The sequence below is a fragment of the Melozone crissalis genome, unplaced genomic scaffold (genome assembly GCF_028551555.1).
Source record: "Melozone crissalis strain CALT ecotype California unplaced genomic scaffold, PUWL_Pcris_2 ptg000039l_1, whole genome shotgun sequence".
Classification (NCBI taxonomy): Eukaryota; Metazoa; Chordata; class Aves; order Passeriformes; family Passerellidae; genus Melozone; species Melozone crissalis.
The window spans coordinates 7,818,628-7,962,806 of record NW_026535817.1 but is presented as its reverse complement, the minus strand read 5'-3'; the positions used below and the strand labels follow the sequence as shown (position 1 = coordinate 7,962,806).

Sequence of the window (144,179 nt, the reverse complement as noted above, 5' to 3'; positions counted from 1 at the left end):
TTCAAGATATTTATAATAAAAAATTTATCATTGCAGCAGGGTGCTATGATTGTGTTTATTTCCACATTGCTAGGCTCAGCTGATAGAAAACACTTTCAGTATTCATGCATCTCGCTATTTACTTTCAACAATGATTTTGCATGCAAGAATGAATTTCAAATAAAATGCATGTGTAGGAAAGGGTAAAAAAGAAAGAGCAAACAACCTTACACCATGTTTAAAAGTCAAAACATGGGATGACTGAAAAGAGAAATTTTAGGGGCGACTTCCTGGTTTTTCTAGTTCTTAGAACTGACAGAAGGACCCAAACCTTTGGCAAACACAGTGCATTTTTTATTTCCTAATCTTTAGTTCATCTTTGTTTAAACAGCCTAGGAACATAGAATAAGTCCTGGTGCATTAGCACCAGGGGTCTCAAATGCTTTCTGCACAGGTTTCTTTCTTCCCTGGAGAAGTCCTTACCTGGTGCAGTTAGAACACATCTCCTTCAGAGTCAGGATTCAGATCACAAGCCCTCACTTCAGGACAGACACCCCTGAACAGCTCAGCAGCTTTTTCCTCTGCTCAAGGGGGGTTGGTTTGGTTCTGAATTCCTGACAAGCATCAATCTACTACTAAGATTAAATAAATCTTCACATTCTGGCCAAGACACAAATGGTGTCTTCCCCATTTACCTCTCAGTATTGCTGCTCCCACATTTCCTTTCCTTCCCTTTCCAATTCCCTTCACCACTCTGTTCTTCCAAATCAGCTAAAATACATACTTATTCCCTTGTACCTGCACTAATATTAGTACAAGCTATTTACAAATACCTGGTAGTAATATTTACTCACCTGAACAATAAAACAACAATAGCTTATTATCCTGTAGTACTCCATGGATAATGTTCTGCAGAACAGACTCTGGCATAACTCCTTTTCCTGGCTTGAAAATCCATGGAAGTCAGTAATAAACTTTGTTTTTATTAATATTTTCAACCCTTTTTTTTCCCCTCCTTGTCCTAAGACCTCCTTTGATTTTTTAGCTGTCCAGTTCTACTCAGATATTAAACAAGGTGAACTGGGGGGAAGAGGGGAAGCTGGGACATGCAAGATTATAGCAACAGACCTCAAATAAGAAATTACTATTAATGTAAATGTCATCAGTACTGCTTGTTGTTACTTCAAAGTAAAAAAAATATTTACATGGAGATAAATGAATATGCAATGGCAAGCCAATATGAATGAGCCTCACTGTCCAGTTTTGGGATAAGAGCAGCATCATCATAAAAAGAACCAAAATCTAATCAAGTCTAAAAATGTTGGGTCTGCACATTTTAATCCTACAGCATAGCTGTGGGGATGACCAGCAGTCTTCTTAGCCCCTTCACACACAAAAATATGAAATGTGACCCTTGAGATGTAGATGATCAACACATCTCAAGTATATGGAAATACTTCGATTACATTTGGCGTGCACTGAGTTCTTTGTACCTCTAAGAATGGTATTTGGCCTCCATGGTACAGTAGAGCATTTCCTGAGACATTTTAAAACAAACTTGATTATGTCTAAAGCCTGTCTAATTACAGTGTCTACATATATTAAAAAGAAATAGGCACTCCTTAAAATTTATTTTCCTAACTCCTTCCTTTCCTATCAGCTAAAAAATGCTTAGAAGAAAACATCACTTGGTGTAAATCACTGTAGACTCTAAAAGCCTAATAACATTATTTTTCCTCTATTTTTCTTCTACAGAGGCTAGGGAGTGTTTGTTGTTCTTACTCAAACTGTATGAAAAATCAGGAAAGAAAAAAAGGATTTGGCACCATTTCAGAGCTTGTTTACTCCTCAGTCATGCAGAACTTAGATGGGTCATGAAATTTCTCCTAGTGCAAACACAGTTAAGAGGGGACAGTAACAACAGAAAAGAATTTATAGCACTTCTTAAAGTGATTTAACAGCTGGAAAAAAAGGAGAAACAACTAACAATATGAGACTAGCCTGTTCCCAATGAACTACCAAGAGTATTGCACAAACTACTCATTACTTGCATAGCCTGGGGTACAAAAGCTACAACTTTATCCAGCACCTCAGACATAATATGCTTAAAACCAACACAGAACAGTAGAAATTTAAACAGTTTTTAATTTTACTTATTTAGAAAGCAATTCTGTGTGCCCACTTGCATATGGAGACTACTAAGTCAAATGCCACCTTTGCTACTTCGCAGTAGAAGCAAAATTTTCTTGGTTTGGCCTCAAGGCTGCATTGACCTCTATGAGCTGTAACAGCTCCCAGTTAAATAAAGTTATATAAAAATTGTCATCAGTTAATAAAGTACAGCCTCTAGAAAAGCTCACAGTGACTGGACTTTACAGGCACAGTAAGAATCAAAGCACTGGATATTGAAGTTTCAGTCACAGTGAAGCCTTCACAGAGCTGTTTACTCAGTAAACATTAATTTATATCTATAAATAACCATGGGTTAAATGAAGAGGTTAGTACAGCTATTATTTCAACATAAAAGAAATTAAACACAGAAAAAATAGAAGGTAATGGAGTTCTAATTAGAATTTGCAAGTTAATGACTTGAATCTTTGCCTCTTATTTTGATAGGCATAAAATACCTTGGTTGACAGAGCCTAATCACTACACAAACAGCAATTAATTACTTTTCAGCACAGGAGTCCCAGACAATCCTCAAGCAAGCATAAAAACTCCCCATGTGGGGGACTTACCCTGGTGTGGGTGCGAATGTGCATCTTCAAGCCATCGTTCTTGCTGAAAGCTTTGTCACAGTAGGGACACTGGTAAGGACGCTCACCTGGGGACAAGAGAAGCATCAGGACCCAGAAATGTGCCCTCAGAGGATGAAGGCCTTGCAGCACAGCTCTTGGTCAAACTGAACTGCTTTTCTCTACAAAGAGCAGATTTAAACTTTAGAAAAATTACAAATAATCCTGCCTGAGTGGGATAGAGTGCTGGATCAAAATATTCCTCTTTGCTGACTGATCTTGCACTACAATATATGAATACACACAGACAGCCTTGGGGGAAGTAAAACAAAAAAGAAAACACCTAATGCCCTTGCTCAAACCACATTCTACAGTGATTTACACATGGTCACTTTTATGGTTAGGCATTAACTGCTCCCAAATATTTTTTCTATTTCACATCTGGTCGTCATTAGAGGCCTCTGGGTGTCAGAATCCCAATGGAATATAAAATCCACTCTTTTATAATGCTGGATCTGTGTTAGAAGCTGGTTAATCAAAAGTTTCTGCAGTATCTGAGTCCCAATTTATGACTGAGGTAGAAGCAGAACAGTGTTAGCATCTCCCTTGCAGCATCCCATATCTGAAAGGTATTTTGTTTAATGCTCCATTACGCCGGTGTCATTTGGCATCCATTTTCCCAAACTCACATTAGTGTAATGTGGATACTGAGCCGTTCAGAGACAAACAGCAAAGAGTTTCTGAGCACCATCATTTGGAAGACATGTACTTGAATTTTTAACTCTTCAGGCAATGCACCAGTATCTGAGTGTACCGCCTCATGCTCCTGCATACAACACTTTAAAAGCAAAGATCAGGCTGTTTCCATTACAAAACACAGTAGAAAAATTGATAGAAAATTTTCTGTTAACAAAATGGATTTTGTTCTACACAACCTTAATGAAGGTGTCTTTTCAAATAAAGGTTTGTCACAAGTTAAGCAAAGCCTGTTTTATAAAAGTCAATGCACTGCTTTCTGCTCACAAAGATATTTCTGCATGCATAGATTTAACACAGACCAAATGTCAAGCACTTATTAACAATCACACTCAGTCTTCTAAAATAGGCAAGCAAGATTAACTCCGTTTCACAGTTTAAAAAATCCAAACCACACTATTTCTCTGATATACCAAAAATATTTACAAAGAAGTACTGCTGGACATGAAATCTCCATTTTCACACATTGTGTAGAGATTCAAGGGCACCTGAGGTGAGATGATTATTTAGGGAAGAGGATGGCCATCCTCCTCTATTTTGTAGAACAATTATTTTGCTCTTTTGTCTTTTACTTCTGTAGAGGGAACTGTGAATGTCAGAAGCACAAGATTGGCCAGTAAGGCACTTGTAAACACAAATATTCTTCTCTCTTGAATTCTGTTATCTCTCAGAAAGCTCAGCTGTGTGAATTGGGGTTTTGGGGCTCTTTTTAGGAAGGCGACAACCTCTGTGTTAGAGCTGTATTTTCACTGAGCAGTTTGATATATGATCTTCTCTCTCCTGCCCTCGATGCCTTTAATTCATGCCCCCGAAATTCAAACACTCTAACAGTTGTCAGTACTCAAATACTGAATTAATTCAGCTGACATTTTTATGTCTGGGGGCTTTTGAATGGAGAATTTAAAGCTTTCAGCACTTTGTAAGCAGATGAGCGATGACAGGTAGGAGTTGTACCCTCCTCCCTCTCCCTCATGTCTCTTTAAAGAGAAAGACTTTCGCCTTCAAAGGATGGGCTTGAGTTTGTCTGAAACAGATTGACAGCGTCCCTCTGAAATCAACCACGGACACCATGGTGCTTGATGAGGAAAGCCTCAGGAGCTTTCAGCAGATGCCAGCAGAGGGCAACAATGACTCCACATCACCTGGAAAAGTCACACCTGAGAAAGTCGGGCTTGGAGCTGCTGTTATAAACTGTCCACTGCCAAAAATCGCCACTGCTCCAAAAATCGAGTTTACTGCCTAACTTAGACTGCCAGCTCTGACTTGACATTCAAACTAGGAACCATCTTGTTTTTCTAAATTATATAAATTTCTCATGCACTTGTGTCAAAAAATTCCCAGTAAAACTACTTAAAAGATGTTCCTAAGTAATTTTACTGTTGCTCTTGCTTTTTGTTATTTTCTTTCACCTTTGGAGCTTGCATGCTTAGAATTTATTCAAGTTCCCCGGTGCTGACACAAGCATCTACCCTGAGCATAAACATCTTTTAAACTTATAACTTATCTGCTACCTCAATTTTGTAGGATTTTACAAAATGAACAATGGACCACTTAAAATACATCTGTGCTAGCAACAACCAAGTTTCTCAGTATAAATTTCTTACTAACTGCTCTCTGGAAAGGGCCTCTGTAGTCTGTCTCAGAAGTGAATAAACTGCCCTCTGACAATGCAGCTTTTTTGCTATTTACTGTCTCAGGAGCCCAGCTAACTAACTTACATTAAATATCTGATCTTGTGGACAGCAGATCTGGCAAGATTATTACAACTCTACATAAAAAATAACTTCCTTCCTTGCTTCTGAGCCAGCCTAGGCAAACGTTATTCATGCTACCAGTCAGCTTCTCATGAGAATGATTCCACATTTAAGGAGATTACTGGGAAGCAGGTGTTCCCCAAGAGAAGTCTTACACACTCTGTCCCACTCTAAGTCCTGTAACATAAACAAGAACAGTTTAACTTCCTCTTATCCTGTTATAAGCAGATGGAAGAAGATGGCAACGAAGGGAAATACAGATTTGAAAAAATGAATGCTAGAAATATTTCTCCCACTTGTGAAGGCTTGCTGAAGTGCAACATTTCATAGAAAACTACTGCCAGTGTCCACAAAGGAGAGGGGGTTGTGCTTGCACAAAGTTTAGAATTGTCACTGAGACAAACTGGAGGGCAAGGGCCATGTGATACAAGCTGCTGGCAAAGTGACATTGTCCAGCAGGGCTTTCACATCCATCTACAGCCAGACAAGGGCTACCAAAACCCCATTATAAACACTGCAGTAATAAACTTCAGGTTGTGCACTAAAATTGTGGAGATTTCCAGATGCAAAATTCCTCTGATCAGAAAATTAATGGATCTCTACCAAAGAGTTACTAAGAAAAGCAAATTAAATACCTGGCAAGGCATGAACCTCTATTTCCCTCGTCTTCACAAGAAGGAGTTACTAAGAATTGAAGTGAAAGAAAGATTTCCCCTGGATAAACTACAACTTCTTCTTGGATTTGCTGCTAGAAGAACATTTATGAGATGGTGTCAATTTGTGATAACACCAGACTAAGAGGGGGTGCACTTTAAGTAAAGTCAATGCCAATTAACAACTAGGCCATTTGCACTCTGCATTTTTATATAAACACATTTTTATATATAGTTATATACACAAAACATAGAAGCATTTTTATGTTTGCGTGTTTTTAAAATTTGTTTTCTAAACAAATCTACAGGTTTCATTAAAATAACAGAACAGTCAAGCAAGTCAAATGTAACAAATGTGTAAGTTCACCCCTGAGTTACAGCTGACTGTCATGTCCCTGCTGTTCCAGAACAAACTGCTCGACACATTAATGGCACTTCTGTACAAATAACCCCAAATAAATAATCCTGGGATAAATTGCAGTGGATTTAGCATAATTCAAAGTCTAGACATTCTACTTCCAGATTTTGTACGAACAAAAAAATAAGAGCTTTTAACATAATAAAAATAAATTTAACCTTAATACAAGGATTACGAAAAACAATTCCATGATTGAAAAACATATGGGATTTTGATCTGAAACTACGTCATGACAGAATGGACATATTTTTTTCTCCTCTCCATCTCTAGCTTGAGATCACAATACCTAGTGGACCTTAATGTGGCTTAAGAAGTTAAATACCAGATTCTCCCATTCTGGTTGGGTTCAGGACAGCTTGCCATGAGACATCTGCCATCAGAGGCGCTCTAAGGCAGCATTTACACTGAGTTTAGCACACAGATCTCCCAAACTCAGACACAAAACAATTAAGAAGCAAATCTATGTATACATTAGTTTTTGAAGATTTCAGTGGCTACAGGTAGACATTTAATAAGGACTTTGAGACAGTTAATCAAGCTGGTCATAAGCATTGCTATTTTCATACCATATTTTGCATTCCCTGGAGTCAGCTGAGCCACAAAAATAAAGCTGGTTCTCAGGTTAGGTGAAAACCTGATTAGAACTACCAATGTTACTGATTACTTCAGAACAATAGCCTCAAATAAGATTAAGCCAATATGTACTTTACAGCTGAGAAATGCATTCCCATCCAATGAAAAAAATGAAAAAGGAAACATCCATCTGAGAAGTAGTCCTAATCTGAAGAGCCCAGCAAACCAAAGAAACAGTCTCACTGCTCTTTCAAACCATACCAGGCACTGATTTTATTTCATCTGTGAAATTTGCAGTCCTGCTTGCTGTCCCTGTTCCCCTGCAGCTTGCTTAGACACAAATACACACAAATACGATTCTCAGGTATTCATGTTAGCCTTCAAGCAGGATTCTCTGGCTTGCTGTCTTTACTGGAACTCAATTGTTCAGTTAAGGAATGAAGAATTTGAATTTAGCGGTGAAATTATCAAGGTGGGGTTTTTCATACACCTTTTAATACATTTCTGCTCAGTTGAGGAATTGAGCATCAATGATTTTGGTCAACACCCACAAACACCAGAAAAAGACCTACAACAAACTGCACAGAACATCAGATCATGTGCAGCATATGCAGCCTCAAGAACTCCTCTGTTTAGTTTTCTTTACAAAAATGAATAAATATAATTATAGCAATGTGGTCCTCAGACTGTTCCACAGACTATTTCCCTTATTCTAGACATAGCTCCCTTTCAGATGGTGAACTATTATTTTTTTGGGATTAGAAGATTTTTTTTTTAAAATAAAAACTTGTTATGTTTTTCTGTATAAATAGATATATATGTGCATTATTTCAAAACATCAGCTTTCAGAACACTTATAGCTAATTATAATCCTTTTTAGAGTTCTAACTCAAGCCTGGGGTAGGGGAGGGGGTTAGAAGGGAGCCTCTACTACTGCCCAACTGCAGTGGAATGAGCAGAGTTCACCTGGGGAGGAATTTGGAGGCCATCTGGATCACACATTTAACACTCCTTACCAGATGATCCACAGGGCAGCCCAGAATGGGAATTTCAAGGGGGCTTTTTTAGTCAGAGATAATCTGGGGTGATGACAGCAGTCAACAGCAAGTAAGGATGGGCAAAAGGTTAACGGATGTAACAAAATTATAATCTGTGACATCTGCTTCAGAACACTGCTCAGAGAGGGCACCTGACAGCTTCACACATTTATTCTCAGCTGCTCTTGCCCTTAAACAGTGTTCCCATTCAATTAAAAACTTTGCGTCCTTAACTGAACATGGTTCAGTTAATGCACTATGCAAATACGCACACACAAACACAAATAAACCTAAAATACACAGCTCTGAATTTCTCCCACTTGGAAGGGGACTTCATTAGGAATCAAAATTAAATTAAACAGGAATTCAGTGAACCCAGTGATTCCATCAGAACTTCAATTAGAAAATGTCAGGAAACCATTCACTGAGGAAAGATTAAAAATTCACAAGTCAAGAAAATATTCAGTACATTTCACCACTTTGGTGTTGCAGCCCTGCGAGAAAACCAACACCTCTTTAAAATAATGAAGTTCCTCTTGTGTAGAGGTGGCAATTTCCTACATCCTGAGTAGCATCTTCAAAAGCATTTAATAGCCTGCATCTCTCAGGCATTTCTGTCATTTTGACCAGGGATTCCAGGGAGGGAAAAGAGCGGAAGAGTAATCAAGAAGCCTGGCCAGCTGCAACAATGAGCTGATTTCCTTACGACATCTGGACTAGTCTGAATCCAGCCTAGACAATAAAAAGTGATCTGGCCTGTGCAAAATCCTGGCCTGCCTCTTTTTTAGCCACTAAACACTCAAAATTTAGCACTTGAGAAGGTACAGGAGTCCCCACACAGGAACAGCTCTCTCATGCCAAGAGCTAAGTAACTTTGTGATCTGAAAGATAAAATCTTGAGGACCTCAGCTGAGACAAGACCCAGAAACACCAAAAGCACAGGTAATTTTACACTCATCATGGGCCAGATAAGGAAAGGGATAGGTCTGACTGCTCTGAGAACAGTCCTGTGCTCTGAGAAACACTCCTCAGGTATGGGGCAATCAGAGAATTTCTTACTTCATTTTAACCAACATTCAAATCTGGCAGACTCTGAAGACAAGAGATTAAATGCCTCTGTTTTTTCAGGTGGTTTGTTTCCTCACTGATGATGAATAACTCTAAGTTTGTGTATTTGTGAATGCTCTCTAACCAAACTCCAAAACTCATTTTCCAGGCACCAGGGAGAACTAGAATTGGTTTCATGTAAATCAACAACGTGCATTTCCCATCCACTAAAACAGTCACATATTTAATAAGAAAAAACCTCAAATTCTATTCTAGCAAAGTAAGAAAAAAACAGAAGGCTTGAAATATTTTTTCCTATTACTTTTCTTTTTCCTAGTATTTAGTAATGCTTTAATTTTTGAGGTATAGAAGTGGTATTTTCACAGCTGAGATGGTTTGTTTTCTGCAAAGTTTAGGGTTTATTCAAAGAATTCAGATTATTTCTAGTTAAGACCAGTAAAATGTTTGCCCTATGTGGACCACGAAAATTATCATGATATAATTGAGATATTGGCTATTTGCCACTAAATGAATCATAAAGACTAGTAAAAAATCCTACAAAATAAGAAGACTATCTGAATCCATGCAGTGAAGCATGAACTACCATTATTACTTACTTACAGCCTCTCATCAGTTCTACAGTGGTATCAAGATTTTAAGTAATCTTAAGTAAGAAATAAAAACCAGACACAACTTTGAAGAAAAAAACAGTTCCATTCTTTGCAGCTATCAGTGGAATTAAACAATCTGATTTCTCTATGAATGGAAAATGTAACATCTATTATTTCAGTGAACCCAATGGTCAACAAAGTCTTTTAAAGAACAATATTAATCCATCAGTAACTCATTTGATCTAAAGAGGTCTCATTCAAATAATCTATCCCTCAAAAGAACATTTCCTCATTCATGGGTACAGACAACAAGAAGCTGACAGCTGCATGAAACTTTACAGGTATTTTTAAAGATTTAGCTGTTGTCTGGAGGTGAACAAGACAATGATGTATAAACTGAAAGGTTTAGAAATGCAGAATCTTACCTCTGAGGCCTTCTGCAAGCTCCTTTTTAAACTGGGTAGATAAAAGAGGGATCATTTATAAGTTATTAACAGAAAGAACCTATCTGTAGACATTTGCAAGCTGTTCACTGACTAGATACAGATACATTCCTTCACATACTTCATTGGCATATGAGAGGAAGTTCCCTCAAGCTTGCCTTTTATCTTTTTTCCTATGTAAGAAAATATAAGTTACTTGTAAGGTAATTTAGCAGAAGATCTGCAGGAATGAGGACCCTGGCTGTACATTATTATGTACATGAACAAACAGTTGCTTGTTTAGCTATTAAACCTTTGGTGATATATTTTACACCATAATAAATAAAATTTATCCTGTACTTGAACTCATTACTTCCTTCAACTACTTTGAAGTCTTCTGTGTTCAGAGATGACTGCACTACTGTTAAAAACCAAAGATCTTTTATTATTACAACTCCACTACTAAAATTTTACTTGCCCAGGAATTTTGTCTTAGAAGTGCAAAATCTGAACTGAGACATGTATGTAGTTGGGAGTAAGTAGGATTGTAAATATGCTCAAAAGCTTAGTTAACTTGTAGAAATGGGACTACAATGGCAAAATTAGGTGCATAACATCAGGCTCTCAGTGCAGGAGGCATTTCAAGAAGGCAATCAGCAACTCAAGTTATCTATCTTTGAAAGCTTATAAAACAATCTCTAACATAAATTGAAAAACGTTGTGTTAGCACAAAGGATAAAAAAGTCTGTGGTCCAAATGCTTTTTGCTGTTTTAATGTAATCTCTCAGTATTATCTTTTACTCATACACATGGAAGTCAATTTTCAAAGAACCTTCTCAAGTCATGCTTAAAAAACCAACCTGCTTTTTGCACCTAGCAGAGCATGTAACATGTAAGAAAGACACAATAAGTCATGGCTTTCAAATGATATAGAATTGAAAAACTCATCTTTTCAGAGAACATTTAGGACAGATGTAAGTTATCTTACTGGCTTATTATCAGGACTTGGACTAACTGTGATGGTAAAAGCAAAGTAAGGTTATATTTTAACCTATATTTACACATCATTTTCTGGAAGACCTTTATGGCCATTAGTTGTTCCTCATCAGTCTTTAAGTATCAGTAGGGAAAGAAAGGACAGAATTACAGTTAAGTCCCTTAATTCCCCTAGCTCTAAAAGAAATTTACCTGCAAATATAAACCACTTCAGAACAACTTTCACTGCTGCACAGCTTGATGTGCTACATCCCAAGGATGGAAGGGATTGGGACACAACTAATTAGGAAGGCAACAGCATAAACAGCAAACAGATAAAATGTGTGTGTTTTTATATCCAGATACCCACACAGGCACACACAAATCCACACACACACCCCACAGCAATTAACACCTTTAAACAGATATGCATAAGGCAACTGAGAAGCTGCACAAACTGCAGCCAGAAACTGCTAACACTGAAAGTTTCTTAAAACTTCAGGGAAGCGATTAACCTCCCAGCCCCTTGGTTTCCAGCCCGTGGAGCAGACCATAGGATTTCTTTTACAATTTATGAACAAGCCAAGGAATTTATATCACAGTCAAAGGATTCTTTTGCTGAATTAACCCCAGCTCCCTGTGACCCTAAGAAGTCATAAACCAACAGGATACAGGAGAGGGAGAATGTGCTCTAGTGTTTCAGCTGACCTGCAGAGCGCTGTCTGTGTCATGCCAAGGCTGAAACCCAGATGATGAATTACAGAGCAACACTCCAGGTTCAGAGGCAAAGATCACCCCCTTCCCTCTCTACATGCACATGCAGACATGTTCACTCACCCCAAACCAGCTCAGTTGCTGCAAAAGGCCAAGTGCTGCTTAGGCTCATTTACAGCGTCTTATTCTAACACAGAGGAGGGAAGGAAATTGCTTATCCAGGAAGCGTGCATGTCTGTGTGGAACAACATTCAAGAGCACATGCTGCATATTAAATAAAAGACAAAACCCCACTGAGCTTCTCTTTCTGTATATGGATTATTAAGCATATCAAAAATACCACTCCAAAGCAGAACCAGAGAGGTACCCTAGAACCTCAGCTTTTGTAAAGAAGAATTTCATAGACATAAGGAGGAGAATAAGTGATGTACAACACTTTTTAAAATAACCTCTACCTGAATTTGTTTTGTAAATACAGAACAAAATCTCTACACAAAGTAGACAATAAAGCAAAGTCTAGCTGACCACAGAAAGATAATGGGATAATATGACAAAGACCTCAAACCTCATCACCTGTAACCACAAAGACAAAAGGTCTTGGCAATGTTTACATTTATGGTGGACTGCTTAGTTGCACCAAAAGCTCAAGGCTTATTCAGAAGGATGAATCATCTCCTGAAAACAGACAGTGGCTGCTTAAAATGAAAAGTGATACTTTCAAGTCTGACCAAAGAGAAAAAGGATGGCACGGTTTTGAAATTATTAATTCAAATCCAAAGAATTTAACAGACACCAATACCAATCACTGCAACATTTAGAAACCAAACATTCATCTCTGAATAAATTAAGTTCTGAAGATTTCTTACTGCTCAGAAATTCCCTGTAAAGCTATCAAGAATTTTCTCATTGTAGGGAACTTCAGAGTGCTCAACTTTTTTTTTTACCCTGCTTGCAGATGACCTGGATTTCCTTCAGCAGCTCCCCTTACGTTCTTTGGGAATGATGCAAGGTATTCCTCAGAAAGCCATGTTCCCTCAGGCTCACTGAACACTGGACAACAATTTCCTCTCATGATCAGTGTGCTTGTGTTATGACAAAGAACAACATGGCTGAAGCCTTCAGGTACAGCACCAAACAAAACCATCTCTCCAGATTTACAACAAGAATCCAATTAGGCCATTTTCTCACTCAACCCTACATTAGGAATTTTGCCATGTAATAAAGATATTATTTTTAAACCTACAGTCATAACTTAGGAGCAACCCCCCCCCCGTTATTCATCAGGATAATAAAAAATTGGCCAGGAATCGTAACAGAGTGACAAAAATAACCATAAACATCTATTTTGGCTAATTCTCAGAGTAAAGGATGCAAACCACCAAAAATGTAAATGACACTGGACTAGCAGCAAGACTGGAAGAGGAACAAATCAGAGTTTGTCTCTCAGGTCATTATAAATGAATTTAGCACAGCATTTTTCCTGTAGTAGTAACTGTACAATGACTGCTTCTAGCTTCTCAGGTAAAAAAAGAGGCCTTGAAAGTTTCCCACCTGCACCATTATTCATTCATAAATGATTTCCTCATTGCATATTGCTGTAATTCCAACCTGTATCATCTCCCGGCCAGGCAGTTTCTCCCCCTGCACTTAATTTACAAAGGCACTAGAAATCTTCGGTGCCTTTCTGCTTGAACTAAGTTCAAAATGTCACAGCCTCCTATAACAGAGGTTACAAATTTTGCAGGGCTCTATACTCAGGGTTAGAGGTCCCTCGTGTGTGGTTTCACAAAACTCACTGTTGTCATTACAGTGCAAGAGTTCTATCGTCATTACATTGCAAGGGTTCCACATTGTTCTGTACGTGCTTGATGTTTCTCACAGGCAGCTCCTCTAAGCACTGACTCTTCCTTCTCCTCACAGCAGCCAGCTGACTCCAGTTCCCCTCAGCCAACCAACCAACCCACTCTTTTATAGCACTCTTCTTGTTATTTGCTACAGCTGTGGCCTGTTAAAGTCAGGCCCATTCCTAATCTTTAGTAATTGACTTAGCTGCAACTTCTTATGTGGTAAAATTACTTTCTATATTACCTTTATTTTCTTATATTGTATCCCCCTACACTCATATCAGTCCAACTCCTATATTTGGGAAAGTCTGCTTGACAGAGCTGAAATCTAACTGGTAGCAGCACACATGTGAAAAGTATTTCTACTTGAACATCTCCAGAGCCATCTGCACGATGAGCTTGAAAAACTGGGGCTTTCTGCTCCAGGCAAACTGATGGGTAACATCAGCAAGCAGCACACAGAAATTACTGCCATCTCCCTGCAAGCCAAATTTGGTTATGCAGAGGCAAGAAAATGGCATGCCAAAGGCAAATCTACACCATTTTATGTTGTAAACAAATTATCACAAAGAAACCTCTTTCAGCCGCCTGATGCCACTCATCTGAATGAAAGTGTAAACTTGCAAAATGAAACCTGACAACAGTTTTTACACATTAAGCAGGTAAAATGTCTGACAAAGATGCTGTGTTAAGCCTACATGTAAATCTGCCCGTTTGTAGATAGATAAATTGTGGACATAGAGCTATCTTGTTACAGATTTAGAAAATCTTCTCTGTTCATCAAAATAAATACCTGTATGGCTTCGAATGTGAACTCTCAGTGTTCCATTGCTTGCAAACTTCTGTCCACAATATGGGCAAATCTTCTCTTTTTCTCCTGTGTGAGTCTACATGGGGAGGGGATAGACAAGAATGACAGTTCAGCATTAAATAAAAAATTGAAATATGGAATATTTAATTGTATTGACACTGACTGCTATTACCTCTATTATGCATTTTACTGTCACACCAGGCAAAGATTCTAATTAGCTCTAGGTGTTAAAGAATTGATCACAAAAACAACATTGTAAATTTCACCAGCATTAAATCACTGAGTTTGTCTTTTGAAATCAAGCTTTTAAGGCTGGATGGCCTTACCGATATAAGAAGAATTATTTCAAAATAGAAAAAAAAAATATATTACAAACTCTTCCATCCAACCTGTGTGGTCAATGGCAAGATCACCCTGAAATCAATTACACACAAGGTCACCATCATTTTTCACACTGTACTTTCAACACACAACTCTAAACTGAAGATCTATCAGTGCATTGAATTAACTTTTCCTTGTAACTGTGCCTGTTCTTTAAGTAGAGAATTTCTGATTACTTCATTTAGAAGTGTTAATTTAAATGAGATAGGAAAGATAACACACTCAATTATATGAGCAGCTGGTTATTTTGGTTTCCAGCTAGCACATGACCCTCTTCAGATAAGGAAATGAATCCTTTTGTTGATGAAAAAACACCGTAATGACACAAAATTCTTCATTACATCATAAAAAGCCTTTCTCACATAGTACATTTTATGTTGCAGTTGAAGCAAGAGTAAATGAGAGCTCATTTCAATACTGGATGGACTTGCACTGTTTTCATTCCCTGACATTAAAGATATGAATGCTAAACTCCCCTTGATTAGGATACAGTTATTTGGAGATCATTTGTATCTCTTCCAGCAACATTGGGATGTACCAGACCCACAGCTACTAATTCATTCCAAACACCTAAATACCAAAAGGATTTCTGGGAGCAATACAGCACAACTGCAAGGCTCACAAACACAGCCAGTCCTGGTCTGACAGGAGCACAAAGCAAAAGCCATTCTGATTTTACACAAATGTATGATGCACATACTACATGGCAAGCATTACATGCATGACCTTTTTAAACAAATTCTCACAATCTGAATTAGGTGGCAACACCTTAACTAACTTTTCTCAGCTGATTTTTCTTGATTCAATTATTTTCTTTGCATTTCTTCTCCACAACATCAATCTTACCTCAGACCAAACTAGTGAGCAAGCCTCCTCCTGAAGTTTGCCCCAGTTCCATGGCAGAGTTTGGTGGAAATGATCAGTGCAGCCAGGCCCATCCTGCCACACACATGATGCTGGAGCACCTACACTGAATTTATACACAAGCACAGCTGTAGATTCAGCTGGGCACCAATAACCTGAAATCAGCATTTTAGGGCAAAGTCAATCTACTGGAAAGCCAGAAAGGCAGAAGCAGCTCTGGGGATTCTGCACTGAATAACAACCTTAAGAACACACAAGAAATGATCAGTTGGCTCTACTCACTTTCTTATGGCTCTTCAGGACTGAGGGTGTCACAAAAGCTTTGTCACACAGGTCACACTTGTATTTCTTATGTCCGTCATGTACAACTTGAATATGAACATTTAATGTGTCCTTTCTTTTGAAAGTGGCATCGCAATGATCACACTTGAAGGTCCTCTCACCTAACAAAGAGAAAAACACATCTTCCTCAACTACCATCCTCTTAAAAAAAAAAGTCACAGCACATGATTTTAGAGAAACCTTCAGGAAAGACTACAATTCTGCACACCGTGAATATTTTGGATATTCTGGAAATGCTTGTTCATTAGAATGCACATTACTGAACAGGTTTTTAATATTTTCCTTCACCATTTTTAACATTTAACACTGGGAAAAACATTTATGACATCCAAGGCTTTAAAAAATTGCAGAAGCTTTGAAAGATAATCATAAAAGAACAAACTGAACATGCCAATCCAATAATTCATCTAACAGAAACACTGTTATCCAGGATTAAAAAAGGAAACATTTGTGGTTTTCTTAGTTATGCCAGTGTGAATATTCCCCCAAACCAAGTACTGTCTTCCAAGCTGCAAGGATTTTAGATCATGAGCACTTTCTAAAATCAAAACTGTTGATTTTCAAAGGTTTGAATGATAGTCTGCAAGTATTAAAGATGGAGAAAATTCCAGCAAAAATAAATCATAACACAGTCAACTAAAAAAAAAGGACAGAATGCCAAGAAAAGTTACTCATGAGCGAAAATGGCCACAGTATTTCCCAGAGCTGCTCCAGTTCTGTGCCAGAGGCAGCAAACATGAGCCTGGGCTGGCACAGGAGAGACAATCTCAGCGTCAAGCTCTAAACTGGATTTCCTACAAAAGCTGAGCAAGTCACCAACTTATCTCTGTTTCCATTTGTCCTTTCTTAAAATGGAGGTAACACTATCACACTTAATGCAGAAACAAATTTCTTGCCATCAGACCTCAAATAATTGCTGGATTTTCTACAGCATATTTGGATTTGCATTTAAGTGCATCTGAAGGCAAGGTTTGAATTTGGCTCTGAATTTTTTAACTCCCTGGATACAGAGTTGAGTCCTAGTACCAATTTAACACAGCAAAATGTATATTGGAGCGAAGTGCCACACGTTTGTTTTTGTCAGTCACATATGAGAATGGAGAAAGCTGTTTTTCCTCTGACTTTGCCCTTACTGTTATGGATTAACAGATGTCTTTGTAGAGAGAAGGGGGTTCGGAACAAGGCTTTGCATTCCTCACACTGGAACGGTCTCTCCTCAGAATGGGTCTGTGGATGAAAGACAACGTGTCAGAGGAAAGGCTCATGGAAATCCACCATTGCAGTAACTGCTTCATTTTCTAGATGGGACTCAGGAGGGGATATCACAATTGGAAGCACCAGGGGATGAAGAAGTAAAATAATCATTCTGCCTTTATTCAGGATCCTAAAAGCCAGCACAGCAGCTACTCAGTAACTGTGCCATCCTGGTCCTCACAAGTGTCACATGAGGTGGGCACATAAACAGACATAAAACCACAGAATAACCAGAGGAAAAAACTACAAGCTCAGCTGCATTGCTTCAGCTGCACTAACACTGGCCGGGAATTCTTATTAATATGAATAAATCCTTTGAAGTTGTCCACACACAAATCTCTTTCTTTTCATTAAAGTTTTAAGGGAGAACCAATCTGATTTTCAAGACAACACCTAAAATTTGGCAAAGAAAATTCCTCAAATCGTGACACTACTCTTATATATAGATATAGCTTCTTTTATTTAAAAAAATACCAAACAACAAAAACCACCAGAAAAAAAACCAAACCCACGGAAGCAACAGTACCGAGATTTTTGTTGGCTGTAGAAAAATTCATTGTAGCTGAAAAACAGTCTCAAAGCTATGAATAAAATAAAAGGCTAAGCTTGGTTGAATCTCCTCAACTGCAGAGTTGATGAAGGAAACTTCTTTTCTGAAGAAAAGAAAATCTTGGGAAACATCCAGCATTATTTTACTTTTATAAATTCCAAAGCACTTTCCCCACTTCCTAGTGTTTTCAACAGCTGTCCCACTGTAGATAATAAGTTGTACTGATTAATTTACTATCTACCCAATTTCCTACCAATTTTTGCAAAGGAAAGCAGGTTTTTAAAGCATTAGCATCCAAATACTTTATTAGCTCACAAGAACCTTATTACAAGCTGAAGTGCCCAGAGGAAAAGGGGACGGACAGTAAGTGTTTTATAATATGCAGGAAATTAGGTAAATGAGTTAATCTGGTAGACTAAGGGCAAATATCAGCATAGTACATATTTATGTAATCCATTTCTGCTATCCAGAATCTATGCAACTGTTATTCTACCCCTTCAACTGGGAGAAAAAAGGGGCCTCTGGGCAGACAGTAAAATTCTTGAGAGGCTGGCTGATGGCCTTGAACCCAGTTTGATTTTAACACCAATGTCCTCTCACACACAGCACCAAACCCTGCATGTCCTGCAGTGGTATAGGGAGGCCTGGGGCTCAACATCAATTCCTTGACCTCAACCTAAGTCATTGAAAGCAAAAAGGCTGCTGGAAGACCATCACAGGTGTGGAATATATCTCATGTTCCTTGAAATCTGCTGCATGCTCCAGCCCAGACTCTCCAGCAGGCTGGCATTAGCTGGCACCCTGCTCAGCCCCCCTGGCAGTGAGGCCAAGGATTGACAGGACATGAAGAGACTGAACTGCCTTCTCACCTCAACAAGGGGTTCCTCCAGAACAGGCTTGGGACACATGGACGAGACACTGTGGGGAAGCTCGCAGTGCTGCTGCCTGTGCTGTACCTGTTCTGTGGATAAATAGAAGGGTTCAGTCTCCAGAGCTGTCAATCTGGCACCTTCCACGAGCGCAAGAGTCATGCTGCTTTTTAAAAAATGCCCTGCTTTGGAACACTCAGCACGTGAGTGACAGGTCTGCACAAGTCACTGTGCTCCTCAGAACTCCTCCTTAGCATCTCCTTTATACTCTTCTCACCTTTTGATCAAAATACACAGATTGATCTGCACGTCTTAACTTCCCTACAAAGAAAATCACCTAACTAGGCATACCCACATGCAAGGGTACACAGATCATCCCAGCAACTGAGGATGGGCTCTCATGCAGCATTTCATGGCCGCCTTTCCTGCCACAGCATCTGTGGAGGCTTAAGCCCAGCCCAAGGCTACTTATTCCCAACAGATAAACTGATGGAATACAGTTGTTTCAAATCATTATGCTCCCCAGGACCAAACAACCCTGGATTAGCCATAAACCCTTTAAAATCCTGTGTCTGATGACCTATTTCTGCTGACTGTCATGTCCTCATATTTTGTTCTCTGAACTCATCCTCTGTACATAACAACAAAGGAACAGATGGAGCAAAACCATCTCCTGTATGGAGGTAATCTGCATTACATGGCTCAGAACATGCACCCTCATCCAGTCTAACCTGCATGAAAGGTGACCACTTTTATCGGTAGCACAATCCCTTTTTCCCTCCACATTTCAGATACTGCTCTCTTGCCTTGTCACAGAAATGGAACCGTATTTAAGTCACATCATTTAAGATCATTCAAGTCACAGCCTGAGCTTTCACAGAGGACATCTGAGCTGGTTCTATACCCCAGAACACTTCCCAGCCTGGACATCTCCAGGAAGTGGCAAAGCCAGCTTGCACATGCACCTATGCAGAGCAGTGCAGCACCTGCTTGCAGGAGCAGCAGAGCACAGAGGTACCGCAGCTCCTGCCTCACATGTGCAGCTCTAAGAGCATAACAAGTGCTAAGTTCAGGTTCACATCCCAGTGCTACATTGAACACAGCAGATAGGCTCTTGGCAACTCCACTGTATCTCCCAGTGAAATCCTCTGAAATGAGAGGAACTAATCTCCTTCTGCACTTTTGAAATGACCCAACAGACATCCACATCTGAAAGATGTTTAAAAACACATGTTGTGGGAGCCATTTTTATTCTGAGACTTCCAACATGAAATCAAGTTAACCCCCCCACCACACACACACAGGAATTACAGAAACAAAAGCAACAAGTTTCCATCTAAAACACAAATAAAGAATTCAAAGGCACAAAACGTATCTGGACTCTCTTATATATAAAAAGGATGCAAGTCTGCTGCAAAATCCCAAGGTTTTTAAAGTATGTTGCTATCAAATTTAAAGGTATGTTTTTTATTAAATGCTGTTGATTTAAGTGGTTTTAACTGCTATACCCATCATTCCTACTACAGGTATCTATGCTCCCTGCTACCAGCCCATAACATAATCCTGAAACTCAGAAAAGGACCCTGAAATTATTTAGAATTCAATTCTCCTCCTCCAAAGGAAAATAAACCTAGGAAGACATCTTACAGGAAACACACATTTAAAAATCATTATAAACATAAGATGAAGAAATACATAGAAGTATAATACACAAGAAAGTTTTACATTTACACTGTTCCTGGATCAGCATTCCTGTGAACAAGCAAGAGAACCACTGTCCTCTTTCCCCAGGCACAGCCTTCCCAAAATCATGGCACTCTCAACTATTTCAGCCTTCCAAACCACCACCTCTTTGAGCTGTATGGTACAACTGACTTTTGTGCACACACACACAGACTCCCCTCTGCTGCCTGCTCCCTCTCCTCCTGTTGTTTCCTCAATGGAGAGAGGCGTGTCTAAAAAAGCAACTCAGGCCATCCATGTCAGTCTCCTGCCTCTCCTGTTCACCTCCTCACTCAGCAAGTAAATTTAGAGACCTACATGTGGATGGGTGAACAGCCACAGCTGTTTGGGTAATCTTTATGCAAACCCAGGAACAAGTTTCTCTCAATATAGAGCAGAGTTGATTTACAGTCAGTATTAGGTGCAAACAGGTTCAGGAAACCAGCATTCCAAAATGCTTTAAGGAATTCCATCAAAATTTGGTACCCACTAAAGCTGTCTAAATTTTAATATTTTTCCCATTAAGTGGAACCTCTAATCCTTGTTTATGCTGGTGGTACTGCTGCTTTAAACACAGAATTGGGTCAAAGTGTTTACTCCGTCATACTTAATCCTGAAGTCCATTTTCAACCCAAACTCCTTACCAGTCATCAATGGCTGGCTAACATCAGGAAACATGTAAAAAGTATTCATTTAAAATATAGACCTATCTTTCTAGGTAATATTTTATACATTTTTTCTTAGAATATACCCAATCTGCAAGGTTCTGTCCAATTTCCTTAAAGTCTAGACCATAAAATATAATGAATGGGATATAATCTTGTCCTTCAGCAGGCTTCTGCATGCTTTCTTGTTTTAGACAGTCATCACCATTTCATCCTGTGAGAGGCATTATTATTGCTCTTACATGATTTATGACTGCAAGTGCAAGAGATGGTGCAAAGATCCTGTGCCAAATTCCCAGATGGAAGATAACGTGAGCCACACTGTGAAAGGCTTGGAGGTATGGCTATATCAGGTTGGGTTTTTTTTTTCTTTTTACAGTCTTGTAATTCTGAAACAGCAGTCCTGGATAGAGCCTTGCCATTAGAAATGGCAAACCCAGGTTAAAACTAATGACAAGCATTACAAAAATTAGGCCGAGCAGATCTGAGCTTCAACACAGGCAGAACATCCCTTTGTGTGAGTCTATTTTTCAGGTAACGTTTCTTCTGATGTTGCTTAAATATGTGAACACTGCACCAAGTTCAAATTTAGTGCAGTTTGAAAGCATCTGCTGCTAAGTCCAACAATGACTGCAAGAGGACTACACATCGTTTTATTGAATTAGACTATTAAAAAAAAAAAAATCTTTGAAGACATCTTTGAATCAGTGACATGAACTTGGTAATCTAGTAATTAAAAAAAAAACAACAAAAAACCACAACCAAAGCAAAGCAAAAACTTAAAAACAAAACAAAAAAAGTCAAAATGGGATTTATTTGATGCTTTTTACCAAGCAACTATGCTTTACTTCTCCTTATTTAACTTTTTTGTTTACTAGAATTGGTTCAGCCTTTTGAAATTTTGGATATAACAAAGAACACTAAAACTACATTCTCCAATACTTTAATCCCATGTTTATAAGCATGGCAGAGCTTAACAATGAACCACTTTAAAAAAAAAAAAATCTGCAAATCTGAGGCTGGCAGACCTGTAAACAACAACAGCAGAGTGCTTTACCTTCTTGTGATTCTTGTAAACATTTCTGTGGGCAAATCCCTTTCCACAAAGCTTGCATTTATAAGGTTTATCTTCACTGTGTATTATTTTGTGTGCAGTCACTTGATCAAGTCGTTTGAAGGACTTATTGCAAACCTCGCAGGTGTAGGGGCGTTTTTCTGCAGAAAATGAGTGGGGGACATTTAATCTCCTGTTTATACAGGGGGAGAAGATGAAAGGCAGAGACAGTCATCTCCTCAGAGAGATTTCTGCAATTAAGTCAACCCAATTAAGATTAAACCAATTAGAAAGACACCTAATGCCCTTTATGTTAGACAGTTAAGTCACTTCACAAAAGATGAGCCATGGTGTATCTCAAGAAATTGGCACATTCTTTGCAATACTCATTGCTAAAACTAAACACTGATTAATTAGCTTAAATCAAAAGAGAATGACTTCAAAGAGGAAAACTCTGTTTCCAGATTACAAATGTGAAAGAGGCCATGACAGTTTAAATGTTTTAAAACTTAATTAACAATATACATATTAGCTTCCAAACCCAAAAGTTCCTACGCAAAAAGCCTTTATGCTTCAACTGGTGACTGCAACTTAACTGCACTAATGCTCATCCAAAAGTGTCAAAAGAAAGCCAGGAGCCTCTGAGATACAGATTATATTACAAGAAATGAGATTTTGCTGTGGACTGATACCAAGAAAACAGTTCAATTCTAAGCCTGTGCAGCTGTAAAAATCTGCATTTGCTTAAATGCTAATGCATTTGACAGAACAATGTTTGCGTTTCTATTGTGTTGCTTGATGTTTCTAATCACTGGTGAGGGACACAGAAAATGCTGGACTTGCAGTGGGCGGATATCCTGGCAGAGCCACCTCGTGCCACACTGCCAAACCCAAAGATGGGACACTCCCTGCTCACAATGGACTTGTGCTGGCACAAGGGAACCTTTGTGGGTGGTCTGTGGATGGTCTGTGGATGGGGTGGCCCATGAGCTGCTCTCCTCTGACCAGAAGCTACAAGCCCACTAACACATACACAGACACACAGGAAAACAGCGTAGCACAGATCACTGACAGCACACCCAGCTCCCAGCCTCTTCTCCTCAGCAGAAAACCTCAGGCACTGTTTTCTCACCTCCTCTCTCTGCCCTGTAGCAACCTTTTGCCCCACTCCAGCTCACTGACCTCATCTAGCTAGCAGGACAAAACAGCTTGAGACAAAGCAGCAGTAGGAAGAGGACTACACCACATCCCTTGGAATTCTGGAAGGCTTGGAAAGGCTGCCTTAGACAGTTTCCTTGGAACCTGAGACTGGCTTGCCCAACTTAGATAGCAGAGATTTCATGAAGCCTTCCATAAGAAACTAATCCAGGTAAAACTCCACATACATGAAATACATATCCACACACACAGAGCTCTGTGCATTTCTGTACATTACCTGAATGAGTTATCATGTGGCGCTTCAGCTGGTTTGCCGAAATGAACTTCTTGTCACATTCTTGACACTCAAAGATCTCATGGACCTGCAAAATGTTTTATGATAATCAAATGTGTGGCTAAAACAAGACTGTACCACTTACACAGATATAAATACTCTAACAGAATGGAGTTACTTATTAGCCAGTAGCTCTACTAATACTCCAGAATATTCTGTGATTTCACCCTTGCTTGTCCCTTGCTGGAAAACATCATCTCCCAAAAAGTAAAAATTCATAACTGCCAAAAAAAGTCATCATTACAATTATACTGTCAGTTTGTATAATCTGTGTTTCTATCTACCAGAGCCATTCAAAATTTATTAGGAAAGCATTAAAAAACCAAATGCAGACTAACGTGTCAGGACATTTTCTTCTAGTCAAGATACATGTAAAAATAACACAGAAACCACTTCATAGCTTCTGTCAGAATTTTAAAAAACAAGTATTATCACACCCTTGCAGGACTGTTTCTCTTAAAAGCTTTTAGAGGCCAGACAGTGGAGGGGCAGCATTGTCTCAAACTCCAAATACAGTTTTTTCAACATCACAGCACATGACAGCATTTAGGACCAATTGCTGGAAAAACAGGAGGCAGCTGACTGGTAAATAAAAAATAACGATTGCCCAGTAGAATAAGACACTGTTCAGTGTTAAACAAAAAGGTCAGAAATTAACCCAAAAGAGATGCTTGGAACTGGCAGGTAAAAAAAAAAGGGGTCAGGGGCTGGAAAGCAAAGAAGATTTTCAAGTGTGACTCTACTCACGCCAATATTGCAGGAAGTCCAGATCTACAAATTTTAAAAAGTTGAGAGACTCAAGTTTCAAATTCTGACCAAAATAGGATCTTGATGGTGGAGGCATGACTAACACTGAAGAAGGCTTCAAGCACCAGCACCTTATTGGTCTTCAGTCCAGCCTTTTATCCCCTCCTGCTGATGCCCTGCACCCGTGTGCCCTCTGCTCCCTTTGGTGGTTGGGCAGTGCCCTGGGCACTCGTTACCTTCAATGCTGCTCACCTGTCCTGCACAGCTACAGTCCATTGGGGATGAGGCTCAGCTGCAGCCCCACTCCAGTCACTACAAACTGTGCACCTACAGGATCTACCCTGCTCTGGTCCCTTGGCAGACAGCACTACAGCTGAATGGAACTGTACAGGTCCATGTAAGAAATCTGCTGAGAAATCCAGAAAGGCACCAGCACCAGTCTTAACCGTAACACACAAAACCTGCAATTCCAAATCCAAAAAAGCCTGATTGCCCTACACTCCAAGATGTCCTTAATCTTATTTCTTAAAAGAAGAATGAGCTGCTTTACCATGAACACATTAAGAGTGTGATCATTTACCATTACATGAGGAATCAGAAGCTCAGTCCACAGCTGTACAGCCAGGAAGAGAGAGACTCCCCCAGCCCACCTAAAACACCGGAAGTGCAGCACTACCAACTCTGACTGGGAAAAGAACGAACCACCCTGAGATTGGTTTGAATGTTTCTCCCCTTTCCATTACAGTGCAGCATCAGTGGAGAGGCCTGGCAGCCTGTGCTACTCACACGCACCTGCTCACTTTGAAATATGACTTCCTGTGAATAATTCTAATCCAAAACAGGAGATCCTTATATTGAAAGGAATCATTTAAGCAGGAATCTGCATCAGTAAGTTTAACAGTCCCCTCACTTTCCTTCTCATTATTATCACTGTTGAGTGACTGAACTTAGCATTTTACTCAGACATCAGAACTCAAGTATCAGAATACAGTTAGACAGTTAAGGCACAAGCAGTGCACAAGACACATAAAGCTAAAAATGAGTTTAAATTTGACATGAAAACTACAGATGTGAATGACCATGTCTTCAGAAAGTAACATGCATCAACCCCCTCCAGCCAGCCCCTTTACCTCCTTTCTCTGTCTTTGTCAGACTTTTTCTGTTGTTTGGGCTTATTTTCTGTTATATTTCACCTTTTTATTCTCCACTTCTATTTCTTTACATTGAAATGGGTAGGAGGGGAAAAAATTTGTCTTTTTCTCCTGGTTTTACCTATCATTTTCATACTGATCTTACTGCCTGTACAAATGTTTTTGCCAATGCTGATGATCCTGCCCCTCTTCCTACATAAGGAGATTAATTCAAGCAAACAAACAGTGTGAGTATGTGCAATCTCCTTCACTCTCTGATATAAGTGTGTAAGTCTGGAATAGCCATTTTCTGGATGTTTTAAAAGAAAAGAAGAGCAAATAAAGTTTTATGCACAAAATCTTCATGGTGATTCTTTAGGTAAGTGCTGAACTGATAACATCAATCATATTTGAGAAACTTGTGTGTCACAATGTCTGCCCAGAACTACAACTACCTAAACAGAACAAACATTTAATAAAATGGACACTCTAACCAGAACATTTTGCATTTTAAAGGCCTGATGTGCAAGACCTGTGCCAATGTGTAAAACTTGTAACAACATGTGGCAAGATACACCACTATAACAAAATATGGCCCTATTAGACAAGAAGTGCAGGGCATACCAACGCAAGCAAGGAGAAAAACAAATTAAAAAGGAGGGGCCCCACCATTTCCTTTGCAACAACATACTTTAATTGATATCATTTATATCCTCAATGGATTCAGGTTATAACCAGGGTATTATTAAAGACTTACAGTTAATCTGATAAACAGTACAATGCAGCTTTTTGCAAAAACAGATTCTCCTGGGTTTTAGTGGTTTATCAAATTAATCTTGCAGGGACTTCCTCTGGGTATAATGGATTCAGAATCTCATATTCATGGTCCATCTGTATTTCTACATGAACACCCTTATTTCCAATAGATGCTTTTCAAGCTGTTAACCCCTCCTGTTCTGGTTATAAAAGATTATGTGCATTAAAAAAATTTGGGTTTGAGGAAGAATTTTTTTTTACTACTGCATAACTACAATAGAAGTAACTCCCCTAAGTAGTATTTCAAAAAGCAATAAGAAAATTACTGCATTTTGTAGAAAAACTGAAGGCTCATGAACCTATTTTATGGTCTGCATGCATGCCATGGTTACATAACACACTTTAAGAACGCTGAAGAGCAGCAACTGTGACTTAATGCTGGAGTAACATATTAGCATTTGCGAAGAGATACATGAAAACTTCAGGGATATTTGGCTTGAGTAAGTGCGACTACAAAAGCAAATACCCACACTGCACCAGGTTGGCTTTGTAAGCATGAAAGAGATCACCCAAAGGCTTGCATTACAGCAGCTTTCAAGTGACATGAGCAGCACAGCCTCACATCTCAGGCAAGTCAGTGCCTGCTGTGAGCCAGCCTTCATCTCACTGACCTTTCGATGCTCCTGGAGATTTGCTGCTGAGGAACATTTCTTATTGCACACTGAACACATCAGCTTCTTCCTAGAATTTCCTGAAACAGAAACAAAATACCACCAACATCTTCAAGAGGAAGTGCTAAGAAAGAATCTAAATATTTCCACTGAGCCTGTGACATTTCACAGGTCATTTGACTGACATAAGATTTTTACATTTGTATCCCATCTTCAAAGTACTCTGTATCAGGAGTTCTCTGTGGGTGTCCAACAAACCAGTCACTGGTGGAATGTAAATTAAGAAAACCAGAACAATAACGAAAAAAACCTTTCAAATAGATGTTATCATACCCCACCAATCCCACATGAAGAGCACAGTTCACAGCTAAGAACAGCTCACTTGGCAACTGAACAGTTCATTTCATCCAGAAATCAATACAGGAGTTAGTGCAGCAGTGACAAAAAAACCCTCAAAATTAAGTCAAAACCATTTCCTATTTTGTTTATTTAGAAAGCATTAAGCATTCTACTACATAAAGTATCATTAATGGTCTTTAGCAGAATAAATCAGGGCAATCATATTAGTACCAGATAATGAATACAAATATTTTCTAAAATGCAAATTACAAAACAAGCTATAGGTCAGCTACCAGACATTTTCCTTCCCTTTTCACAGCTGCTTCAAAAAGTCACAGACCACTTAATTGAGTTTATCTATTACTTATCTTTACAGATTCTTTCTAGTACGCCACAAATAAACCTAATTCTTTGTTTATAATTTAAGATGCCCATGCAAGATAGTTCCTAGCTTAGGTAAAATACATCCATACTACACTGAACATTAGAAACATTATAAAAGTAAAAAGTTACAAAACTTATGACAAGTACTTATATACACAAACAGACACATACGACTGGAATATACTTAATCCTTCAATGTGGAATTCATATACCACTACATAACTGACAAAAACTAAGCCTAAACATAAGTGTTCATAGATGAAAAAAATTATTAATGATACCAAAAAAGGAGACAATTTTTGTAAGAATATGACAGAAAGTTCTCTCTACTCTGCAAGAGTTTGGCAGCAGAAAGAGACTGAAAATCTTAAAAAGATTTTAAGATTTTAAAAAGCATCTCAGTGCTGTCACCATCAACTGAAGACGGTTTTCTGTGCACTCTGGAATTCTGTTGTCCCCACACATAAAGGTATTCCGGTGACAAGGAGAGGGGACACACAGAGAGAGTGCAGAATGCCAGAACTGGGATCGGTGCTGTGGACCTGAGAGCAGTGCTTTGCCCTCCCATGAGAAGAGGGTGACATTTCAGTGAAAACTACTCACAGCAGACAGATATGAAAACACCAGGGCCTAAGAGGACCAGTGGATGGTCTGGTCTGGCTTCCTGCAAAACAGATGCTACAGGGTTTTATGCAACCCTCATCAAGCTTAATCGTTTGATTAGCCAAAAAAAAAGACATCCTATTGTGTCCTGAAAAAGCCAAAAAATCAAGAACTCACCATTTCCTGTGCCAGTGGTTGACTTTCCTCACTCCAGTAACATTTTGCTTCATCTACTCTTTGCCTAGTTTAAACTCCTCAAGATTCCTATTACATTTTCTGCAGGAGACTAATGATTCATGTGGCCTACAGTAATTTCTCCTGGGGCGGGAGGAGGAATAGTAACTCTTGCAATTAAGTTACTTCTTAAATTTCTATTTGATACAAATGAATCCATTAAAAAAGAAATCAAAGACAATGTTTACTCTGACTTGCAAATTTAAGGCTAGAAACACGTCAGTGGGGATTTTTTCTGAAGGAACATTAAACTCTTTCTTACCACTGTGAACATTTTCTTTGTGTTTTTTCAGGGCATCCTTGCTCTTGAACCTCTTCCCACAGCTATCTGCCTTGCATATGAACCTGGCATCCCCTCTGCACGCCTCCTTGTGCTGCTCATAACTACATGGGATAACAAAGAGAGGGGAAAAAAACAAAAACACATCAGGCAGTGCCTCCAGAAACCAGAGCTGTGGCAAGTACTCAGAGCTGAACACATGCTGCACTGCAGAGTTCCAAGGCCACCTCATGCATTACTTACAGCAGAGAGGAAGGAAAGCATTTGAGTCCTTGCCCTGTTAGGATTCCCAAACGCTCCCAAGCTTTTGGAAAGCTAGCATGCAAAGGGAGGCCAGCAAGGACATGACAGCAGTCCTGTAACTCAGACACAAAACCTCGATTCCGAGCTGAAGGCAGTGCTGCAAACAGAGCACTGGAAACTTCTTGAGGAGTCTCCTGGGCTGATATTCTCTGTGCACTGAAGGACACTAAGAGACAAAAAAGGAGAAAAATTGAAGTAAGGGCAACGTTCTACAACTTTCACAGGCTTCCAGTAAGTACAAACTACATATACCTTTACAAAACATAGGTTAACAATCTGTAATTAAATGTATAATAAAAAGGAATACATCTATCTAATTGTAAGAAAATACATATATAAACAACAAAAGAAAACCAGTTATGTTTCTGTGCAGAAGCATAATTCTAAGATATATGACTCTAGTGACAAACCTGCATATTTATACTCTCAAGGACAACAAAGTCATGTTCATTAACCTCACATCTTTGATGTCTCCATTTTTGTTTTTCCATCATGCAAATATTTAATTAAGCGAACATAAAGTGCTGGTTTTCCTTTTATTTTCCTTAAATCTTACTTTAATTCAGCACCAGCATCCACAGCTTGAAAATGACACCTCCTAAACTACTAAATATTCCACTGATGGAGACCAGTAATGCTGCACCAAACCGTTGCTCTGGTCTGGTCTCCAGAGTGTATGACTTTAACACACAAAAAATTGTCAATATTTTTCCAATTCCCATTGAATTCTACAACAAATACAAGAAATTAAGACATTGAAAGATAAAAGCAGAGGGTAAGGGTATAAATACAGACGCAAAAAAAATTAAAGCTTAGCTTGTGATTAGGTCAAGAGAAACAAAGGATTGAATGAAATTGATTTAAATGGTCCCTGAAAAACACTGCTGTTTCTACTCACTGTCTTTGTAGAGCTTGCTTAACAGGGAATTTCTTTCCACAATTTCGGCACTTAAATTCCTTTTCCTCACTGGGTTTTTGGTGCAAAGTCTGCAGATGCTCCGCTAGGATCTCCTGGCTGGCAAAGCTGGACTCGCAGTTTGGGCACGCATGGTCCTGCTTACAGGCGAGGGGAGCTGCATGAAGGGAAGCAACACCAATATAAAGGAGTAGGTCCCAGGGTTTTTGGTTACATTAAGAGAGACTCTCTGCCAGAAACGGATTATGCAAAAGGGTGGCATGAAACTCACAAAAAACAGTGTCTCTGAAGAGATTATAGACAGCCTATCTGAAATGGATTACTGCCAGCATTACTGAAAATGGATGGAAAGTGTTAAGATGGGTGTGACTTAGACTGTTGGCCCAAATCAGTCATTCAACTCAATCAGAACCTCAATGCAAGTTGTCGTTTATGAATTCACCTTCATCTTTGACAAACATGCTGAGAATTCCCCAGACAGCTCAGCTCACCTTCCTTTTCCTACACACCTTAGGATTGGCTGAATAGCTCTATGGGAAGGTTTATTTCTCTCCCACCTAAGTAAGAAAGAAACTACCCCTCTTAGAGCAAAAGCTCTGAATTTATAAGCCCGTGTGTCAGGTGAAACAAACTCTGTCTTCAGTTCAAAAATTAATGGTTACTATCCAGGCTCACTCATTCATTCACTAATTCACAAGACTTGCTGCTCCTTATAAGGCAAAGAAGTTCAACCCAAACCCCAAAAAAGAGATAAAAATAAAGCAAGAACTCAGATTCAACCCCAGGGACTTTTCAGTTCCCCAGTCCTATACATTTAATGTTCTCTTTGTTCATCACCACTTTCAAGCTCTCAAGTTTCCCTATATTTTACATATTGCCCACCTGCAATTTTTTCACCAGCTGGCTGAACTTCTTTATTGCTGCCACTGTCTTCATCTTCCTGGATAACAGTTACTTCTTCCTCCTCCTCCTCTTCTTCCATGTCACTGTCCAAGTACCCAATCAGAAGTTCTGTGTCTGTTTCAATATCTTCCACAGCCAGATAGAAAATATTTTCCCCCTCCTGTTGCAAACAGGAAGTAGAGGCAATAAACAATTATGTCAGAAAAACAAAAATCTGGACAAATATGGGACCCTAAACTAATATTGTCCCTCAACCACGGAAGGGGTGGCTCCACTCCTCAGGAAGCACAATGCTACAAGAGCCTTGCTAAAGCCTTGTCTCCCAGAGTGGCTGCATGGACACGGTGCTTTTGTACTCTGCTGTTTTGGGAATATTCCCCTGCCTCACCTGTGAGGCTTTTCCACTTTCCCCTGTAGCTTAGGCCAAGGTGGAGATGGCATTAAAGTCCTTTCCTGCCACAGCCCACTTGACAAGAACTTCAGGGTTTGAAAATGAAAGATTTGAGGATTAGAAAAACAGCAAAATTGAGATAACCAGCACAGCTTTATCTCTCTCCCCAGCTGACTGCAGGAATTCTATCACAGCTTTCAGCAGCATGTTTACATAGTGTTATTTTCTCTTTCTCCCTCTCCTCAAGATTCCCAGCCTTCTCCAACGGGCTTTCACCCCTGGTCGGTTATCTTCACTATCAAATTAGCAGGCACATCTGGAAAATGCACTTTAAACCCTGTGCTGGTTTAAATCAGTGTGGATCCACAAAAGGCCAAAGGATCCAGCCCTATTCTGCACAACAGCACAAACTATGAAACAAAAAGCTCCAAAAGCTTCTTGATAATGCCTGGACAAGCTTCCAAGTAGCTACATAAACTAACAACTTTGGGCTTTGACACTACTTCATTAAAGTTACCAAGGCTAGCACTATGGGGTGTGGGGAGGAATCTGTACATCTGTTCCCTAAACTGATATTCTGGGGGATAGAGATGCCTTTTCTTCTTTCCATGTGTGAACCAACTGCTTGAGGTGCTGCCCAAAGCACTGAAGGAGACTCATTTCTATGCAATGAAGACTCCCAGTTCTACCATAAATCCTAAATCTTATCTGAGTAACACCCAGAAAAGTTAACTGAAGCTTCTTTGCCCTGCACCTAGCCATACATTTTGTAACAAGCTTCCTTGAGCAAGGACAAGATAATGATTTTTAATTTTTGTAATACACTAAGATTAATTTAAACTGTCAACAAGGATGTAGCATTCCCTGAGCTGCAGTAGGTCTGTTATATTTTACACAAGATACTGTCACACAGGAGTGAAACCTACTTAATTCAGTAGACTGGATAGAGCTGCTACTTTCAAGGATGCATCACTTTTCTGTCCTTATCTCAACAGCAGCATTGGAAAACAAAAAAATTATGATTTTTTTTTCCTCAAGATCTATTCTGCAGTCCAGATATCTATCAGCACACCAACCTAACCTCTGTACACATTGACAAGTTGCTGGGTTTCATATGTCTCTGTCAAGTTGCAGAAACCTTTAATTTAGTACAGTCTAAAGTGAAAACAAATCCTCTTGACATGAGGAAAAGTAGAAGGTCTTTCTACACTCAGTCTCCACACAGACAGGATAAAACCAGTGGGGTAAATCTCTAATACATCACTGTTTAGGACAACCTTACTCTAAAAGGAAGACAACCTCATGAAGGGAAGCACAATCCATTACTGGATTACCAAAAATAATAATGGAAAGAATTTAAAAATGAAAAGATTTTCAAAATTTGGAAATAAAAAGAAAAAAAGAAAAAGTCATGTATCCCAAGCAAAAATAAAGCCCCAAGTACTAGGAGCTGTCAATGTTAGAGTGCTCTGGGTTACATTTGCATTAGAAAGAAATTAGCTTTGGTGCCAGCCCAATCTAAACTCATTTCTCCTCCAAGGTTAATTTGTTTGGCTTTTCCATCCAAACAAATGCTAACAGCCACATATTCAGAGAGCTAATTAATCAAGATATACCCACTAGCTGTAGTAGCTCCTCAAGGCAGCATTTTGAGTGAAAGCAATGGAAGCTCTCCAGAAACCACAAAAGAATTTAGATCTCTCTCCTCCCACCAGCAGCACCTGTATGAATCACATTAATCTATGTGCATGCAGGCACAGCAAACAGTCTTTTAAATTATTTGAATAATCCCTCTGTTTCTAAGAATACATCTGCAGCCATTCCACCTGCCCATGTGCTGGCTGTTTTCCTAACACTCACCTGCAGCAAACCACAACTGTCCTTGGGAGAAAACTCCAGGTGCTTGTTCATCATGGTGGCACCACAACCTCCCTTCCTGTTATTCCTGATTTATTATTCAATTGTGTTTTTCTCACCTGCGCCTTCACTGTCCTCTTTTACACCATAAGCCACACAGACCTGCTCAGCAAATAGTTTTCCAGACCCAACAGCCCTTGCTATCTCCATTTTGGTCCACTACAGGAGTCTTCCACGCAGACTCTTGGCTTTTCCATACAGTTAAACATCTTCATATCTGCTTTGTAAGAGGGAACACAGGACACCACTGACAGCCCATCACACTTTAATCAAAAGCATAAAACACTTAAGTCATCACTCCTGAAAATTTAGAACACAGGAGGAGGAAGCAGCACAGTCTTGTGTTACCTCAGGGAGTGTAGGGCTTTTCCACCCTTCAGAGCCAGAACAGCTGGCTGCATCCCAGCCTTCCTAATCCTTACCCACTTGGCCTCTGTGCCCTCAGAGTGTTAGCTGATCTCCCTCTGTATCTGATGTCCCGGCAGCAAACCATCTCTTCAGCCTACCTGTTGTGCCAGCTCTCCCTTGCTACCTCTCCCAACAAGCACACTGCCTTTGCCAGTCCTTCCCCACAGCTCCAGGATGTCAAGTCTGGCAGAGGTAAAACCAACACCGGCAGGGTCTGAGGGCAGAAACTGCAATGCAGGAAATGCAGGGAGAGAACTTCACACATCCCCACACACAGCCCAGATTTCAGACCATACCTCATCTAAAATACAGCACCTGAACCACACACACCCCCAAGATCCAGAGGCCTCAGCTCTTTCTCCTGATCTATTCCTATGGTGTTACATTGCATGGCAAGGCAGAAAACCTCGGAGACACAAATGTGACACTGAACAGAACACAAGGCTAAACTACTACAGCAATCCTGGCATTTCTCCATGCTCCAGTTTTCAGTAATAGCTCCCAATGAAGGCTAGAATATTTTTCCATCTGAACACTGTGGATCAGGATAGGCTTTAAAGCCCTAAAAAACCCTGTGAGATAATTTAGCAAATTTTTATTCGTTTCTATGATTTTCCTTATAAAGAAACCCACTGGTATGCACTGGACATTCCACTAAAAGTTCTATTCAGAAGTTCAGGTCACTTACTGGCAATATCATAATGAACATGAATTGTTCCCACTGCTCTCTGCTGTGAGCCTCACTTTGCCTTTGCTGACAATGACTGTGCACTGATGAGGTGCCAATCACACCTCCTGCATGACAGCCCCTCATGTCTGCTACCATAAGGAGGACAATGAATTTCATCAGAAACCAACTTCTGCTTTCTTGGCATAAAAACACCAAATTTTTTTTTGTCTGGCCTCAAAATAAACTATAATTATTTTGTCAGGGACACACAGGCTAATCCTGGAGGAAGAAAGTCATCTCATTATGAAAAAGCAGAACAGTCATTTTAAGAAATGCTGATAAATAATTCTGCTTTTCCTGACTGTTTTCCAGTTTGGCTTACATCAGCAAATACCTTAAGCTGACCTGAAATAACATTTTGTAAAGTATACATTTTGAGAAAAAAAATGCACAGTCAGGTAATTCTTATTTATGTGGGAGTGGAAATTAATTTACTGTGAAACTGTGCTGTTAAAAAAAACAAAAAAACAGATAGCTAATTTCTTTAATAATCTCCAAAAGAACAACAGCTGGATGGAAAGGTATCCCGGTCTCCGTGTTATCCTGTAAAGTCACAGAACACTTCCAAAAATGAGCAATTAAACAGAGTAAGATTCTCCAGCTTGAGAGAAGAGCTGTCAAATAGAAGTGAAAGGATATAATAGAGTTCCATAAAATCAAAGATGGCACAGAAAAATAAAGTAACTATTCACTGTCATACCAGAACTAGGAAATCCAGTGAAATTAAGGAGTGTGTAGAAGAAAAACAGAAGCATATTTCAACATAATTAAAGCAGTAGAACTCATTACCAGAGAGTGCTGCAAATGACAATATAAAAATGAAAAAATAAGCTGGACAAACTCAGATCAACAGCAAAGACAAGAAAACTAACTTTTTTTTATTAATTTATCCTCAGGCACTATATGATCATCCTATCAGACAATTAAGATTGTTCAATTATCTATTTTCTACTTAAATATTTTCAGCACCACATGTCCTTTCAAGCCTGTCACACTTTCATAATTAACTATATAATATGTTACCTATATTATATGATATTACTAATTTTATTGAACAACAATGTAAAATGCATGATTCTGGTTTACACACAAATAAGCCCATATCCAAGTTTGGCATGAAACACACACAGGTCTCTAAATAATTATAATACTTATGCCTTTCAAATAGCATCAGATTCCAAGGACTTTTCTGGTCTGTCACCCTACCACTCTTATTTGTGCTATTACCTTAAGCAGAAGAGCTCTCATCTAAAAACAAAGGCAGAAAGGGAAAAGCAGTTTGCTACTTCGCTCAGATCTTGCAATTTTATTACAAGACACGAAGGCCAAAGAGGAAATCCAATTAGTAAATGAGTAACAGGAAGCAAATGGTAGAAATCCACCAAATCTACCTGGATGGCTGCCAGGTTCTTCTGTTCCTGGGATGGGGCCTCGTGGACAAAGCGCAGCCAGTTGGAATGGCGAGGGTTGCTGGCATCCAGGATATAAAGCACCTCGCCTTTGCTCCCGCGAACCTGAAACATCCCAAACAAATCCCTGAGCAAAATTAAAACTAAAAACCAAATATGTCCAGGCTTTGTCCATTCAGTGAAAAAAACACTTTAGAAAAAGAATTGGGCACACAAGATATATCCATCTCCATATCAAGACCTTTTGGCTACCATTACAGATCCATATAATTCATATTATTTCTACAATTTTGACAGAATTCCAGCTTACAGTGAAAAAAGGAAGATAACAGAAATAAAAACTTAATATTAACTAAGTCATTCTTCCCCCTCAAAACACAAAGACATACTGCTGTACAAATACATCTGTCACTGCCAAAAACCCCCTTTTGTTTCATTTTAAATAACACATCACTTGAATCTCCACTGATCCAGACAACAGAGAGCCATGCAAAAAGGTCATACAGCCACACTATTGTTCCATGTGATTTATTTATATAATGAATGGATTTTATTTTCCATCTGTCAACAAGAAGTATCCAGGGCAGGTATTTCCTAAGAGCTAGGGAATTTGGCCATGTAAGATCAAAATTAGATTGTCTTCGTGGCTTTGTATATAAATTGCTCACATTCTTGCTATATTTGTTTCTAATAGAATGCAATATCATATTTCTTCAGTATGACTGCTTCAATTACCTAAACATTTAGGGTATCATTAAAAAGACAAAAACTGTATTCCATTACAATAATAGCTGGTGACAGCACGTTGTTCTCAGATTAAGAAAAAAAGAATTACTGTAGTTCTGCAAACAAATAAGGATCTTCAAAACTCATTACTGCTCCTCTGAAGGAAAAAGGACACATCATGAAAAGGTGCCAACACTCAAACTTTAAAAGCTCTTACTTTCCAGCACATGGATTAACCACAGTGAAAAGTGTCAAACCTACACATTGAAATGCATCTGGAAACAATATTATCTGACACCAAGCACTAATGGTTTCCCAGAGAGGCCCTGCATGTCCCAACCCCGGGAGTGTTCAAGGCCAGATGGGATGGGGCCCTGAGCAACCTGATCTAATGAGTGGCATCCCTGTCCCTGGCAGGGGGCTGGAACTGGATGCTCTTTGGGGTGCTTTCCAACCCAAACTATTCTGGGATACTGTAATAATCACCCAGCTCTACAGAGGCTTGGTGCTTTAGCTACCAAAGCACAAGTTACAGGAGCCCACCATGTAGATCCTAGAAAGGCTTCCATCAGATTTTCAGTTGGAATGAGAAGCAATCCAAGTCCTATTATAAAAACTATACATTACACTATCTAACTTTTCATCAATTTTTCTTCATTGGCTTGATCGTTAAATTATATAATTTATATTTGCTTCAGTGAATCACAGTCATCTCAGTTATGCTTCCAGAGTCTCTGCCAATCCACAGAGAGATGCCAAACACGAAACAGAGCTTTAACACATAAGGAAACTATCGATAAAGGAACACGATAAATCCCTTAAAAACATTCTGTATTTTCCACTGCTTCTTTCACCTCATAAAGAAATAATGCTGCATTGAATATACAGATGTGAGCATGAGAAATCAAGAAAAAGTGCAAAATCACTGCACTTTGTGTGGACTAGACTGGTGACACGAACCAGTCCTTTCCTGGTAGCATCAACAGAAGATTCCTAAATGAACTGATGGCAGAGGATCCCAAACCTAGCACTTAAAACCAGCACCTAAAATGGATACACACATCCACACCATGTACCACAAACTGAGGTGCCCAAGAACTACCTTCTTGAGAATCAACACACAAGGGGTCACTGAACTAATTCAGCCAAATGCCTGCAATGTAAGAGGAAGCACAGGACATTCACTGTCACCACACAGGGTGAGGTTCCACCCCAAAGCTAATCAGGACAGTTTGAATGATGCCACATCAACAAGCACCAGAAGAATTCAGGAACAGAAGAGATCAGGAGAAGATGTGTCCCTGGTCAATGTATAAGCTCCCCATATGAAACCCTACACAGGCCTAAATAACATCTAAGCTGCTTTCTGGAAACAATTTCCTAAACGTTTCTAAATCAAAAAATCTATGTTCATCAAACAATCAAGTAGAGAAAAGTACTGGTTTCTGCACTGCTTCTTATTGGATTAGCTGAAAACATGATCTTTATTGCTGCAGCACAAAACAGCTAGACACAATACTTCTGCATCCTGAGTTCAGACCATCACAGAGCTCACTGCAGAGGGGAAACTCACATTTTAACGTTGTTGGAGACATTTAAAATAACTCCAGCAAAAGAAACCTGAGGCAGCAACTGCTGATTTGCTTGCTCAGTAAGAAGTCTAGGACAGAGACAGCATGTGACATTTTCCTTCAGCCAAAACACACCGCAAGTTTTCCGTGGTAATGAAGCTCCTTGTGGTGCCTGACATCACCTGACCCTGCCGGGAACAGAAGGGTAGAGGAGGCTCACTCCCAACCTCCTGCAAATTGCGGAGCTTTCAGGAGCAGGGCTAAACTTCCCTTTGCCTGGAATGATACCCAAATCTCCCCCTCTCCTGTGTGTGATCTTCTAGAGTAAGCTCAGACTGGAATGCAAACACCTCAGCCGAGCAGCACGTGCTTTCCAGCGTCTCAAACACATCCCACAGCTGAAGATGGGAGGTTAACACTCAGCTCCTTTCAGGCATGGATCCTTCTCATCACACAAACCAAGAGATCAGTAATGGGCCTGCTCCAAAAGTCACTAAAATTAATACAGAGCCACACATTTAACATGGCAAAAGATGACTAAAGCAAGTCTTAACAGAGCTGATTATGACCTTAGTAAATACTCTGGACATCTATCTATCCCATTAGAGAACAACTTACTGAAATTGAAATTCTGGGACGTAGACTTGCAGCTGAGATAGCGCACCAATTTCTGATTTGTGTAAAAGTCCAGATCATTTAAGAAATGAGAAAAACAAAAGCATTTCTGAAAATTAAAAAAGATTCAGCCAAAAACATTTAAAAGCCAACAGTTTTCAATATGAACAGTATTTGAGGAACAATCACTGGGAAGGTAGTCTACACACAGAAAAATTCAAGACTATATTGTTCAGAATTAGATTTATGGTTTATATTCACCTTGACAGCAAACACAGAATTCACCTAATTGAGATTTATTTTATCATTAATCTATGGACATAATTTTACTTCATGTCTTATGTGTAAGAGCCTTCCTAAGCCAGAAGCACATTTTATAGGCAAGATATCAAAGAAAGAAGGAAAAAAAAGTCACAAAACACAAGCTTAATGTGCTTGACTTCTTATACCTCAATCCTAAACACCACAGCTCTGATCTGAAGCTGGCTGCAGCCAATAGCAGATTTTCTGTTGCCTTCACCAGTTTTCAGGCAGGCTTATTTAACTGAAAACAACTGTCACAGCAAAAGTGATGCAAGTGAAGCAGTAGAAATGTAAGTTCATTTCATTTCCTTATATAAATAAACACAAACATTGGCTTCCACTGAAAGACTGTTTTCTGATCTCTTTGGTTTCAGTGTAACAATGAAGAAAACATGATCCTGGCAGACAGACAGAAACCCAACCTGAAATATGTAACATTCAGCATTACATGGTGTATTATGTTCCATCCAGCCCTGACCAACATTTCTTCATGGAATGTCAGAGTATTTGAAGAAGGACCAAATCTTTCCAGCGCTCCCTGTTTCAACATTTGCCAAAGTCATCACCAGAAGTACATGCCTGCCACAATCCAGTAGGAGTGAAATGAATTCCCCTTTCTTGGTTAAGGATAATGAAGAAAAGGAACTGAACATGCATAAATGAACTGATATCTTCCCTTCACAAAGGCACATCTGAGCCTCCAGAGCAAAAACCTCTGTGAACTTCTAACCTGAAGATTATTTCCTGCTTGCCTTTAAGCACTTGCTTCTCCAGCAAACACAGTTCAAAGCTGCTATGCCAAGTTTACAAATACACACAAAGAAGTATTTAACCAAGGTGTAAGAACAAAACTCTCAATTCATCACCAGCAACAAGCTGTGTCCTTCACCAGCACGTTTAGAGAGCTGGGGGATAACACAGAGGTGTTTTCTTACCGAAAAGAAAGAGAAAGCACAAAGCCATTTGGGCATTTTCTTGGCTTCTTATTAGCACTCTTAGCTAAATGGTTACCACAGGCTTGTTTGAGGGTTTTTTTTTCTTTCACACCACTCATAAATACAACATTTCAGCCTGTAGCTCCTTACAAAGATAACAGCAAGATCAAGGATGCTTCCCACCCACTGGAATCTTCCACTTCCCAGGAATCTGTTGAATGAGCAAGTATAAACTTTGATTTCTTCACAACTATGCATGTTACAGACAGAGTAATGGCATTCTGCTATATTTAATTTAAACAGAAACTAACATCTTCAGTATTTTAGTGAACAAAATCACTGGGCTCAATAAATGTGCTGGGTGCCACGTTTTCCCTGAGGCCAGAAGAAAACAATGCACACAATTCCATCTCAACACGATGCCTTAGAGATGCCAACTCACAGTGCTGGTCTCGGAGAAAAGGGAATGGCTGCATCAGAACAGACCACATCACAGAGCACTACTCTGCACAACTGGAAATGCATGTGGCAAACTTCCTCACTGCAAAATATTCCATAAAATTGAAGCCTGGATCCCAGGCATCACATGCCAAGGAGAGAAATGTTGCACTAATGTCCAATTTTTTCCCTTGACTTACAAAAAGCCTCCACTGCTTGAGACTTCTTTCTGAAGGTGTTCTCTCTGAAAACATTTTTTTTTTTACTGCCATCACAATGTGAAGTCAGGCTTTAGTGTGCCTCCCACCAATAGCCTTCAAATTAATTATTTTTAATATCTTTGGTACAGCTGACTACACACAAACTTGGCCAGTTTCTGTGCGTGCTTCCCACAGGCTCTGGAATAACCATCTACTTGGGCAGTCCAAGCCTTACTTTCTGCATTCCTGGTCTCAATTTTCAACTTCAGACTACTCCCAGCATGATTTAAATTATATTATAAAGCTCACGTTCAGATCAACTTCAGTAAACATGAACAACTTGGTTTAAAACACTCAGGAAGTCATAAAATTCGGTATGCAGGAATCTTTTCAAGGCTCTCAAAACTAGGTTGCAGTAAGATATTATGAAATGATTCTAAAACAGCTCATGAAAACCTCATTTTCTGATTTGCTGTCAACGGGGTCACATTAGTGTCACCAATAAATAAACGTATTTGCCTTTTCTTTCCTGTCGTGCAGCAACAGATAAATCCTTTAAGTATGAGCAATGAGAAATCTGGAAAATCATAAAGCTGTCCAACAAACCTAAAGGCCTTCTCACTGCTGTCATCCACCCGCTGCCTTTTCTGAGAACCTTGTTGTAGCATAAGCACTTGACTGGTTTAAAACAACCTGCAGACACATCAGGAAGGGCCAAGCGAGCCAGGGCACCCCCACATGCCCTGTGCTCAGCAAACACCTGCAATAAATGCACACTGCATTGCTCTGCTTCCAGCTGGGAACAAAGAGGATCAAACTGCTTCCTCTGAGTCCACAACCCAAAAGGGAATGAATTGTCCACACCTCTTCTCTGGGAAAGGGCATCTGGGCCACAGCCCTAGATTGAAATCGACAGAAGAAAGGGAGAAAACAGCTTCAGAGGCTGGAGTGAGCACTCACCTAGGAATGTGTCACCACTCACAATATGCATACTGAGTTTGGGTTACAAGGGATGGGCTTTGAGCATTCTCACATCTTCCTAGGGCATGGAATCTATCTGTAGCTCTGCTAAGGCTGCATCAACACTCTGCTCTCTTCATAAGCTGCTCAGGGATGTTAATGCCAGAGATTTTTCAAATAAACCTGTATTTTGTGCTAAATGCACTGATAGTGCTTTATGCCAGATGTCAAACATAAGTGTTTTTATACCATGCAGTAAATAGTCCTTCCACCTCTAATCACAGAAAGGTAAAAAAGTAAGAAATGAGTCTTCTCCTCAGTGCAAAAGAGGACTAAATGTGCATTCAATAGAAACTGCTTGGCTGAGAAAAAAAAAAGAAGAAAAAAAGAACAAAAAGAAAAAATAAATTCTGCTCAAAGAACTAGAGCAGTAAATAAAAATTACAAAGACAGAACAGAGGCACCAGAAAGAAGGCATTTTTAGCAAGTTGGAAATGTTGTTATTGCCAGTATTTTTCAGTCAGTGTAATCTCCTCAGCTGAACTCAGGTTTTACTCCTGGCACACAGAGGTACAACAGGAGCTAGGATGGGTTCTGTACCCAAGGACAAGACCTAGTGCATAAACTGCTGTTCCACAGTGAAATGCTTGCCCACTGCACCAGGCTTCTATATTGCTACAGGCCTCATTGCATTAAAAACTGGTAAAATTTTAAAACTTTGCTCATGCAGTTTGATCCAAATCCCAACACAAGTGTCACACAAGGAAATGTTTCCTATTACAGCAGAAAGAAGCCATAAGCTGGTACCTGCTGATTAGCATAAATCAGCATCCCTGTAACTTACAATCTGCTTCCCAACTCAAATTAATTTTTCTAATTATTTTCACATGTTTTAATGATTTTTCACAGTGTTATTATATTTGTATTTGGCTTGGCTTGATATTTTTTCACACTTCATTGATTAGAAACCATCATTTGTTTTTTCTTTAGCTTTAAAGAAGTCAATCCTCCTCCACCCAGGCAGCGTAATTGAAAAGTACCAAATCTCACTACAGGATCTTTAAGCTATGACACAAAATAGAAAGGATTTGTTACAATAAAACCTAATTCTGAGAACCCTTGGTGCAATGGAGTCACTTCACTCACTTCCCACATGAGCCTGCAGTCTGTGTTCTCATCCAGCTCCTGCGGCATTCGCTTCTCCCCTGCAAAGGGGCCAAACTTCTCACCCTGAGGGAAAATTATAAAAGAACAAGAATCAGTAGGAGGAAAAAAGAAAAAGCCAAGTCAATCACCAAACTGCAGCAGAGGAGTAATTTTTAGCCTCAAACAGGAAAGAAGAGTTTTCCTTTATTGCCAAGAAGGTGCACATCCTTGAGGGTTCAACTTGAAGCTCATTCCCATTCTTCTCATACTTTGAAGAACCTCATAAAACCATATCTACCTTCTGCATGCTTATTTCTCCTTTGGGAAGCAGGATTTTTCTTTATTTTAAATAAGGCTGAAATCTACAAGTCAAATTTCTTATATTTCTTACAAAATTTTCAGGAAGCACCTTGCAACAGGCATCCAACTAAAACAAAGAACTTGGCACGCACCAAGTTTACATTAGATTTATTTGTGAGATTATTTGCAACGCTACTTTTTGAAGCGCCACAAATCAAAAGACTGAATAACTGAGGGCTTGATCATACAGAGAGATTTGTTTGAAATTGTAAGGGAGTATGCACGTGCTTATGAATTAATTTGAGCCTTCATAAACAAAATTAAAATGTTCTACCACCTGCTAGTCATAACACCCGCTGTGAAAGCATCCATTGATGTGTTCTTCCAAAAGTATTTGGCATCAGGGGTTTTTTCCTGCACACACGTCACAGGAGCAGCAGGGCAAAATAATTAAATAGGACTTTCTTCTCCCACAGGCCCAACCTCCCCCCACACACAGGGACAGGCCCTAAAACCTGCCGTGCACGAGGCTGTGCTCCTCCAGGCAGCACTCACATCCACAAGTGCTTATCCTCTCAAGCATTACAGATTTTAAGTGTAGATAGACAAGCAACTTTGGTGTTTCTTTTAAAAGCAACAGTATTTTGGTTTAAAAAAAAAAGTATTGATCTTGTCCACTTATCCCTTCCTCCAGGCACATTGCATATTCCCAGCAACAGCCTGCTACATGCTTTCCTCCTTGCTTAGTTTTTACACATTGCCTACAGGTAAAGAAAAAAAGTGGAATGGAAAGCATCCAGGACTGTTCCTCTTGGAAACAGGAAATCCATTTTTTTTTACAAAAACAAACAACTTGTATTTAAAATTAAACCTGAACTGGTAATAAACAAAGGAAAAGGAAACTGACATTGCAGAATGAGGCAACAGAACTGAGGGACAAATTTTTAAATGCGCACAAAGAACTTTTCACCACAAGGAACAGCAAAGCAGAATGTAAAAGCACAAGAACAGCACAAGGGAGCAACTGGAGCCCAGAGCAAGAAAGGAGCCAGACAGGGGCAGTGGCAGTAAAAACTGGCACTCTGGGGCTTCATAGCCTTAGCTCTCATCAATTCCCACACCACCCTTCATCATTCTGCTGATAAATCATGTCAGAGTTCCTGCCCTGCCCGTTTTTCAAATCCTGGGATTCAATACTCAGTCTGAAACTTCCTCCTTCTCTCACCTCATGGGCAAGGCAGGTGGAAATGGGCAAATGCAGCTGTATGTGTACAGCACCCACAGGGCCAATGCCACCCACTGCAGAAGCACTGCAACTGCAAACTCCACACACCATTCCCACCTCAGCGCTCCAAACCAGCACATCTCCCCTGCAATGTTCAAATCCTTTTGGAAGCTCAGAGCAACGGCAAAAGCAACACATCCACCTTTGAACACAGAGTAAATATAACAAAAGCTGCAGGTGATGCAGATTTCTGAGCGCTTTTTATGGCTTCTCAAATTTGGGGGGTAACCAACACCTGATGTCTTGATCCATGGGGATAAGTGCAATTATTTGTTTAGCTTTTCAGACCATTTTCTTCACATAGATATATATACACACACACACACACACATTATCTCTGGTTAACAGATATGTTGTTATATGCCAACATACATTAATCAAAACCACACTCAAGACTTCAACTTCCCCTCTGCTCAATGAAAGCGAGCACCCAACACAGCCTGAAGGCAGAGAAATGATCCAGTACAGAAAAGCACGTTTTTCCAGTGCTGAAAAGGCTATTTTCAACAGTTGCTTTCAAAAAAGCAGCAGTGACTAATCTTCCAGTTGCAGCAAAACACTGAGAAATGCAATGGCTCTCTGATGGTTACACTGAGAGCTTCATGGTGTGGGTGCTCTGCAGCCTGGGGCCAGCTCACGGAAAACAGAACGTACTCGGGAATCACAGCTTTGTTAAGGCAACAAAACAAAAAGTTTGCACCTTTTATGATTACAAACAAAATCTTGAAAGCCCCCCATGCCTGAAGGTGCACAAGCAGATGGAAGGCAGCAGCAGTTCAGAATGTATTATTACCAAAACTTTTCTAATAGCAGAATTTTCAGAGGCCTCCACAAGACTTGGAGAGTTGGTACTGCAATTACTGCAGTTGGTACTGCAATATATTTCTGATTATAAGATGATCCAATTTTTTTTTTTTACTTTCAGTTCAGACAACTGCAATTGGGTGGCAGCAACAGAGAGAAAACAGTGCAATATTTAATACTTAGCAACTTAGGTTTTGCTTCACAATGAAGTGTCACATTCAACACCTCCTCCCAATCCCAAAACTCCGTGGAATTAATTTAACACCTATAAGCTGCTGTTAATCACAGCCACAAAGTGTGGTACTTCTGCCTCATTACTAGACAGGGGAACAAGCTGAGAGCAATTCAGGTGTAAATTTTCTTTCCATGGAAAAGAGCAACATGGAGTCTGGCTCCATGTACTGGTGTCCAGTGTACCACCCGTGCTATTTACACATCCACCCTTCTCCCAACAAAGAACACGGGACTTAGGTCCCGACAAATTTTAGGAGTATGTTTTAATAAACCACAGAGCAACTCAAGACGTGGTTCCTCTGCCTGTTCCTCATAGCAGGGCTTTGCACAGCACAGAGGAATCAGTGCCAAAGGACAGGTCTGTGACAGACACTGTCACCAGACACTCCTAACACAAACAGATCCTACTGCGGCTGCCTCTGCCTTCTGCAGCCCACGTGAAGTACACCCCGCATTAGCAACACTTTTTCTAGGTGCTTGCACGGCTCTGACCCCACACGCTTTGCCTGTATGAAGTTCCTAAGTAAGGTGGAATAATTTAGGCAGGGAAACGCTTTATTTGTCCCAGCAAGCAGCTCTAATGGTTCAGTTGTCAACAGTGTAAAGGACAGAAGCTCTGACCCCCAGCCCTGAATTGCGGATACTAATTCCCATGAGTTTCATTCTATTTCATTCTATTTCATTCTATTTCATTCTATTTCAGAGTCCAGAAATTAACAAATGCTAATAGTGTACAACCTTCCTTGCTGTGTGAACCCAAAAAGTTTTGAAATGAAACTTCAGAACCTCAGTAGAAAAGTTTTAAAGAATTAAACCAAACGAAATAAAATTGCTCCCTCACGGTCCCCTTAACCTCAGGGACACCTTAAAAATGTGAGACTTCTACCCCATCGAGTCCAAGTCCTGTTGATGAAACCAGTGAAAAATTAGGAAAAAGATCAGAGCCGAAACGAGGACAAAGATGGAAGTCGAAACATACAAAACACAGAAAAGTGTACACTAATGAAGGGTTCATAGTTTTGCTATGCCTTTATGTGTCCTAACAAGCCGCCTGGACAGTCTCAGCTGGAATTTCACACGATCAAGATCCTTTCAATTATGAAGTGTGAAGAGGCATCACCTGGTTGGAGTACGAGACTGGGTTCAGCTGAATGACACGGTTCAGGGGCCCGGCTTTATTACGCCGAAAAAAGGAATTAAAGCACGGTCCGGCCGAGCGAGCCCGGAGAGCCGTGAGGGAGGTGACGGGAGCCCGAGAACCCCGGGCGGCCCCCCGGCCCTCAGAGCCGGACCCTCACGGAGGCGGTCCCGCCCGGGAGAGCTCTGCCCTCAAAACTGTGCCAGGCGCACAAACCAAGATTAAAAAAAAAAAAAAAAAAAAAAAAAAAAAAAAAAAATTAAATAAATAAATCACAAAATGGGGGAAATAAAAGTCCTCAGAGCAAACCTTCCGCCGGCCCCCGCACCCCGGGAGGCTCCGTGTACCGGGAAGGGGGAGCGGGCGGGCGGCGCCTCCCGTGAGCGAAGGGAGCCCGGGCGGGCACAGCGCGGCTCAGGCGAACTTGGAGCGGGGCAGAGGGGCGGGAGAGCCGCCCAACTCCCCGGTGATACGTGGCAGCCGCTCCCCGCCGGGCCGGGCCAGGCCGTTCCCCCGCCATCACCCACCTTCTTCACTCTGCGGGCCGTGTAGAGCCCCATCCCGTCCTGCACCCGGGACGACTTCAGGGCGAACCTATCCGGCACGTACATGCCCAGCATTTTTGCACCGAACACGGGCCCGGCCGCCTGCTACCGGGGAGAAGGAAGAGGCTTTTACGGGGGGACTTCCATCCCACCGGGAGCGGCAAGCGGGAGTCCGGGAGAGGGGGGCAGGAAGAGGGGCTGGATGCGGGGGCTCCCCCGGCTCCTGAGGGGAGGGGCCAGCGCGCGCCGCGGGGCGGGGCGGGGCGGCCGCAGGGGGCGCGCGCGCCCGGCGGGGCAGCGGCGGCGCCGTGAGGGGACGGCGGGGCCGTGAGGGGACGGCGGGGTCCCGTGGGGGTTCGTCCCCAAGCCCGGGTGTGTCCCACCTCTTTTTTCCTGTTCCACCAGTGCGTGAAGGCAGCTTCGTCCCTAAACCAAGTAATCCTTCCCTTTCGGCGGCTGGTTTTGAGGGAGCGCGGATCTAAAGGCAGAAATCGGGCATCCTCGCGAACGCGCAAACGTGACGCTTTTTGTCTAAAAAAAATAAACAGACATTCTGTATATTTCTGTATATTCTTACGACATACCCAGCAAAGGCATGTTTTTCTGACTAAAACTACGCACAGTGTAGTCGAACAGGGAGGAAAAGTTCGACTTCCACGGGTTGCTAGCATCACCCCAAAGTGATGCATCACACCAAGTTCCTTGCATCTTTCACAAAACTGCAATATACATCATAAGTACACGTTATATATATGCACAATATATATTATAAATACACATTATATATATATGTACAATATACATTGACCTTCTAGAAAGCTGAATAGCTTTCTTGGGGATTTTTGGGATTTTCAGTCACACCATACTCATTGTTGCTCTCTAAACTGAAGTGGTGGTGTAGCTAGAATAGGGATTTGTAGCTAGAAAAGGAATACGTAATCATATCTGATTAAGGAATTAAAAATAAGTACGAAGGCATGTGAGGCAAGCAGAAGGAAAAGGAAGAAAAGGGGAAAAGAACTATTTATAGACATATTTTAAAATTGTGCTGGTAATGATAATAATTAAACTACTGGAGTGTAACAAGCTCTTTTCTCTCTACCTCTTTTTACGCTAACAGATGTATAAACAGTAGAAGTTAAATATTAAAAGCTCATAGTTTTCCAGCAAAGTGTTAGGAAAGTTGGGTGTCAGTGTCATTTGGAAGGAATGAAACAAATATCCTGAATTTTAGTTACCACGTGCCAGGGATCAAATCATCATAAAGTGCTTTGGATCAGTTGGATTCCTGCCCATCCATAGGTGGACATTAAGGCAAAAATTAAATTTAAAAAAATCAAGTCTAGCTGAAAATGAAACTCACTTTGACTATTTTTGTTCCCGTATCTATTTGCACACAATGGCTTTTTGTACTTAGCATCTGCAGTGTCGTAGTTTAGCTATCATAAATGTCTTACAAATGCGATGTATATTTCCACCAACACACATGTATATACAGAGAAATTTATATAATACTTCATTATATTCAATACATGAGCAAATGCTCCAGTAAATTTCATGAGGCCCGTAATTTGACAAGAAAAAAGGAGGAAAGGCTCTAACAACATGGTTGAAAAAATAATTTTAGGAACAAAACTGCAGCAGACCCACAGATATCACACCTTCACTGATAGCCTGGACACTGGCTACTAATTTAGTAATAGAAATGGAGCATGTAAATCTGTGTAAGAAAGAACTCTACCATCTCAAAAACAATAAATTGAACTGAGAGGAAATAAGTTGCCTGGGGCAATTGCTTCAGTTTTATGACTAAGAGCAAAATTTAACTATTCTTTCAATTAACATTGGCTCTAAAGCTTCCCCATGCATAACTGAACACACTTAATATTTCTGGAGACCAGAACACTTCCTTGATTGGATGCCAGTCTTTCTTAATATACATCAGGTTAAAATGCTAGCATCATTTTCCGTCTCTGACCTCTTCCAAAGGTCATGAATATTCTAAAATCATTTTGCATTTTACGAAGGCATCAGTATTTTTCGCTTCAGAAGATTAAAAAAATCTACTGGGGGGCCTTTATTCTGAGCCTTAAAAGATTTCTTCTATGGGAAGTTAAAGGTAATATTATAGTTTGGATGCATTTGTGTCTTGGTTTTAAGCTCTTTCAGTACACAAGAACAACTGTTTTACTTTTTAAATTTCAGCCATTATTACTCCAATATGGAAGGCCATTACCTGTGTCTTATGCTGTTTAAGCCAATTAGGAAAAACATGCTGTAGCACTGGACAAAACTGTCACCAGTCTTTCCTTTCATGGTGTACTGGTGGTGTGACATTGATCACAAACTCACAACTGCCTGTCCACCTGCAGCAAAATACCTTTTTTCCCATTTAATCAGCCATTACCCTTACAGCTGTGACTCACTGGCAGTGCAGTACAAACAAACTGAACACGTTGACCCTCTGTTTCTGTGTTGCCCTATACAGTAAGCCAAGGAGAAGTACAAGGGAATCCAGCAGCCTTCAGACTTGAAGCCTTACACTGTCAAAATTCATGTTCATATCTTCCTTGGAAAAGGAACAAGGTATTTTCAGATGGAGGCTCTTATGGAGTCATGAATGCTGCTGTGCCCCACATGAAATTCCATGGCAGGAATCCACCTGTGGTGACAAAATATTGCAAAAGCTTTTGTCTGGAGTTACACTACTTCTTGTTGCAACACCAAGGGGGAGGCACGGTATGTTAGGTCTCCACTCGAGGAACAGCTAATTAAGTGTCATATTTAATATGTCACATTCTAACAAACAAAAGGATCTAAGACCAAATACTCCTCAAGATGCCAGAAGTAAACATGCCAGCCCCTGAAGTGTCCAGCAGCTTAGAAGGAAAATGTGCTCCCCAATGCATTTTCCTTTTCACTGCTAATCCCTTGTTTAGATGGTGTAGTATCATCTCTAAAACTTTTCAGGGACTTGGCATTTCTATCCTCCCTCCCCTTGCTCTGCAGGCAGCTGGACTGAAATCTGAGGCTTATGGCTTTTAGCCCTTTCAAGAGTTCCTTGCATGGAGCAGTATTAAAATATTAACTTTTGCAGCATCCTAGCAATGCCAGAACTAGATTCTGGCAGCTGACACCCCTGAGACAGGGTGATATTCATGATAATGGCTCCTCCTTCCCAGTTTGAATTGGTCCACAAAACATTTCTGCAAGTTTGCAGATATGTTTTGAGAACTTCCTTCCTGAATCTATGGATCTCCTCTCCAACCCCATCCTCTTCCTCTTAACCTGGTGTGATCAGGAGCAGCTCTTTTAAAGCAAATCCTTATCTTATCTGGATTGTACCTCATGTGCAGGACACGTACGGTATTGTCAGACTGTTCCGTCTTAGCTCATGTGTACCTGCACGTTTCAGGTGTGCAGATAACACCTAGCTTGACCAGGAATGCAAAGGTTTCAGGCAGGTATTTCCCTGGAATTTGCCAAGCCCCTTTCTCTGCCTTGGTACAAAGTCCTGAACTTCATTTGGGACCTTGTTCTTTTTCCACAGTGACTTCCCAGACCTTCCACCCTGCAGTGCTTGGACCAGCATGGAAACAGGATTTGCCCTGACTTATTTTACACTGAAAGTTTTCAGGAGGGAAAGGTTCCAGCTCGCCTCAAGGCAGAATCTGAGTGAAAGATGGAAAGAGAAATAGCATAAAGAACTCTCAGGGTTGGGGGATTTTTTCCTTTCCTCAGTTGTGCAGAGTTCCACTTGAAAAAAACAAAACAAAACAACCTGAGCTTGGTGAGAGCTGTGTACACCTTTAGAGCCTGCCCTGCTGTGGGGACAGTGGCACTCCTGCCAGCAGTAATCACCAGGCACAGGGACTTTGAAGTACCTGGAACAAATTGTGTTGACATGGAGTCAACTTAAAACCGTATGTCAAGCTACCCACTCAGAACTCAATCTCTTTCATGTGAAACAATCTACTTTCTGAAACAATTAAATGTGCCTGTTTAAAATATGACAAGCCCCATCTACTCAGTGTCTTGGGGTCTTTTCCAGCTCTAAGTGTTTGTTTCGTCTGTGTTTTTGGGTGCTCTGAAAAGCTTAAGTTGTTCTTTCCCTAATGCACTTTGATTTGCTGACCAAAATTCCTTTCAGAGCTATTTTTAAGGATTGCCTCTTTTTTCTTTTTTTTTTTTTTTTTTGTGGTGTGTTGTGGTTTTTTTCCTACAGTGATTCTTTTGAAGCTTTTTAAATTCAAGAAACAAATTATTTCCCTACCAAAATCTCTCTTCTAATCAATGCACTGTTGGCTTTTTGGGTTTTCTGTAAACTAATACAGAATCCTTGAGTTGTGATATTCAAGGCCATGAAAAGCTGTACATTATAAGATTAGTTTTAAACTTGTCTCATTCTTTGCTTACATGCACAGAGTAGTTGCTGTCAAAATATCTCAGATATTTGAAGTCCTAGAAGTTGCTGCCAGAATTTCAGAATTGAATTTTTTCTCCTTCCCCTTTGTATATACTAAAATTCAGACATGCATTTGTACTTACATTCTCCAGCTGATGGCATATTAAGCATCCACTTCCATTGTTTGACAGGTTTTGAAAGTAGGGTTAAAAAAAAAAGGAAAAACCCGACAAAATTTTGAGTAGGTAGGAGATTAAGCTAGTACTTAAGGTTTCATAGTGGACCTAAAAGGAGCACAGTATAATGGGACTGTGGTAGATTTAATTTTTTTTGCTATCTCCCATGAAAACTTCACACGAGTGATATAGGAAAGAAGTCTAAAAAGCAAGTAGAGAATGGTTAAAAATACTTACTTTAAAACATTTAGTATAAACCATCTCCATAAATTTCTTCAGGGACAGCAAGTGACAGAAACACTTTATGCAGTAGCACACGAACTGGGCCACATCCTTACGCATCCCAGAAGTGGCTTCCTCAGCTCAGGAATATCTTATTTCAGCTTGAGAGGGACTTCCTTCATTGATGTCACCCCCCTGTTTTTCCTGTCAGCCCCTTCAGGATCGACTCAGCCTTTCCTTCATTAATGGGAAGTGACTTCCCAGATGCAGCCTCTCCCTGGTGAGCTCCGTCCTTCAGCCCTAACCATTGCCGTGCATGCCCTGGTGCATAAAGGTTACACCTTCCCAATTCCCATTACAGCCGGCTCTGGAGCCCATCCTGGGCTCCCTCTGGGAGCAATCAGCCTTAAACTTGCCTGCTTCCTCTTCTGCTTGCTCCCTAATCATGAGAGGGATCTTCATGGAACACGAGGTTCATCACCAAGCAAATTCCCACGCTGTGCTCTCCATTTTTATTTGCTGAAAAAGCATGGAAATTAGGCTCCCTTTCAGTACCTGCTCATGTGCAACTCATCCTGTCTGGCAGTTCAACCATACAACAAGTTCTTTCTAAAACCTTGGAAGAGCTTTAATGCTGGGAAATGTTTTTCCACCATTCCTCAACAGGACATGAAGCTGGAACACCACGTTGGGTTTTCCTGCAGCAGGAAGACAGCTGACTACTATGAACTCACAGTGGTTTGCTGATATTATTTTAGCAGATGGATGACAACTCTCATGACTGACCTCTGCCTTTCATGTCTGCCAGGTGCTGTTGGATATTCTTATTTTCACGTCTCCATGAATCTCCAATACATGGAGTATCATTAAGCTGCTTGACAGAATGTTTTTAAATCCTTGGAGAGTGGCCACATACACACAGAAGGTATTTCTCAGAACTGCCAGCTATGGAAAATTCATTTTGCCATTCTGAGCACACATTTTCACAATCTGTGCTGTCCTTTGCTCAGACACTTGTCTCAGATCATCTTTCACATAAATTTTTATGCACTTTGGCCTCACTATTTCCTTCCCATTCTCAGAAGAACAGATTTGAGTCACTCTCTTTTCAACAGGGTGAGTGTCCCGTAGCTTCTTACCTTGCACTGTTCAGCTGTGCCTGACCCACCAGTGGAGGGCTTAAATTCCCCAGCTCTTCACACTGCAGATGTGCTCATTTCTTCCTGCACTGTGAGCTGGAACAACTTAATTCCCCTGCTCAGGAAACCTGGTCCCAGAAGAGAACAGTTTGCTTTAAGGCCTACAAAAGCCCAAACCATTCGGGCTGGACACAGTAGATTTGAAATGCAAGGGGAATTCCCACTGACACCACAGATCTGGGAACTGGGGTATTGTTTGTAACGCTGTTGGATTTATATTTCTTTGCTGGTTTCAGTTATTTTTAGAACAGCTGAAATCAACACACCATGTCATTTGACATCCATGTCCTAAGAGGGAATAGCACACAGCAAGGTGAGAACTACTGATTTAAGAATGGACAACAGTTACGCTGAACACACCTCAGTGCTTCCCTTGGTTCTCACTCTCCTGCCTGCCCTCCCCTGAAGTCACTTTCTCAGTTAAAAACATTTTCCCCCAGAAAATACTTCCCTCCCAGGGCTGCAAGAAATTCCTCAGGAAGAATGGGAAAGTCTTACTGCTTTAACACAGGCATAAAGGACAGACACTTAAATTGCTCTCTGGGTCTTTGCTCCACTCCATACATGTTCTGTTCCGAGAAAGAGAAATATTAATACAAATACATATTCTGTTCTGAATAGGAAAATTTTAAACAAATCTGGGAGTTTTGCACCTAGAGGCCTCAGCAGAACCAGCTTCAATAATACTTTTGGGCATGAGCTGCTTTATAAAGCTTAAGGGCTTGCATAATCAGGGGCACCACATGCACGTTTAGAATGAACTGAGCCTAACAAAATCCAAGAACAGAAACAAAAAAAAATTAAAACCACCAGCATTTGTCAGGAATTAAGTTCTCATTAAACTGCGCAGGATGAGTGTTTGAAAAAGACTTTTCTGTTGAATGCTTCCATTTAAAAACTCTCATCCTCATTATATTCCATCTGACACCAGGGGAACTCAGCAGCTCTATACCAAACATCAATATGTCAGACTAGACTCTAAAAAAAAATATAAGAATCATCAAGTGTGATGACTCTGGCTCAAATGATTTGTGGATATTATTGCCAAGGTCTGCAAGGATCAACTGTAAATTTATTTATGCAGTACTTAGAAAAACAAACAATAAAGAAAAAATGAAGAAAACCAATAGCTATTTCAAAGGTTGTGTTCTTACAAGTACTTCATAGTGAAATTGCTCAGTTTTGAAAGCAATAGGAGGATTAAAGGCAGGAATATGATTTTTCTTTATTCCCTTCATTATTACATTCTCAAAATACCACAAAAATTAGAAATGTGTCTTTGCTTACAAGCAACAATAGCACGATTCAAATAAGTTCCCTCTTTCAGACAGAGCCTTCTATTTGAACTTTACAGGTCTATTCACAGAGATGTCTGGAGACTGAAGTAAGTGGGGAGAGGATCTCACATGTCCCCCTGTCAGCAGCTACCTAAGAGCAGCAGCTGATTCAAACCCTTGATACACCTGCACTTTGGGGCAGAAGTTGATTTTGAGAACAGATTAAAGTCACAGGGAGTTCTGAAAGTATCTGAAACTAGAGTAGGACCAAAGGAAGAATGTTTACATCTGTATGCACAGAGGAATCATTAGATTAATAAGAGTGTCAGTGCACTCTGAAAAGCAGGCTTTTTGAAGAACAGCAGCAGCTATAAAAGACATCTGTGAGCTGCCTGCCACTTGCTTTCTGAAGTGTTCACCCTTGGTTAACAGAACCCACAGCTCCTGGGACTGAGGCTGCAGCTGGTTCTGCTTTCTCCATGCCCAGCCTGTCCCAGTGCTCCTCTCTGGCATTCCGGAGAGCACAATGGCCCCCCCTGGGCCGGGCTGCGGCCACTGGGGCTCGGGGATTGTTTGTGGGACGCCGTTCTTCTGTCACACAATGGGGTTTCTGTTCCTCCCTCGGCCCCATTGTGTCCAATCACACGGGATTTTTTTTAAAGCTACGTTTTAAGTTATAGCCTGCCAGGCACCCTGAGGCATCTGGACGCTGGGTGCACCATAAATTCAAAGTTCTTACTGCTCAGGATTGCCATAAATGAGTTAGTCATCTTTTCTCATAAGGCAGCAAGGGAATGGGCTGAAAGTACAGGGCAGCTGCATCTTATTTAAAAGTGTGTCTTTCAAGAGGTACAAGGCATTAACATGCCCTTTTGGAAGTCATATGAAAGTCTGCCCAAGCTGCAATAAGTCACCACAGCAAGTCTGGAACGAGCCGTGTCTGCAGTCCCAGAGCAGCCCCAGCCAGTCCCTGCACACCGTGGCTGTGCCCAGCCTGCAGCCCAGCCCTGCTCTGTCCCTGGAGGGAAAGGCACTCACCTGCATGGAGCCACAGGATGCATTCCTGAGCCAGGTTATCCCTACAGCACCGAGGGAGCCCTGGCAGGGGAGGACACTGCATGCAGAGCACTCAATGTGCGGTTTTTGGTGGGATCCTGCCCGCCTAACCAATGAGTTTTTGAACCCACCACCAACCTGGTCCTCTATACACACAAATCTACACGCACAGAGCCCCCAGCAGAAAACAGAAGCAGAGTCTGTATTTCCCTTCTCATCTTATGTAGAGAGAAACCATTTTTTGGCACTTTGGAGTTGCTGAATTCCATTATTTGTGCAATATTTCTTGACACTTCCATTTAGTTTACAAACTGCAGTAAGAGTTATTGGGTTATATACCACACATTTTAATTGTGGTAAAACACCATAAAATAAGATTGGCAGTAGTTAAATTTTACTTTGTTTCACCTCTCTACAGACTTGGAGGCTATGAGCACTACCATTACTCCTAATGAAATTCTGAAGGTTGGAGAATATTTATAATAACCTAACACTGAACTGTGATAAAAGACACAGGAAAAAGATACAACAATCTAAAAACATTATATAGAAATGGGTGAACATTCCTCCATAGCATACATTTTAACCCTGTTTAGCTGAACACAATTAATCTCTAATGCTCTTGAGCTGGGTCTTTCAAAATTTAATAGATACTGTTATGAGAGATTAAAGTCACATAATGATCCCTGATTTAAGAGCCAGATGGTTATTGGATCTGATAGGTCCCACTATTGAAAGCTGTTAGAAAGAAGTGAAAATTTAAAAGGCTTCAATACACCAAAAAAAAAAAAAATCTGAATAAAGTAAATCAGAATTTCTTCATAGGAAATCTACGGTTTTGACAGGTCTAGGAAGCAATGGCTACTGATTTTAGTATTATCCCATATGTTACTTTGTCCATTCCTTCAGCTTGTATTATTTGCCTAACAGGACAACTCATCCAAAACCCCCATTATCATATAAATGGAGACATTTATCCATTTCAAATGCACTATGACACTGCTGAGGGTTGCAGCAGCCCAGCATCAGTGCTAACTAAAATTCCACACAAGTTATTTTCAGCATAGACACCAAGCATACCTTTTACGACAAAACATTTACTAAAAATCTCCTTCCCTCTCTCCCCTCACTTCCCTCCCATAGAAACCACGAAAAAGATGAAGAAAACATCAAATGGTAAAAATTCACATTGAAATGGAGAGAGGCATAGTCAGGAGCATGGGGTTTTTGCAGGTGTGACTAACGTGCAAGCTTTCACTTGTTCCTTCAGGCACCAAAGAGCATTTTCCCCCAGGCCTTGTCCAGGGGACAGACATTTGGATTGCATTAAGCTTCCAGGGGGTATGTGTGCAAAACTCCAGTATGGAACAGTTATTAAAAAGGCTGCATGTTTGCTATTTCTGTGGTTTGTCAGAAAGGTCATTGTTTAACATGTTTTCATTTAATGACAATGTGTCTCTATTCTTGTTATTATTGTTTGTTTCTTTCATGTCCGTTCCTCCTCCTCAGTATCATTGTTTTTCCCTGTCCTGTGAAGTGTCTTGCTGTTCTGGTGCCATGGGGTTGGGAAGATGTTATGGATTTGTGTAACTTCTCACTACACTGGTGGCTCATTTTCAGAGGGCTGTTTCCACCATGGCCACTTCTCAGAACTTGTTGGGAAGATTTAGTCTGGAGCAGGGAAAAAGGAACCATATTCATTTATGCACAGCTCCATTGGTTCAGCAGGTAAAGGCTTGTTACTCTTTCCAGAAACTCCTCCTGGGATCACCACCTATCAGAACTTGGCTCTTAATCAAAGCCCCTACGCTTCCATTCACACAGGTCTACAACAGCAGAAAATGGGAGCAGAATTATTCATCCCATTCGGAAAATACACCAAATACTAAACCAAACTCTTCATTGTAAGCACATCTCCTGAACTGGCAGAAACAAGCAGCCCAGGCCACCAAAAGCAACCAACTAAGGACCTGAAAACACAAATTCCTGCTGAAATACAGGACAGTCAAATAAATCACTCAGTTATTAACCTTGCACAAACTGGAGGTGTGGGCAACTGCTCTTTTTCTCCATTATATGAGAACTCAAAAGGATGGGGTTTTGAGATGGGAAAGAACAGTATTGTATGATGTTTCCATCATACAAAGAAGTACACAAACAACTTTGAAAAGACAGCAGGAACCATTAACAGATGAGTTAACAGTAGCTAAATATTTATATTGCGCATTTCACATTTATCGCAACAAACCCTTCTTTTTCCAGAAAAATATCTGGGTTAGGGCCTAGGACAAAGTATCCAATTTAATTGTTTCTCTTGGTATATCATGTTCTTTTTAAGGGGACAACACAACCAAGTGGGCCCCTCTGCAGGGGAAAAGATGAGGTATCTCCATGTGTGAGCTCCTTGGTGTGCTCAAGAGGGGGGAAGCAAACATCAAGGAGACACAGGCACACAGCTCAGGCTCAGGAGATAGCTGAGAGCAGCAGGACGCCAGAAATCAGCCCCAGTGACAATGGGAACAGCCCCAGTGGCAATGGGAACAGTTCCCTAGGGACCACAGTGGGCTTGCAGTCTGCTTCAGCCTAGAAAGCCACAGAGCTGACTGAAAGCAAGACTGGAAGCAGGGACAGAGTGAGCAGCAGGGGATTTGTTTATAAACCCTTCCCCATGTCTAGTCTGTCTTTTCTCTCTCATCTCTGTTGCAAGAGGTTTGTCTGATGTAGGCTTTGTTCAAAGAAAACCCGAGGTTCGAGTTTAAATGCTCTTTGAGGGAAGAGCTCTGGACAGACCTACCTCAATGCTCTTGTCAAAGATTTGTGTTCTTTAAGGACAGAGGTATTTTGGTGTTTCATTTAATTGTGCTGGCAAAGGCTTGGCTGCTAAGTGCAGCACAGAAGTAGTGGCCTTGTCAAGTTTTACCTCTTAGAGAAGGGTGAGTTGGTGCCAACATCACAAGCACCAGAACACAGTCTGGGCTCAGGAGCAGCCAGGATCTCAGAAGAAATTCCTGCACACTTGGAAATAAAGGCAGCACAAGGTTCTGGGAAAAAAAAAATTGATAACTTTCCAGTCTTCCTCCACTTCTCCTGTGCTCCATGTGAGCTAGGAGCTGCTGATGAAAACGTCTGGGCAGAGCCTCCTACAAAGGCTGTCCTGAATGCTAGACGGAGTTATTGTACAATCAGCTGTGGTGCCTCTCGGGCATGGCCAGAGGACAGTGATCAAACAGCTCCAAAACACAATGAGAAAAGGGCCTTTGTCAGCGCCCACAGGGAACCTATGCCTACCCAGGATCCAGAAACAGTTGCGTCTCGCTTTAACCCACTGCTCCCACCAAAGCAGCCTTTTCTCCATGTCCTTTAGCCCGTTCCACCCACTCTGGAGAGGGCATGAGCCCAATTACCCAGCACTCAGCAGCCACCAATTACAGAGGGAGCAGAGCCCCTGCATTGTCCGTGCCCTGTCAGGCAGCATCTGCCTGCCAAGCGTGCTGCAGCAGCCTTTGTCACCGTGCTGTCCCCCTGGCAGCCAGCTGCTCAGCTTGAACCAGAGCAGGAGAGAACATAAGGAAGCCATTAGGGCTCGGGAGCAGTTGCCCAACGTGGCTCAAAGAGGGATCTGAGGAAACATAATGGAATCACTCATGAGCAACTGTTTGTCCAGCCCACATCTGCAGGAGGTCTGCAGCTGCTCTGCTCTCAGCACAGGCCAGACCAGCCCTCCAGAACAGCACAATCTCTGCATCAGCTCAGCGTACCTGCCCAATAGTCTTAAATGAGTCAAACATTGACCAAAAAAACCCGAAAAACAACAAACTAAACAAAAACAAAACTTGTGGTCTGTGAGACAGTGGCCATGAAGAGACAATACATGGGAAAACAAAAGCCAGGAGGAGGAGCAATGCCTCCCTGTTGAACAAATGGAGAGAATTAGCTCCACCTTTTAATTACAACACCATGCCAAGCAACTCGAAGCAAATGTATTTGTGTTTATTTCACATTCAGCTCCCCAGTTGTGCCATGGCAAGTGGAGGAGAAGGAGCACAGTAATAATGGTGGGGCAGGACTGCAGCTGGCACAGGCGCGGGTGCGTGGGAGGAAAACATCAGGAGTGGCCACAGCCTTGTGTGAGCCCTGCCTGTGCTCAGCAGGGATTCTCATCCCTCACCCCATGCTTTGTGTCCTCAGAGAATTAACTCATTTCCCAGGACACAGGAGGTAAGTCCTGATTCCACTAAGGAGCACAATAAGAACCACAGTTAACTGCCTGAGCCACCTCCCACCACCATCCCTCCCTCACGCTGTCTGCCTGTGAGATGGAACAGCCTTTTTAACAGCCATGCCATTTCATGTCCATAAACAGCAAATACTCCAGTACCAACACTTCCACCTGCTCCTTTTCAGTTTTCTTTGCTGTAGATAGACTCAGTAAGGGAAGTCTTCAGAGGAGAAGAGAATCTCTTTCTCAAGTGAACAATAAGCATCTGTCTCACAGCTCATCAAAGGGTTCCTCAACTCTACAGTTTTCAGCAGGCAGAAATCAAATTGTCAATCAGTTGACTTGCCAAAATACACAATGACTGCAAGATCAGATGCCAGCTGTACATTCATTATTCACTTGTGCCTATTTTGAGATAGATAAGTCCCTTTTTTGTTAGACAAATTGGGCTGGGAAGTAATAACAAGTTGCATTCACAAAACCTATCAGTGTTACTGGGTCACTTAAACTTTCATTTATAAACAGTTCTCTTCTAAGGAAATGGCCTAAAAAAGGGGAGGGAGGGTGTTCCCCACAGCCTGGTGTCAGCAGTGGCTGTCTGGGCAGGCTGAGGATTATGATTATTATAGCCAGTGATGTGGACTCCAGAGGAGTGATAAAAGCCTTCTTCCAAAGCAGGCTTTGGAACCATCAAACTCATGAAATGAAGGAAGAATTTGTCTCCCTGACAGGATTAATACCACAAGTTTATAAACCAGTCTAAACACTTATTTAGAAGACTAAACCATCCCTGAACTGTGTCAGTGGCTGCCCTAGCCTTTCATAGATTCACTGAAACTCTGAAGGGACTCTGAAATCCATGGAGCATCTCAAGACAACCAAAGAAAGGCTCTCCTCACCAACACAGAGCTACTGGGGAAAGGGTTTAATATGGAAATGATGTGAAAAGCTCAGCTTCTCCTCTACATATAGGATTAAATTACACAGCCAGGAACAGCTGCTGGAGCTCAATAGGAAAATCCAACATTTGAAAAACAGTGGCTCAAAAAGGCAGGAAGTGGGGAAGTCATTATTTACAACACACTCATTCCTGCTTAACAGTTAAAGAAATCAACAGGCAGAATGGGGGGGGGGGGGGGGGGGGGAATAAAATAATTTACTTCACAAAAATATCTCAGTTTTAGTTCTCTATCCCTCTTTCACCTGAAATAATGTGCAATTCTGAGTGTGGAACAGCACAAGTAAAATCAGTACTAATTAGGAATTACATTAAACCCCTGAGTACCAGAATAATATAATTTTATATTTCAGACTCTCTGATCTTTCTCCCCCAGCCAAAAAATCCATACTTTGAGAATTAGCAGGATAATTTCTTGCCTTCCATTCTAGAAGCAAAGCAAGCTATAACAGTATAACAGTGTCCCCTTTGTGGTGTTATTCCCACCTTACAACCAGATTTCATACAGTCAGACAAACTCTTCACTACCACACTTGCTAGACTTAGAGAAAGGATTTTAACACAATTAAAACAAGAATTCAGGTCTCTTTGCAAGGTATGCATTATAAGATTAATACTTAATAATCCTGTCAGCATTTGTTTAAGTTAAGGCTTTGGAGCAGAAATTTACAGTCATTTTAGCTGCCTGTTGCTACAAACACATTTCTCTAAATCAAGGAAACAATAAAGCATGTGACTGCTTACCTCCAGCAGGTGTTACCCTACATGAATATCCAAACCCAGAATTAAGACACAGCCATAGTGTGTGTCAATACAGCAGTAAAACCCTCAAAAAAGAGCAATTAATAATTTCTTCCCTATCAGCCTTTCAGCAGCTTTGCCATTATATTATCCACACACATTTGGGATATAATTTATTCCCTGTTTGCTCAGTGAACAGAAAAAAATAATTCTTTACTTTGTTCTTTGAAGTAAGACAATCATAGCTTAAGTTAAACTTCTTATGCACAAGGTTAGTGGGCTCAGCAGACCTCATACAAGGAAAGTGGATTTTTTCACACTTTTCAGACAAAAAGAGAGAAAAAGAGGGGAAAACGTATTTTAATAGTGTCACACTTATTAACCCCTCACAAACAACTGGCTGAAACACCAGCACCACAACACAAAACCAAGAAACTCTCTTTGGCAGAGTTAAAACATAAATACAAAGCCTCTGCAGGTCTCTCCTTTTACTTAAAAACAGACTTTTAAAAAAAGGCAAAGACAGACTTACCCACTCACCTCTAAGAACACACTGCTCTCCTCCTGCAGCAGGGGAAGGAAAGGAATCTTCAGAGATGCTGCAAAGGCTCCTTAAAGGAAGCAGGATCACCTGGCCCCAGCTGTATCCTCCAGGGCTCTGGGTGATGATTCCCTGGGGAATTGGCTTGCACTTCGAGTCACTGCTCAAATCAGTGCAAGTGGGGTAAAAGCAGATGCAAAACCCACCTTCTTTGGAGCAGTTTTATTTTGCACCCATACTGCCATTAAAAATGTCCATGTAAGAGGGAAAACCAGCAAAAAAAAGGCATTTTTGCAAGGTTTTCCTCAGATTTCTATGGCCTCAGTTGCCTTTGCTGATGTGCCACAGCTCCGTGGTTTTTAACACAATCAGTTTTACCTGCCACCCAGAAGAGGAAGAGAACTTGCTCTGAGTTTGTTTATTGGGCAAAACCGTGCATCTTTTTCTCCTGCACCTTCTACACAGAAGTGTTTGAAAGAAAACCAGGAGCAAGAAGTAAGAGACACACAAAAAAAGATGTGTAATAGTCAAGAATTAAAAAAATAATATTCCTCTAGCCTCCTAACATCACTGGAATGTCAGGACACCTGTTAAGTAATAGCAAATATTATCAAATGGAAGAGGACATGAAGGAAGATGGGAATTTCCCTGAATAGCTGCAGAACTGAGACCATGAGTTAGCAGCTGTGCTGTGCACTGGGACAATCTCAGTCAGACCAGATCCTTGTACTGCCACAAAACTGAGGGCTGACCTCTGCCAGCACAAAGGTTTCTGAATAGGTTTCTAGGCAAAGAGAGGAAGAAGAGTTCAGGGTCCCTGGTACAGAGTTCCCCAGTATGGCTTCTGTGCTGAATTAAATAAAATGCATTTTCACATGCCATTTAACTGAGTGTATCCAAACATGATAACCCTAACCCTAACTAGTCAAAACACTTGGAGAAACCACAACTATTGCATTTTTTTGCAAAGTGCCAAGGTAAATGTTTGCTGTTCAAAATAAGGATTTGCTTTCCCCCGTTATGTTACCAGTCTTAAAACAGCTACTTAAACCCCAAATAAATATGGCTCTGAGATCCAACTGCTGTTGCTACAAGTGGAGTTCTTGAAATGTCTGTGTGTATCACTGATGGATTTATTCTGCAGCTTTGCCACCATCATTACCTTTTGTTCTGTAACTCATGGACCATTTTGGGCTCCCATTTCCATGGTAAGGCAGCTGCCAGCTTTGCCAGTGAGTAAAGCAGTAAAACTAAGCAAGCCCCCTTTGACTGATGAAGATGTTGGAGATTATCTTGCTGTGGTTTGCCATGGCTCAGTGACTCTTCAGCAGCTTTGAAACAAACATCATCTGTAGAGAATTTCTCTGTTACAGTCCTGCAATGGATGGGCCTTAAGGAGGTGCTGCCATCCCCGTGAGCCGCCTCGGCTGCTTTCCTATAGCCCTGTGTGTTCCTCAGCTGCAAATTCCAGCATGGCATTCTGTCCCAAAGGAACACATACCATTCACTATGAGTACTGAACTCCATTTAACCTTCTATTTCCCAGCTTGGGTTTCTATTTTAATTAACTTGCCAGCTTTGTGCTTTAAAAAGCCCCTGTGTATATTTGTATGTATATTTCTATATATATTTGATATACTGGCTTTTTTTTTTTTTGACCTTTTACACCAGGTATCCATCTATTACATTCTTTATAAATTCTTTTCATATATGTTTTGATGTTGCCCATGCTATGACTTTTCACATGGGCTCTCTGCTTTCACAAAAACTCACTCTGGAGCTTTCCCAGCAGATGAGACCTACTCTACTTTAACACCTCCTTCAGTCACCTCTCAGGTAAAGGCTGACTTATATTTGCCCTGTATAAAACAGTGCCCTTATTTTAACTCTATCCTTCAAAGAACAGCTTTCTCACACTATTAAGATCTAAATAATAACATGATGATTAATAAATATAGTACTAGTATGGTCTCAGTTTCATCCAGAAGAATAAATAGAGCTAGCTGTTCAGGAAAAGAAGAATTCCAGTGGGAAATAAAGACAACTGTTGTGACAGTTTTCTTCGAAAACAGCACATTCAGAAATAGAAACTGCACACATGTTGGAGAGTTTTTAAATTTTGTGACATGCTGCAAACATAAGGAGTTAGCAGGCAGAAAAGCCAAGTGAGCTGGGTGAATATCCAAGCAGAGAAATCTGGCCAAAGGGAACAAGCAGAGCTGGAATTGTGGTAAAACATGTGTTTTGAAATAAACACCATACTAAGGCAGTGGAAGGGGTACTGATCCCCACACAAGTGGCAGCAGTAAAGAGAGAAATGCTAAAAAAATTTGTCTTTAGCTTAAGGATCCAGTATCTTTCCAGACTGTGAAATACAGGGAAAGTATCCCCCTGGCAACTGGTGATCTAACCTTGCTACCACTGTCCTGTCCTTGAGGATTCTCAGCTGGAGTGACCTGTATACCCTGGCATGGTAATCCAGCAAGTGTGTATTTCTCAGTTCCTTTAAGGAATCAGAGAGATCGTCTCCAGAGAAATCTGAATTCCCATTATTCCATTTATTACATAACCACGCTAAACACAGCAGGTGGCTTCTGATCAGCCCTCATATGGCACCCATTGCTTTTTTGGGCGGGGAGAATCACTACAAGCTCGCCATGTGGAGCGGCACAGGATCTTGTGCAGCCACAAAACCCTCCTGTCAGCCACCAGTGCTGGGGCCAGCAGAAGGGGAAATGCCAGGAGCTCAACACTGCAGGGCCAAGGAAAACTGGAGCTCACCTCTGCAGGGACGGACAGGTCTGGTTTTCCCTGTCAGCAGCCTAAGAGGAACCTGTTTCAGCCCTCATAGGGATTTTGGTCTCTTTCCCTCCTACCTTCACTGCTGGAAATAGGACTGGCCCAGCTGCTTCTCTGAGGAGTGTTTTCTATTAACCAGCTCTCTGCAGGCTTTTGAGTCAATGGAGATGACATGGAAAAACAAAGACAATTTAGAAAATATGATATCTAGAAATATAATACCTTAAAGAAATCTACACCATGGAAATAACTGCAAATTAAATGAAAGTATCTGGGGTTTTGGTAGCACTACCATTCTTGTCAATGGGAAAAATACCATCTTTTCAGCTTACTGTGGTCAAACCCAGCAGCATCCAGAAAGCAAGTACTTCCAACGACAATCTAGGCAAAAAAATAACAAATGACTGTACAAAAGGTCTGCATGGCCTCTAACTCAGACTGCAAGCCATGATGAAACAGGAAAACTAAATTCAGTGCAAGTTTCAGCATGTCTCATCCGTCCCCACACCTGTCTGTGCACACAGAATGTCAAAAAAAAAAAAAATACCCACTTTCTTTGGAGCAGTCAACAAAAAGTCAGTAATATATAATCTAATATTTTTTAATTTTATGTACAGGAATATAACGTTATGGCAACTTTGTACATGAAATACATACAGTATTTAAACATGAAAATCAGCTAGGTAAGAATTTACATTAGCAATGAAACTGCTTCATATGCAGCCCAGTTAATACTTAGTTTAAATCTGTATTTTATTGGGGGAGATTTTAATAGTTTACAATCATAGAAACATAAACATTTAAAACAAGACTCTATAAAATAATTTACAGAAACCCTACCATCTACACTGAGAGAAAGGGCATATATCTGTGAGTTGTGTGTGTGAGTAACAAGGTGAAAAAATTATGTATCTCAGCCTCTTAAAGTATAAAATAATTTAGAAGCAGTTCATGCAATATGGAAGTAAAGGCGTGCCAGTTCCTCCGAGGTTTTCTCCTACCTTGGACATCTACTGAGCATCACATGTGGGTCACTGGACACACGGTAACACTGCTGCCAGGCGCTACCAGACAGCCTCAGTTCCTCCAGACAATGACTTATGTAAACATAAATATACAAGCTGATATCTTTTCTACACAGTACAAATACAGGTCACAACTTGTCAGCTGTGCGAGTGGTCAATCCGTACACTCGGAAGCAGGATAACGCTCAGTCCGGAGTTCCCCGTGTTCCTCCGCCCAGGGGCACTAACAGAACTTCCTGGTTTTCACCAGTTTGCTCTGGTATTTCACCGAGTGCCCACCATGCCCTATGACATAAACATCCAGCAGGTAGGACTTGCCAGGCTGCAGGCCTCTGATTGTCTCTGTGGTCACTGCCTTCTGGATGTTCTGGCTGTGGAAGTATTTACACAGAACCTTCTCCGACTTCTTCCTCGCGTCTGGGCCCAAGCACTGGTTCTGCTCTCTCTTCTTCTGCTCTTCGTTGTAATTGTCATCCACCTCCCTCTTGTAGATGCAGAATTTGTTCCTCTCCTGCGTGCCCAGCCACGCCACGGTGACGGAGGAGCACGTGCGGAGCTTGTCAAAGGCTTTGATGCGCGTGTCTTCGGGAAGGGAAGGGAAGGCCTGCTTGTTAGGCCTGCTTGTAGCCAGGATCTTCAGCATGGAAGCGCCTTTCTTGCTGCCCTTCAGCCTGATCAGGTACTTGGCTTTTGCTTTCCCCCGGAGCTGGAACTGCCGCACGCCCTCCACACTTTGAGACAAGAGGAGTTTTCCATCCCTCCTAACCTGGATCTGAACAGCATCCAGGCAGGAATGAACGGAAAAGGTGACTTTTTGGTGAGATGAAACAGGGGCAAAATGTAGAAATTTGGCTCCCTTTCTTTTGATGAACACATCTGTAACTTTGCCGTCCTTCAGCTCGACTGTTTTCTGCTTCGCCTCCTCCTTGGTCCTGGCAAAGGTGCCGACGTAGGCGGTGCTCATGTTGGTGTTGGTGTTCACTGCAAACATGTCAAAGTAGTACTGCGTGTCTGGCTTCAGGTCAGACACGGTGAAGATGTTCTTGTTCCCAATACACACTCTGTGCAGGTCAACTCTCGGCTTTGGGGACGTTTGCCGCCCAAACTTGGACAATTTTAGGAAACCGCGTTCTTTGCCAGAGTTGCTGTCTGCAGGGAAGCCAAAATGGGCAAAGTCAAAGGGACTGAAATCCAGACCTGGCTTTGGAGCCATCATGAAGGCATCGTCAGAGCTGAGCTTGGCTTCCACAGCACAGAGGCTTTTGAAGTTGTGCTCTTTGTTGATGACAATGCAGTACTGGATGGGCTGCCTCAGTAAGGAGGCCGTGGGGCTCGGCTTCCATGCCAGTGTCACCGTTGTACGTCCCAGGGAGGTGACATCGATTCTGGGATCGTAAGGTAACTCAGGATAAGGCTGGTCTGACTCCGGAGTCGTGGTTGCATACACTTTAAAATGGGTGTCTTTCTCTGTGGACAGCAGATCCAGCTGGTACAGCCCAGAGGGGGAACTGGAGGACACAAAGTACTCCACATCATTGCCTTTGTAGGAGAAGAGCTCCGTGCCTTCCTCATTGGTAATCTGCTGCTTCTGTTGCTCAAGGGGCTCTGGGTCACCTGCAACACAAGCAAAAGAAAACATTTGTACAGATACTCTCTGCAAATGTGAAAAAACAGAACTCTAAAAGGCACATTTTACTACATAAGATACAAAAGCGAGATGGAAAAGGAAGGTTTTGTCTTCTGAGGAAGATGTAATTGATCAACACTTATGTCAAAACAGAGAGGAAAGTTGGTTTGGCACTCAGGTTAAACCCAAACACAAAAGAAACTCCACCTGACCAGCGTTAATGGACTCTCATGAACAGTAGCTAACACCTTCCACTGGAGTGTCAGGCATCCCACCTGGAGTTGCCATGCACATTCCCCCAGGGGAAACTCACTCACCTGTCTGTTCCTGGATGTGGACCCTTGGCTTTGGCTGTCTGAGTCACACTAAAATTTTGTTGCTAAACACAGTGGGGACCAGAGGTGTGTCTGCCATACCACGTGGTGTGTGGGACAGGTCAGCACATGTGTCAGAGGCTCTGGCAGCCCTTTTCTCTCCTGAGCAGCAGCTACACAGCTCAGCGTCTGGAGATGAGCCCTTCCAAGGGGTGGGCTCAGTCCTGCTGCAATGCCAGCCCTGCCTCTCCAATTTTAGCTTGTGTGAACACCTCACAGCAAAGCCCCCATCAAAATGAGTCACTCTGGGCAAACACAGTTTGCTCTGGCAGCATCCAGACCCCTGAGAGTGTAACCTCAGCTTTTACTTCTTTGTAGTCCTTGTCCTTTCCATGTTGCTGCCTGTTGTCAATCTCCTGCACTGGAAGACTGAAACAGCAGGAGATCATAAAGACAGGCCTGCTGTGAGACTCAGTGTTTGAGGAACCTTAAATCCAGGAGAAAAGCAGAAAGGGGACAGGGGAAGTTGCTGATGGTTTGTTACCTGATCCTTCCCCACTGGCTTCCTCTGGGAGCTCCTGCACACTCAGTTTCCACTCCAGAGGGGCATCACACGGTGTCACTGTCACTGCTAGGGGAGTGTTGTCCTCTTCAACCACGAAGAAATACCTAGAGGGAGGGTGACAGACCTACATGTCAGGAACTCCTGGTGGCAGCCAGCTGGCAGGGATTGACTGGACACCCCCAGGGATGGTCTAGGTGGGGCCACAGAGCCAGAAGTGTTACCAGCAGGCAGAGGGAGCATGGAAAGGCTGGTGGGCCAGAGCTAAGGAGCGGGGCTCACGCTTCTGTGTCAAGGCAGAGCAGAGGGCTTTCTGGCCTCCTGCCCTCCCCTCCAGCAGCTTTACTTTCTAGTCCCATACTACCTAGATACAAATAATCACAGAGATATTAATAAGGGGAACAGGATCTCTCCTGGAACTTAGGGAGATGCTCTTCCAAGCAGGACACACACTGTATCCAGGCAAGCACATAGAGGTGCACACACATCCAGCTGCCCTCCCACATCCCTCCAGGCACCACACATTGCCTATTGTAAAATGTTCCTCCCCAAAGAAGGCTGGAGGAGGTACGTGGTATGAGGCACATAAATTCCCTAAATTCTCTGGAGCCTCAGGTTCTTCCCCAGTATTTTCTGACCCCCAGGGTGAAGTTTGGCAAGTGGGGATTTCAGACCAGGCTGCCTAATGCTGCTTCTTTAAAGCACGGTAGGGAACAATGAAGAGGGACAAGTGGGGTGGGTCAAGCCTGTAGTTTCTCATTTCCTTCCTGCTCCCCTTGCCTCCAGACATGGTTAGTGGTCCCACTTCATGGAAATTCTGCAGTCTGGAGGAGCTCTGGACTTATCCGAGGAATCAAATAAATTGGACAGACCCTCAGCTGGGGAGGCCAGATTGGGCTGCAGGTTCACATGTTTACTTCACCAAACAGAACACTGCCATTTATATTTTTCTGGTTGACACTCAATTTTGATCTCAAAGCACCCAGCAACCAGAGCTACTGCCTTCAAATTTCAGCTTCCTCACTTGGGCCAGGCAGAAATACCTTTTGGGGGTGTCTCGGAAGAGGTAGCTGCTGATCTCAGCCCCGTCAGGGATGACTGAGGAGTCGTGGAAGAACGCCTTGTCCCGGATCTGCATCTGGAAGAGCTCCTCATCCCTGGTGGGCAGCTTCTGGGGCCTGGAGCCCAGCGGCAGCAGCAGCAGCAGCAGGAGCGGCAGCGGGCAGCGCAGCAGGAGCATCCTGCAGCAAACAGGGGGGTCTCACCTCAGGAGGGGCACCACGTCCGTGCTGGGACGTGGGCATACCCACAACAACCTCACTGCACTCTGTGCTTTGCAGGCACCTCCACCGCCACACAAACACCAGGAAAACTCGTTGTAGGCACTGAGCTCAGACTGTCACCGCGCTTGGGTGGCACCAAGGTCTGCCCGTCCTGGGCAGTGACCAAAGCAAGCCCAGGCACTGGTTTCAAGCTGGAATTGCTACCAAAGAGCAAAGCCTTCCACGTGCTTTGCTGAGTAACACTTTGATGTTTTGCCACGGCAGAAATGGAGCAGGCTGGCCTTGGGAGCTACAGCAAGCACAGAGCAGACGGAGGGTACATCGCCCTCGCTTCCCCTAGGAGACTTTGGTTGGGCTCCCAACAATCCTCTGGAAAGTAAATATTTCCAGTGAAACTGTTCTTGACAAAAATAGCGAATTAGGAAAACATGTGATACAAACCCACACATATTCAAAGCACATTGGTATTAGCATGCAATTCAGCAGGGCTTAATCCTCAAGCCTGATGGGAATTGCAAAACACAAAAGCAGAGAATCCTTTACAAATTAGGCATAATAATTCATAATCTTAGCCTTTCATTACTATGTCTATAACTAGGTCAGAAATTACTACCCTAACATATACAGTGGGACAGGCTGAAAATCTCCTTTCAGTACAGTAGATGATCTCATCTATAATGGCTGTGGGATGGGGGGGAGGAAGGGGAAACAGCCCATTTCTGGTACAAATGTATCAAGTTTAAATTATTAAATGATAACCAATTTTAATTAGGAGAAGAAAGAAAAAAAATGTTTAGGCCATTACCTTAGCTGTGTTAGCACTGATTTCGGGGAGAAACATGGTCAAAGCTGAGCTGCCAGGAACAGCTTATCTTGTCTCTTGGCTGAGTGTGCAGCCATGCACTGCTCTGGGTACTGCACTGTGAAACAATTACTATTTTATAGCAAACTCTTCTTTTTACCTCAAAGACCAAATTTGTCACTGAGATATTTCCCACCACCCCTAATATTTTATGTAAAAGTAGAAAACATAAAGCTCCTTGAGAAGCGGCACCCTGTAGTCCAAGCCACGCTACAACTGCTCTTCCGAAATCCCTCTCCCTGCTGCCTCCAGCTCCCCTTCCGCCTGTCCTGCCCTCAGGACAGCAAAACAGCCACCCACAAGCTGCACAGCAGGGCTGCTGACACCAGCAAGGCCGTGGAGGGCCATTTTCACCCTCATTTTGCTGCCTCTGCCATTGTTATTTAATCATTCCTTCCACCAACGTGTAGGTTCCCCCCCACTCACCCCTCCCCTCTGCTCTCCCCTGACATCAGCTCGTTCCCTTCCCCCTTTCTACTGTTTTCTCCAACTCCTGCTGTCCAGGTCAGTTCCTTTATCTTTCTATTTTCCCATTGAAATCAGTGATGGGACAGGGAAAACACATGGCAAACTCAGCAGGATCCACGAGCCAGGAGTGACCTGCACCCTCACAGGATGCAACTTTAGCTCTCAAATGGTGTGCTCTGTTATCCTTTGGGATGGTTTGATGACAGGTTACTGCAATGCTCTGCCCTACAGAAGGGAAAAGAGTCCAGGGCTTTACCCAACACATGCCATTGCTACCTACAGGTAAATCCTGATTTAGCTTTCCCAGCCTTTGTCAAAATTTATCCCAAACAGGTCCTGAGTTAGCTTTTGATCACAGTGGATATAGTTCCTCAAATTCAGACTGGAGTGTTGATACTCACCAGCAAAGTTAAAGACATTTCACCTTTTGGAGCAAAGATCATAAGTCAAAATAGTTGCTGGCTTGAGTCACCAAAGCCAGCAGAAAGCTCCTCTCACACAAAGCACGATGAGTTTCGTGTGCTCTAACACGCTGTTTATTGATTTTTCGAGTATTATTGTTGGCCAACAGGGATGAAATTCCTTCCAACTTAATCACAACAGTTACAGCAGATTATTTGGTTAGGTAAGGAACTCTGACGCTTTCTGCAGACAGCGTCCTCCACATGAACTCCCTGAAACTGCAATCCTGTGTATTCCCATAGTCAGTTCCAGTGCAATGGAACCTCTACTAAAATAAACCATTTTGATTATAGGCTAAGCTTCACTTCTTAAATAATTTCACTAGCTAATGCACTTCAAAAACTCTCATAAACAGTGTTTCTGCCCCCCTTAACAGCTACAGAGCAGTGACAAGGTACAGATTTGTCTGCAATTTCTTTATCTAATTATAAAAGCATTTTGGCTTAAAAATAACTCCAAAAAGACACATTAAATTGAGTTCTATATCCCTGCCCATCCCACACATGAAATACCTTGCAAAGTTGTCAACTGTTACTGAAAAAGGAAACTTTGATAACCTCTGTTCTTTGACAAATTAATAGAATTTTGAGTGCTTTCATTTTCAGGTAGCTAACCTCAGAGGCTTAAAATGGGCCCAATTTTCATGCACGACACTTCCAAAAACAGGACAACAGCAAAGAGGCATCCAAACCTGGCTCACAGTTTTTGGAAGCTGTGCTGTCAGTGTTACACCACCCTTTCACACCAGTTAATAAACAGATTTTAGTTTTTGCAGAGCACTCATTATAATTTGGCAGGGTTTCAAACTAAACCCTCTGTAGTTTACTCATGCAAAACATCAAGAGCAAAGCAAAAAGCCCATTTATTCATCCTATGCTTGTTTCTGGGCAAGCTCACCAGTGACTTTGACAGAGTCCCTCAGAAAATGCACTTGCTAGATGTGAGCCTATGAATTCATGCTCTGCCACCCAGTCCTCAGAAAATCCCACAACAATTTTCTTGCCTTGGATTCGTTTTTAGAATCTAGGTACAAGCTGAGGCCTAAGCACTGCACTGCTAAGCCACACAAAATACGTGAAATACGTTGTGTTTTTTTTTTGTTCTCCAGGCTGTGCCACCTCCTTAAACGTCTTTTATTCCGTTTTCTACAAGTTTGTCTTGTTTTCTTTTCTTTTAAACTCTGAGTCAATATTTTATTGATATATTCCTGCTGACTGGAGGGATTTTCCTGCTGTTTATCACTGAATTTAAGAGAGTGCCAAAACAAACAGTCCTAAGTGAAATAATAAGCACCGTTTTCCTTCTCCAGGATTGCAAAAGTGCCCTCTAATGGCCCGTCTTTACCTTTCACTTCTTCCCCAAACTCTGTCTGGACTGAGCCTCAAACGCAGAGGGAAAAGTGCTGCTGGCTGGGGAGTCAGAGCGAGCGTGGAGCATCCCGAGGGTGCCATCTCCCCCAGGCAGGGCTGCTCCCAGGGGACAGGGCCACTCCAGGCACCAGGACACGGAACCCGAGCAGGCTGAGGGATGCCAGGGCAGGTGGCCAGGGTTTGCTTGGGTTTGAACCTGGAATGTGGCAGGGCCGTCCCCAGGTGAGCAGCTCCCAGGCTACACAAACACTGCAGGAGCAAGAACCACACCTCAGGGGATGTTTGCTTAAAGAGCCCAGCTGTATTTACCTGAAAAGATCAACAGATGAAAAATACATGCTGTGCATTGGAAAGGGAGATACATGATTTTAAACACTTCAAAATGCACCACCTTGCCAGAGGCTTGGGGCTTTTTCCTTCTTTCACAAAGAAGAAATAACCATTTTATAAATGGCATTTTATCAAGTTGAGATATAAGCACATACATGAAAATAATCGTTAAGTCAGGTCGTGGGTTTTATGACAATCACAATTAATACCTATCTTTTAAATAATCTCCTTACCCAACTTTGCCAAAACCCCACCTACAAAAGCCCTACACAGACCTCTCTCCTGCCTTTGAGACCTCCAGGTAACAAACTCCATCTGCAAATCTCCAGGTAAACTGCAATTAGGACCAGAAGTGGAGAGGATAATGGGATTTACAGCTGGCTCAGGTCCTGAGTTGAGGGACAAATTAACTGGAGCTGTGGCAGCACCTCGTGGGGTTTTCCCACAGGCTCAGCAGGGCACATCCTCAACCCAAGGCAAATGAAATCTCCCCATTTTTGATTTCCCTGCTCAAGCCTATGGTATTTTCTGGCTGACCTTTTTTCCCAGCACTGAAATGCAGCTGTGCAGGGTATACTCTGTAAGGGATCAGAGGCTCCCTGCCTGCATCCCACCACAGAAACCCCACCCAGCAAGCCAAGAATCCATTTTGTTTGGCTCTTGGGGATCCAAGCAGTTGGATCTGTTTGGGCTTCAGTGTGCATTTATTTCACACAGGTACTCACCAAACACACCCATGCCATGGAAAAAGGGAGCAAAGTACTGGATTCACCACATGCAACACCAGTACCTGTTCACAGTCATCTTCCTTGATCTATGGAAATAATTTGCTTTACTCCTCAACTGTCACCCAAACCTGTGAAGGACTTACAATACCAAAACAAAAAAGATCTGGGTTTACCTGGAGCAAATCTGTCTGGGATAACCAAACCCTCACGTAAATTACAGAGAGTGGGAAGAGCACAACTGTAATTTAGTGAGGATAATTTCAAGGCACTGCCTGACACAGTGCTTTTGTGTTGCATTTCTTCTCTTTTTATTGTATGGGTGGTTAACTTTTTTTCCTCCTTACGTCCTATTTTTAAACTCTGGTGTGCTGGGGGTGGGGTTTTTTTCTGTTTACATTACCCGTGCTGCATCTCATAATAAGTCTGCAGATTTATTGACGTGATTTAAGTCCAGCTTTGGAAATAAAAGGGCACTGTGTGACTTCTTTGACTTATTATAGGAATGCTGCAAGTAAAGAGCCCGTGAGCTTTTCCATTATACACTCCATTTCCAGAGATATATGCCACAAATACATGCACCTCAGCACACACAGTTATCACCTGAGCAACAGAGGAGTTTAAAAGTGCTTATAAATTTGGATTGCAATGCAATTAGTTACTTTTAATGTGCAAACAAGGAAAAATAATACCTTTACAATTTAAGCATTTACTGGGAGCTGCTCAGTTTGTTTGTTTAGGGGGAGACCAGAGGGGAAAAGTGAAGGCCTGTTGTTTAATGCTGACTATTCCCTAAAGGATGTGGAAAACGCTTGGTATGTTTTTCATTTGGGCTTTTTTGTGGTTCCTTTTTTTTTTTAAATCATCGCTTTTGAAAACTTGCTGTCTGGTCCTGCCTGGTGCCCTGGGGAAAACCAGGGGCCAGGCAGGGCTGTGAGACCTCTCCAGGGACTCGGGACAAGAAATGCAGCCCCAATAGGGATGCAAGGCTGTATCACTGTCTCTGTGGATTTTAAAGACCAATTTTTTGCGTAGTGCCACAGTCAGCTTGACGTGGCAGCTCCCATTGGCAGGACCAGCTGTAACTGGGAGGGCAGGAGCTCTCAGGGACCTGTAATCCATGGATTAAAGCTCCCCAAGTACACAGGGACAGGACGGACTATAATGGTGCCTTTGAAGCATGGAGGCTCCACCGTGTCAATAACCTGTGGATTAACCAAGCACCTCTTGCAATTCCAACTCAACCCACAATTTTCCTTTGCTGGGAAAATTATTGTTTTAGCCAAGCAAATTGCTGCGGCATTACAGGGAAAAAATACAACCATTTAAAAATAGGAAGGTTTGAAGAAATAAGGGTACATTTCTACCAAATCTTAATGAACAACAGTGGCAGTGAGCTGCAGCTTGGGGGAGAGGCTAACTCCAAAGGGGCATCTTTAGAAAACGCAGAGCTGTCTCAAATTAGACATGTTGCATGAAAAGCAAACATACTCGGGGAGATAGGGTATCAAAAAAATCAAATTTTACATGGACTATTTTGTTTCTAAGCTGAGACTTATTTATTTTTCCACTTTTAGTGGAAACAGACTCAACCCTGATCACATCAAAATCGTCACCCTGGAGCTGGTGGCAGCTGGACGCTTCAAAAACCAGCTGAGCCAGGAGATGCCATTTGGGACGCTCAAGGAAATGCCTGATAGTTCTCCTTGTTCCAATCAGAGACCACATACCAGCGCTCCTCTCTCTCACAGCCACCTCTGCCCACGGGACTCAGCGCCGAGTGTCAAACCCAAACAAACAGCGCGGCCCCTGCCACAATGCTCAGCTTGTTCCGCGCCTCTCCCTGCAAGGGGGTGGCAGCGGCACGGGAAGCAGGGATGTGCTGGAGCACGGGGAGGCAGCCAGCTGCCAGCCCTCCCCCCAGGACAGATGTTACCTCCCCTGGCCACTCCAGCACCGGCTGGGTCCCTGCTCGTCCTCCCAAGCCCGTACAAAAGCTCCAGGTGGCTGGATGTCACTCCTGGAGAGGGCAGGCGTCATGGGATAGGTGACTGGTACCAGCTCCTGCAGAGGAAAATATGTCACACTCGGAGAGTCTGACCCAACTCGGAGTAGAGGAATTTTTCCATAGTCTCAGCAGGGGTTGAGCCCCAGTAGGGGAAATAAGGCAGAGAAATGTCAGTTTGCACAACCAGGCCATTTCAGATAACCAGCCCCGAATGCCACGCAGCTCTACCACAAATCTTTCAGCGCAAGCGCTGGGGGTGTTTTATAATGGAAAGTAATTATTATCCCCTTGTTACGAGCAATAAAAGTAGGGCAGAGACTTTCCTTGTTCAAGGAAATCCCAATATAATCCTTTCCTTTAATCATAAAACAATAGCTACTTTCCTTGGCCAAGGCATTCCGCCTTCAGCGCAGCTTTCCGGGTGTAGGTTGCTCTCTCTCTGTAATGAATTTCAGCAAGGGGATTAGCAGGGACGAACACACAAACTATTACAAATTACAACCAACACCAGCCTGTTGGTATTTGCTGCAGCGTTTCCCACTGTTCCTCTGGAATACTTCAGGATGACATTATGAGTGAGCGCCCTCGACAGAATCCTCCAGGGACGGCATGAAATGTCAGGGCATGATACAGAGCAGGAACAGAACCAGGATCTGCATCCTCAAACTGCCGGGGCAGGAAGGCTTGGGAAGGTGCTACAACACAAACCCAGAGCCATTAACTTCATTAACTACCAAAGGAGCTAAGGTTGCTTGAGCTATTCCTGGGGAATACTGCTGGCACAGCAGCTGCTCCTGAACAAGGTGTTTGCTAAAGGGGAGAACACGAGGGGCTGGCACAGGGCAGGGAGCTGTGGGACAGGCAGGGACAGGCAGGTCACCAGCGTGACTCCCTGAGCAAGAGCAGAGGAAGCTGAGCTCCAGCAGCTCCAGTCAGAACCTGAGCACTCACATTCTGTGGAAAGCTGTGCCATGAGCACACTGGAATTCCTTATGCACTTCTCCCTTTCTAGTTTTTGGTTGGTGATTTATAAAGGGAATATTGCTTGGAAAAGCTGTCAAGTGCAGAGGGGCTGATTCCCACAGCTTCCACCAGACATGCAGTTTCCCTCTGTGTCAGGAACACCATCACACACATACACAGGATTACAAACCACAGCCAGCCCACAGGCATTGCTATTCCCACTCACTTCCCTACCTCTACACACACAGTATTCCCACAACAGTGACTCAGGAATTCTCCTTTGCCATGTCACCACACCACCCTTATTGCCACCAAGGGTTTCTCACCTGCCATGGCACAGAGAAAGGGCAGCAGCTTTCCAGAAAGCTGGAAGAGCAGAGCAAAACAGCAGCAATAACAATGCATGGTGCTTGTCTGCAATGCCTGGGGAAGAGACTGCATCCCTGTGCTGCCACCAGAACAGTGTCCTGCAGTGCTGCTGACCTGAAAGGAATGATGAGTTTTCCTACTCAATTCAGAGTTTGGCCCTGTTTTTTCTAATATCCAATCCAAACCTCCTCTGGCACAGCTTGAGGCCATTTCCACTTCTCCTGTTTGGGAATAGAGACCACTACATATTACTGGTAACCACAGTAATATATGTTATATTTATAGCTGATCCCTCAAAATTTCAAATCCCTGAATTATCATCTGAACACAAATCTTTCTGATTGCACTTACTATCCAAAACTGGATTCGGTTTTAGTATTTTCTACCTTCTGCTTTAAAAGTATGCAAAGGAAACCTTAGGCCCTGCAAGTCCTTAATGAACCCTCAAGGTGCTCTCCCATAATGATTTGTTGCATATCAGAGTAACTTCACAGATGCTGTGTCTCATTTTCCCTAGCTGAAAAAGAGCTGCTGAAAATATGTAAACATTTGTCAAGTGTTTGAAAATGGAAAGTATCAAATGTAGTGCTGAAGCTGTTGGTATTTACATATTTCTACCAGCAGCTCTTAGTGTTAGACCTGGCAGATCTCAGTCACAGCAACTGACTCCAAGAGACTCCAAGATCCAGCACGGATATTGCCTCCCACATGGATCCCCACCATCCCCAGGAAGCAGCACACACCATTTCTTAGCACTGGTTCCTGAGGGGCTGCAGTGGCTGAGAGCCAGGATGGCTCATCCTGGATGAAGCACATCCAGCCTCAGCACTGCTCCTGGGTGCCACTCAGCAAATCCCTCCTTTGCATGCTCACTTTTAGACAGGACTATGAGAACGAGCAGGAATGCTCACACTTCCTAAATCTTGTATTTACTCCCCCAGCATCCTGCTTAAAAAAAGACACAGATTCCAACAGATAAATTAGCTCAATACATTAGTCAAAGTTGTTACTGGAGGGCATGAGCTGCTTCCTAATTTCTCAACTAGCTACCTGCTGTCCCCACCATGGTGCCTGACATTTCCCACTGCTTCCAGAGAAAATCCAAACTTCCCCCAGCTGCTCACCCCGCACCACTCAACCTCTCCAGTGCTAAGAAGCCATGGCAGAGCAAAGATTTGACTCCAAAGGGCACTGATGGGGAGACAGTGAGGCAGAGCCATGGAGATTGCCTTGGTCAGAGCTGACACAGGCTCACCTCTCTGGAGAGGCTGGAAGAGCCCACGAGTCCAGGCACAGCTCACCAGCCCCCAGCCCATCACACCAAAGCAGGACAGGAGCACATTTGGGGGCTGCCAGTCTTCAGTCTTCCTTCCAGCACTTTGATGTTTTTTAAGCAGTGGACTTGTGCATTTCCAAGCTGCCAAGTCCTTCCCAAGTGCAGAAGGGATGGGTGCTCCAAAGGGATTTGTGGCGCCAGAGGTTCAAACCTGCCAGGTTCACCTGCAGAGCTGTGGTAAGGGGTCTGAAAAATCAAGGGTTGGTTTCAGCTCCACTTTGCTGCTGGGCCAGTGTTTATTTGTGCAGGCTGGCAGGGGAAAGGTTATCCCTTTATGTGCTGGCTGCCAACAAAAGCCGAGGGAGCCCATGCGGGCGGGGAGGCCGGGCTGTCATGGGTGAGCGAACATCCAAACAGCCCCAAAACCTCCTCCAGCCCTCTTATGGCAACCATACATCCCAGGCTGACAGAGCAGGAAAGGAGGGACAAGAAGGGAGGAGTTCCTGCATTCAGAAAGCGGGAAGACGTGGTGAGAGCTCTGGTGTGGGATCCAGCGCTGCTCTCCGGGGGTGTCCGTCCACCAGCGACTGGAAATGGCTACAGCACTCTTAGATAAAAGCTCCTGCTAAAGGATAAACCGTCATTCCAGCATCACTGCTGATCATTGCTAAACCCAAAAAGCTGTAAATTCATAAAACACTATCTGCTCCTTGGTGCTTTGTCCCCTCAAAGCATCTCAGCAGAGGCTTGGCCATGAGGGGAGCTCTGCCCTCGGGCCCCACTTTGCCCCCACACCTTTCACCAAGGGCCACGAGCTGGGGTGTGCCCAGCCCCAGGGTGAACAGACCCCCAGGGACCCCACAGTGCCCAGAGGGATGCTCATGCACCCTGTGAGAAACAGGCTGAGCCAGAGCATGGTTTGGGCTGCTAGAAACGCACTGTGCTGAGCTCTATGAATTTTGCATTTTCTAGTTGAAGTCCTAATTGCCTGGATTTTCTCATAAACACCTTGCAACTGCTTTTTGTTAGATGAGAGGGAATTAGAATGTGCTCCATAAATTAACATAGCAGATTTCTTTCCCTGAGTCTGCCACCCTGCTATCACACACTTGCAAGAGATGTCTTAGACTCTTGCTTTAAAATACCTGCTTAATTCAAACATTAAATTTAGACTTGTTCACATGATGTGAGAGGGTCTTAAAACCTACTTATTTTCTCTCTTTTTTTTTTTCTGACTATTGTACTCTAACAGGATTATAAAAGTTTTAATCGACTGGTATTAAATCTTCCCTGCAAAATCGTAACTTTAATACCCCCTAGGACCATTAGACTTTTATTCATTATTTCTCATTACTGAAAAATCAGTTTGAAAGAGCCCCTAGGGTCTTCCCCAAATAAGGGTAAGATCCTATTAGTCGTACAAATCATACTCAAGTAAGTAATTCTTACCCAGGAGAGAAAACCCCCAGGGAATTAAACACAGATTTAGTAGCCAAAGGAAGGGAAGGAACAGGGACTAGAAACTGTTAATGCTGCACATTGATGTTTTCCTTCGCATTCAGAGACCAGCTGGCAGCTCCAAGACACTTGGCTTTCCTACACCATCACAATCCCAATCTGTAAACTGCTAAATTTCCATCAGGTTTCTGGATTTCAGAATGCTGGGACACATTTAGACTGTTTGACTAAAAACAAATTAGCAGTAAATCTGCTGCACCTAAACAAAGTAGAGAGAGACAGAGAGAAAGAGAGGGAGCACTCACTTCTTCACAATATTCTGGCTGCTTTGTACAAACACCTTCCCTGTCCAACCATCCTTGCAAATGTGTGTGAGGAACCCACGATCCCACCATGCCTCAGCTCGTCTGGGGCTGCTCTGTCTTGGTACTGAGCAAGTTAAAGGTGAGAAAGATGAAAAGCATCATTTTTCTCACCCCCTAATAAAGTTTCAACAAAGTTGTGTTTCCTCAAGTAATACAGGGGGGAAAAAAATAGACTCAATTAGGCAAACAATGCTTTTCCCCTGTAAATCACAGGGGAGGTGTCGGCCTCGGTGCTGTGTCACCTTGGGAGCGCGCGAGGGTCACACTGGAGGGGCACTCATATCCGGACCCGTGGAGCAGGGAATGAGGCAGGAGAGATAAATTATTGCCTCTTGCTGCTCAGTTTTCCAGGTGCTAGCAGCAAGTACCCACTGCTTCCTATCTCAGCTGTCACACAAGCAACAAACATCTCTCTAACCCCTGAGTTTAATTACCCTGAAGCCAGAGCAGTCCCACTTCAGGCCAAACCTGAACAGCCCTGAGAAATCGGTGAGAAAAGCTGACAGTACCTGCCTGGGTGTGAGGGCAGAGCCCAGGGCGAGATGCTCTGTGCAGGATCTGCTGCTCCCCTCTGGTAGCTCAGGCATGTTTGTGCTCAGTGAAGCTGTCCTGCAGTGGGGGTGGCTTCTCAGGCCGCTCCTGCTGCTGATTACTCCAGTGACATTCAAAACCCATCCTGTAAAATGCCCCCCAGAAGGTTCTTGGGGAAGCTCGACTATCAGCTACCTCACACATGAGGTGACATGACACACTGCCTGTTTCTGACGTGTCCCACATGACTGACGTGCTCCCTGTGGAGCAATCAAAGCCATCCATGCAGTCATGAGATTTTCAGCTGGTTCCTGTTGCAGCTCTGTGTTAACATTTATCCTTCTCCTGTGCAGTGGATGTCCTTGCATGCAGCAAATGAGAAAATGAATTCTGAGAGAAGAAACTTCTTTCTAATATTTTTTCTCTTTCTCTCACATCTGAATGTATTTCCAGCTTTAAGCACACTCTCCTGGAGTTATGATTTATTATCCTGACCCGTTTCCCAATCTAAGGGCAAATACTTCCTCTCTAATGACATCTTGTTAAAGTTTTCAAACAACATCTCCTCAGCCTTCAAAGCTCCTTCCATCTATCCACAAGCTTATTTGAGTTGTCTTCTCAGGCAGAAACTATCCCTGTTTGATCTGATGAGGATTTTTGCCACAGAAGTACATCTTGTGATGTGAAACAGAACAGTTTCTGCACTGTGCCTTTTCCCCAAAGCAACGCTCACTCACTCACTGCTCTACTCATGTGTTAGCAGAGCTCAAGCAGTACTTAAGTCCCTTCTCAATGGTCTTACCTGGGATATTCTCCTTCCTTGGGTGTAATTCTGATTCCATCTAGTTTACTGCCCATACAGTAAGTGACACAAAACGCAGAACTCACCAGCGCTCAGTGTCACACCAGGTGCTCCATGATCAGGTAACCATCGGTCTCATAGCCCGTCTGTACTCTCTCACAGGGAACTTACATTCCAAACACGCATTCCTGGATCCTATAAACCAGCTGGGGTTATCCTCCCCGACGCTGGGGCATTCCCAGCAGCATGTGCACCAATCTGTAAGAGTTTGCAAACCTGTTTTTTGCAAACACCCTTCCCTCCTTCAGTCCAGTCCGCTCTTCTCTGCATTTTATAACCAAACAGAAAAAAAAAAAAAAAAAAAAAAAAAAACCGAAAGAAAGCAAACCCTCCCGCTTTGCTTTACCTCTCACGAGTGGCCGGGCTGGCGGCCCCGAGCAGCTCTATCGCCCTCCGGGTTATCAACCTCACCCCTTAGGGCGCCGGGAAGGAGGAACGCGAAGGAGAAACGCGGAGCTCTCGGAGCTGCCCCTAATGCAGAAAACGTGCGCGTTCGGCGGGGGCGAATGGAAACCCGCCCGCCCTGCCCGCAGTGGCCATCGCTACAAATTAGCAAAGCTGCCTCCAGCCAAAGCCAGCCAGGCACTGAGAAGATAAATACCCACTTAGCGCAGCAAAACAAAACCAGCCCCAGATAGATGCGAGACCCCGAAGGGGGACTGAAACAGCCCCTTGCAAACAGTGAAGTAATGGGCTTACAGTTTTATTATTCATATAAAGTTTAGTGACTTCAAAATGAACGCGAAGCCAAGCAGGACTTGTTACCCCGCTAAAATCTGTGCTGTAACTGAAGCCAGTGCCCAGATGTTCCGTGGTAAAATCCACCGCCTCGCTGCTTAAAAGCACCACATACCCTGACGTACAGTCCTGGCTTGCCTTTATCCAAACCTACTGAGATTCTGGATTGTTTTTCTAGCAATCCTTTCAACTGCCATGGGAAGCATAAAAGGTGGTCTCCTACAAAACCATTTGGTACCAGCTTGAAATGTAACCATTTGCAGAAATAAATCAGGCTTTCTTTTTAATAAACTGTTTATCGCCAGCCTCTCGAGACATAAATCGTAGAAGAAAAACCAGGATCTGAGTTTAATAAACATCTCATCTTTTTATATATATTAAGGCAGAAGACCCTGGCACACTTCAGAGTGAAACATCCAGCAAACAGCCTCCATCCAACCCTGCTGAGGGCATGGCATGGAGCAGAAGGCCACTGCATGGATGGAGCTTTCAGGAAAGGGTTTATCCCTTCATTTTTAGGAGACACCTAAGGTAGTCAAACCTTCTAAGAGGGACAAAGGAGACTTGAGGACGCCCTTGCTGCCCCTGCACGCAGTTCTGCTCCGTGAGCGGGGTTGCTTTGAGGCAGCCTGGGCTCTCAGAGCACTGAAGGATGCTCAGGCTCCAATGAGCTGCACTCAGAGCCATGGCATGGAGCCTGCATCCCAGCCTGGCTCACAGGAGGAGGACAGGGATGCTGGGAAAGCCCCGCAGATGGGCCGGAGCTGCGTGCCGGGAGCGCCGAAGGACACACGAGCACCGGCTCTGCAGCGAAGGCATTGCAGCCGAGCGGGGAAGGCAGCGCAGGCGTGACGTGATTTTGAACAGCTTGCTTGACAGTTTGCACCAGATTGTATTTATAAACATTGGGGAAACCTCAGAGCTTTTCCTCCGCGTTTCCGAAGGGCTCACCCACAACAACGCAGGCGCGCGCGGCGATCCTACACAGCTCTGCCTCGCCTCGCTGACAAACTCCTCACAATTAAGGAAAGGGGCCCAGAGTCATCTCGGTGGGATCAGCATCCCACACAGTGCTCAAATTCCCTCTCATCTCACCACCAAATCCTGACCTTCTCCAGGGCAGCTGGGACATGAGGTGACCTGCAGGCCCATGACGCCAGCAGTATGTCACACACGTGTGCCACCGCCTGCCAGGTGTGGTGGCACCAGGGAGCTGCTGGCAGAGCCCAGCATGTCCCCACTCAGGAGTGGCACATGCATATTTTGTCACTTCAATGGCAGGGCTGCAATGATGTGCTGTAGTGCCCACCCTCCACAGCACAGAAATCAACATGATTTCTGTCCAGAGCCACACAGAGACAAGGAGAGTGGGATGCACCCACAGTCCTCATCACGGAAACGTGACAAGGAATTTTGCAGACATATTATAAAGCTCTCAGAAAATTAAGAAGGGCTTGTTATGTGCTGACACAGAAAAGCTCACAAGGAACAAACATCACTGTGCTCACAACAGGGTCAAACAGCCACAGAACCCTGGATACACCCACACGTGATGCACTACTGCCTATCTCACCACTTTCTTAATGGTCAAGCTAGAAGGTAAAAATCACCCAGTGTTTTAACAAGTCCTCTTCTGCTTCAAATATCAGCAAGTTTTAAATTCTAGACATTGCTCTGAGCACTTGAGAGAGTTGCAGTGGCACTAGAAAGCTGACCCGGGCAGCTGTCCTGCAGGTACGTGTTTCGCTGTGAGGCAGGAGAGCACGGCCAGGAGGATCAGGCATTCCTGACAAGAAGCAATCCAAAGTACCATTGCTAAAATAGTTCAGATTCAGCAATTTTCCAAGTAGGCTGAGCAGAAACACAAAGTTTTTCCCCCTCCTCCCTCACGGCACAGCCAAGGGTGCTGATGGTGTCCAGCACCCAAGGGCTGTTTTTATGGAAACCAGGCTATGGCCAAGCCTGCAGTGCCTGGCCAGGGTCACCGGTGCCATAAATCACTCGCTGCCAGCCGCCCAGGGAGGAATTCACCCTCACATCGCTCTCGCCCCTTCCACTTTTACAGACACAACTCCACTGTCTCAACCAGGCGTGAAATGGGTGGGAGCCCAGCCTCAGCGCTGGGTGGGCTGCCAGAGCAGCCTGACTGAGGGATGCTCCAGTGGAGATGGTGCCACACTCGTGCCACTGAATGTCTCCTGCTATCTAAGGCTGCTCACAAACAGCCAGCTAGGACACGGAGATCCGGGAATTTACGGCAGGGACCTTGCCTCCCATCTGAGCTCGCCTCCTGCAGCTCAGTCTAGCCACAAGAACAGCGATACTGTTTAATTGTTCTAATTAGCATTGTAACTAGATGCTAACCAGCTCTTTTGGTGGGGAGAGGAAATCCAAGGGAAGCTGCAAGCTTCAGGACCCGCTGTCTGAAACCAGCCTTCCAGAGGCTGCCTAGCCCACGTCGGTGTCGACCGGGATGATTTCCAGAGCAGCCCCGGGCGGCATGGCACAGACAGGATCACGGTCATCCCCGGCAACACGCTAAGCCGTCCGGGGAACCAGGGCATTGCTACCGCTCAAGTGTTAAATTCATCCAGAACAAACACGCTCAGAGAATCACAGCTTTTCAAAACCCAGCGCTAAGGTTTAAATACATAAAAGTTATATCTGCAAGTGATTAAACAGCGCTTTGTAGCCATTGTCTCTGCGCTGTTGAAATAAAAACAGAACCAAGGCTGCACGTAGCAAACCTCAGCACTTGGATCCTACCGTAGAGTTTTCTGTCTGCTTTCTTTCGGTAGCCACTTTTTCTACCCCGAGAAGCACGAATGATGCTGGCGGAGCCGGAGCCGGAGCCGCTGCCCGCCTGGCACACACCGGCTCCGCGGCAGCCGCACGGGCTGCGGGGCACAGGGCCGCCGTGGGCTGCAAGAGGGCAAAACCGGGGAGGAAAAAACAAACCTCGAAGGCGAGGGAGGCATCCGGGAGGGCGCCGGGCTTTCTCCCGGCAGCATCCCGCAAAAGCCGCGGCGCAGCGGTGCCGGGACGCGGGCTCAGCGCCACAGCCGCGGCCGCAGGGACGGCGCCGGGGTGGCCGCGGCCCCGCTCCGGCCGAGGCTCCCGCAGCCGGGCCGGGGCACCGTGCCCCCCGCCCGCCCCGGGGCAAGCGGAGCGGGCTTTGCCGGCGGCCCCGCTCCCCGCCCCGCTGCCGGTGCCTTACCTTGCGGCGTCCGGTCCCGTCCCGTCCCTCCCGCGGCGGGGGAGGCTTGGGTTGATTTTTAGGGGGGCGCCTGTTGACCTAGCCCCCCGCTCCGGTGCAGACGGGCTGCAGCGGGGACTGTGTCACGCACGTCCCTTTGCGCTTTATAGCCCCTTCCCTTCCCCACCCCTCCCCGCGGGGAAGGGGAAAAAAAAAAAAAAAAAAAAAAAAAAGAGGAAAAACAATAAAAAGCTGGGGAAAGAAGCCGGGAGCCCCGCGGGCACCCGCCGCTGCCCGGGGCGCACGGCTCCGGCTTCGCCTCCCGGGAGGAGCCGCGGGGCGGCCGAGCGCCGGCAAAAGTTTGGCGGAGGGGGCGCGGAGCGGCGGCGCCCGGCGCGTCTCGCTGCTGCTGCCGCCGGGGCGGGCAGGGGTGCCCCGGGGCGCGGCCGCCCCGCCCCGCCACCGCTCCGCCACCGCAGGGGCGGGCCCGGGGGGAGCCCGCGGCACCGGGGGAGCCCGGCACGGCCCGCCCGCCCCGCGCAGGGGCAGCGCCGCCCGGCTTTGTGCCGCGCTCGGCCGCGCTGCCAGAGCCTACTCTACATCCATCTTGGAGGGCTGGATCCTGCCCGAAAGCGAAGCCGGGACGGGGGAATGCGGGGGCCCGGAGGACGCGGCGCTCCCGCTCCTCTTTCACGCGGGCGCTGCTTGAATCGGTCGGGGTTGCGGGAACGCTGCGGAACATCCCAGCAGCGATGGAGGCGGGAGAGACCGTCAAGGATGCGTGAGATACCGGATTTACTAAACCCTCCTGCAACTGAGCAAACGGGTCTCGAAGCTACACGTTCAGCCTCTCACCTCGTCCCTCATCACGTTTTGGTCAGAGGCAGCTTTCAGGTTTGGCGGCCGAGGGACAATTTTCTTACTATTACCTGAGAGCTGCAATGAAAAGACAAAAACGATCCTTTGCCATTTAAAAACAAATCCATCTCTTTTTGTTTCCTTTCTGGCACATCAGTCATAAAAACGCCAAGTGCTACACATAAGCATTAAACAAGTTATTACTGATAGCAACTGATGGGTAATTCCCAGCAGCTAATCATTGCTGCCCTATTATTTCAACAGATTTGGGGAGTAAAAATTAAGTAAACCCTCTCTTTTTTTTTTCTTTTTTTCCTTTGCAAGACAGCTGAGCAAATCTGACAGCAGTGTCTCTGTAGAGGGATGCAAATTGTCATATTCTGTAGGGCGACGTGGAGGGTGACAAACAGCTCCACTCCGTGAAGACACAACCCCCAGAAGAGCTCATGCCTTCAGGGACACGCAGCTGTCCAGACCTCTGCTAATTGCCATTAGTTAGTGCCACTTACCTCCCACTCTGTCAACTCACAGAACAGCAGGATCCAGCCAGCCAGCATTCTGCCCAAGGGTGTGCTCAGAAATGTAAGTTCACTGAACAAAACCCAGGACTAAGAAAAAGAGCCCCGTGGGAGCCTCTACCCAGTTATCCTGTTTTCACATCCCTATTTTTACATATTTAACAACTCTATACATCGTTTTCCAATAGGCTTTAAGGGTAGGAGTTTAGGGAAGGGAGAAAGACAAAGTTTAGGATAAATTTTTTCATGTTTAAGGAGAACCAAAAAATACCTGGTAATACACAGCATCCCGACTTCTTCCCTTCCTAGAGGATCGTCTGCTTCCAGCTGCAGCACCTCAATGAGAAAATCTCAGCAAATTACATGTGCTCCTCTTCTGATGCAGAAGGCACAGCGATTCGATCATCCAAAAATGGGAGAAGCTGACTAAATGAGAAAGCTGAAATTAGTGAGGAAAACCTGGTACATTCTGACGAGCCTCCCCCCAAGCCTCCGGAGCGTGCAGAGAGGGATGTGCTCAGGTGAAGGCAGCAGCTACCTCCGGGTGCAATTCACGGCTCAACAGGGTTTTGTAGAGCCTGCAAAGATGGCTGGCTCAGGTTTGAGGTCATTAGAGGTAAAATATTGCTACCCAGCCAAAGAGCTCTGGAGACCGTGCGCCTCACACGCAGGCAAACCGATTATTTTGAAGCCAAGGACAGTTTTAGTGCTATTGTTCTTAGGGGGTATCACTGTCTGTGATTCCAGGGGAAGCAATGTGACATCCCTGGGATGTTATTTGCAGGGGTGTGTGCACACCAGCTCCTCTGCACAGATAACTCTTGGTTTGGATGCCTGCAGTTCCACCTCTATCGCCGCTGTAAATCTGTGTTGTGATTTAAAGCCCAGCACAGAGCAAGGCTCCCAGCCAGAGGCACAGGCAAAGCACTTGCACAAGAAGATTCAGCTCTCCCAAAATTTATAAGGTACAAAAACATTCAATGCAGATACAGGAAGCAGATTTAGAATTTAGATGCTGGAAACTACGGGAAGTCTGGAAGGTGCTGGGGCAGTCTCCTAAACGGAAACCAAGCCATGAAAGCCAAACACAGAAAATTCTCTCATGTAGGTGATTGCTTTGAAATGCATTAAATAGTAGCTGGGATAGTCCCAGCTGCTATCCCAGCTCCCAGAAAACTGGCATTGAAATACTCCCCCCTGGAACCAGAGATGATTCACAATCACTTACAGGAACAGGCATGGTCACGTACAACACCCAAGGCAAGAAGTCCTCACGTGTGAAATGCTGTTCCTTATGTCTTTGGGTCAAAACTGAGAAACTGAAGAGGCAGAAAGAGCAGCAAATCTCCAAATGATTTCTCTCTGGGCACTCACGTTCTCCTCCCACCCTCTGAGAGGCTTCCAGGGAACCGATTAACCAAATTATTCATCTCCACGCAGTCCCAACCTCTGTCTGCAGCCATGCATTGCTTCCTTGGGGGCTGAAACAGCTTTGATTCCAGTGAGCAAATAAATATCCCAAATTTTGAACATCTCTAATTGGATCCCAAGGAGGGCTGTAAACTGCCTGAGTAAGAACTGCACTCCTCACAGTTTCCCCAGGCTGGGAGGCCCCGTCAGAGTGGATGGATAGGTACTACCAGGAAACAAAATGCGTGTTATGTACGATGAGAAAAAGAGCAGGAAATGTTTAATAAGCTATCCAGTGAAAAAAAATCCTGAATAATAAATCTCTCCAAAACAAAAATGGAAACGGGCAATTGGATATTCTAGGAGGAGAGAAAGAAGGATAATTCATCATATAAATAATTCATTGCAAGTTTTAGCAGCCGGCGCTGCCGTGCATTTGGTATGGAAGACAGATGACACTGGGGGTGCTTGTGTGTGCGCTTAATTTTGTGTATACTCAATTTTTTTGCTGAATTATATGGTTCTCATTGTGGTGCAGATCTGAAGATCTGTTATCAGCAGCCCATTGATTAGCATTTATTACTTGGAAGAGGGTACTGTTATTTTTTAACATCATAAACTGAGGTGCTAACCCAGCCTTACCGATCGATGCTGCCTGATAACCCAGACTGTGATGCATTTTAGTTATGCAGCATCACACAGAGCTCACTCTCCCAGAAGAGGGATGGGCGGGACAGCAGGGGCCTCCAGAGGCATCTTGGAAGCCTCTGGCTTGGGAGCTGCCACTGCCTTCCCCAGAGGAGCCACACAGGAGCAGCCGGGTGGAACCTGAGCAGCAACAGCACCCAGGAAGGGCTCAAACCAAATGCTGTGAGCATGGAGATCATGCTCCTATTTCCAGTAGGAATACTGGTGTTGCCTACAGGTTTCATCTGAGGAAGAGGGTTTTTTTTCTGCCCTTAAGGGAGCAGGTGAGTGCTGCCTGAAGCCATGACCTGTGACAGAGGTGACAGCCTTGTGGTGCTGGGCAGAGCAGGAACCTGAGCCAACACCTTCCCCTGTGTGCTGCTGCTCCAGCACAGGCACAGAACCCAGCATGTGTGGCTGGCTCCCTGCTAGCCCCAGCCCTGGTTTCTTTTCCTAATAAGAGGCATTTTCCTCCCTCTGTCCTGAGGGAAATCAAAAGCACGTGCAGTGGCTGGCGCACCGCTCGCGACTGAACCCAGCGTTCGTGCTGCGGGATGGAGCGAGGCACCCAACAGCACAGCCCTGTTACACAGCACCTCCAGGCTTCACCCAGCTGCAGGGCAAGCTAAAGCACTGCCACTGACCCAAAGAAATTACACATTTGGGCTGCCTTCAACTCATTACGTGCCCATTTTATCCAATCATGTTTTATTTGTTAAGCTACTCTGCAAACTCTCCTGGTGTTGACTGTTTTACACCTTCAGTGCATTTTTTAAAATCCTACTGTTTTACGAACTGATTAACAAGACTTACTGCTCCAACAGCACAAAAATACAATACAAATCCAAAATATGGTCCAATTGAATCAAGAATCCAGCATTGGATTTTTCATATCACCATTGGAAAACACCTGCTGATCCAACTGGTTTTAAACACTACTGCAGTACTTGTTTTATTTTGCCAAATACAATATATTATTATAAATCAGTTTGAAGATGAACAACTTCCCTCTAAAATCCCAAATATGAATGTGAAAAATAATGACAAGCAGAGCTTTCATGCTCCAAGCATTATTTCCTTAATCATAACTTCATTCTACTGAGAAAGAAAAACTATGCTACTTTGCATAATTTAAATAATCTAATCTGCTTTCCAGATAAAATTATTAACAAACCATTGATTTAATCTCAAGTGCCCAACAGACCCCGTAAACTCTGATGCCAAATATCTATTCTTTTAATTAAAACAAATGAATTTAATAAAGATGACTGGTATGGTAATTAGAGCTATTATGAAGTATAGGCTACTTTGATCTAGAACACACAGCCTTTAATTCTTGTGTGAAGGTGTTCCCACAGACACAGCCCAGACCCGAGCTCTTGTTATATTCCTGTCTTCAAAGAAGAATTGTTTCAGACATGTCACTGCAAAGTGTTGGCTTCAGTCACTATTTTCCCACCCCAATTTACACACTCACAGAATGGAGCAACAAGAATCAGCTGTTCAAAATATGGCACTTGAAACTAAATGCTAAATTTTTAAATTTTGCTTTGTATTTAATGGTTCACACTCTTACCTTCAGCTCTGCACATGTGTAGGCAAATAGGATATTCTGCTGCTCATAAATCCTTGGTGCAAGAGCAGTAATTGCAGTTTTTAGGGCCAATTTGAAGACTCCATAAGTGGTTGCCTGTGAAATGCAAAAGGCAGCAAAACCTAGAAGACTGGAATGGGTTTGAAGAGCTGATTTTGGGTTTGTGTGGTGGCAACTGATCGAGAAGGGTTTACCTTTACTCAGGACAGACAGGAAAGTCTGTGATGTCCTAATTCCTTCCAGGCCACTGAGAAATCCACAGCATCAACCTCCTCTACTTCTCCTTCCTCCCTCCAAGTGAAGACCAGCCTTTGACATCCTCAGCTTCTCCCCTTCCGGTTAACCAGCGGCACCCAGGATTCCCAGGAAATTGGAGTATGCAATTTACTGAATAGACAGAAAACACCTAGAAAGAAAGAAAGAGAAAAGGGAAATTATCATTCATTCACCAGTGATACCGTTACTGGGAGAACCTGAAACACAGCAGAGCTAAGATTTGATTCTCTGTCATTACTGACAGGGAGCAATGAGAGAACAAACCTTTCTCCTCCGGGATGCCCCAGGTTCCAACTTTGTCCATTTTGAAGGTCTACGCTACAGGCTGTAACAACACAAAGAGAGGTTAAATTAAGCCTGGTGCAACATCTGGCTACCACAGAACTACAGCCAGCACTCAGAGCACACATCCAGCTCTGTTAAAGCTCACATGCTGATTTTTCCTACCCAAGTGCATGCAGCAGCACTCAGCAATTAGCAGGGATGTTTTGTGTGCTGGCACTCACATGCACACAGCAGAGAGCTCCAGGCAGTGTCAGGGTGGGATGGCCAGCTACAGAATGGTTCTTCTAAAGGCATTACTGAAGGCAAGCTCATCCTATATGATTCAGAATAAAAGCTCATCTGACTGGTTTTTGTCTCACAAAGCAAGAAATGCCATGGCATGAGGCAGGAGGCCCTACTTGGTGCTGGCTGAAATTAAAGGCTCTTCAGTGTGAACACATTTTCTGGTTGGTGGCAGAGCTTAAAATAAATCTGATAGCAAGCGAGTCTAACTCAGCTTCACCTTACCCTCAGGATGTCCCACCAGGATGGGTGGCAGGGAACAGAGGTGTGCTGCAAGGGCTTGTCTGTCCCACCAGGAGGTGACATCAGTGGCATCCATTCTCTGTGGTTTCCATGCAGAACGTGACCCGTGGCCACCCCAGGCTGTGATGGGTGCCTGCACCACCCGTGCTGCAGGTAAGCACCACAACCTCATGGCCACAGTGTTTACACTGCTCCCTCATCTATTGCTGGAGCACTTGGATTGCACAAATAACAAATGGGCTTCTAAAAACGTGGTTTTAACAGCTTTTGAAGCACAAGGCTGAGAAGTGACGTGTGCACCAAAATTAGCAGAGCAATGATGTGTAGCTGGACCTCTGAATTTGTGGGTTACACCTTTGCAGACTAAGACATGCTTCATTCTGCTTTCTTTGCCACACTCCAAAGTTTTATTAGCTGCCTTTTAGGTAACTAAGTTTAAGGCTGAATACTTTTCCTTTCCACTCCTCAATGTTTGGGGCTTTTTCCTTTTAGACCACTAAGGAAGTTTTCCACTGCTTTGATTTCACATGGATTTAGTAACTAAGGGGTGTAGTTATTATAATTAAATATGAGAAGCACATTAAGGGACAGATATATTTGAGGGAATGAGTGCTAAAACAGTTCTTCAAAATAAGACAGTGACAAGAAAATTAAAACATCAGTGAAAGCTCCAAGCACTTCTAGCTGCAAAAACATTTCCTTTTTCCACATCGTTAGCACTGAACATTTCCTGTTACAAGCAAGAGCTTAGGAAGCCAGGCTTGCTCAACTCACCCCTGTTACTGAAACAATCCAATAAAAAACAGGTCTATGTCCTATTTTCCAAGCTCCTCGCTGGAGCTCGATCCCTCAAACACGAGCTCCATCTGGTGGGCTTTCCCAAAAAGTCGGAGCATCCATCCAGCCCTCCACGGGGCCAAATACACATGCCCATGATGGGAATTCCAGCCATTACTTGCTTCAGGGGATTGATTTCGTCCTCGGGGTCAAACCCAGAGGTGCAAACAGTTCCAAGGAACTCAGAGGACCGACCATCCAGCATCAGCCCTTTGCCACAGAGCTGGTCTTGCTTCGGAAACTAAAGCTGCTTCAGTCTCCTGGAAAAAGCACCCAACACCCTTTGAGACTTCTCTGGGGGTCCTGTTCAGCCACAGCTCCCTGTACTGAAGGGCAAAGCCTCCCATTGCCAAAAACATGTCTGCAGAGGTTTTGGCTACCCAGTGGCATCTCAGATGGCACTGGGTGACTGTTTTTAGATGGCAAAGTGAGACAGGTGTGACACAAGGCAAGCAGGGACAGCACAGAGCTTCATCGATGGGAGACAGCACAGCTCAGGAAGGACAAAGTTCCCAAGTCTGCACTTCAGGATGTTATCACAGTTTTAAATCCTCTCTTATAAAACACGGTGTCCTGTGCAAGACATTTTGCTGTGCCTAAGTAGGACATCTCCTCCAGAGATCTATAATTGCTTCCCGTCTCAAGTGAGGAGATGATAAAGCCCAATGCAGCAGATTACAAGTTTATTGTAATAAATTGCATTGGCCAGGAAAGCAAAATTTAAAAACACACAAGATTGAAATGATAGAGAACACAATTATGCAAAGCTTCAGGCCCAACATCTTATGTAACTGCAGGGATTTGTGTCTGCCTCAAGAACACGGCGTGCGGGAACGCACGTACCCGGTGTGCCTTCGGAAGCGCTCCTGGTCTGAGCCTCCCCAAAGTGGGCAGGGGAGCAGGATCCATATGGATACAACTTCAGACATGCACGTGGAGGCCACCAGCCCCACTGGTGTGTCTGTTTTTCCACAGCACTCACACGTTGTGAGGAGCAAAAGGCACAACAGACGCGCTTCTATTGATTTGCCATTCCCCGGTAGCCGAGCACATCTGAGCTATTCAAAGGAAGTTGTTTGCCACTCTGGAGAAGCTGCTTGTTAGAAGGTGGGCAATTAGCAGGAAAAAATGCCAGAAGAAGCGGAGTGTCTGTGTGTGGTCCCCAAGAACGCCCATGGGACAGCTTGCCTCAAGACATCAAGAAATCTGTACAGAAGAGCAGACTACCAAAGGGCCAAGGAGGAATTGATGGGATACATTTAATTAATCTTTGCTGTCATTTTTACAACTCCAGCTGGAGGAACACAGGGAATCAAGTGAATCAGAGAGCATGGAAAAAGCACCCCCGAACTAAGGCTGGAAATGCTTTTGGGGTGTTACTATTCCAAATGGAATTGTTTGCTTGAAGATAATTATTTTTCTCAGTACCAGCCTTAATTGTACAAGCCTCAATTGTACCAGCCTTCATTGTACAAGCCAATGAAATATTTTCCAGCCCCAGTTTCTTCTCCCACTTTTCCACACACATTTATTGCCTGTAAATACCCCAACAACCTCTTACACCTACCCCAAGGACAAGTCCCAGAAAATAAGGCCATCCCCTACCTGGCAATATCCCCAGTGTTGCTGAGAAAATGGGTCTTCCAGGGCTGCTTTCTAAGATTTGCCAGGGCTGGCTCAGCAAGGAGAAAAGGAAAGCAAGTAGCATTTTAAAACCAGGCAAAAGCCAAGCAGGAAACACACCTCTTAGAAGCCACTGATTTTCCCCATCACTATCAGGATGTTTGAAAGCAGGGTTAGATGCAGCACATTTGTTTTCCAATGGCAGTTTACTCCTCTTAAAGAACAAAGATGGAGCACTAGGGAGAGAGATGGCTTTAGCGCCAGATGCTTCCTTAATACATCCCACTTTTTCAGGGAAGCTAGAGTGATTCCTCTGTTTAGCCATGAAGATGATGATCATGGCCATGTCCACAAAAATCCTGTTCCCAAATCATGGGAAGACCAGCATCAAAACACTTCAGCCTGGCACCAGCAATGACATTTCAATGTATTGATGTGATCAGCTGCCAGCCCATCAGCTCATTTATCATGCACTAATTCCTAATGTTCTCCTGCTTTATTGACAGCTTTGCAGGTTTCCTCTGGATTGGCCTGGATCTGGATTACAAATGTCCCACAATTTAAGTGCTTGCTCCCTCTAGAGCCAAAGCAGATCCTGCCCAGTGCAAAGCCACACATGCAGCTGTTGGAAGAACTTGAAGGTCCCCAAGGCAGAGATGAGTCTGTACAGCAGTGACTCTATTCTGACACCCTTACTCAGACAAAGTTGCCACTGATGAAAATGGCCAGGCTGAATTACATCTTCTGAACACACACAGATTTTTACTGATACACACACAAAGATGCACGTGGTATCACTGACAGCCAGTGTGTAACACACATCCCACATTTAGGTGATATGGCCTGTTCTCCCTCTCAGAAACACCTCCCCAGCCTGCACCCTGCAGAGGCAGGGATGGAGATCAAACAAGTGGCCCTGGCTCACTGAAGCTGGGACTCTTGGGGACAGGACCCACCTGGCTGAGGTCCTGTCTCTGCATTCTCTGATGTCCACCAAGCCCAGAGGACGCTCTGAGATTGCCTTGAGCTAAAAGGTTCCCTGCCTTCCACCTGCCCACCTCTAGGAAGCCAACACCCTTGGAACTTGCTGGTTTTGTATCAAATTTGATATTTCAGAGGTGATGCAAAGTCACTGGGCAGGCCTGGCAGACCCGTGGCCAGCACAGAGCCAGCCCAGCTCCATAAACATTGCTCTGTGGGAAACCAGGCCAAAAGCACAGACCTGCCCTACCGGGGTCCCTTCCCCAGAGCTCCTGCAAGTTTTCTGTTCCCTGGCATGAAGAGTTTGTGCCCTGCAGAAGGAAACCAGCTCTGTGAGGTGAGGAAATGGCCTGGGGAACCTTTTGGGAAGGCAGGTTTTGTGCTGTACTTTCTCTCTGCCAAAGAGAAGTGTTTAAATAGCCAGGAATGGGTTTTCAGACTGGTCTACAATCATGTCATTTTGGACAAATCCTTACTCTCAGCTGTGAGCACTGACCTTCCCCATCCTGGTGAAGGAGGCTGAGGAGAGGAAAGGTGTCCATGCCCATTCCAGAGATGCACCAGGAGCCTTTTCACAGCCTGCAGGCAGGGAAGAGACAGTGGTTTAGCTCCAGAGGCCCCTCGTCACCAAAGCAAAACCAGGAGCAGAGCACCAGCACAGTTTTGTGAGCAGGAGAGACTGCTTTGGAACCCAATTAAATTCTAGCAGTCAACTGGGAGTAGTCTTATAAAAGAGTAAATAAAGCCCAGTGGAAACACAACTTCTCCCTCAGCAGAGGATAAACATAAAGGCTGCACTGAGAAAGCAAGCAGGGTGGCAGGGAGAGGTCTCTGCCAGCCCTGAGGGCAGCAACTCCAACAAATTCCACAAGCAAAGCTGCTCACCCTGGGAAGACTTGAAAAATCAGACCCTGGTGAAGTCTCAACTCCAGGCTGAAGATAAACCCTCATCTTCTCTCACTACAGCACTTTACCCTGGGGACACTGACTCTTGTTATGTGGCCAGGTTAAAAGTTTTAGCAACCTTGCTAAACCTCTAGGACATTCCTCTCCTGGAGGGAAGAGCACGTGTAGAGACATATTTAACTCTTACACTCAAACCTTCAGAAATGAACACTTGGTTTTCTATGTGTATAATAGAAATATGCAAGTGCACACAGGAGCACAGGCTGTGCACAAACATCAGGCCCTGGACCACCTGGAAGAGCCTGAGTTTTCCACACAGGTTTTTCCTACAGAGCAAGGAAAACCCATGCAGTTCAGCAAAGCCAGACTCGCTCTGGGCTCTGCAGAGCCCTCCCTCTGGGGACTTCAGAGGCAGAATGTCTGCACAATTTCAGGGGCTAATATGTCAAAGCTTAAAGCAGCCTGAAGAATTTAATGGGGATTTAGATGCCTGCAACTGCAATGTAGTATTTTTGAGAGCAGTTGAGCGAGATGAATGGCATCTGCTCAGGAGTCCTGAAACACCCTGCCAGTACACACAAATCAAGGGGCAATGCCTGCATCATTTTCTTCTTAGAAGAAGGAAGGCTGACACTTGTCATAAGCTGAAGTTGCTCCAAACCAAAATGAAACACTGCTTATAAACAGTAGTGGTGTTTCCATACAGAAACTAAACAAATTTGGGCAGGTGAATATGAACAAACCAAACAAGGAACTCATAAGGGATATTCCTTATTAATATCCTCCCCCTTCCTGGTACTACTCAGGTTTTTTGTTTGCATTTCCCACATCTCTTATCTTTGCTTTCAGATACAGAGAGCCACACAGCATGCCATAGCTTGACTGTTTGCATTCATCAAAGCGAAAATGCCTATTAATAAGAATTCAATTATTTGGAAAACAGTTCCTGGCAGCACAGCAGCACCTAAGTTCCTTTCCAATGGGAACTTGACTTTCTGCAAATCTCATTTGACTAAAAAAACCCCAAAACAAATTAGAAATAGATGGTCTGCTGTGACTCCAAAGTGAAGGGCTGCAAAGAAATGAGCATGAAAAGCCGAACCTGTCACAAGCATCTGTGGAACAGCAGGAAGTTATGGCCAGCTTGTGACAGTAGCACTAAGACTCCATATGGGAATACTATTAAATTAACAGCACATTGAGATTAATTGCCTTTTTTTTTTTTTTCCTGAGGATTTTAATTTTTTTTTCAGTTGCCCAAACAGCTATCTTGTAATGCAGTGGGTTTGATTTGGTGGGGAGGTTTTCTGGTTTTGCAGCTCTTTCTGAGCTGTGTTTCCAAGTCCTGTGTTATTAATTTATCACCCAGGAATAGAAAAGCAGCTCCAGTGCTCTGACCCAACCACACCCAAATCCTCAGGGAAGTCAGATGTCTCTTCAGAAGCCATGGGCAGTGAGATAACAACATCACACACACTCTTTGAATTTTAATTATCACTATTAAGGATTAGGAACCCTGTGAGCAACCAATTTAGCGGGCATTACTAAGCCAGAGTCAAGCCTGCTTTTAGTTAACTGTAATGCAATATTCATGCCTCAAACCTGATTTTAGTGAGTTCCCTTCCCTTCTGGAGCAAGTACATCACTGGAGGCTCCAAGTCCCCTCTTTGGCATCCGCACCCTCACTAAATTCTTGACCACAGGGGAATTTTAATGGAGAATTAACTAATCCCTCTTGCTACTGCAAACATAAGAGAGAACTGTTATTCCAGTTCAGGAGAGATCAGCTTTTCTCCTGTTAAGCTATTCTTTCCTAAAAGAAAGCTGGAAATATGGGGAGATTGACTGCCCCTCCAAAGCTGCTTTAGTGTCTGAACAGGTCACTTACACAGAAAGAATTTTCTTTGAAATATCCTGATGTTGATAACTGTGTTTTTCTGCTATCATTGCTAATCCCCTCCATTCCATAATTAGGATTGTTTCTCCTGACATTATTTCTACAGATTCCATGCTGGGCATGACTATAAAAGACAGGCTGCAAATCTGGCACTGAGGAGAAAGAGGAAAAAAGAACAGGAATTGCAAAAAGAGCAGCTCTCATTTTAACCTTCAGAAAAGCACAGTTTTCCCTAACTTTTAGCATAGGGAAATATTCTGACTGGTGCCTAACCTTAACTGAGAGTTTTAAGTGACTGCTATATATAATCAAAGCTGGAGCTGGTTTGGTGAATGACTTGCAAAGAGTCTCTGCATGTGCCAGCCCTGCAGGGTAATGTCCTTGTTTAAATGGATTAACGTGGGATTAACATGACCAACAGCTGACACACGGGATGCCTGAACACAGCAAGGCACAACAGGAAAGCTCCCTCCAAGAAAATTAAACCATCTCCCTCTCTTCTCCCAGCTAAACCAAGCAGCAGAACGAAAGGAACCACCCAGGTGACAAAAAGGCCAATGAAGGAGGTTTGCCATGTGCCAGAGCTGTCACTTCTCTCTCAGCCAGGTCATGTGCTACAAACACCAGCAGCACACATCCTGCTCTGCTCCACAAGACTTCCCTTCCCCAAATCCTTTCCCTTGGCCCTGGGAAGAGCCTCAGACCCTTCCTTGGGCTGCTCTCTCCCATTAGACCAAAACTGCCATCTCCAGTCTCACTGCTGTGAGGTCTGAACTCATCAAAGACCACGAGGAGCCCACCAGGTGCCCTTGCTGGCTGCCCCAGCCCTGCTCTCAGTGCTGCCAGCCCATGGCCAGCCTGGGCCTTGGCTCTCACCAAAGCAGCTCTGGACAGGAAGCACCTGGGTGCTGCCCTTTTATAGGGCAGGTGGAAGCAGGGCTGTTGCTACTCTAAGTGAAAACACAGCAGTATCCAGCATCCTGGCTCCTGGGGGGAAAGTGTTCTATTAATCAGAAAAATGCTTTCCACCCTGTGGTGTCTTGCAGACCTTTAAACTTGCATCTGCACGAGTCAGAGAAATTCTTCTATCATTCTCACAACAGTTAAAGCACAGAAACCATTTGTGGCCTTCAGGATTACTTTTTTTTAAAAAAGAGAGATAACTTGATTCTCATTAGAATTGCCCTCTGAGCTCAGCACAGGGTGCTATGGGCTAGGTAGAATTTCCAGGGTATATTCCCCATCCATGATAGTGGGAAGCTGAGACTGCTTGACCAAATTGCATGGTCATACACTACCTGCTTTTTCTCATTCCATTCTGGACTACTGAAAGAGAGAGAGAGGATGAAGACCAGAAATGCTGGGCACCCCATAAAATCCTGATTACCCAGGAACTGCTGTCATGGCCAAGCAATGACTGGTAGGAGGATGATGTGAAGATAATGAAGTGCAAGTCTTTGGGTGTGGGGACTCAGAGACAAAGGGTAAAAGATCATTATATTCACCCCAAGTGTTCACCACGCATTTCTAGCTCTGCTTTTGAAACAACTCGTTTCATCTGAGAAGAAAATCTTTTCATGGATGGTGTGTTCTTGCTATAATTCATGAGACTATGTATAAAAACAAAACATGTTTCTCCACAGGAAAAAGCAAAGGGACAAAAACTCCCCAAAGACCCCAGGTTTTTAAGGGAGAACTGGGAGTGTTGATATCCAGTTTTGGCACAGCTGAAGAAAGGAAAAATCCCTGTTAAGAACAGTATGGTTGATTTTAACTGAAATAACTCACCCCCTCAGAGTTGTCTGGGTCACTGCAGAAATCATTTCCTCTGGGGGTGTTTGAGCCTGGCAATGCTAATTCAGACAGATGACAGCACCTGCATTGGGGGAACATACATCATTCCAAGAAAATCCAGCGGAAAAGCAACTTCCAGGCATTTTACGTGCATTTAAAAAGATACAAACAGGAATATTTAGAAGATACAACGCCAGGAATATCAGGATTTGCGTGAGCCAAAGTTTCCAGTCCTGTGCCCAAGCCTGACAAACATCAAAAGCCTGTGACTATAAAGATAGCCCTGCAAAGAGCATTTTCTCCCTGTGAATAGCTCGCGTTCAGCCGCCCTTCGGGGCCAGCTAACGCTGTCAGAGGATGAGCGGAGCCCACCAATGCTCGGCGGAGGGCTGGGGAGAGGAGCGGCGCTGAATGCAGCGGGCGCTGCCCCCGCTGCGGGCACACAGAGCTCGTCTGTTCCGCGTCCCCGGCGCTCGGAGCGGGCTGCGCTGCCCGCAGCGCTGGGCACCTGCTGGGAGCTCCCATTGAGGGAGCTCACATCCTAATTGGATTTTCCGAAGGCAGTGCATTAGCATTTTCCATGATCTCACCCTTATTAGCCAAATGGCTGATCGGGAGGAGTGGGGTATATTGTGCTCTGTTACTTTATCTGCTGCTGCAGTGTCTGTAAGCCAGCCCCGAATTCGTGCAGAGATAAAAACTCCCCTCTCCATAGTAGAGGCTCAGGAGTCCATTGTGGAGCTAAGGTTGCAGTCAAACTCTAATTTTCAATAGCTCACCAAAAACAACCTCTCTCAGTGCTTTGCTCCTGCTCTTCCCGAGTCTGTCCTGTAAGTCAGGAATGCCAGCTCTTTCATCCCTGTTGGCAGAAGCAGCATTGCTCTACAATGTAAAAGCAGAAGAATCCTTTCCCATGGACCATTCCCCATTGAGCCCAAAATCAAATGCTGGACATGTTTAATGCTGTAAGGTTATTATTTCTATGCACAGGCATTTGAATATTGAAAGGAATGAAAATACCTGTTCCAGAAGAAGAAATGACACATGCAGGCTGTCCTGTAGCTGATGACTCTGTCTTTGCATAGCTCAAAAAACTCTTTGTGTCAGAATTTAAATCCACATGAAATACTCCTGAGCTACCATGACATCTCCTGTCCTGCAAAAATCTGTTTCTTCTTTCAGGTGAGGTCTCAGCAGGTTTGGATACCTGTTCTCAAAAGTAGCCTTCTTAAAAGCCTGAAGGGAAGAGACAATCTTGCATGTAGATTATCAAGTAATGTTTGCTGGACACTCATCCACCAAAATTTTCTGAAAAAAATTATTGTCTAAATACAATTTCATTTAAAAAGCCAGGTTTTATTCTTGGTTAGAGGTTACATGACAACGTTCAGATTCATTACAAGAACAATTTGGAAATATAAAGCCATATTCACAGAGAAGTTGGACCCATTCAATATTTCTACTAAAATCCTTGCAATACAAATAAGTGCACACAGAAAAAAACCATGTGATTGTGTTTTACATGTAATTTGAGAGCCAAAACAAAAGGAGATCTACCTGGACTCAAAAGGGCAAATGGGCACGTTTTAGCTGGCCTGGCATGGGTGGTACCCTGATCATAATTACACAAAGGGGTTTAAACAGTGAAGCAGATTTCCCTTTTACCAGCCAAGAAGGAGAGGACAGAATTCAAGGTGATCAATCAACAAATCATTCCCTGGAATCAAATAAAAACCCTAATCAATGCCAAACAACAACCACCACAAAAAAATCACACAACTATTGGGCTTGTAAGCTCTTGAATTCAATTCAAACCAGATGTGACAGTCTGAATCCATAGCAAGAACTACATCTCTTCTCATCAGGCTTTTAAAGAGATTCTCACAAGGCAGCACAAATAGCATCTTCAGAACAAAGGGCAGCAACGCTTCCCAGCAGAGTTTAACTGGATCCTGAGGATCACCAGCCTGTGTGAGCTGCTTTTCCATTGTCCTCACAGGGATTTTACCAGACATAAATCACGTGCACTGAAGAGATAAGGAGCTAAGGAGCAAAAAACCCAGAAGAACACAGAATAATAAAGTTGCAAGAGTCCCTTGCAGCCTTTGGTTTACACTTCTCCAGGCCAGGGTCTGTCAGCGATGGGCTCCCTTCTCCAGGGAGGAATCTGCAAAAGCAAAATCAATGGGAATTACTGTGACATTGAGAACTACAACTCACTCAGGAGTCATCTTCCTCCATTTTGTAACACTTTCACACACACACCCCCAAATCCAACACTGTACTTCATGACAAGGCCGTAATCCAACCAATACAAGTGGCAGTAGGAGTGAAGAAGCAAAAGAGAGTGGGGCTAGCAAAGAGTGCTCCAGGAGCCTCCTCCTCAGCCTTCCTCTAATCCTGGTGGTGGTTGACACAGAGCAAACAGTGGGGTCTCATGGTTTAAAGCCCCCATGTAAAATCTTTCCAGACATTTTAAAAGATCAGCTGACATTCAGGAGTGCCCAGAGGTGTACATTGGCATTAGGTGCATCCAAGAGAGCAGCTACATCTGACAGAGGGAATAATTAGTACCCAAGGCTAAGCAGGTGTCTGTGATCCAAAAATGCGTTTGATAGTGAGTCACTCAAGCTAGGAAAAAAAAACAAAATTGGAGAAAGGAAAGATGCTATTGCTGGTGCAACACGTGCTTCCTGAAGCTTCAAAACGTTTTGGAAAAATGCTCTGATACATCTCTAGTAGCACAAGCACAAATGCAGTCACTGTTTCACTTAAAGAGAAAACATCAGGAATAATGAATCCTGATCTCTTGGCTTATAGAAATAAAATTATCAAATCCTGCAGCTGTTTAAATCACATATCCTGTTCCTCTTCCCAAGAGACTTTTCTGCCTGGTACTCTCAAGAACTACAACACATTCTGTGATCTTCAGCTCAAGTTGACTTTTAAAAGCACTTTAACTTCACATGCTCTGGAGTTAGGAATCAGAAGTGTGCTAATGGCCTTTCTGTAGCAGCAGAAATCAAGCTGGATCAGTAAAAATGCTGAAAATAATCACATTTTCATTCCCAATGGGGATGGCAAGCTGCTAATTAAATCTGTCTTGACTACTTGGAAGCACTGATAATTTCTCATGTAATATATGCACTGAGGAGATGCTAATAACAAAAATGTTAGGGGTCTGGGATTTTTTCCAGGAAAATTAAGATGTCAATTAATTGACTTTTTTTTTCTGTCTGGTTTTTACTGAAGACCTCCACAAATCCATTTTTTTTCTGTTTTTCATATTTTCCCCCCTCTCCCTACAGATGTCATTATTTTCAGTGGCAAACCCCACACTTCTCCCTCCTCTTCTTCCAATTAGCTGTAATTATAACAACATTAGCAGCAAATTAGGTGGCTCCAGGGCAAAAATCTGGGAAGCAGCAGACTGTGGAAAGGAAGAGGAGATGAGATTCTAATGGAAGTAAGCAGGCACATCCATGGGCTCATCTGGGCACCCTTAGGGCTGTGCAGGTTGAGCTCTGCTTTCCCTGAGCCTGCCAAGATGAGGAGGTGACCAGCTGCTGCCACAAGCCTCCAGAGCTACCCCTGGAGAGGGAAGCCAAAGGCTCCATTTGGGCTTCTCCTCGTGCCTGGCATCACTGGATCCAAGATAAAAACATCCAGCTCAGGCTGGAGAAACCCACTGGTTGCAGCTGATGTTCTGAAGGGGTAACTGGGGTCCTTAAATGCATCTGCTGGGAACATTTGTGCCAAGGGAAAAAATGCAGTAGATTAATCGTGGAAATGAAAAAGCCAAGACATGCCAGCAGCTGCAGCATGCAAAAGGGTTCTTGCCCCGAGTAGGCTTTTGAGCAATAAACCTTTTTTCCAGAGAATTTTGCATTAAATATCTGGGTCCAGGGAAAAGCTCCAAGATCAAGCTCTTTTTTACAACTGTCTCTTCAATTTTGCACAGTTGAATAAGGAAGGAAGTCAATACTGCTTGCCAAGTAAAATGACATTAAGTACATTTGCTGGAAATCTTCTTGCCTTGCTCCTTAAAAATTAAAAATAACCACCCAAATCAACTACAAAAACCAAACAGAATGACATAACCAAGAACAAAAAGGTCAGATTCTGACATCAGGAGTGTAACAGAGCACAGAGAGACTTAGGAGCTAAATTTCCTCCTAAGGCAGCACTGCTGGTCCAACAAGACAAGGCTGGGAGAACTTCAGCATATTTTAGGACTAAGATTTCCTGCACAGCAAGGTACCTGGGGAGGGATCAGTCCAGAGGTGAGAAAGAAGAGTTATTCTTGGAAATATACTGGGACCTTTTATGGGAACACCTTCGCTTTTTTGGAGGACAAGCTGAACTTAGCTATGAGTTATCTGAGGTTCTAAGCAGCTTTTTGAGGGTTGGGGGTTTTATTTCCTCTCATTTTGCCCACCCTATTTCCCTCATCCTTTCCTGTTTCTGATGAATTTATTCCCAGTTTATTAGAAAGGGCTCAAATCTCAAAGTGCCAGATCGAAACCACCACACAACCACAAGAGCTCAGTGCTGGACACAATATTGCATAAGTGATCCTCTGCCAACTACCAAAACACATCTCTGGGGGAAATAACGGTCTGGAGAGCAAACTTTAGAAAATAGCATCAAATAGTGTTCATCGAATTTCTGTAGCAAAGGGTTGGTTGTTTTTTTTTTTTTTAATTTAAAAATTCTTCAGAGGTAATCCTATATCTATAGATGATGGCAAAAAATGTTTTTTAGACAAAATAGAAAGACAAACTGGGCTTAACAAGGGTAGCAGTCCTTTGAGACAGCCTCCTCTTACAATGGCAGCAGCTGTGGAGAATGGTGTCAGTCAGAAGCACAGATATGGCTACAGGAGAAACAGAAAACATGAGATTGCAGCTGGTTACAGAAGGACCCCTGCAAAACCCAAGTCAAATGCCAAAGTACCCAAGTGCGAACACCTTCTCCTTCACAGGAGAGGGAGGAAAACACAATGAAGGTGCCTCTATACAAAGCTACAAAAAAAAATTAGTAAGCCCTGTTTAGTTACATACACCTCATAAGTCCCAATTACATTATGAGACTCTCACAGATTTCAGATATCTCTAAGCCAGGCTTATAAAATGAAATATTATAAAAAATATTGGTTTCCCAACTCATTACACTGTGCTCAGCTCTGAAGTTACAACCTGTGACCTATGTTTCATAATTATTACTTAAGAAAAAATGCCCAGCGTCAAAGGAAAAGTTGTTAAGGGAAATTTAAAGATTTTCCCTAGAAACATCTACTGAAATAGCATTCCTAAAGGAAACTGTTTCATGCCTAAAAGTTGCTTCACTGCTGATTTGTTTCCTATAATGAAGATCTAGCTCAGCAGAGAAGAGATTTATCTGTCCATTTATAATCTACTGCGAAAATGAAGGATGAGAACTGAGAACCAGGAATGCTGCTGCACATGCTGGCCCATTTAGACCCACCAGGGTAATTAGCACTCGTACAAAATGGAGCAAAGAAATGGGCACATCAAGAACTCTTGCTCATCACATATTCTTGGAGCTTCTATCTTGGAAACCTTTCCCAAAATACTTACAGATTTAATACAGACAATTATATATAATACATAAAGCCAAGCTAGTGACTCAAGAATGGAAGTTTGACCTCTGTGTGATCCATGGATAAATGATCAAAATCATCTGTTTCAGCAGCCAGGATAAAGAGAATAAGAGCCCAGAAGGTGTTAAAGCAGACATCCTACACTGCACTATTAAGAAATCCTCTTTAAAGGGGCTGGAGCAAAAAGGGAAGGGAAAAGTCTCAAGTATCCTAATCCCTGTCCCGTTGAGAAGGTGGTGTTTGGATGTTCTGGGCAAGGAACAGAAACAGAAAGACAGAGCACAGGTTTTCAAGAAGTTTTTCTCAGGGAGTGAGAAGTCATGTAGTCCAGCAGGGTGGAAGAAGAGCTCTCCTCCTTCAGATCCCCCCAGGGCACTGCCCTGGACCACAGCTGCAGTTGGGGGCAGGACTGGTTTCATTCCCTGTTAGAAACATCCTCCCTGTATCCTCTGGTGCAGTAAATCACTCGGAGTTTGAGTGGGAGGAATGGCAAAATTAATCTCCTGTTCTGTAGTGCAGGCACAGCACTACTTTCCCTGTGACCACATCAGAACTCTCCAAAGAGCTGCTCTGTAATTATGGGATGCCCATCAGCCATTTTGGTGAGCTACATTCCCACTCTTCCCTCTCTTCTGGGAAAGCATGGATGACAGCAAATAATGGAACAGTTCCTCTGTAGCCATCTCCTTCTTCTTCCAGATGTAATACAACAGCTTCTGGACTCAGCAGTCCCTGCCACCCCATGTGGTACCCACTGGCACCAGATTCCCACCCACAAGAGATTCCTTGTGGTGTCCATGTTTTGAGTGGTCTGAAACAAGTACTTCAAAACACCCAGGAATTATTTCAAAGCCAGATACAAATATTACTCCTCCCTGTTTCCAAAAAATAGTTTGTACTGACCCTTTGCAAGTATTTAACTCTGCTCACTTCCATGGCTCTATTTTCAGACCACCTGAACTACCAGAACAGACCAGGAACAGCAATGGGCATTCTGTCTTTAAGGTGAAACAACATCCTAAAGCCTGCACTTTGTTACCAAGGACTCCTAAACTTGCCCCATGCTGGCCCCTTGTTTTGGCACATCACTAAATTCAGTCTTTGCTGGAGCAACGGAAGCTCTAAGGAGAATTCTGAGGGTATCTTTTCTTTAGGACTATTACTAGGTGTTTAATGAGGCAAATGTGTAATAGAGACATTTTATGAATTGCAACAAAGCTATAACATAGAGGGTATTACATCAGAAACCTCACCTGGGGTGCACAGACACCAACCTTGACTCTCCAAGGCAAAGCTGTCACATCAGCACTCAACAGATAGACAGGAAAGTTTACGCTACATCCCTCAAAGGCCTCCATTTGAAAAAAAAAAAAAAGTCCATTTAATACATGCTCTGTACAGCTGTTGTCTTACCATTTGCCTTGTGCTGCACATCTGGCGGAAGCTGGTCAGGAACACACCACTGATAGTCTGGCTGCACAGAACAATAAAACATTATTGCAGCAATATGGACTTCACAGGCACTTCAAACAAAAGAACAGTGACATGATAAAAGCATAATTGTGCTGTGAAGCCTCTCTCATTAGCCATACAAAAGCAGTTCAAAACAAAATCTTGTATTTAGGCTTGTTTCTACCAATCCCAGTCTTCCAGCTTGCTTCCTGGGCTGAGGAATCCAGTGCAGCAGAAGATACCAGCAGGCATCTCCCTCCACCAAAGAACCCCAGAGAAACCTGGCCCACCTAACAGGTGAAGCAGCTCCAGTTTGAATGCATCTGTAGCAGCTGTAAAAGGCTCCAGTGTGACAGGAATGAACCATGGAATAAAGTTCTCTCCCCTCCTCCCTTTGCTCACAGGTTAGAACTGCTGTTTCTATAGCATTAGCTATTATCAAATAACTTCCTGAAAACACCGTGGGATAGGGAAAATTCCCATCTTTCTCATAAGAGGAAGTACTGGGAAGGTTATGTCCATGCAGACACGGTTTTGTCCAGGGAAATCTTGGAAGAAATAGTGCATTATAGTTTACACCACCCACTGTGGCAAATGAGCAGCAAATTACCACTAGAGAAAACAACTTTGGGACCAGCCATTTCAGCTGGAGCTGTGTTAGGCTGTCTGTCTGGAATAAGTAGTCCATGCAAGCTTGTCAAAGTCTAGGTAATTGCTGCTTCAAATTAGTTACACTGGAAAAATGATTCTTGTTTTGCAGAAATTACTCTGACAAAATCACTGAGTAGCCCCAAGGGGAATCTAGCAGATTTCAATTTGCAGGGAGCAAATTTCATATACTCCTACAGAAGTTTTGCCTGAATTAAGATGGCAGGATGAAGCTGTAGATAGAGAAAACAGATTTAACTTTTATGTTTTGCTGTCACTCATGCTTATACAGCAGTAATCACCCTCATTCACTGTCAGGGAAAAAAGGACCTATTGTATTTCAATTTAAATTGTACCAGTCACAGGAATTATTAACTAATTCTGTGCTTGTGTGCAAACAAAGTAGACCTTGATACAAAGCTTTAAGCACAGGTAGTTTTTCAACAATGGCTCAAATTACACTCATTTGCATTGCTTTTTTGAGTTTCTGGTGAATTTTATGTTCTCTGATCAATTCTCTTTTTATGTACCTGTACCCTGCAAATCTGAATTAATTTCAAGAACAAGATGTGTATTTTACATCAGACTAACCAAAATGTTTCTACCAGAGTTTAAAAAGGAAGGAAAAAGTGCAAGAACAGAAAAAGAAGGAAAAAGCAAAAGCACAGCCTAAACATGCAGGATTACATATCAGGACACCCATTGAATTCTAACACCTTTCCTCATTGCTAACAAATTGCTCAGGGAGGTACCCAAAGCTCAGAGCAGCAACTCACACAGGCAAAGAATCGAAAAAAAAGGGTCAGAATGAAACTGGGAGTTACAAAGCAACCAGTCAGACTGACACCGGCGCTCCGGCAGGAATGACAAAGTTGTAAACCCAGTGATCCCTCATAGAATTAGAAACCCAGATGATGAAAGTTCAGGGAGAAGAGCCAAAATAATCTGGGCCAGTGGCCAAATTGCAGGGAAAAACATTCTGCAATACTTCCAACTTTGATAAATAGGCAGATAAGCACACTCCTGAAGCACAGAAATTACTTGTCTGACCACAGCTTTTCCACTGGATTTCTACAGCCTGAAAGCCTTACATGCATTTTGCAAAAATTCAGCTATAATTTTTCAAATAATGAGCATCTTTCCATATGTGACAGCTTTATAGCCAGAATCAGATACTGTGTATTTAAAATGACATTCACCATGTTTAAATGCATTCTCAGTAGATTGGAACAAGCCAGGTCACTTAGATAACCCAATGCACATCAAAAATATTCTTTGAAGCAGTATTTTCCTTGGAATAAATAACTCCCACTCACAGAACCTGCTCCAGTGCAAAGCTATTCTTCTTCATGCTGAGGAAGACAGGACCCTGTTGTGTTCCAGGAAAAAAGGCGCATTTCCCATTGTGTTAGCCACACTCAGACAAAACTTCCACTTCTCCTGATTTGGTTTTTATTACCTTATGTTGAAGGCTCAGAGCAGATCCCTACCTCTGAAGTGGGGTAATTATACAGCTAGAAAGAGCTCTGAATGTCTGTCATGGGAATAAATTAATCTAAGAAATCAGCAAGACTCCAATCAAACAACCTTATTTTTTAAATTAACAAACAAATGTAAAGGAGCTCCGTTGTTCTTCTTAGTGCTGTTACAGATAAAGAGTATTTTCAAAGTGAATTCAATCTTGATCTGGACAAAACACCACACTAGGAAAGCACAGATTCAGCTGCTGCTGAGGATGGCAGGGTGATGGCACCTGTGAGGAAATCAGTGTCCCTGTCCCACAGGGGATGGTGGGAGCCTTACCAAGCCCTGCTGCTGCTGCTGGGCCCTGCGAGACACTGGGTGTGCCCGAGGATCTGGACAGTGAAGAACCATCCCACAGCCCCCATAACTGACACACGGGGACAGGAACAGTGGGGCTGGGTAACTGGGCCTCTCAGGCTGCACGGGGAAGTCTTTTGCCTGTCAAGAAAAGAAGAACAAGAATAAATGCATTAGCAGTAGAATATAATCAACACATCATTCAGGTACAAGTGGATTGCAACGCTGCTTGTTTAGACCCTTCATACTACTTATCATTAAAAAAGTTACTTAAGACAGCTGACTTGGGCCACACCACAGTCTTGACACCTTTTATGTGAGGAAAATATTGACCCCAAGATATGGCAAGCACATTACTGTGTCTTTTATATTCAAAAACTATTCTGTATTTTCATTACACATAGTTGCTTTCAATAGTTTGAAGCAGAACTACATGGACAGTCACTGGAATGATAAGATAAGTAAATAATTTTGGTTTACGACCAAAGTTGCGTGCCTCAGATTTGGGTCTGCCTTTTCTAAGGCCCTCTGCATTCCAGTAGAGTCAACAGCAATTTGCCTAAGGACACAGTAAGGAGGGGTAAAAGATGATTAATATTCTGTGATTTTGTGAGTCACAAGTAAATAATTTGACTTAAGAAGACAAACTAATAAATATTTTATATGCTTGCTCTCATCTTTAAAATCCTCCACAAGCTCTGTTTAATCAAATCCCGAGGCAGGAAGAAGCAAACCGGAAGATCTCCAGTGTGAACTGCTGGTGCACTGGGCAGCACCTGGCCTCTGCCACTCGAGCAAGACCCTACCACTTCTGAAGCATGGCTTGGCTGAGAATAAGGCAATCCTGAAGTTTCTGTGTCACAACAATGTTGGGGAGGACAATAAATCACCACAGAGCATTTTGGCAATCAGCCGTTCTTTTAAAGCATTGCACAATTTTGTCAAGACAGGAAAACTCGGAATTTCGTCATTCTTAAATGGGGATTGTGAAAGCTCAGAGTTTTGCATGCCATGATTTTACTATGGCTTCCTACTGATACTACTTTGAAGAGATAAAAAGGATGTTGCAAGAAAAAAAATTATTGCAGAGGCTGCTCAGCTAATTTGTATGGAGAGCATTTTCTTCCTCAGTGATATTAACATCACTCTGTAATTCAATTGCAGAGGTCAGGATTAACTACAGAAGCTCTTTATTTCAAAAGTTGGTTTGATCTTAGAGCTCTTATATCAAGTGCCAGTGAAAAAATCAAAGTCCTCTGGACTTGTTTTTGGTTGTGGCTACCCTCCCCCTCCTCCATTTTCAGATATGTTTGAAAAGTTTTTGCAATAAGTACTCCCTTCATCTACTTATTTTGGAAGTCTTCTCTAATAGTTTCTCGTCTTCTTACTGCATTACTTCAGAATGATTTCATCCCAGGTGGTGACCTCATATAAAATCCAATGTCAATTAATGGAAGCCAGAAAACCTTGAGTTGTGTGGAAAGTGAGAAAAAAAAAATAAAATACATATGTGCTGGCAATGGGAGCTTTCTTTTGACTCATACCTGAGAGCTGAGTTTACTCAGTTGAGATTGCAATCTCTCATTAATTTTCTGCAGTGCTTCTTTCTCCTCATTAAGCCTCTCTCGGTCAGATCTCTCCTTCCTGAAGTCCTCCTCATATATTTGGACCTGCAATCATCATGAACAGTGTGTGACCTTCAGCAGGGCCACTTTGTGGTTGGGTTGCTTTCTAAACCCTGCCCAAGCAGAAGGGTGAATTCCAAGGGGATCCCTGCTCCCTACAATCCTCCAAACAGAAGTTTCCCTGGTCTTTTTTTTGTGGCTGGTACAAAGTGACAAGCAATGGCCATGCTCTAGTGGCACTCATCAATTGAAACAGAAATTGAAAACTGAAACAGTCCCCAGTGCCAGTTTTTGTACAACCTTGCACTCAAAAAGCTGACTGGCAAATATCAGTCTCAAATATTATAAACGAGATAGCAAATACTAGTATCCATCTTTTTAAGGGATTAGCAGTAGGAAGACAAACATTTCACCAACATTTTTCCAGTTTCCTCTTCACTTATGGGCACTTTCAACTCCCTCCTGTATATCTCAGGTGCAAGGAGTTAGAGAAGAACTTTCCCAGCTCAGTGTAGAGGCAGAGGGGAGCATAATGTACAGAATTCCAAATGGAATGGAATGTACACAATTCCCAGTGGAAATACAGATGTTTGACCCTGTTCCTAGAAAATAAGCTGCCTTGCAAATGCTGAAGGATGCAGTGGCTTAGCTCTTTTTTATGTGGTCAGGAATCACAGAGCTTCATCCCATTAAAAAAATATCTGACCACCCTAGGCACAGGCAGTGAGCACACAGATTTGGAAACAAAACACAAATCCATAAATTATTTGGTGTTGAGATGACTGACTTAATTCTTCAGCTAATGGGCAGGCATCCACCTGGTAAGAAGCTGGAGGTTGGTGGCACTTCTACTGACAAACAACAGCAAAGGCATGTTTGGGTGGGAACCACCACCAGAACTTTCAGAAGCCTTTTCATGTCCCCTTGGTTGCTCACTAAAGCCTGCTGACAGTCTCTTCCCAAAAAACTTGCTTGCTGTGGCTCATGCCCTGCCCCTTGGACAGATCTAGTTTTCTCTGTGCTGGAAGCAGTGCTATGACTTCACAGAAGGACTAGAAAAATGTTCATACCTCAGGGGAAGAAAAAGGTCACCACAGGGCTTTATATGAAGAAAAAATTCTTTTCCTGACCCTCTGAAGCAGAGACAAAACTGTCACTTGCAGAAATCTTTGCATCCTTGCATTCCTTGTCCATCTACACACTTCTCAGTGTTTCTTCACTTCTTTTCTCCCAATTCCTTCTCTACTGTCCCACCTCCCTCCCACTCCCCAGCTGTACAATCTACTGGAGCTGCAAGGGAACCTCTTTGGCACAGTTTTGCCATTTATCCTGTTGCCCTGAGAAAGAGGGGACACCTCCCAAGGAATGAATGCCTTCATTCCCACTGCTGTGACCAGGGATGGGCTGATGACAGCCAAGCTCCTGTGGGACTCTGTCACGTCACTCTTTGTTCCAGGAATCCCTCCTCCATCCAGTTGGAACCTTCTGCTCCATTTCATATAGAAGGAAGTCTGGACTCACTGTACTGATTTATACAACTAGAAAAACATATTCATAAAATGGATACCCCATGAGAATTTTGGAAAAAAAAAACCTGGTTTACTCTATTGTGTAGAATGAAATAACTCATTACTGTACAATCAAGTGCAGGATTTTGTTCTCCAGCATGTGGCAAGCATTACATTAGAGAGCAAAATCTGGCTATGCTGTCAAACGTGACAGAAACAAGTATTTTATTCCCATTGAGTAAAATTCCAATTCTGATCACATCCATTTGTGTGTCAATAATATTAACCCTGACACTATCCAGGACAACAGACCTGAAGTGTTAAAATCATCTGAAAACTATATTGTTTTTAAACACATTCTCTCATATGGAAAGAAAAACAGTGCACAAAGCATTTGAGTTGCTCAGAACAAAGATTAAAAAATAAATAGATACAAATCTATAGTCCTTGGGATGCAGGTTATGAATGCAAATGGTTTGCTTCACACTTAGAAAAACTGCAGTGCCAATGCTCTAGTCTTCCAAGACTAGGATCTTTGGGTAATTCTCTACAGTGGCAACTTCTAACATAAAAGGATCAGAAAACACAATCAGGAATTAATGAGAATTAGCATTCCCTGTGGATGACATTCAGACTCTAACAGAGAGCTGGACACCTCTAGGAGTCAGGAGAGCCATTTTGCTGCTTTGAGTCCTCCACAAGCCCTTGCTCCTCTGCCAGGACTCAGTTTCACTTTGTGGACTCTGCTGTGATGACAGCATCTGTGGAAACATCATTCCAAAGGGCTGTGGCTAAACTGGCTCTTCCTTTCAGAAACTCCACACAGCAAGTCTACCAAGCACAACCCCTGGGAGAGAAGGGAAAATTATCCTGTGTGAAATCCATCCAGGCTCACTTGAGCTGTTCTTACCTGCTGTTTAAGAACTTCAAGTTGGGTTCTCATCTCCTCGATGCTGTTCCTGTCACCCTTCCCTGGAGGAGTCCCAACAACAGGTGGGTGCTGCTTTTTCAACGTATCCAGCAGGGCCTGCAACATCAAAAATTACTAAACAGAGATTCACTACATGAAAAAGAAAAGAATATCCTTTAAAATTATTAGGAAGAGGTTTCCCTTTCGCTTGTAGTTGCTTCAATTATACACACTGGATATAAACCCACTTTACTACAGTAAAATCTGACTGAAACGGCTTTTTTTCACTAAAAGTAGGGATTCCTACACATGGAACAAAGTAAAATCTCCAGCTTGAGAGGAAGATGTGTCGTCTCCATAGCTTGTCACTAGAGGGAGTTGCGAATACACACAACGCTGGTACCACTCCTGCCAAGGTTCTTCTCAGACTTTATTTTTACAGTACTACACAGCTCTCCCTTTAACTGGAATAATTAAATGACTCCTACATCTCTCTGTTTATAACCACACATTATAATTATATATTATTTTCTTTACTCAAGCACAAATACTAGGCAGTTCTTTTCATTCCCTCACATAAAATACAAATCCCTGACTTTATCCCTTTCACAAGTTTACCCTTTTAGAAGCTGAATTCACGTTGATGGATCCTCAGCCCTCCCTTGCTCTCAGACTCAAGCAGGAAGGATGGAAGATATTTGGAGGGGGAGGAGGCAAACGGGGAAGAATTGGCCAAGCAGGAGAACCAGTATCCAAAGTAATCCAAGGGTTGGAAATAATTATCCCAAGGCCCAAGGAAAATCAACACTTTCCATGGAAGCACAGAAAAGGAAAGCTTTTTATCTGATGAGGTGCTGTCCCTAAGAATTGTGCAGAAGTGAAACTGGTTATAATAGTGGCAAAGCCTGTGTTCCATGCCATTACATTCAGAAGGATGAACCTAAAACTGGGAGGGTGAAAATACTGATTACTGATTAACCCTTCTTCTGTCCCTTTGAATCTCCTTTTAACACCTTTTTGAGGAGGTTCTACAACTCAGAATTATGGAGGGGAAAAAAAGGAAAAATCTGGAAAATCAATCTTCAGAAAGTTAATGGTAAGGTGAAGATTATTCCTAAACTGCATTTGGACACAATACTGTGAGACCCTGCTTTATCCATTCACACAAAAAGAAGAAAAAGTTGTTTGATTGCAGAGAATTTGTAAGAATGTCAAGTGGCTGAACCTGAGATAGCAGGAGAATCAAGTTAAAAGGGCACAGAGGGTGCCTTCCCGTCTCATCTACATTCATGACATGAGATTTTAAGGATGCAAATGCACTGAAAAATCAGTAAATTACTGTTGGAAAGTGTATATGAAATTGATGTTTCATTTCAAAGAATGAATGGGTCTATACACCCCATCTGTCTTATTATAGCCACATCATAACACAGCAAAATAAAACATTTAAATAAGTTGTTTAACAAACAAGGCATTGAATTAAAGTTAGACTGGAGCTTTGAGCAAGTCCTGTCAATGCATTTCCAAAAGATCTATGGATCATGGGTTTTGTCAGATTTTTTCTTACGGCAGCATTATGTTTTTGGCTTGACTTTTGCACATCATGGCCCTTTAGCTTATTAAAACACTTATTCAAGTTACATAGCAATGGTTACTGCAATGCATTTCCTCAGGAAGCGTTTGTGGTTCACCATTAAATACAAAATTGTTAGAAAACACCCACTGCTTTATGTGATCTTTTGATTAAACAAAATTACATTTATTACTTTTCCTCAGTTAAAAAAAATAATTCCATGTAGCTATTTAAAGACAATTTCCTCAGTGAGACATATATACACATAATATTATAGGTATGAATATGCGTATATATGGATTTAAGCACTAGGACAGGACTATGTCTTCTGAAGAGAAGCCATCCTTCTCAAACACAGAACACATGTAAAATGAGTTTTTAAGCTGTGTGACCTTTCTTTTCAACCAGAGTCTTTCACTAGGTGCATACAGGAGCATCTTTCTGCCATTTCCTCTGCTCTGAGGAGGGAGGGTGTAGGAAGGGCTCAGACATGACATGCAGAGAGGTTTCATAGGAGAAGCCAAATACTCTGTGAATTTCTCTCCTTGCAATGCAACCCTGCTAGCAGCCAAGGAAGGAGACCCTGCATGCACAGGTCTGAGCTGAAGTGAGTTCTTGCTCATTCCCCAGCTCCCAAATGGTGATCATGTGTTTGCCACCAGGTTGTTCACCCAGAACTGAAAAGCTGCTATCTGGTAGGTCATGGACAACAGAGATGCCACAATTAGAGGAATCAAGAGCTCACTCCTGCTCCTACCTTGTTGAGACGACTTATTTCACTCTCATAGAATTCCTTCCTCCTGGTCATTGAGGCATTCTTCTGCCTCAGGAGCCTGTTCTCTTCCTTCATTTCATGGAGAGCTTCACTAAGGACCTCTGTATCTTTCTGGGATGCAAAAATACAGAGAGATGCTGCAGAAATGCAGATGGAAGCATTTTTCAAGAACAATTTTCCAAATAATCTTCTGTCTGACAGATGTGCTGCATTTTTGTTGTCCCAAACACAGTTGGGAAGCGAGGCAGCAGGAAGGCAGATCATTAGTACACCCTGATATGATAAAGTCTGTAGAAATTGTTTTGCCCACTCACCATATGATGAGGCAGAGACAACATACCAGAATAAATCCCTGCTCTCGGCAGTTGCACGAAGGCATGGGAATGCTGGCAGGCCAAGCAGATCAAAATCACACCCACAGTTACCCCAGACCTGCATTTCTCTTATGAGAAAATGAGAGAATTATTCTCTCTACTGAGAGAATAAGACCATGGCTAAATGCTGGTGGGGGCCCAGCCCATTCCCACTGCCATACAAATTTGAAGATGGAAACAGAAAAAAAGAAAAGTATTTCAAATATTTTCTGCATCTGCTTTATGTGAATAAAAATGTGAGATCCAACAACCACAGGCACAGCACACCACAGGAATGGGGTTTTTTTCCTGTGTAAAAGGCTCATCTCTGTGCAGCCAGTCACAGTTTGGGCTCATCAGAAGTTCATCACTGTGTGCTAATTGAGCCAGTGAAAAACACATATGTAACTTGCTTACATATGAGGAAGTTTGACTCTGTTGTGCTCTAAGTTAGCTAGGACATTTCACTTTCTCCAAAAACCAGGCAAGATTAGCAGGGTATCTCTGCAATAAGTATAGGAACTCATCCAGCAGCTAGCTCAAGCTGACAAGCACTTGCTGGCTGAATGTGAAACTTTCAAGAAATTGCAGATTTAAGACGAAAGTTCAATGCTGGTTAACCTGTCCCCACAAAAAAAAAAATGGACTATATTGTCATTTAGTTCATTATTCATGTATGCAGTAAAAAATCTCAGAGAGTGTACTACTGATCCTCATTTTTATAAAACGGTAGCTCTTTTCCATTAAAAGTCAGGCAGTAACATGAACAAAAATATGGACTGCCTCATACTGAATTAACACTCAGAGCAAATACAGGCAGTGATTCAGCAAGTACGTAACATAGTTTGTCTTAAAACATGTAAATTGTTCTGTGGATCTGGAATCAAGTGTGTTTAGCTGGGACTAATTGATAAGCAAGTAAGATGGATGTTCTGCCTTTGCAGATGTAAGCTAAGGGGGTTGCATTTCTTTTCCTGCAGCAGCCAACTCACATCTGATCTGAGCCTGGAAGTGATGCAACTGCCACTTGTTTCAGGTCACCATGTGAATAGAGAAGCCCAACTTCAGCCATGGTCACCATCCAGCAACTCTCACCAGAGGTCATGGAGTACATGACACCATGAAGCAGAATGAGCACAGGAAGCACCACTCTGTGGGGTTTCTAAAATGGAGCACAAGGTTTTATGTAGGTGCTCATCATTCAGGCTGGTGGTATTACTGAGGTGGGAATCCAGCTCAGGGATCTAAATTGAGAAGCAAAAGCCCACAAGGAGTCCTGAGAGAGCAGCCCAAGCACTCTGAGGGTGAGGCGAACACCGCTCTGGAGCAGCTGATCAGCCCAGACACTTCCAGCCCTGATAACTGCACTGCCAGTGTCAGTGATATTTGCAGGGAGCTGAGACAGCTGCACATGTATGAGAGCCTGTACTCAACACCAAAACCTGGGGGCTGGAGCTGCATTCACACCTTGAGTATTTCTTGCCAAGCACTTTGTGTAACATCTGCACTGCTGTTCCTCTTCCATTTGAAATACCTGCAGCATTTTCCTTCACACAGAAATTCATCCTGAACTGAACTGTGAGGAGGGAAATCCGTGCAGTAGAAATCAACCTGCCCTTGACTCCCCACACACACACCAATGTTGTGCTGTCTGCCACTCATATGGAAATGACTCTTTCTCTACAAACAGTTCTGTGATGAGGCAGCTCAGCAGCCTTGGGTAGGATATTGAGGAGCCACAGTCCCACCTCTGGGCTGTGCACAACCCACACAAGGGGACAAAGACCAAAGGCAAGAGAGAGCTCAGCATAGAGCACACAAGGGGTGCCACAGGGCACCCTCCTACCTTTTCCTGCAGCAGCCTCTCCCTGCCCAGCACTTGCCACCTCTCCTCCTCCGGATGCTGCCAGTGCCTCTCCTGCTCCAGCTCGCTTACTCTCCTCTCCGACACGTCCAGCCTTGCCTTCATCTCTGCCAGCTGAAAAGCAAGTGACACACCATGCTGGGCTCACTGGGCACTCTGGAAGGCACAGCACCCTCAGGGTGTTGAGCCAGAGGCATAAAACAGTTCCAGATTAAATGAGGAAGAGCCATTTGGATTGCTCTTCTCTTTGGGGGAAAAAGGAAAGGAATTATTCAGATCTCAGTAAAGCTTTCTGGAAAATATTAGAGAGAAAATTTTCCTGATAAGCACATGAATTCACTCTATAAACTTCCTGTTCATAGCAGGAAACAGTAGATGAGAAGTGTCAGTCAATGAACCAACTTGGGTTCTAGAATATCAGATAAAATTGTAAGCACTGAACTTCACTAGGCAGCTAATGATAATGTCTGCAGCAATGACACCACACAGCCATAAGCAAGGAATAACAGCTATGTCAATTGGATCTTGGATGGAAAAAAACCAGAAATTAAAATATTTCTTTACAATTCATTTTGAGAGTCTCTGCTTACAGAGGGCAACTTTCATGGAGAATTTATCCAGATTTCACAAGAGATGGGACAAGAACCAGCATAAGTGTGATGATGTGGATCAGGAGCTGAGCACACCAGGCTGATTTTCAGTTAATTGTGCTCTCAGTTATGTGCAATTTTCACTACAGTGTGGAGGGCATGAAGATCTCTGCTGTCATGTGCCCACTGACCCTACAATTTTAGGGACATTTTGCTTCTCTGGTTAGTTTGTCCTATGAAGACTGACACACTTTGGCTTCGCTTTTATGTGATGAAGCTTTTTCAGTTTGTGAGCTCAAGACAAAGTAAGATATTTACCATGGCTATGGTCGGCTGGTATTTAAACACAGACTTAACTGTCAGCAGGTGGCACACATTGCAACAGAAGTTGTCAGCATTGTTACCTGCTTTTCATAAAGCTGTTTCATACTTCTAAATTGATGATCCCATTGCTTGTTCACCTCCAAAAGCTGTAATTACCAGGAAGGCACAGTAAATAACACTTATTTCAACATTTTCAGTAAATCAAAACCAGACTGGAATTCTAATCCTCTGTCAGTGAGTGTTCCCAACCTCCTCATCATCTGGCCAGTTCATTTATTTCAGAAGAAGCAAGTTGAAGGTTTGGCAAGCCTTGCAGCCCATCTGCCAGTGCTTTGGTATTTCGGTTAAAGCACACGAACATTCAGGAAGCAGCACTCAGGAAAGATGCAAATCCACAACAAGCTGCAGGTGGATCATGTGCAACACTGCACAAATCCCAAGCTTCAAATCCTAAATGGCCAAGGGCTTCTTTCCTGGTAGTTTTCTACAGGTTCCATGAACATATTTCCCATTAAAAGGTCTTTGACTTCAAACAAAGGAATGGAAGACTCCTACTGAGTGCAAACCCTGCTTGTCATTCCTTGGCCTTTAGCAACAAGGGTCATTAATAAAATTTGCCCTTTGTACTAAATAAACCTCTGCCCTTCCAGATCCATAGGCATGGTACAATCAGTCACCATGTGCTTTAGGGAATATTTAGGATTACCTCTCGTCTCTGTCTTTCCAGTGTGAGGATCTGTTGCTCTGGAGAATTGGATGATAAAGGCTTCTTTTTGCTCAGTAACGTGTGCCTTGACTGGAGAAAAGCAGTGTTCAAATATTAATGCTTCTGGCCTGTTCTCTTCAAGATTCTCATGTAAGGTTCCCATCCACCCTGACAGGTGCACATAAAGAAACTGATACAAACATTTTCTTAGACCAAATTTGTATCTAAATTCCTTCACACCTGCTGGCAGCTGATCCTGGAGCATACATCTGCTTTAAACCCACTCAGGTTGTGTTTTAATTGAAGCATTATGCAAATAGCCACTGAAATAACTGAAATTGTATCTATTTGTACCATCTGAGACACAGAACACAGAAGAGGATTTTAATTATCTTGCAGATGGCGATACAAACAAGTAGTACAAGCCACAAAAGTTGAGCATGACTTGGAGAGGGTGTAAGTAATTCCCCTCATTTACAAGAACTAGAATAATTAGCAGGATTGCCCCTGGTAAGTGCTTGCAAGCAACACAGAAAACAAATAGGCCATTTGGAGAAATTCAGTAGATCAGTCTGCAATTGTTCCATTTTTTTTAAAATGTGGCGTTTCACCCAAGCAGGACAGCAGAAGCTAGACCCTCATTTTTATAATGGCAGTGTTCTATATCATAATTTCCAAGAAGTTTCTATGGATTATCATGAAAACAAACATGTGATCTATTAGCAAGAGAGAGAGAGAGCTGTACTGGAAAAAAAGAGACAACCTCATAAAAACAGAACAAGCTTTGGTCAGATACATGCTCCGGGATTTTTGTTTCCCTCCCTAAATTCTCAACCACTGTATGAAAAACAAGAATAATGGTGTGACCAATTCTGAGGTCTGGAATAAATTTTCTGTAGATACAGAATTTAATGCTAAATACCAATGAAGATCAAAGGACAGTATTGCTGTGTCTTTTCAAAGGCAAAAATCCCAACCACATATTTGCCCCATGGCCAGTCCTGCTGAACTCTTGATGTGGAGCCCTTGACTTCCAAGCCAGAAAACATTTAATCCCTCTCCCTGTAGCTCACTGACATGTTTAATTTAGAGTATCTGAAGAAATACCTGGCAGCTAATGGAGTTATTCCCATGCTGAATTGATTTCAGCATCTGGGCCTTAGGCATATATTGAAGAGCATGTTTAGGAATAGCAATAAAGTGAATAGGACAACTCACAAATCTAACAATTACACATACACTAGGCACCAACTAGCCCAAATACTGCTCACAGTAGTTATGGGGTCACTCAAATGAACCACTTTGCACTCTCTGTGCAACTTCTAGAAGGCAAAAAAAAAACATTAGGAAAGGGCTTCTTCTAAGAATGCTATTTGCAAAAATAATTCTAACATTTCCATCCACTCTTACACAGCTTAAATAACTCAGAAAAATCTAGTAGAGCACAAAGATTAGACCATAATTGTCAACCTACAAAGTGACCCGCTCCTGTTAGTCAGAAAACACTTCAGAGAACAGCCAGCACAGCCACTTACCTGCAATGGTTCTGCTGGAGCTTCCATGTGACTCCCACCTGCCCAGGTGCATCCAAGCTGGCCTGGAGTGCTTCCTTCACTGCGGCTCTTGGGAGGAAGAAGAGCAATGCAACAGATTTTATGCTGGCTAAAAGAGCAAGAGAATTTCTTTCAGACCCAGAAGATCCAGGAGGGCTGCCTGTGGGAGCAGCCACGGCCCAGAAAGTAGTGGTGGAATTCTGATTTTAACCTTTTCCTCCTTCCTGGCTGGGGCTTCCCAGAATGGATGAAGCACAATGCCTATGACTAATGTGCCAGGCAAGGCAGCTCTCAGCTTTGTGTGCATGGAAATCACAATTGCCTGGCCAGTTCCCCCCAGAGAGGAAGTTGCATCTAAGGGAAGGAAGGGTATTTGCTTTTTCAGTAAATAAGAGGACAGGATTTTCTATCCCTGCTTCCAGTTATAAAAAAGGACTTCGGTAATTACAGCAATTATTGACACTAAGAGTGAACTATCAGAAGAGAAAAATGAGTGAGTCATGCTTCTAAAGGAGCAATAGCAAAGTCTGTTAACAGCTACAGGGAAAAGCACCCCCATACAAAAACCCCAAGATGTTGAGGGGAAAACCAACACTGGAAAATTGATTTGTTTCCCCAAAGAAAAGCTGCACACAGATGAAGAATGACAGATGTTTTATTTGCACTTCAGCCACTTGCTTTACCTGAGCACGGATCCAGCTTAAAGACACTCAAGACTTGGGTACTCAAAGGCAGCCACCACCCCAAACCTGTGCCTCAGGTTCCCACTTGGAGGAAGATGTTAGCCTTACCAAGTTAAACTCACAGAAAAGATTAACAAAGAAAAGGCTTCCGCAGACTTGCTATCAAAGCCAGAATGAAACAGAAAAGTACAAAATGTTCTCGTCTTCAGTCTTGGATTTATGAATAATAACGGATTTCAGAGGGAAGCATAAAAGAAAAATTCTGCTTCCTATTGGGGAAAGATCTCTGGGTCTATGGCTTCTGCAGCAGCAGCAGAGGTTGCTCATTTCCTTTTGAAGGAATGAAATGAAAGTCTGCCTGTGAAATTTGACATAAAATAATAGAAACCCCTCTTTCAAATTCCAAAAACAGATTTAGAGAAAGTAAAGCAATCCTGTGACATGCTGAAATTTTTCAGCCACATGCCAGATCTCTGGTTCACAATGCGTGACTAAGCAACTCCTCTTTTGCAAGATACAAACCCCAATTTGGAAGAAAGCTACTATTTTATAATATTTGCATATGAAATATGTCCTGTTACCCTGAGGTTCTTTCCATTTTTCTCCTGGTTTATGGAGAAGACAGAAAACTTGTGGTGAATGAAGAGAAAAATTCAAAACCAAAGGTTATTTTAGTGAAGAAATTGGAAGAGTTTCATCTGTACCTATATCGAAACTAGACATTGAGCATATCAGCTACAGCACTGAAGACTATTAACTGGTGCAGAACAGCACCAACACTGGGCATCTGCTTAATAAAATTAAAATCCCAAACGTTCCACACTGCACATCTGCTCTTGAGGATGATGATGCTGCCCCTCCCCCAAGCTCCCACTCTCACCAGTCTCATCCCCTCTCCAGCAGCAAGTTCACTTTTGGAGAAAGCTCAGGCTGAACAGCTGCATTTTAAGGTCTGGCCTGCAAGGGGAGGCAGCCCCAGTTTCTGGTTTCCTCACACGAGCACGCTGGGGTGTGGTGAGCGAGGCGCCGAGCATCCCCACAGTGGGGACAGAGGGGCAAACCCAGGGCTCAGCCCCACTCGTGAATGACAGCTCCCACTTGAAAGATATTAATGCTCAAATTACTTTGAAGAGAGGATGAGGCTGAGACCTTGGTTGATTCTGTAGCTTAGGTCACAACAGTTTCCTGGAGAGCTGAGCAGTTTCCTGGAAAGCTACCTGGACATTAGAACACTAAGTTCTTGTCCTTCATGACTGCAATAATGCAGATGATTTACATCATAATCACAATAAAATGAATGATTTTACATAAAACTGGACAGAACAGAACTAAGACTCAAGTACTTTTCCGTGCCTGTCTCATCCAGCTCAGCATTCATAGGTATAATTGTTTGCCATGTAAAAACAGATTGGAGAGAGAAGAGTATGCCCGAGATCCGTATGAATAGAAGAAATGGCAAAAGTAGGGAAGAAAAACTCAAGCTCTTTAGAGGTGGTGGTATTCTTCCTGCAAAAACTGGGAGGCTGAAGCAAAATCATTGCCTGTCTCTGTGAAAACAGTTAATAGCACCAAAAAGAAAGAGAAGGAGATGGCAGCATTCATTTTCATTGATATTGCAGTGATAAAGACACTACATTTCTTTATGTTTACTGCTATCAAGAAAAACTTGGTTGTAAAACAGCACTGCAGACACCTGAGATATACAGAAATCCTTGAAAGAAGGACACTTGGAGACCTATCAGGTTTCAGAATTCAAAAAGCCCCATAAATCTTTAAAAGCATTTATACTTGGTTTAAAGCTATTGAACAAAACAATCAGTTTCAAATTGCTTGGAAAATACCAGTTGACAATCAGACTGTAAATGCAGTTACAAATCTAAAAAATACCGTCAGGTAAGGAAAAAGCTGCTCAGAAAGCAAATAGGAAAATTTGCTGCCCCTCACACTTCCTAAGTTCACTCCCAAGTGGCATCTTAAAACAACTTAGAAGCCTCTTATTAATTTCTATTTTATTTCCAGGATAATCTATAATTTCTATTAGTAGCAGCTTTGAGATTGTTGTTTTGTTTTCTTTTCACGTCCTGCTAAAAAATGAAAAATATTTTAGTTTGTATTCTAGGATGACCTGAGCTTCTTGAGCATAAATGCCTTTTAGGCATCTTTGGGAAGCTTGCAGTGGGAGAAAAATCAGAGCCTTGCAGCTGTGGCCAGCACTGAACCCTCTCACAAGCCTCAGCACCAGAAGATGATAAAAGTTCTCATTTTCAGAGTGCTGGATCTTGATTCTGGGAACAACTTGTGTCACAGTATTACAAAATATCACTCAAATTCACATTAATGTAAACCATTTCTCACTTCTGAAAATTCTGTCTGTTCAGTAACTGCAGTGAAACCAAGACTCACTAAAAGGCCTGATGCAATCAAATGTGAGGCTTTACTTGATGATGATAAAATCATACAAAATGACAAAGTAATTTTTTTCCTAGCTGGTCATGCATCTGCTGTGTGGTTTGTTTGGGATTTTCTTTGATTATAATTTTTTTTTAATTTATTGTTCTGTTAAAGACTGGTAGAAGCTAGATTAACTCTGAGATGACTTGGGTTAAAATTTGGTGGCTTTTCAGGAGCCTTCACTTTGCTTATGTTTCAGCTGAGCTCTGTTTTTGGCTTTATTACTGAAGCTGTTATGCCAGCAGTGTTTGCCACAATATCCATTTTACCATTCTGACGCATGTGGCAAAATGGTAAAAAATGAGAGATTTTAGCTGAAGAATGAAATTGGCTCTTGACCCAGAAGAAGAATCTGCCTCCTCCTGCCCCAGCCTGGCCCCTGTGGCTCACCAGAGAGGTGTGCTAAAAAGGGATTTTGCCTTCAGTAAGTGTGTCAGCCTCAGCCTTTTGTGCTGCTCAGTTACATGTTCCCTCTGACAGAAAAATAGGTGCAGATGCAAATTTGTGTCTTAATATGTGGGAACTAGATAAAATTAGAGCAACACATGTTTTCAGAGTAAACCAAAATATTTGAGCACAGGCTTCTGCTTCAGGATTTCCTTTACCCACTAACCATAAGGGCAAGGCCTCTCAAGTACCTAAGCATTTGCAAACTCAGGCCTGCTGATGAAAACCCAAGTTCCACGTGAAAAGAATTGGATGACAATTTGCCAATCTAAAAAATGCAAATCTATTCCCTTTCCTGGAATGGAGAATGCAGCTTCAGGACAAGCTGCAACTGAAGGAATCATAGATTGCAGGACGTGCTGAGAAGTTCATAAATTCTTATGGAAAAAAATCCTGGCAAAAAGGGGAATTTGTTTAAGATACTTATAGATTTGTCTTGAAAGTGATTTAAGGTCAGCTGGAAATGCCATTCTGCAGAGTGCAACTTGTACTCTTCACTCCAGAAAAAATGTTACAGAATGAAAATGATCTTTGACAAATAACTTCCTGATGAATGACTGACACTTAGGGAAGGGTACACTTTCGTTTCATTATTAACTTTTTCTTAACTCTTGAGCATTTCATTTGTCCCTCATTTCAAGTGCCAATCAGCCTCATTTCCCAAACTGCTATTTTCTGGTGTGAGGTTCTTTTAGTATTATTTCATAATCTTCACAAATTCTACTAGGTGTTAAAAATTTGCCCTCCTTTCCCAAAACACAATCCAAGACAGGTACTCCTAGCACCTTACACTGAGGTTGTTGAAGCTCAGCGAGACTGTCAAGCTGTCACTCACTTGAATCCCAGCTCAATAACCAGCCAAGTGAAAAGTTTTGACTTAGCAATGTAAATAAAAACCAGCCAGCATGTGTCTAGTGCAGAAATATTACGAAGTATCCCTCTTTAAGCTCTGAAAACCTCACACATGCATTTCAAAGGTAAGAAGTGCCATAAATGCAAAGAGTGTAAAAGCACCACAGATTAAATACTGCCACTGTCTCCTGTGTGAAGCACTGCAGCACTCCTCAGAAAGCGTACAGGTGAGCACATCCTTTCTCTTTCCTCCTCACATCGCCCATATCCCCATATCCCCCAAATCCTTTCCTATGTCTCCTTCTGCTGGAGAGAGGCTAACATGTGGATTTCCATGGATCATTTGTGGCTTGTAATTTCACAGCCTGATTCTGCCCTGACTTGTGCTTCGCCAGACTCGTTTCTCCCCCGCCTCCGGGAATCCCCATCCCTCCCTGTGGTTCCCTCTCCCCCACTGGTTTCTAATCCCACCGGTCTGACCCTGCGGCGTCTCCTCAGGCTGGCTCAGCTCCGTGCCCCGAGGTCATGAGTCATTCTGGAGATGGCGGTTTGCATGTGAAAGGAGCCGGGTGTAATTTCGGATTTCGTAGAAGAGAGTCATCTCCCTTTTAGCTCCTCACCAATTTCCTGCACCGTGCCTCGGCGTGCAGCCCTCAGAGCGCTCCTTTCCCCATCCCGCGCCGCAGTGACACAGGTAAGAGCGCCATCCCTTGCAGGTGGATCATTCACGGTTTAATCACTCCTCCCGTCTGCAGCCCTCCCTCCTCCTGCTCCTAGTTTGTGGAAAACGGGGAAATGCCTTCTATTCAGGGGAGAGGAGCGAAACTGAGAGGGAAACCCAGAACAAGTTTCTGTCAGGCTTGTTAACCACGGCTTCACTGCAGGCAAAGACAATTGCCTTAGCAGGTGGCTTACGATTTTCTGTTTGCAATACCACAGAAGTGTGGGTTTGAATCATCATCATCTTCCTTCTCCTCTCTTCCTATTGATCTGAAAGCCTTTCTGACTCTTCCACAGGTCTGTGTCTCCCACACCTCTGCTCATTCCCAGCTAAATCAGAACATCCAAATGCATCAAAAATGACAGTGTTTTGGGGGTTACACAGTTCCACGGAGCTGTGTTATCCAAAAGGTACATCTGGCTATAGGGTTTGACACTTAGGATAATAACCAGTGGGTTTAGCTGACCTTTTAAAGCACTATAAAATGCACCTTCTCAGTCACTCTTCCTCATACCAAAAAGTAGCTACGTCAGGGAAAAAAAATGTGCAGCAAGTTCATTGCATCATTTCAAAAATCCTGAAGTTTCATGCATAGTCAAGCCCGGCAGAGAACATCCCCTGAACGTTCTTTCCTGGCAGATAAACATTGCAAAAGCACACTGTGATTACCTTAAGGGAACACGAAGTTCTCTGAGGGCTCAGCCTCTCTTGGGCAAGAGGTTTGGGGTCCTCACACGACTCCAAAGCGTTGCTCTTCCCTATCAGGTTCCTTATTTCAACATCCAGCTCTTTACTTTCACACCTGCTCAGGAAGAAAAAGCAATGTTACAATTTACACCAGAATTTGAGGCTTTCTTGTGAATGTGAGAACAGAGCTGGCCCTGCACCAGGCTCCAGCTCCCTTCCTTCCTGGTAACACAAGCAGAGAGCACCAGGGCAGTGACACACAATCTTCATGTGGCAGAAATTGATTTAAAATACTTACACAAGAAGCCTTTATGAATTTTACCACTTTTCACCTACAAAATCCAAATCGACCCTTTTGGGAATTATATTAAGACTGCCACATGCCCTAAACCTCACTCAGAGTTTCAAGAGTTTTAAATTCAGCTTCAGCAAAAATGCTATCAGAATAGTTGAATAGGTTTAGAACTGCAAAACTAGGTGCTCTAAGTCTTTTGAGTTCAAAAATATCATATTCACAAAGTCTTTTAATGGCACCTTTTGTTTTCTCTAACACTTTGTAGCAGACACCTGACACGCATTTTCAAAATTTTTTTCCCTTAAAAATTCCTTTTAAAAACGTTCACATCTTGTAAAAAAATTTGGTCTGTTGAGAACACTTAATTTTTTTTTTTTTTTTGCAGGAAAATTCTTTTCTTTCAGTCTCACTGCTAAGGACATACAGGACTTAGGTGCAAAAAAGGGCTTGTTCCAGATTCACAGAACAAACTTGCAACTAGGGCTGATTCACTTGATACACTGTCATGGTGGAATGTGACTTCCAGATAATTAACTGAGATACAATTAGCACAAGCCCCTAAATCTCCTAGATCAATCCAAGTTATCAAGAAAGATTCATCTCTTGCAAACTTAGACTTCATTGCCTAATCAACTTGAACCAATTTTAAATATAATGCATGACCAGAAAGCAAACTGCAAGGCTCAAAAAAAAAAAAAATCACTGACCTCTTACAGCAAGATTACTTCTTGATTTCAACAGAAAATACACAATTTTTTCTTTGAACCACCAGAAAAACTGAAAGCTGTAAGAGTTTGTCAATTATACTTCCTGAAGTTTAGACAGGCAATCGTCAGGGAGTGAGCAGCAGGTTCTGAGGAAACTCTTGAAGGGAAATTGATAAAATTGCCCAACAAACAAACCCATTTATCTTCATCAAAGAGTAAAGAAGTGTGGTGAATTTCATGCTGATAGCATAGAACGATTCATTTAATGCTTCATATTTAAAACACAGACACTGTAGCAGAAATGCATTTTCACTAAGCATGGGGAAAAAAAAATTCATTTCCAAGAGGAAATAAAATACCAAGAGCAGCAAATAAGGGCTAGTAAAACTCTAGAGCTGGGTTGTTTGGGTTGGTTTTTTTTGACTTGCTGCTGGCAGTTAGACAAGCTGTATTTCATAGCCGTGAGGACTGAAAGCAAGCCCTTCCCCAGGCACACTGTCATGAGCCCCACGGTGCTGCAGGAGGCTGCGGCTGCTCTGAGGGCTGGTGCCGGGTTCCGCAGGCTCAGCTGTGCATGGGCGGCAGGCGAGCCCCAGCAGCAGCACGGAGAACACCGCGGGAGGAAACACCGAACCGCGAGGCAGAAATCCAGCCCTCCTCCGGCTGGCTAAATGCTGCAAAACCCTGGGTAAGCCAGGACAAGGGGCACTTGTTCTAAGCCATTCTGTGCTGAGGCTCCCACACCTCCGGCAGCAGGCAGAGCGGGCGCTCTGCACTCCCAAGTGCACTTCCCTGGAGAACAGCACCATTGGGACCGCAGCTCCTGATGCTGTCTGAGGCAGCTTTGTGCAGCAGAGGCGCACATGCCCTGGGCAGAGCCCTCGCTGCTTCCGAGGCTGCTGACAAGAGCTGAAAAGCCACAGCACGGAAGCCGCCGCTCGCTGCTGCAATTCGCCACCCCCAGCTGCCAGCACAGCCGACTCGCCCAGCTCGGGCAGAGCAGCCAGCGCTTCCAAACTCTTTCAAGCCAAATGAAGCAGCAAAGCATAAGAAAAAAAAATACTCAGAATAAAGGAGCAATGGCCGGGCGCAGCCCTGGGGACTGTAAAAGATGAGCAGCAATCTGGCAGGAGTGCAGCAGCAAATGCTTAGGCAGGCTGCACTCAGCTCTGCTTCTGGTTCAGCCACTGCAAGGGGAGGTGTGTGACCACAACCTCCTGAGGTCAGAGCATGAACCAAGCTGAGAAAAACCCATAAACATGGGGGGCTGGCTTTTGATATATTTTTTTCAGTCAGGAAGTGTTCATTGCTCTGCTCACCACAGTTTGATGTTGTAGCTGTAAATGATAATCACCTCTGGCTGCTCCTACCCTTGTCTGTCCCTACACTCCTCTTTCTGATTTACCTGGGCAAAAGCAGGACACAGCTGTGCCTGGGTAAAAGAAAGAGAACTACAAAAGGCTCCGATCTCTACAAACCAATTTCCGTTCCGTGTTTGAAGACTATCACAAAAGTCAGAAAGTTACTTCATTTTTAGACTGAGAAACTATGACTGCATTTATCTGCATTTTATTATCAGCCACTTTGACAATCAGAAGGATACACTTATGGTGAACTAGACCATTATTCAGATCTGCTGTGTAGATCTGATTTAGAATCTGGACTTTCAGAGCACACAGACGCTCTGAGTGCTCGAATACATCAAGGGACTCCTGATTAGGAGCTACCCCAGACCAAGATTACCAGAGCTTCCCCCAGAGAGCTCTAGAGGGCACACAGCATTCAGATTCTGCACAGAACAGTTTGCAAAACTGCTTTTGGTTTCCTGGAGTTCACAGGAAACCTCTGCACCATTAAAACTTTTGAGAAAATATTAAAATATTAAACTACTTAAAAGCATTTTTCTGTGGTTATACAAGATAAAGTATAATCCTTCCACGTGCTTAAGCTTTCTAAGGTATAGATATAAAAACTACACATAGCAAGCTGTGATTACTGCAGAAGGCAATCAAAGATTAGAATGTTAACTCTTTTTTGGAGACTTCGAGTTAGTTGTAAAATTTTCTTTTTTGAAAAATTAAGATATTTGACACGGAAGCAGAAGGTCCAGATGTAATGAAGGAAGCTGGCCTCCCAGTACAAGTTTTAGCAGCTTGCAGGGAAAGCAGACAGCCCAACCTTCCTCACAATTTCCATGTCAGATCTGAAAAGCCATGTCCACCAGGAATAAAAATTAGGCATGTTCTCTTGGGTTTTCAAGTTGTCATATCCATGCAGAACTTCACTTTGCACTCCACTAAAGCTATTTTCATTTCTCCCACGTGTTCAACTTGCTGCATTTAAAATGGTTTTCACTTCTTGCCCCATAGTACATTTTTGCACCACTTCAGTTTTTAGCTACACTGGCCTATTTATAATTTTTGGTATTATTTGTAATAGTATAATTCTCTAACTAATAAAGATTGTTTAAAAATGGCTGCATAGTTTTTACAGCAATTCCAGTTTTAAGCAGAGAGCCAGAACATGATCAGCCCCATGCTTCAGGCTTGAGCAGCATAGATTGAAGGCTGAAAACCAAAAGTTCCTCAAATAAGAAGGTAGAGGCTCCATAGGAGTCCCAGTTCTGCATCTCTTGACTCTTTCCTGTTTTTTACTGGAAACTGGCATTATTCCTTACTCATAGCAGTTACATGGCAACAATGGACGTACCTACGAGATGTCTTGAGGCATTTATTACACAACACTCATACCAAAGCCATACAATTCTATTTTAACTATTAATTTCAAGGCTGGTGTGCTGGGGTCATTCGCTTGTGGTGGTGAAAGCACAAATACACACCATAAACAATTGTGAAAACAGGCTTTAAGGCAGGATTTACAGCCAGACGCCAACACCATGGAGCCATATTTTGATGGGAAATGAATTCCAGAGCTTAATGGTAAAACATGTGCTTCATCCCCTTGGGTGGGCATTCGGGATATAGGATTCTTGTTTGGCTAAGCCTAGGAAGTAAATTCATGGATAAAAAGAAATTTCTGCATTTGAATTATGGAGAAAGAACTAGTCAGATCAATTTAAAATGGGCCAAATTGTTTCGGCTAATATTTCCCTTATTTATGATAATAGACTTCATGTCAGAAAAAGGCCTGTAGAATAAGGGGGAGAATCTGATTGAATTACAGAATATTTAATCTAACTTGCTCTAGAAATAGACTTTAAATAGGAATAAAAATAGGGATATTTTTTTTTAAATGACAGTTTATCTCTAGAACAAGGCTATTCTCTTACGTTCCATGTAATTTTGCAGAACTTTTGCTCTCTTTTAATTCAGTTTTGTAGAACTCTTTGATTTTTTTTTCATGCAAATACATTGAGATTTTTATATTGAAATCTTCAGCTAAGACTGAAAAAAAGCAAAGAATTTCCAGTCCAATAAGCAATAGGAAGAAGAAAAAAGACAAAAACACTTTTGTTACTGAAAAAGATTTTGCAGCCCTGTAAGCTCTTAGAAGTTTAGCAGACTCTGAGCTGATAGGGAATAGTTAAAAAGTGGTGCAGCTCCCTAAGGACCAGCGGTGCTATTCCAGTACTCAACACTCCAGTCAAAGTTTAGGCTTGGGAATTTGAGCCAGAACTTTTAAAATTGAGCTCCACTCGTTCCATGTTCCACCTCCCATGTGCCACCATAAAAAACAGTTTATTGGGCATAAAACATACTGTGCTGGGACAAACACAAAAAGAACACCTGCCTTTGATGATTATGAGTAGACACTTAAAAAGAGAGTTTAGGGGGGGGAAAAAGCAGCAGCATATTATTTGAAATTGTTTTTCGCTTAATATTTTAACTTGAGTTTCACCCCCAAAAATTTATCTACTGTTTCAAGAGCATAGATGGGAAGCTAGCCAAACATCAACTGAGATCTACCTGGTAGAACTGCTCTGTCTTCAGAGTCCCACAGGTCAGTGTGGGATTAGGAATAATCTCACCCCAGTGCCAAGAAGAGAGCTCCATAAGGTGCATGATAGGGGTTAAAACAAGCACTGTGACCATAGCAGAGAAACCACCTAAAACTTTCCCTCAAATCTGATGCAGCCAAAACATCTGCCTCTCACCCCATAAACGTCCCTACACTTCTGTTCCCTTTATGACAAAGGAATGGGCCTTTTAAGGCACTTAATGGCCAGCAGCTGTCGGGCTGTCAAATGCCACATCTGGAGAATCTGTGTGCTGTTAATGTGAGCAGAAACAATTATTCCTTAATACTTTTGCTTAATTTTAAGAATTACACAAATGACAACAAAAGGGGGGCATGTTCTTAATGGAAACACATCTGGTTTCCTCTGAAAATAAAAAAGCCAAAAAAAGAAAAAAAACAACCCAAAAGGGGGGGCCCAGTGATTAAGTGAAGCAGCACCTATAACCCATCCCAGCTCAGTGAGGAGAAGGACAGCTACTGATGGTATACAGGCACTCAGTGTCTCTCAGTGTTTGACTACTCCCCTCAGGAAATTTGCAACATGCAAGAAGACCATGGCTGTTGGTTTGCATTAAATGATGTTACTTATCACATGGTGCTGTTCCCTCTGTGCCTGGATATTCCTGTCCCTTGGAAAACTTCTATGCTGCTGCCTCACCCCTGTACTCTATACAGCTTGTACATCAGGAAAAGAGCATCACCCTCCTTTCACTTGGATCTTCCAGTTCATTTTACTACCAAGACATTGACTGTCTTCCTAATGGACAGCATTAGGGCTGCATTCAAACCTCAGGAAAGCCAATTCAATTATTGCCACCAACTTTCTCAGGCTTCAAACGAGCCCTGGGAGAGTTGCGGACAACTGTCTCCCTGGAGAGGCAGCAAGTGGGGCACTGTCACCCAGACTCAGCCCCCAGGCCTCTCATGTAGCTGTGTGTGCCTCACCAGTGGAAAGGGAGTTGATTTCTGCCATGGAAATCAATAAGTGGCAAGCTTGGCCAAGCAGCACGTGCTGCCGGAGCCGATGAACTCCCCCACTGAAAGGCACACATGCAGAAAGCTGTGGGGAGGTGGCAGGAACGTGTTGAAAGAGCTGAAAGCTAAAACGACACAAAGGGAGGCAATAGAGATGTTTTTCAAGCACTCACTCTTTTTCTGTGGAGATCAACGCCTAGAAAAGCTTGTGCCCCTGTCAGGGCACTTTGCTGGCTTCAGTACATGCCTTTTTGGAATGGTGTCCCTCCCATGGCCCCTTCTGGACTGGCTGCTTGCCCTGCACATTCAGCTGCAGCCCCACAAGTCTGTTCACATCATCCACGTGCTTGTTCCACTGGGAAGCTGTGACTCTGATGCAGCACAACTGCACAGAGCTGACATTTTTAACTGGTACTTGACACCACTGCTCTCTTTTCAAATCAGGCACCACCACAAGCAGCCCATTGTGCCTCCTGGTGCAGCCTGGGCCAGGATGGGGATGCTTCACCAACACCCTGTTGAGCTGGGCTGAGCCTTTGGAGGAAAACAAGCCCACGATTCATTGGAGTCTGTGTCCACCACACAGAGCTGAGGGACTTGTAGTGATCGACTGACAGCACGAGCAGGACAGACAGACGAGAACCATTTGGACACGCAGCCAGGAAATGTAACATACAGTAGCTGACAGGGGACAACCAGCTCTTGAAGTCAGGTCAGCTCCTTGCCTGTGGTGGCTGCCAGGCAGCCCCAGCTGAAAGGCAGAGGACTCACTGCATCATACTCAATCCTCTCAGTGTCATCGGTAGGACAAATGCCATCTTGTGAAACTGCAGGCGCCCAAAAATTTTTAACAAAGAAGTTTTTCCATGTAATATAAACACAGTACCTTTCCATCTCAACACACTGATGGGGGCACAGCTCCATGCAATCCTCTGCATCTTTCTTCTTCATTTTGAGCTCCTCACAGTGAATCTATTAGGAGCAGGGAAGAAAAAACAAGAGTTCTTAAGGAGAAGTAAAAAAACCCCCAACAATCTAAGCAGAAAAAGTTAAGTAACCAATTACAGTGAGAACAGATAACAGTGTCTTGTATTTCTATTTTATTTTTCATAAACTACAAATGGTTGACAAGCAAGCCAGGAATCTACTGCCTCCTTCCCAGCACCATCCTCTATGAAGCCCACCACTGTGTCAGGGACAGTTCTGCAAGGGCAGAACTGGCTGCTGTGACAAAAATCTACCCAAGGAACAAAGCTGCCAGCAGTTGCAGGAACACTGGAAGGGTTGCAAAAAAGGCTTTTATTAATCATCCTAAAAGAATCAATTAATTTTCATACTCTTGAATTCAAGCGTGTCCTCACATTGTCCAAAAAATTCCTATGCTTCACGGAAGTGCCCAATAAAACTACTGCCCCAAAATTAAGAGAATTTGAGTAATGACTCTGATCTAAATCACTTGGAGAGAAAAGGAGCCTCATGGAAGTTATTGAGCATGAGTGTGTTGTTCCAGCACTCCACAAGCTCCCCTCTGGTCAGGCAAGTTACTCTCCAGCACTGCATTTCCAAAAAGAAGGGAGACAAAAAATTCCAGACCAAGCTCCCAGAGACAAGGGCTGCTACAGTAAGCAGTCCTCATTAAGATAATCTCTTGAAACTGGAGATTTTGAATTAGAACTCCAAACATGAAGAAAGCAAGCACCACCTCTCCGTCTCAAGTGGAAGAAGACATGGTACAAAGAGTGAGCCAACACCACCTCATCCAGAGCAATCATTCTACTCCTGTGCTGCAGGCTGGTGACAGCCGTGGGGATGTTTCCTCAGATACCTCTAGTCCATCAGAAAAGGAGCCCAGAAGCCTTACTCTTCTCTTTAGATCAAACATCATCATCATGGCAATTGCTAGAACTGAAAATGGACAGGTTTCATAGGACCCATCTTAAGGACAGCAAGGTGATCACTGAAATGAAGAGGGGAGCCATTCAGAGCTAAACCTGCTAGTTATAAGCAAATCAGTTTTCAATTACAAGTTACTCTCCTTATTGGTAACATCAGCTTAATGTGAAACCACAGCTGAACATTTTATAGAAACCATGCTGCTTCATCTATGTGCAGGGCAGAAATTTAAAATGAAAGGTTGCCAGCAGAAGATCTGAGGTGTTTGGCATCCCCCCACTTTCTAAATTCCAATTCCTGCAGGCATTTCACACGTTCTAAATGCATCTGGTAATCACTAATTACAAGGATCCTATTAAGGAAAAAAATGTCAATTCAGTTTCATGTGAAACTTGATTCCAGCTTGTCTGAGTTTTATGAGTGTCTGTTTAATCATAACACAATCACACTGAGGTATGGAAAGCTGCATTTGATTGATTTCAATGGGAGCAGCAGACACGGGGGGCTAGTGAGGATTAAGCCTTATTTTGGAGTGCCTGAACTTGGCTTGCATGTGTCTGACTAAAAAAATATAAAATTTGAAAAGCATTGACCTGGAATGAACACTCCACTGTCACTGAAACAAAAACAACAAAAAAAACACCCCAAAATGACTAAAAGGAAGCAGAATGAAAAAAAACCCCAAACTGGCCCAGAACACCACAGAATTCAGACTGCTACTCCAGCCCTAATTTGTCCACTGAGCTTTGACATTTCACCAGTTTCATGTGTATTTGCCAAGCTGGGCACAGTATTGCAGCCCACATTAAAAGGATGCAGGTGAAATGTTACTGAAAATATGACACCCATGTTGGTACAAGTCCTGTAAGAAGCAAGCAACACACTGAAAAACTGGAAAGGAGAAAAGCAGTGGTGAATGAACAAAAATATATTTATTCAGTTATCTTGTTCTCTCCTGGTTGTGCAGGGTGAGCCAGATTTGGGGGCCCTGCTGGGGAGCACTCTGGGTTTGCTGTGTCCCTGCTCCACTGAGCCAGGGAAACACAGAGAAAGCTGACAAGTCCCACATCCCTGCGTGGCCCAGCTGCACACCCAGGCAGCATAAACATGCATTTCTGCAGAAGCCCTGCTGCTCACACTGCTGGGGTGGGGGAGGCTGTGCAGGTCTCCTGACTCTTAGTCATATGCAGATTTTGTAGCTAAAATCCAAATCTCCGCTTGAAAACCTGAACCAAAGAGATGCAACCCAGTCCCTCTGCCCTGTGCAAGTGTTTGTTATTAGGACAACCAGAAGTTTTTACAATCATAATATGCAGTGTAATGCTGTAGGTTTTTATTAGATCTGGCAGACTGAAGCCTAGATGGATAAAATTCAGCTACTTCAAAGAATTAAGGCTCTGTAAAAGAGAGGGTTGTAATGGTCATGTAAAGGATTGCCCAGAATTACATAAATTTTCTGCTTTCTGTCAAGGCTTTTAAGAACAGGAACACCCTGAAGTAAAACAGAATCCGTCCTGCTCACAGATTTATGGGGTTTTGCAATAATTGGAAATGTTTGTTAAAAAGGGTGCAGAATTTCCTTGGTGCTCCCCCCCCAAATTTATCACGGTTCCAAGCCCTAAGTATTTTGTAGATACACCCACAATAGGTCAAAAAGGCACTTGTTTGGCTGGAGTATTAATTTGCATTAAAAACAAGTTTCCCACATATAAAAAACACATTTGAAGATGAAAAAAATTACATTGTTCAAGGAAGACAATGAGACTCACTAATTCTAATGAAATCTTAACTGTAAAATTGATTACAACCAGAGAGGCACTCATCACACTGGTGTTTCAGTATATTTTCCAAAGTGCTTTTCACAAATGTCCTTATTGTAAATGTTAAATCCTGCACTGATCTTGCTCCATTCTCTTTTTCTTTCCCCAAATCTAGCTCTAGCTTAAGAGCATCTGATGTTTCCAAACCCTTGCTCATTTCACCCAAACTTGCTCAGTAATTCATTTTCCTTTAATTTGTATCAAAGCAATATTTTGTAGGAATGCAATTTAAAATGAATGCCAGAGATGAGCCAGACTAAAAGCACAAAAAGGGGAAAGGAGAGGTTTGGTTTGGTTTTCCTGCCTAGATCAACCCCATGGTTCAGTTTTACAGGTCACCACCATCACCAGACATTGTCCCAGTAGAAAGAACAGAAAAGAAATGATATGCCAAATAAATTAAAGTACCTGCTGACAAAATTCACAAAAGGAATAAACCCACTCATAAGTTACCTTTCCAGTAATACACATTTTTCTGTTGTGAAAGCTGCAGGGCCTGTCACAGCCAGGCTGAGTAAATTTACCTCACTTAAGCATTACCCAGATTGCAAAATAGCTCCAAAACAAAGTGGAACAAACACCATCACCAGTGCTGTTGATAAACAGGCCAGCAGGTTACACATTATTTGTGAGTGGTTGTCGTGTAGGAGGAGTGGGAGGCAGAAATGCATTGTTACAGTAAATTTGATCAAAATGGAAGAACAACCAGAGAAATAAAAGAGCATTTGATGAAAGAGAGCCTAAGCAACACTCACTGAAACTAAAATAGGAATAAAGCCTTCAATACTTTTTTGATGAAGAAATGAAGCACAGAACATGTCTGCCATCCCCCTCTACCTAGATGTTCTCAGGTTTTGTTCTCCTAGCAGCCTGCATGTCTGTCTGCCCTTTGCTGAAAATGCAGCTTCACACACACAAATGCCACAAACACAGCAAGATCTGCCAGTTGCCTCCTCCCCGTTACTTCCTGATAAAGTGCTGAAACTTCAGCGTAAGACACTTTCTAACTAAAATTTTAAACCCAAAGCTTGATTTTAGCCAAAAATAAAGAGTAGACAGTTTCCTAGAGTAGATAAATAGTAGAGTAGGTAGCTGTCTTGCCTAATTTAATTTGGACAAAATGAAACTGGTACCTGCCCTGTGTGATGCAGGAAGATTTAATGCTGAATACCTGAAGCTGATCTCCATATTAAGCACAATTCTCCTTTATTAAGGTAACTGTAGATTTTAAGCAGCAATCCTTGCAAAGAACTTAATTCCCAGATGCCCTCCCCTGGAGCTGTGATATCCACAACTTGATAAACAGTGTGGGCTGTGCTCCCCCATACTGGGTTTGTGAAAATGCTCCTCTTGACACATGAATTCGTGTCAGTGGTGAGTGCAAAACACTGCTTTAAACAGCAGGACCTCATTCAAAATCAATACAACACTTGTTTCTTGAACTGGAACTGAGACACAACCAATTTGCAGGCATGTTTTTCCCTTTGCCAATCAGCAAATTTCTAAACATCTTTGGACTGAAGATCTCAAGAAGATCTAAAAGTCAGAAGATTATTCCCCAATGAGTACACATCCTTTCAAGTTAAATCAGTTGCACAAATGCCACCAAAAAGCCACCACAGTTGTGCTCAGCCTCGGGTGACACACATTTTACACATTTACATTTGGCTTACCATGTCAGTCACTCCACACAGGCACCTGCACAAGTGAGTTTAAGGCACACAGACTCATTTGAAAGGCCACAAAACACAAGCTCAGTGCCGAAAATATCATGACAACACTCCCAACATGCAAAAGAGTCACATAAGAAGTGACCAGAGGAAGTTGCAAATATCATCTCACCAAGCCATCAAAGTCACACACAACCTACCTCAAAACACCCTCAGTACTTCTCCTGTTAAAAATGAGACTCCTCATTTTTAATATATTTATAAGAAGTTTTGTCTTCATGGCAAATGTTCAGTTCAGCTAAAGCCAAGTAGTGCACAGAGGTCTGGGTACAAAGTCCATGATACTCTGAGCACACTTACTGTACACAATTCCTGTGGAAGTAAATTGTTCATGGAATAAAAACTAATTTTTTAAAAACTATATAATATGTTGAAAAAGTAAAACTCTCAACAATTAATATCTTTTCAATGCTATTATCTGTGTCCAATTTTAATTTGCTCAACAAATTATTTGGAAGTGGGCAAGATGGGAAGCAAGTACTTACTTATTTGTTAAATGTCAACTGTAAATAATGCAGTAAAAAATGGGCTTTTTGTTCACTACCAAAGCATGGATAGGAAGCTTTCAGAAAAATAAAATACAGATGTGAAAAGGAAAAATGCTGCAGGATAAAAGTAAGATTAATAACTATGATATTCATTGATAGCACACAAAAGGTGGGGCTTTTGCTGAAGAATTTTTAATAGAGACATCACTGCAGTGAAACTGATGTCCTGACAGGAAAGGACAAAACTTTCTTGTACAATACAAAGGAAGAGATTAAAGTTAGGAAGTATCAAATCCATGACTTTGGAATCAAATCTCTGCAGTATAAGGAGGTAGAATATCAAAAGGTAACAGAAAGGAGATTGCTCCAAGTACAGGAGCCACGTGTCCGTAAAAAAGGCAGAGGCAACCCTAGCTACAAAAAGCAATGCACCAAAAAGAAGGGAAGTTTAACAGCAAAAAGAGTTGATTTGGAAGAGGAATGCAGCTCTGTTCTATGTACGATTCATGCCCTCCAAACAAGCTTCAAAATCCCAGGGGAAAAAAAATTTCAAAAAACAAAAAAAAAAACAAACCCAAAACAAACAAACAAACAAAACAAAAACAAAACAAAAAAACCCAACACACCAAAGGAGAAAGAAGAGCTCACAAAAAGGTAGGAACATTCCAAGCAGCCAGCAGCAAAAAATCATTGGCATTTCTTGGCCAGTCCTAAACAACTCAGAATCATATGTTGCTTTCCACACATTCCAGCACTCCCACACTTCTAGACATGTGGTGCTGCTGCTGCCAGAATATTGCACTGTGCCAGCAGCATATCACCACGTCCTGAGGATCCAGAATCGAGCCAAGGGAAGATGAGAACTTTTGGTTCATTTTGGGATGGAGGCAGAACAGTCTGGAGTTCCTAGAGCTGCCACAGCACAAACAGCAATGTGCCCTCTGGCAGCCAACAGCACGGGCCTGGAGAAAGGAGGTTTTAATACTGCATCTCCAAGTATTCCTTACTCAAGGTTAGGATGCATCCAAACTTCTGAGGTGCAGCTTCAATACCAATTTATAGCAACAAGGCAAGCAAAATACCACCTAGCCCATTCTCCAATGCTATGGGGATTATAGAAAATAATTTGTAGTAGATGTCCTAACGATAGAACTGCCTAAGGGAATCCTGTGCCTGCTCCAGGCAGTCAGGAGCTCAGGGAGCATCCCAAACTCCACAAAACAGATGAAACTTGCCAAGTTCTCAGCAGAAACCTTATCCAAAAAGAGGGATTTTGGTCAAAACCAGTATAAGTGCACTGAATCTTTGTACCACTAAATTTACCCCAAAATAATTGGGATAAATAATAACTGTTAAATATAGTCAGTAACATATATGGCAATACATCCTTTACTGTACTCTTCATTGTCCAACTTTATTTAGGAAAAGTAAATAAAAGAACATTTCTATAGTCATTCTATATAAAGAGTAGGAAGAAATTACAAAGCCACTTAGGAACAAAATAAACCTTTAAAATATCAGGTTTTGGATTTGAGGTCTTTTTGGTAGATGAGAAGGGAAAAGAAGCACATGACTTCATTCTGAGGCTAGGAAGAGACCTACCAAGTACAGATTTCCAAGGAATGCAGATGTTACTCACCATATTTAGGGAAGGTGTCTGTCTCTGCATTGCCAGGCTAGGACATCTCAGGCTCAAATAAAGGCTCCCTGAATCAAATGAGAACCAAGAGGTTTGGAGGCAGAAGTCTATCTGTGTATATATATCTCAAGGTTTAACCTACACCCCAGGCTTAAGGGAAACCCCTTTCCTAAAGTCATTCTAGCACTGAGTGCACATTCATCTCTCTCAAACACAGCCCACACAGATCTACTTGAAAGCACTGCTTGTAAGAGACCACAGAGGATTCCCTCTCATTCTCCAGATTAGCACGGAACGGTGACACAACGCTGCGCCCACACACCAGCGAGAGCGGCGCTGTGGGAACAGGGGTGGTCTGCCATGGTGGAAAAGCTGCATCAACTCCAAGTGAACAGAACACAAATATCAATCTAGAAGCAGAATAATTTACTGTAAGGGGCAAATAGGTCAAGGAGCCGTTTCTAGGAATGTATTTTTATTTAGAATTTATTCTAAAGGTTTCTCTTACAGAATCACTGCTCAGTTTGACGAGCTAGAGTCTCCTCATCAGCAGTGACATTCAGCTCTGCCCCTGACCAGAAACACCTCCCTATCATATCTGATTTTCATTCTGAGGAAGAGTGCTTGTAGAGGTGAAGGCTGCAGAAATGTCTCCCCTTCACCAGAAAAGAAGTGATGCAGCATTTTCAAGAATCTACTATTCATTCCAGGCTATAGCCCACTGCACACAGGAGCTGATTAATCAAGTTTCACAGATGATAAAAATTATCGTGCTGTCACCTAGAAGTGAAAGATTCACGATAGGTAAGCTCCGAAAAACACTCGTCTAAGTCTGATTGGTGTATCAGTTTCGGTTTTGATGACAACAACACCTGTGCAGTTCTACACTGAGGACTAAAAACCCTGCTGAGATTTTTAGGAGATTCCTGCTGTAATACTTGTGATCTAACTGCCTTGAGAGCATTCCCATCCTCCTAGCAGAAATATTCAGCTGCTCAGGAGAGCAGGGTGGAGCATTTCTGTCAAAGCACTTACTCAGCTCCTCTCAGGCACACAGAGAGCAGTCATTTGCAAATTCATGTTCAATTCACTGCAGGTTTGTTCAAACAAAACTGTTCTGCAGGCATTTGCAATTATAACAGAGGAAACAGGCCAGGGTCAGCATCAGGATGTGGGAACCCGGGTCCAATCCTTTCCCCTGCCTTTACCTGAAGGGAGTTTAACTGTGTTTATACCTCCTGTGTAAGTCCTAGAGATGCAAGGTGATTTCTCCAGTCTTTTGCAGTAGTGTTCCACTCCATATGAAGCATTTACTGTCACTTTCTCAGATAAAATTCTCATGACTTTAGTTAGATGGTTCACATAATTACCAACAAGAGCTCAGATTTACTGGCTGCCTGCTTAAAACAAATTTTTTAAAAATGCAACAGCATCAACATCTTCCACTTCTCAGAACAGCATCCTATACACTCAGCTCCACATCAGTCACTTGTTCTTACCCTGACCTCTTGCTTAATTTTACATAAGTATTTATAAAAAGCTGAACATTCTCAACAGGGGATGTTTGAAACCCAGCAAAGGCTCAGTAGCAAAGTGCTGGGAGGTGAGTGACACATACTCAAATGCAAGCAGCAAAAGAAGTCAAAGCCGAGAAGCAATCCTCTGAAGAAAAATGCTTTTCCCACTGGATGACTGAATAAGAAGGGAAAAACATTAAATATTACTCAGCGGTGCATTCACACAGAGCACAGTGAATTTAGCCTTCTGTGGTTTTGGCTTTCACTGCACTCCAACACAGCTTTCACCTTTGGACTGACCAACATGCTTAATTGCAATGGGACTGGAAATAGCTCAGGGCATGGCTGTGATTTTGTCAGCACCTGTCAGCTCAACAATGATGGGGCTAAACTAAAGCTTTGCATGTGTGCAGCTCCTGGGTTTATTATCCATCACCTGTTCACCAGAACCCCTGTGGTTTCTGCCAGGGACACCAGGAACAGCCACTTTCCTCCTCATGCATGACAAGGCAAAGCCAGGACTGTTAAGGCTTTAAGGTCAGGTGCCTTTTTATGCCATCCCACGAGCTAAGAGAAGTGACCAAAGATGAGAATTGATTCTGGAAAACATTCCCTGAATAAAATGCAAACCACAAATATTTGAACTGGAGTCCTTCTGAGCCTGGACATTTCCTGTTCTGCTGGGCTCCTCCAAGCACCAGCCATGCCCAAAGCAGGCACAGGCAGGGAGGTGATGCTCCCTCTGTGCAGCAGATGTGAACAGGGCACAGCATCCTTCCTGCTTCCAGAGAAGAGGAGATGAACATGTGGGCCCTTCCTTTCCTGTTAACAGCAGCTTCACAGCCCTCCTGACTCAAACAATGAGAGGGTTTGCTTTTTTACCTCCTGTAAACATCAGTGATATCAAAGTAGTGACATTTTCAGCACAGCAAGGCAGGCACAACAAAGTGTTTGGTGGAGGCAGAGAAAAGCAGTCAATGGAAAATTTGAAGGGGGAACCCTTTCTTTTAACCTCCAGTGGAAAACTGTGGGGGTACAGCAGAAATCACCTTTTTACCTGACTTTCCCACTGCCCCCATTCAGAAGAAGAAAATCCCTTTGGCTACACCACACAAAACTGAATATTAAAAATTTCATTGGTTCTTAAGCATACCCAAACCACTTATCTAGAAAAAGGCCAGGTTGGATGGCTGCCATTCAAATTATTTTACTGTCCACTGAAGAACTGCTTGTTTAGGGACTTCCCATAGGGGAAAAATAAGGAAATGAGTTAGAGAAAATTTAATATAATGCAAAGACAACAGCTTAAAATACCAGATCCTTGGTGACTTGTAAAGGGCTTAATTGACATGTAAGTACTATTCAAGAGAGAAAAGAGCACTACAAAGAAGAAAAAAGACTGGGGATAGAAAAAAAGCAATTTCAATAGTGCTCAAAACGCTTTGGGACTCCAGCATTCTGGAGAGGCAACTTGAGACAGATTTGCTGCCCAGAAATGTTCTGCGATTTAGCATGAAGCTGACACTTTGATACCACACTCAGGGCATTAGGAGATTGTTCTGCTGATTGTTCTGAAAGCAGGCAGCCTGCTGTCCCTCCACAGAATCCTTCCTTACTCCCTGGCTGGCTGCAGCTGTCCTTCTCTCTCTCTCTGGTGCGCAAATCAGAACTGCTCCCACGCACTCAGGGCTCTCTCAAGCTGAAATTCTCTCTTCTGCTGCACTCACAAGCAGGTTGGCTGCTCTCTTTTAGTGACCTATGGCTTGAACAGGTTCATGTGTCCCAGATCAAGAAATAGCAGTGAGACAGCCAGTCCCAGCTGTCAGGTTTTTGAGGTGAACCAAACACTTAAACACTTACCTCTTATCTACTCTTCAAACACTATTAAAATATATTTTTGTGCTCACAGGAGTGGCTTTATGAGGGAGGGAGATGCTGCTGCCCAGCTCTATTCTAAATTTTAGTGAACTGCTTTGATTTTAGTTTGGACTAAACCAGCTTTTGCCTGAGATGTATTAAAAGTCAAGGCACTTGCCACCCATTTTGTTCCTGCTCACTGTGTGGTTTTACTGCTTAGCTGTGAACAGAAGACCACCCACAACAAAATCTCACTTCCTTATGGAAAAATTGGAAATGCCACAGCTCCTTTATGAGGTCTTAGACGGTGATTCTACAAATTCTTGGCTTTTACTCAAATATATTATGCTATTTCACTGGATTTCCATGAAGATGCTCATGAAGTTGATACAACATCAAGCATGAAAACAGGCTTCACATCAGGCCAGCAGCAGGCTCCAGCAGGAACAAAGGTCGTGGGATCATGGGAATATCCCATTTCATGTTTGTGGGAACATCCCTTCCATCAGATTTGTCAATCCCACAAACTTAAAGCATGCAGATTAGTGTCACAGGAAGGTTTGACTACAAAACTTTTTTCTTGGCAATAAAGACACCTTGAGCAGATTTGCCACCCACTGGTCTCTACTACTACATTTTTTTACTGAGGTACTGCAGAGTTTAAATTCTGGTCCAAATTGGAATTAAACCTAA

General features: G+C 42.9%; 3 protein-coding genes across 5 annotated transcripts in view; all 3 read right to left on the bottom strand.

Annotated features, from left to right (window-relative positions):
• PRDM5 (PR/SET domain 5) overlaps positions 1 to 46,918 on the bottom strand; it is a 58,340-nt gene extending 11,422 nt beyond the window's left edge. For 2 of the 3 annotated variants that reach the window (XM_054283877.1, XM_054283878.1), the window contains exons 1-13: positions 46,826 to 46,918; positions 42,538 to 42,621; positions 35,626 to 35,748; positions 30,768 to 30,948; positions 29,868 to 30,042; positions 28,649 to 28,770; positions 26,827 to 26,906; positions 23,466 to 23,550; positions 22,034 to 22,191; positions 17,050 to 17,143; positions 15,857 to 16,017; positions 14,312 to 14,405; positions 2,718 to 2,803 (exon numbers count right to left, since the gene is read on the bottom strand). In XM_054283877.1, the coding sequence (XP_054139852.1) occupies positions 2,718 to 2,803; positions 14,312 to 14,405; positions 15,857 to 16,017; positions 17,050 to 17,143; positions 22,034 to 22,191; positions 23,466 to 23,550; positions 26,827 to 26,906; positions 28,649 to 28,770; positions 29,868 to 30,042; positions 30,768 to 30,948; positions 35,626 to 35,748; positions 42,538 to 42,621; positions 46,826 to 46,918 (1,536 nt within the window). Of the gene's footprint in view, positions 1 to 2,717; positions 2,804 to 14,311; positions 14,406 to 15,856; positions 16,018 to 17,049; positions 17,144 to 22,033; positions 22,192 to 23,465; positions 23,551 to 26,826; positions 26,907 to 28,648; positions 28,771 to 29,042; positions 29,136 to 29,867; positions 30,043 to 30,767; positions 30,949 to 35,625; positions 35,749 to 42,537; positions 42,622 to 46,825 lie in introns of all 3 variants that reach the window. The other variant, XM_054283876.1, reaches the window with a different exon arrangement.
• An 18,155-nt stretch (positions 46,919 to 65,073) lies between these two features.
• Positions 65,074 to 85,283, bottom strand: NDNF (neuron derived neurotrophic factor). Its single transcript, XM_054283834.1, has 4 exons — positions 85,252 to 85,283; positions 69,008 to 69,205; positions 67,947 to 68,071; positions 65,074 to 67,075 (listed from the first exon to the last, which is right to left on the bottom strand). Exons 2-4 carry the CDS (start codon positions 69,202 to 69,204, stop codon positions 65,685 to 65,687), a joined length of 1,713 nt encoding a protein of 570 aa, XP_054139809.1. The 5' UTR covers position 69,205; positions 85,252 to 85,283; the 3' UTR covers positions 65,074 to 65,684.
• A 16,273-nt stretch (positions 85,284 to 101,556) lies between these two features.
• TNIP3 (TNFAIP3 interacting protein 3) lies at positions 101,557 to 140,169 on the bottom strand. Its single transcript, XM_054283882.1, has 13 exons — positions 140,113 to 140,169; positions 133,429 to 133,514; positions 126,570 to 126,702; positions 120,729 to 120,815; positions 119,194 to 119,283; positions 118,568 to 118,633; positions 117,556 to 117,687; positions 115,339 to 115,467; positions 113,009 to 113,125; positions 110,510 to 110,635; positions 108,948 to 109,106; positions 106,458 to 106,518; positions 101,557 to 101,588 (listed from the first exon to the last, which is right to left on the bottom strand). Exons 1-13 carry the CDS (start codon positions 140,140 to 140,142, stop codon positions 101,557 to 101,559), a joined length of 1,248 nt encoding a protein of 415 aa, XP_054139857.1. The 5' UTR covers positions 140,143 to 140,169.
• Between the last annotated feature and the right edge of the window lie 4,010 nt (positions 140,170 to 144,179).

What these genes read in the sequence shown, in the direction of transcription:
- TNIP3 (XM_054283882.1), bottom strand. Translation starts at nt 140,142, where the DNA reads ATGCAGAGACAGACACCTTCCCTAAATATG. An exon ending in CTCCAGCAGAACCATTGCAG is followed by an intron (nt 119,284 to 120,728) that starts GTAAGTGGCTGT and finishes GCTTTTCTCCAG; the next exon opens with TCAAGGCACACGTTACTGAG. An exon ending in TGTGCAGCACAAGGCAAATG is followed by an intron (nt 101,589 to 106,457) that starts GTAAGACAACAG and finishes TTGCTTTTGCAG; the next exon opens with ATTCCTCCCTGGAGAAGGGA.
- NDNF (XM_054283834.1), bottom strand. Translation starts at nt 69,204, where the DNA reads ATGCTCCTGCTGCGCTGCCCGCTGCCGCTCCTGCTGCTGCTGCTGCTG. An exon ending in TTCCGAGACACCCCCAAAAG is followed by an intron (nt 68,072 to 69,007) that starts GTATTTCTGCCT and finishes CCCTCCCTCTAG; the next exon opens with GTATTTCTTCGTGGTTGAAG. An exon ending in AGCCAGTGGGGAAGGATCAG is followed by an intron (nt 67,076 to 67,946) that starts GTAACAAACCAT and finishes CTTGTGTTGCAG; the next exon opens with GTGACCCAGAGCCCCTTGAG.